The sequence below is a fragment of the Oenanthe melanoleuca genome, chromosome 2 (assembly GCF_029582105.1).
Source record: "Oenanthe melanoleuca isolate GR-GAL-2019-014 chromosome 2, OMel1.0, whole genome shotgun sequence".
NCBI classification, from domain to species: Eukaryota; Metazoa; Chordata; class Aves; order Passeriformes; family Muscicapidae; genus Oenanthe; species Oenanthe melanoleuca.
In genome coordinates, this window is record NC_079335.1 from 104394936 (window position 1) to 104537834 (window position 142899).

The window sequence follows — 142899 nt, forward strand, 5'->3', positions numbered from 1 at the left end:
CCGGTTCCTTAGAGCCTTGGGTGGCTCTTACCTCTCTAAAAAGCACCTCCACTGTGGCTTTGGTAAGGTTGTCCAGCTATCATGGCTTCTCCACGGGATCTCTAGTGGGACTTGGAGTCAGGGGCACATGTTCCACAAAAAGCCTTTCTCCCCGAGACCCCTTTGCAGGTGCCCAGCCTGGCCTCTCGGACCAGCTGGGCTGGGCTGAGCAGCTCTGCAGCCTAAACCAAGAGCACTGCCTGTTTTTCTGGTGGTGTGGCTGTTCAGCAGCTGCAGCACAAGCAGGTAAGTCCTTCCCGCAGGAGGAACAGCAGCAGTTTGAACAAGTGGAGGGAATTCATGTAGAGAGAGGAGAGGAGGGATGGGCATTTTGGAGAACAAAGTGCTCCAGACATCAGCTTTTAACGTTAAAACTTTTCTGATAATTTAAGGCAAGATGCCACCCAGCACAATGTGAACCACCGGAACTGTAGGAGCATAAAAGGTCCAAGATAAACTGGGATGTGATGGGAAAAAGAGCTGCTATTGAGTTAGTTTGGCAACCACAGTTACCCTGCCTCACATTTCTGCTGAATAAGGAAAATCCTGCCCTGATGTCTTGCCTGAACAGAGAGCTCTCTTGCAGTCCAAGCTTTTGAAGCATAGGAGGAACAGTTTGATTTTTGCTGCCCTTTACTACGTGTACCAGCCCTCACTCAAATTTAAACTGGAAAATATGTATTTTAGGGATTTACTGTTCTCCTGCCTGGACTATCACAAAATGGGATGGATGGAGCCCAAGAGATGCCAGATACCTACATACACATACATGTTTATCTTTCCTTGACACTTGAAAGTACTTTTGTTAGGTAACTCAGTACCTCCCAGTTTTCCTTGGCTCCAGATATGGTTGCCTGCCTTTGCTTTGATTAACATGCTGCCAAGCTGGAGAAAAAAACAGAATGCTCCCTTTACTGCTGCCCATGAAACAGATTGCTGTGGTGTGGAGTCTGACAGCAATCCCCACCCTCAGATTTCCAGTCTGGGAGAAATCACAGTGTTGTCCAGCTGAAGCAAGAAGGGCAGGCTGGCTTTCCATTAGACCCTGAAGAACAGGTCTGCACCAAGGGACCCTCCCTGCACCATCCAGCAGGTCCTCTCCTAGATGTCACCATAATTTTTCTTGAAAAATGAGAAAAATGAAAACAAGTAGACTCAAAACACTTGTCTCCAGCTGTAACACTTATCCATAGGGGGCTTTGCCTGTCCAATGTAGACTGAAAATAAAAATCCTTGACATTACAAAAGCTCATAAACCCCCCGTCCATCCAGCTGATGGGATCAAGCTGAAGTGCTGCTGCATTGGATCCAGCATGAGGATGCTTCAGGGAACAGCCATCCCCTGCCCAAGCTCCTGCTGAAGCCAGAGGTTCTAGTTAAAATAATGGGGCCCTCAATGGTCCTTTGCTTTTGAGATCCTGATGATTCACACTTCTTATGTAACAGAGGTGTGGGAAGTGAGTAGAGGGAATCCTTTTTATCAGATGAACTAACAGAACTGGAGGTCACATGGAAAATACTAAAATTATGCCAAGAAACCAAGGTTTTCTTGATGATTTTTAACATCTGTGCAATTATGGATTTTATTTCGCAGTAAAGGCCCTTCATTCCCTGGTTTCAAGCCCGGTCTCCTGGTTAGAGAGAGAGCAGCTCCTCTTAATTGCAAGGTAACTGGTTTGAGATGAAAAAAAGAGGGCAGAAGAACCTATGCTTATGGAAACAATTCCAGGGCCACAGGGAAGCAGACAGAAAAGTTTACGTGGCTTTGGGAAACCCAGTAAGTAGGCTGGGATGCTGAATTTGGAAGGCTTTCACTTAGCAAAACAGTAGTTGGAATAAGCCCATGAAAGGAAGCTGGATGCTCCTGGCAGCAATGCAGACCTGTGATTTCGTGCCCAGCTAGGCAAGGAAATGGGCAGCGAGATCAGAGGCTATTTTGTTTTGGCTCCTAGGAAAAGAGAAGGTGTGGCCAAGCCAAGAAATGAGGCAGCGCCACTGCACAATGGCTGGAAAGTGCAAGAGTGGACTGGTAACAGTATTCACACGGTTATTATCAAGATCAGCAGTTACCAGGCCTGGCCTTTCAGGGCAAAGTCACCAGTTCAAAGGCAGGCCACCCCAATGTTGAACAATGCCAGCTCTTTGCTTGAAGCTCCTCCTCCTCTGGGAAGGCACCTGCCTCCAGGAGAGCAAAGGGGAGACCCAAAGCATCTTTTACGTGCAGGGCCCTGCAGCCCAGAGGCCTGATCCATGGCTGGGGCAGCACACTGGGATCTGTATCTGTGCTCAAGATTAGCTCAGTCCATTAGAGCCTGGTGCTAGAAATGCCAAGGTTGAGAGTTCAATCCCTATCCAGGCCATTCACTTTAGAGCTGGACTTGATTCCGGTGGGTCCCTTCCAGCTTGGAATATCCTGTGATTCGGTGACATCCACTCTGCAGGGGTAGGATCTGTGTGTCAGTGGCACCACAGTAACCTCAAAGAGGAACAGGAGAGAAACAGCAGTGGATAGTAACAAACACTCTGGGAGGAAGTGGGGCTAGCACAAGAAAATCTGATACTCATTAGCTGCTGCCTAAACTCGTGCTGGCAGAGTTCCTGATTTCCACCAGCATAAACATCAGAACAGGTTAAAATGGAGAGAGCCAAATCTTTGGATCATTGTTCTGGAGACCAATCGAGAAGAAATGCAATAACAGTTCAGGAAAGGGCGGTTTTCATAAGGACAATTATGGGGGAAACCAAGGATTTTGCCAACTGTTATCCCCAGTTATCAACTTTAGGAAACTGGCTCTGAGCCTAAGGAGGGAACCTTGCCATCATATCCCATCAAGCATGGCTCACATTCCTACCCCATATACACCAAGGGCTACAGGACAGAAGGATCCATTCTACAGTATATCCTTGGGCTTTAAACCAGGTGCAAATGTGGACACTTGAGTTCAAGTAGTACTAGCTGTTTAAAATCCCTCTGTTTGCAAAGGAGCTGCACCAAAGGACTAACACTCCCTTTTGTTTGGAGACTGCAGCTGCTGTAGGTTAGAGGTAATGTCTGCCTTCACTGCTTTGTTTGCCCATCACCAAAGTTCAAACAGCCAAAGGAAAACTGTAGTGAAGTGTCTAAATTTAACACCAAAACTCTGGAGGAATTCCTAACTGTCTAGGTTCACTGCTTGTCATAGCATCAGTTCAAGTGAGGTCGCCACTGAACTTGATGGTCAGTGTTTTTGGACTGGCAAGTAGACAGTTCTGTCAGCTTAGGCTCTTATTTCATGTCATTCTCACCTTTGAGCACTGGTTTGCTTTCATATTGCTGTGGATGCTGAATTATGGATTATAAGAGAATTTCAACTTCAGCTTCGTGAATTCCTTAATTTTTTGAATTTAGAGAAAAGTTTGCATGATCAGACAGCAGAAAGAAAGCAATGCATGGCCTTGAAAAGCCTCATTAGGTTAAAGTTGGTCTTTTGCTGGAGGGAAGAAAAAAAAGGTAGGACTTAAATCGTGACTTTTCCACCCATAGGTTTCCAGCTCTGGAAACAGCCAAACTTACCAGTTGCCAAAACACAGAGAGAAGGGGCAGTGAGAGAGCTCCTCTGGAAGGAGGGTCTATAGGCTGGTGGTTCCTAGTACCTCTAATGCCTGAGCACACTGGCTTGGCTGTGGTCCCTGCCACAGACAGCTGGGTGGTAGAAATCAGAAAGGACCTGAGAATTCTTCTTATCCCTCTGAAGGTACAAGTTAAGGGGCTGCAGCAACTATGATGATCTTTGTCTAAATTAAGGAAAACAAATCTCATCAACAAATGGTGTGATGTGAAAACTCAGCCATGCCTGTGCCACTCATCTTACCCAATCTTGAGATCAGGATGGCAACAGAGATGTTCACAGAGCTCAAGAGATAACCACAGCTTTATTAAAAGTGTTCCAGACAATAAAATGGAGGTTTAAACCATCACCAGGGAGTCATTAGCAGCATGCTTGAGATTCTAATGATGTTTAGCAGCAACAGCCAAAATATCTTTGTTCCTGGATAGCTAGAGATGCAGCTCCAAGAAAATAGCTAAAAATGCAGATCCAAGGAAAACCCAAGGCACTGCAGTTTCTCTGTGGGGAGATGTACCAAAGTGCCCTGCTGTGGCTGAGCACTATCACTGTGAGTCTGGGACTTTGACAAAGGAAAAGAAGCCTCTCTGAGGCACACTTAACAGGAGCAGCCACATTTTGCCATAGAAGGAAAAGGTGCCCTGCATAGGCAGGGAGTGCAATCAGGCGGGAGTGCACTAGGAGACAAGAGAGTTGGGGAGCAGTGAGAAATCACACAGAGGCTGATGCCTGAAGAGATTCAGTACCAGTTGCAGACCTGCTCTTGCATTTTTCTCCAGAATGTTAAAGGAATGGAGAGAACAAGTCATTGGGGTAAGGACTGGAGTGCTCAGGTCTCACCAGTCACAGCTTTGCTTCTTCCACTCTCTCGGTGCCAGTGGCCACTTAGGCAAAATAAACCAGTGCCACAGCAGGGCTGGAGAACATCCCGCTGCTGAGAAGGGCAGTGGTGTCTGCTGCAGTTCAAAAGGAAAGCTGGAGGCAGTCCTAGCAGGAGTGGGTAAACCTCAGCTAATTGCTGTTTACAAAGCAAATGCAGGAACACCCTATTGGGTAGGTGCCAAATCCCTTGAAGACAGGCTTGCACACTCCATTCTCACAGGAGAGTGAGCAAGCTCTGGCTCACACTGATTTGTCTTTACAGCAGGTGTGCTGAAGAAAGGCTTCATTTAAAGCCTGACTACAGGTGGCACAGCCATGCTCCTCCCCACTGCCTCCATAGGGCAGAATGAGCTTCCCTCTTCTCTCCAAACTACACAATTACAGTGTCGAATTGTAGTTGCAAAACGTATGTTGATGGGATTCCTGGGCTTGCTAGATCAGTCAGGTCCACTGACCTACAGCCTCTTCTGCTTTGAGGGGAATGCTGTCCCTGTGAAACAGGTAAATTGCGGGTGTGTGCTTTTTAGGCAATATGAGTAGAGGCCTAGCAGAAGTTACTAGACTCCTCATCTCTAGTGCACAGCTTTCAGCCTCTCAACACTCCCAGCAGAAGCAATTAATTTCTGGGACAAACAGAGAGCTATCCCACTCCACAGATGTTTCCTCTTAGTTCTACTGGACTCGAGTCAATGAAAACGTGGCAGTATCTGCACAGCAACACATGGAACTTTCCACCAGCCCAGATGGGAACAGGGGCATTCTCAGTTGAAGACTATTACAATTCTGCTATTTTTATTTGGAATAGAAGGGAGGGGTTAAAGGGAGCTAAGAAAATAGAAATTAGCCCTCAGCATGCCTGAGAACCACAGTCTCTCAGATTTCTTGGCAGATACCATATCAACTGGGAGAGCTGTAGGACCTTTTACCCCTGTCAGAGCTTTGTTTATACATCTGGGACATGAGCTGGTAGCAGGAAGCCTCTAGGGGCAGCTGAGAGCAACTAGCAGCTCTGTAATACTTTTGGCTGAGCTCATTATTTATATCTCAGGGGTTGAAGCAGACCCCATCTGAACTGGGGTCACTCTCTACACCATTGCTTTTCCATGCCAACAGATGGGAAGCAGTGACACAGAAGGAACAGGACCCCTTGAGACTCCCAATTTACTCTGTGCTTGCATACCCAGGTACAGGGGGAGGTCACACGTGTAGGGAAGGCACCATGTTAATTTGCAGTGCTGCTCTGAGGAAGTGCTTGGCACCAAGTCTCTCTCTTTAGCACACAGCCTGGATCTCAGAGGGCTAAATATTTGCAACCCTTATTAAAAACAGGGGAGGAAGTGCACATGTACTCCTCTCTACAGAGGCATCAGTTCACACACTTGAAACACAGTGATGTTTCTTTTCCCACCACCACCTCCAGCTCTCATAAAAATATATTTAAAATTAAAAGGATCTGGAGAGAGGACAAGAAGCATCTTAAGGGATGTAACTTACAAAATGCTTGGACATCCTTCAGCTGGAAAGCTGTGTAGAATTACACTACCCCGAGTATAACTCAGAGCAGCTTTTCGGTCTCCAACCACAAATGTGCAATAAAACATTCAGAGAATGGCTGAGGTTCAAGACTTGCAGTCTCATTTACATTAACCATTTTCTGAAACACTGAACAATACATGATCAAAAAAACTGCCTGTGATAAGTCTAAGGTACTTTAAAGGTTTTTTCGCTCTTCAGTTTTTTTCTTTCTACAGTTTTACAAGCAGCTTTGCATGGCAAGGAGTGGATCACAGCTACTGTAAAGCTGATGTCAGATTAGTATTTGCCTCACAGAGAGCAACTCTTGCTGAAGTGATAAAAGATAATATGTACACTCATTGTCACTTCTTGGCTCTGCTACTGTGTAGCACCTTTACAACCTATCTAAACCATTACTTGAGGCACTGAAAAAAATCGAAACCCTTCAAAATACAAACCTTGGGCAAATTTTGGGGGACAACATTTTTTTTTTAATAACCCATCTGCTTGTTATACTGCTTGTTATAGCAATGGTTACACATATCTAAAATACAAGTACTGTTTCAGTCACCTTGAGTAACTATGTGTATGAGCTCTAGCAAAAGGACTGAAGAGATCTGGGAATTTTTAGTACTCCATATATTTTAATGTGATCATGATTATTAGTTTGAGCTATAATATGTTCTGTCCTGTATCTACGGCTTTCCTTCAGCAAAACCCTTCCGTCCTTTCTCCCCAACAAACATGTTACAGTCAAGTGAATATTCTTAATCTGGTATTATAAAATTGAAACAGAAAACTGAGAAAATGTTGCTTGAGTAAGAGCTAAATAACTCTGGATTAATGTAGTAATTTCTGACATAAAGTTTGTTCAAAACATTCCTTAACACTTGCAGATTAAATATCAGCTTCTTAAAAATCAATTTCTTCTTTGATTCTTCCCATCTGTTGTCTCTTCCTATCATGCCAAACAAACATCTCTTACTCGCTGCTAGGCCATCCAATTGAGGTATGGAGGGAATCCACTGCTTTCAACATCTGGTGATGCAACTTGTATCCATGTCTTATCTGTAATCCATTGCTTTTCCCTATGAAGGATCATTATTGACAGCCACTATGCTTTTCCAGCTGAAATATCAAACTTTTAAAGATCAACTTAGTTTCCCATTCACCTTGGTCATGTCCCTACTCCTTAGCCACAGTATGTTGTTTTGGGTGGCTTACTATTGCACCTGTTGGCAAAAGGGATAGGTAGAGCTCTAGGAAACAAGGAAGTCATAGCATATTCTGAGCTGGAAGGAACTCACTAGGATCATCAAAGTCCAGCTCCTGTACAGGACACACCAAGAGTCACACCACGTGCCTGACAGCACTGTCCAAACACTTCTTGAACTCTGTCATGCTTGGTACTGTGAGCACTTCCTGGGAGAGTGTGTTCCAGTGCCCAACCATCCTCTGGGTGAGGAACCTCTTCCTGATATCCAACCTAAACCTTCCCTGACACAGCTTCAGGCTGTACCCTTGAGTCCTGTCACTGGTCACCAAAGAGTGCCTGCCCCCCTGCCCCCCCTTGTGAGGCAGTTGTAGACAAATCTTGGTTTAAAATATGAATTGGGAACTGAGGACCACGTTGTATTTATAGTAAAATCTAACCACATTTTATTCAAAGAATAGTAAGGTAATTTGAAGGAAGATTTCCACCTACTGCTGCTCTCATTTGTGCTGCACTGGGAAGGCATTCTAGAACACAGCAGCTGGTTTACAGAAGTGAAACACATGCAAACAGAATGAAGTGGAAAGTACACCAGTCACTCTGGAAAACAGACTCAAGCACTTCCCAGAAAACAGAACCAATTGCTGCTGGTGCACTCCCTGTGTGCCAGCAGCTACCCATACAGAAAGCACCTCAAATTTGCTTATTTGCCTTTAACTGTAGCTTTCTTTATGCTTATTAATATTTTAAAAGTCTCTTAGCCATGAAGATGACTCTACTGGACAAAAAAATAATTTTTTCTTTATATACAAACTGACAAGATTGCACAATCAATTAAAACCAGTTTTGAACATTTAATAAAAACTCATCCTAGAAATCCAACTTTTGGTCGTGAAGTCCCCAAACTCTCTTCTTCATCCAAAATCTTCTGAAGGGCTATGTGAAGTGACTTGCCTACTCTCTGTCCTGTCTGCAAAGCAAAGAAAGCAAAACAAACCTGAGACGTATGCTTATTTACAGGAAGATAACTCTTACAGAACACTTCCTTTTGACAAATATTTTCCCTTTGATGATTCATATACACCAGCTGGTATCATAAAATATGCTTTTAATTTAGAAAAATAATGGTGGTAAAAGTTTCATTTTAACTTGATTAAGTTTTGGAAAAATATACACACAAACGAAGTGCTCTTATTAATCAGAGAAGCATTCCACGATCATTAGTATCAGATCTGCACATTGCTGGATCACCCAGGAATACAAATTAAGTTCACATCAGGCACAAGCACACGTTCAAATTAGCCAGCACACAGAGCACTAAGCAATATTCTAGGAGCCAGAGGACAAGAGACCCCTGACCAGCAAAGCAGCCTACTAACAGAAAGTTCAGTAGACTCTTCTGAGTGTGTGCTCAGAATCAGCAGAGTGAATCTAGACCAGCTGAACACCCTGTACTGTGGCCAGAGAAGCCCAAAATGCACACTGGCTGCACCACCAAATCACTCTGTGGGCAGATCCTTCCCATAATGTGTAATTCTTGTCCTGTCCAAGAACCTTAAAGGAGTTAACATAATGTTTTCTTTACAGAAATAAACTCCAGCAGTGAAAACCCGACATGATTAGCTCCAGTGCTGACCTCTACTCGTCCACACACCCAAGTATACTGTGCAAGCCACAAGGCAGGGAAACATTGGGCAGTGGTGAAACAAAGATCTTAAGGCAGTGATGCTCACTGGAACTTTCCCAGGGTCTCTCTAAATTACCTGAAATACTGACTGCAAAAAGAAATAAAGAGCCCACCCATCCCCAAAGAGCAGATTATATTAAAATGAGTTTATTGGCTCCTGATCTATGCAATGAAGCCTAGGCTTGCCATATAGCTGACACACCACTCTGTTTCATCTCCTGGTGACAATTACTGAAAGCATGCACAAACCTGAAAATAAGCTACATTTTTAATTGAAGAGCCAGATGCCAGAATATGGCCAATGGTACCAAAGAAAATTTGGGAAGAGCTTTGATGCAGCAAGGTAGCTGTCAATCCTAGACACCATGAGTCATGCTACATAAATGAGGGTGGCAAAGAACAAGAACTGTTACAGCTCTGAACTGAGACAAAGATCACTGGAGCAGTCCACAGTGAAGAGGACTGATACACTTTCTCCTCCTCAAATGTAGGAGGTCAAAGTGAGTGGGAACTGTGCAGAACTTTGGTATTGACCCAACACTGTTGCCATCTTATTCCTGCTTGCCTCTCTAGTGGATTGGATCATAAACTCAATAAAAAAGAACTTGTGATGCTGGCAGCTTCCCAAAATTTTCCCATGAAATTTCCTTCCTAAGAGATATGTCCTAGAATGTCTGTTGTCTACCAGTGAGGAAAAACTGAACATCCTCTGACCTGTAGTCAAATCATTCAGGAATAGAGGTGTCAGACACAGGTTACTCAGATCCTCCACTGGGAATTCTCAGGCTTTTTTGTTTTTCTTGATATCCCAATCAGGTTGTTGAGTTTAAGGCAGGACCAAACAGATAATATCTGACCTTACAGAAAACATCTTGGGTTTTTTTTGTGATCAGCTTTCTCTCTCACTCCTGCAGAGGAATTAAGAGATAACACCTCTCTACCCAGGTAAGGGTAAGGATAAAAGACATGTTTGAACACAAATAAAAAGCCCACTGGTACCACTGAGATAAGCACTCTGGATTGATATCATGATGCAGTCAAGTGCCATATACTCAGTAATGCCCACTTGAGAAAAACTGTTGTCAAACTTGGCTCCAACTTCTGCATTCCTCAGGTAGAGCTATGCAGAAATTAGCCCTGTGTCTCTAGATAACAGAGCCAGCTTGAAGTATCTAATTTTCATTCTGACTTTCAAGTTCAAAACTCATTTCTGTCTCATGCTCAAGGCCAAACACAGGCATGAGAATTTACACTGGAGAACAGATCTAAGAAGAGCCTGAAGAAGGGCTTAAAATGATCTTATTTGAATGCGGACAATACCCAGATACTACTATTTTTATGAAGTAGGGACAGATTGTAAACTCAATAAAGAAGCAAAGTAAAGCAACAGTAAAATGAGAACGTAAGTTAATCATAAAACAAATGAGTTGTGCTAGAATGCTATGCACCACCATCCCTATTTCAAACCACCATCCTAATTACAAACACCATCCCTACTCTTATAGGGACTTTACCATGCTGGCAGTTTTGTTCTTTAAGTCTTTAAAAGAAACAATGAAAGAGGGAACATGTTCTTTAAAAATATTCTCAAAGTTTCTCAGCTTAAGCTTTACTGCCTTATAGCTGTGAAGTACTTGCCTGAAACAAATGTGAGTACCATACATTTCAGGCACCTAGAATTTTTAGACAATGTCCACTCACATTAGAGCCTGTTTCAAAGAAACTGCCTGTGACCTTCACAAAGTCCCTCGTGCATCAAATTAAAGCACCAAGGTCTCTGCTCTAAAAGCCCTTACTGAAGCTTTCTGTACACCCAAGCTTCAGTTCATTCAGTATCATACAAGACAGTCAACTGCTCAACACTCCTTACCTCCATCATTTCAAAAATACTCTCAGGATCCAGGCTACCTTTCCCCACCTTCTTCATAGAAGTGATGGCACCTTTACTGGTCACTGAAATAAGCAGGCTTGCCAAAGAACAGGATTCTTCTTGAAGGGTAGCATCCACCACGTGCCTGTATCCAATCTGCAAGTAAGTGACAAAACAATGCATTAGTTTGCCATTCTCAAAGCTCCACCATTGAGAAATCAAACTGTGAGTGGTGGCTTTGTTACTTACCTACAGCCTCCCACCCTAAAATCATGTGGCCTTTGGAAATAGTCAGATTGACTTGATAGCACAGGACTTAAACAGCCTCTGACCCCACATTATGGGTACATAAACAACAGAGGTGAGATAAGTGTGTCACTATTTCATACTGTTTTCCTTTCTACCATTCTTTTATCTGTATGAAAATTCATATTCACCTTTCTCTGCAACTCTAAGTACAGACTTTGCTCCCCCTCTATCTGAAAATTAAAATCCTAAGACTCAGGTGAGCCCTCATTTCAGCAATGGCCCCTCTACTATTTACGCAATTTCCTTAAAAGAAATGCCAAGCAAACTTTCAGGTACCTAAGCCAATCACTAACACTTGCAATGGAAAATGCAGCACCCATAAAATTAACTGTGTTAGCTGTGTGCTATGCATGGAAGACAAAGACCTGTTTGAAAGGAAAGGGATGCACCCATGAAAACTGAGTTCTGTCCTCAACAACAAGCACCTAGCATGTAACTCCAGGCAGATCACACAACCTCCACTCCTGAACATAGTGACCTCTTGTTTTACCATACTGACATATCTGCTGCTCTGGATGTTAAGCAATGAGCAGATGAAAAATAATAACTCCTCTGCATGCAAGATGCATTTTAAGAATACATCAAATAGAAACCTACAAGTCAGAGGTGCAAAAAACCCCTTATTCAGTAAAAATTCTTAATTTGGAGGCCAAAGACAAACAAATAGAAACATAGTGGACACTGACCATTCCTGTAACTCCAATTTTATCTCTAGGGAAAAAATAAATGGCAGGTAAAATTAACAGAAACTGGAGTCTCCAGGCAGGAAGGCAGAAATTTGTGAGGCTTACTTTGCTTAGTGTGACAATACAGGGCACCTCATCTACATTAAGTCGAATACAGTCATAAGGATCATCGGACAGCTCAATCTCTTTGGTGCCTTCTTCATCCTCCAGAACACGCACTTTGGGTATTCTGTGGAAACAAAAGGTGCAGAGTTATTGCCAGAACACATAACAAATGCAACTGTTCTACAGTCACAACTCCAGGAAGTCCCTGTTCTTCTAAACGAGGCAAAATGTTTAGAAGAACAGTACAGAATGTGATCAAAGTATTAACAACTCACTACCTGAGACTTAAAAAAAACCACTGTAAGTGGGAAGATATTTAGGGTAAGATCATCATATTTGCATCATTCAAACAGTTAAAATTTGAGCTGTTTTTTACACTATTACATGGGGAGAAATTAATCTGAAACTTGCACAAATCAGTTCTGAACAATTCTTTGTATGTACAGGAATGCCACGGATGTACAGGAGACAAATAACCAAGACTGAATCCTTTTGTTCTGTAGTTCCCAATCTTGCAGACAACAGTAAAGCTGTCAGCATTACACCAGTTGCATTGCTTGGCAAAGGTGTGACATCAGTAGCAAATACAAGTAGTAAAGCTATTCAGGAAAGAATAAACACCTACTAAGGAGAGCTGGGGTAAAGAGAAAAGATGGCATTAGTAAAATCCTTTAGCAAGATGAGAAAGATACTCTACTGTTCTAAGGACAGATATACAAGGGATATGTAACATATCAGGACAAAGCAGTGTTGAAAACCCAGGCAGAAATCCAAGAAATGCTTTCTTTTCAGTTGTGAATGATGAGCTCTCTCACAAATGAGCTAGACAGGCTCCTTATCAGTTGTACATACATTGTATTTGTGATAGCCATCTAATGGAAGTTTTATGGGATGATTTAAGGCAGTTTCCTTAGCATAATGAATAAAGTAATTTAAAACAATTTAGTAGAAGATGGTATCTCAAGCTGCCAAGAATGTCAGCATATTATACACCCTCATTTATCCAGGTGCCTGCAAGGATGGAATACTGATTGAGATACTTGGCATTACTGGCCAGTAAAATACACACAGAGCTCAGGCACACTATTCTCTCTTACACATATTTACACTTGAAAACAAAATATTTCAAGATGTCTCAAGACAAGCTAACATCAGTAACCACAATCTGGTTTTATGTTAGTGCTTTTACAGTTGCATTTTGTTTTATAACTAGACTCTGGAGGTTACATTCCTCTATGCCCTCTGTAACAAATCTCTTATTTTAAAAGAGGAGGAGATAGGGACTGATTTAATGAACATTTTCCCCCACCAACACAAAGTGATTTTGATTGATCCTTGGAATAGTATTTCAGTTATTTGTGGCTAAAAGTCATAGTGGCAAGTACCTCAAAACAGCTAATCCTGCTCCAGTGACAACAAACTCCTTGCAAGCACACTGGCCTGAGCCAAACCAAAATTAAGATTTTGAGTAAGCAGAACAATTGTGATGTGCACTTTTTCTGGAAAAGGATCTCCAAATGTTTTCCAACTCATTGGAAATGCATCAAAGTCTATTTTCAAGTTTAAAATATTCCATTAGAATTGATGGAATAAAGTCACAAGGAGAGTAACCCTCAAGCTACACAAGACAATGGATAACACTGGACAACAGCCTAGTCAAGCAAGAGGTATATGTGCCAGAGCAGTGTTTAAAAAACAAGGCAAGATTTTAAGAAAATCTGTGTGATCAAGCCATTTTTAATTCCAGCCTAAAATAGCTTTGAAACCAGAGTAGTGTTTGGTCTGCATGAAAAAGTTGTCAGAATTAATATCTGAAAAACGCCTGCAAGGAGCTTTTTTGGCCAAGAACAGATGAGAGAGGTGTAAATTAGAAATACTGCAAAGGCAAAAAGATCAGACACAAGCACCACAGTTGAATAAAAAGGGGGTATATGGACACAAAAACTATGCAAAGTGAATGTTGCATAAAGCTTTTCCAGAACACTGTAGATTTCCTCTTCCAGCTTGTGAAGATTTAGCTGAAGAAATAGCTGTACATGTTTAATTTGCAACTTTTATTCTTCTATTTTGATTCCTGCAACTAATCAGGGCAGAGATCTGTACAGCAAGACTCAGTAATGTAACAAACAGTGCTCTTTTCTGTGTGTGCAGATCCAGATTTCACAAATGTAAAACGAGGTCCACCCTTCTAAGCAGGCATCAGTTCTGCCTCTACCATGCTGTGCAGCAAAAACCTCAGTGTCTGCAAGGCTATTGTGTTAAAAACTTTGTTGTTTTGGTAACTTGCCTATTTTCTGTAGCCTCGGTTGCAAGTAGGCACATTCCACAGGACCAAGTTTAATGTCCAGACACAGTAGCTAACTACACATTTTGCAAAATCTACTTCCATCATTAATAAATCCATCCTTAAACATCTGGGAGACATGGGTAAGAAGAAAGTCTGGTATCTGCTATCTTGTGCACATGATCTTGATAGTAGTTTTTAGAACTAGATGAACAATACAAAACTGTGAGGAGTAAATATTTCCCTTAAACCAGTTCTATTGTCATTGATCCATGCCTGAAGGGGAGAGAACAAGTCAGGTCAGGCATTCAAAGGATTTAAAACCCGTAAATCTTGCGCAAAATTCCTTAAGTCAGGATGTTGGATTTACTTAGCTCTAAAGCATGATGCCTCCACAGATATTACAAAAATGCTTAGAGCAAGATTTTAAATTGAAGCTGAAGTTTTCAAATGCCTATCTGAATATCTAAAATTTTGTAGCTTCAAAGAAATAACAGCAACTTGAGCTCCCTGCTCTTCGTTCTGATGCTCTAGTCAAGGCTGGCAAAGATCTGAAAAACCTTAGAATAAAAACCTGGTTGTAAACTAAGCAGGAAAAGAAAGTAAGAGTCAAAAAGGGTACACATGTTGAACACAGTTCAGAACACTTAATCTGAAGCAACCTTCAAACTGATGTCTTGTTTGGAGAATAATATTTTATGGAGAACAGGCAGCTACCCTTAAACCACCTTTTGTCAATCCAAAGAAAACCCAGGAGCTACAAAGGGAAAGGGAGAGGAATAGTGAATGCGGACAACAGGTTTTCACTTTGAATTTCACCTCTTGACTTTCTGAGCTTGTATGAGATGAGCTGTACTAGCATTCCCTGCTCAAATCAATAAGATGGGGTTTTCAGAGTTAAAAAATCAACAGGCTGTGTCATACTGTACCACATTTTGAAATGATACTCAACTTCAACAAGACTTGCAATGTTTGCCCGCAGTTTAAAGATTATATATAAAGGACACAGTTGTAACAGGAATAAAAATAAGTAAGAAACATTAAAATAATTACACCCTCCATCATGTTGTCCATGTTCCCAGAGCAACAGATTTTCTTCTATTCACTTACTTAATTCATTACTTTTTATATGATCATCTCTCTTTATTCTGGTTAAAGTAAGAAAAAAGACCTTGTTATCTTATAAATAAAGTATGAGCTGCAGATCTGCAAAACAACTCACATGGTAGTAACTGTTTTAACTATATGACTTCTGCATCCTGGCAACTCACACACAGAAATACAGGCATTTCTTCTTTTTACTGTAGAGCCAACTCATTTGTAAGTCATTACCTTTCTAAAAGTATTTCTATTTCTTGATGTTATAAAAACAATCCAGTGTTAAAAGGTACTGCTGAGAACTTGATTAACATGAGAAATTTCTCAGCAACACATACAACTTCTAATCTCAGTTGGAAAGTCTCTCCTTATCTATTTTAAACTGTTTATAACCTGATATATTGCCTGTCTTCAAAAGCATATTTTCCTCTTCTTTTTTGCCTGTACTTTTCCAGATTACTGTGCCTTGATTCCCTGGTAAATAAGCCAGAACAACACTAGTGACTTTAGCAGATCTCAAATTTAATGCTGAAGAACAATTTGAGATCCACTTTTAAAACATTTATGCTTGTAGGAGTCTAGGTTTTGCACCTCTACCAGCTATTTTTGCCATGTAAGTTTTTTAGTAAAGCTATTCACTAGGCTGTTTTTCTCAAGGGCTACAAAACTCTATTCCCTTTCACCTACAGATAAAGAAGATAAAAACAATAGAAAAAAAATAGTAGGGAGTCTTATTAAAACAGAGAAGAATCACATCATTCATTCCACTAGATCTTATTTTCCTATTCTTTGGATTAACATGTGTGGGGCAAAATTCTTTTAAAGACATCATTTTTCCCTCCTCACAATCTCTCACTACCACTTTTTCCCTCTTGGTTTTAAAAAGAATTCTAGGCTGACAGTTAATGAGAATGAAATCAACAGTGGAATAAAAGTGGAAAACCAGGGCTGATTACAAATCAGTAGTCACATTGACAGGGGGCCTCTTATTTAGAAGCATCTCATATCAGTAAATACTTCTTACTCCAAACCACAAGGCATCAATTCCAAGGCCTCCAACTACTTGCAACAAAACTACACAGTCAACTCTACTTTTCTGGATCTGGCTACAATAAAAGTTACATTGTGAACATGATTGTGCATAATGTGCAATATGACACCTGATCACTAGAAAGTGAATGAAAATAACATTTGTTCATGGTACTTGCATGCAAATGACTGTCTTGTATCTGAATGTCAGCTGTCTTGGCTACTTCTTATTTAAATAATTAAGCATTAAAAATGCTTTGCTCACAGAGAGTACTTCTCTTCCACTTCCCATACCACTTCCACCCACATGAAATAAGATCTATGCTTTACCTTGTGTTAAAGAGAGCTGCCTTCACTGCGATAGAGATTGCATCGAAGATGTTCCCACCACATTCCAGTAACTAGGGAGGAAAAGAAGAATCTCTTTAATTCAGGCTAGTGCCTTTAAATGAAGCCTTTATTTTATTTAAACCTACTTGAAAAAGAAGAAAATTAATTACCAGAACAGGTTTTTAAAAAACAATGTTGTCTTTAAAGCCTATCTATGAAAAGGAACAGATAGGAAATTAAGATTTCAGCTAACTGTATTATACATGCAAAATAGAAGAGTTAATGCACTTCATAATAAAATTAATGATGAAATTTAATAATAGAAGCTGAAATGAAACCACCACTGTTCTTAATCTTCTTGTGCTAAGGTTCTGAACTAGACTATGGCCAGAGTACCCTTTATAAACTCATCACATTAATTCTTTAGTGTTAATTTCAGCCAATCAATTTTCTATATTTCATTTCAAAGAGGAGCCTTTTTTAAATATCAGATGGACAAAACCAATTGGGAGAACTGCTTTCACAGAAGAAACACACTGTCATTGAGAACATGGTATAGAAAGCTAGTTTTATAAGGTGTAGTTATGAGGGCACATCATGATTTATTCTCTTTATGGGAAAGAGTCATCATCAGGCTTGTCTCATGGCCGAAAGTGATCTAATGAGAGCCTGATGTCAAAGTCTATTTCAAATAAGTCTTATCAACAGCTAAAGTGTGTGGTGTGAGTCTAGCTCAGCTTCTTCCCATCAAGATCGGGAGAACAACAGTCAAAGGGAAAAGCAGCACTGCATACAAGCTAAAAAGGGAGGGCTCCCAAAACCACTAATACCTTCTGCAGGCTGCCAGACAAGTCAGAGATGTGTCTGTCCATAGCCTACTGCCACATCTCCGACAAGCTCAGCTCTCAGCTGCCAGTAGTATTTCCTGAGAACACACACACACAGAACAGACAATTGGAACTACTTCAGCAAGAACATATGGATGCTTCTCCTTGACTTCAATCTACACTGTACAATGAGAGCAAAACACATTGTGCAATCCTGATTGCATTGATTGTTCTTCAAAATTTATTTAAAAATGAGATAAACTCCTGCACAGGGTGCAAATCATAAACGAGATATTCTGTAAAGACAATTACTTTTTATGAAGACAGACTGAAGAGTGTAAAAAGAATAACAAAAAATTGGGATAGAAAGCTAAATACAAAGGTGATCAGATTATTTCTTTGCAAGCAGCTGCTGGATACAGAGAGGTTAACTTGCCCCTTTCAGTCATTATTGGATTTTAGTTGATAACACAATAAGCCCCACAATACCTTTGTTATTAAAACACAATAATGGGATGTGTCTGCACTGTTGCTAGGCTTGCTGTTCTAAAGCCTTATCTGTACTACAGTGGCTCCTAGAGGATAGGAAAACTATCTGCACAGAGCATGGTGCAACAATTCCTCCACAAAGAAATGAACACTTTTCTCAGCTGAAGCACCTTGTACTGACATGTCCCTATTTATTTAGTTATTTTTAGGACTAAGAAAGTCTGGACAATTGTGAGTTATGGTAAGCAGAGGGGTCTTCTCTGCTTTTAATTTACTGATATGCAAGTGAAAGAGTTATGGGAAATAAAAGATAACACACTGTAGACATCATCTTATTCAGAGAAGCTTTTCCTCCAAAAGCAGAGATTCCTAACTTCTTTTTAATCAGACAGGGGGGTGGAGGGGAAAATAGAAAACATGAGGAAATCCTGGAAGATGCTCAGTAGTGAACTGCAAAAATTTCAAGAGAACCTAATGCACCCTGTCCTCCTGACACACAATCTACCGTGACTGGGTAGGGAATGATAAGAGACTGCCTATTTTGATTCTCCTTGCCCAGCCCAGTAGGCTTCTGGGGCAAATTATGGGGAAAAGGCTATACATACATATCAAAACCCACTCAAAAATGCCTAAAAGCTTATTTCTGACATCAATGGCTTGCTTAGAAAAGGAAAGAAACAGAAGGAAACACAGAGAGAGTGAGAACAGGCCTTTATCTCCCTAAAATGACAAATAATCTGAGTTGTTCCTTATATTAGCCCAAGTGTCATCCTTACACCACACCCTATAAAAATCAGAATTCTCAGGAGTGATTCAGCAACAGCAGCCTCAGGAAAATCTGTAGGTGTCAAGCCCCTACATTAGGTATACAGTATTACATGTCATATACATGTCTACTGTTTAGAAAAGGAAGTATTACAAATACATAAAAAATGTGAAAATACAGAGGCCTAAGGTGGAAAAATAAGGTGGGGGTGAAACTGAGTAAGAGAGAAACGTTAACAGTATCTTGTTCTAACTGTACCAACAGCTCTTCAATGGCTCACACAAAAAATCCCTGCAGAATATAACATTTAAAAGACTCATGAAGTTTAGAGTCATAATTATGAACCTGTAACAGATTCTTTATTGGCTCTGTAAAAAGAGCTAAATGTAAAATTCCTCACATAACATAGGCCCTGATGTTCATAATTCTGATACAACTCATAGCATGAAAACACGGAGGCTGTTTTTCTCCGTAACTGTGGACAATCAACAAATCTATCTAGGAAGAATCAGATATTGACCACCTATATCTCAAACAAAAGCTATACAGAACAGTGTATATATGTATATATATATATATATATACACACATATATATATATATACACACACATATATATATATACAGAAGAAGACAGCTTCATGAAAGTTTTTGTTTATGCAGTGCCTATGCAATGTTAAGCAGCATGTTGCTTAAATAAGCACAGCATTTAATATTCTGTACCTCTGCATGTAATTACCTAGTAACTAAAGGCCTCAGTGTGATTTCTCAGAGCTAACACTTCATTCTCCATTAAACCATGCCAAGCTGCATAAGCCAGCGACTCGGGCTGTTAAAGCACTCAGCAGAGGTACATATTCCATCATTTTGTAGCTGGACTGTTGTACCATAACTACTATAATTAAGCTAATGTTGCTGCTCTTTAAATACCTAGTGAACTAATTTTCACATTTATTTAAGTCTTAGTCTAAATGTTCCTGTTTTGTTCAACAAAACCCTGAATTTAATTTTCTGGCCATAAAGCTTAACATTTTGCACATTATTTCACAGACCCTAACAGATTGCTGTAAGATCCCTTAACATATTTTCACTTCCAAATTTGACAAACAGAAACTCAACTTTGGACCAAAAAGAATTGGAAATAACATTCAGGAGAGTCTCACTTGCAGACTTCTATTGAAATTCCCATAACAGAGTGTTTTAAATGCAGCATATTTTAGAAACTGAGCCGCCACATGCATCAGATTTGTACACATAAAATTCAGTTTCCATTACTGTCATGGGAACAAATATTCAGCCTATCTTCTACGTTTAATACACACATACAATCTTCATAAAAAAGCACCTAGACTAAACTCAGCTTTTGCCAAAAAGTTTCTATTTTATTTTAGTGAATTACTAGTGATAAGAGCACAAAGAACTAGATACATGGACTGTCCTCTTAGGGATAACATACATACATGATATCTTACATTCACTTGAACAATATATTTGCTGTTACATCTAGCTTGGAAGAGAAGTTTACCCTTTTTTAGTGGCAATTTCCTAATCAGTATAGGATCACTGATTTTTACCTGAGACAGATTTGGAGTATTCAATGTTTTATTAGTTCTGCAGTGGAACAGCAGCATCAAGAATAGTAGAGAAAGATCAAGCTGAAATTAGTGATTAAGTACTATAAGTAGATTCACAAGAAAACTGCCATCCATGCTGTGACACATTTTATCACACTATGAGAGCTTTTTTTTAAATGCAAAAATACAGAAGGTTATGCTAAGTCAGCCTCTGCCTTAGAAACATTTTGCTGAATCTTAGTTTTCATTTCTGTACTTACCAATACATCCACATAGAGAACCCAGCAGTGCTCTTTGGGATTAATACAAAGGGATTTCAAGTCTACAGTGTTCTCACAGCTGAATACTCTGTACAGTGTATTTGCTATATCTGTGCCAAGTTCTTCTCCTCCCCGGCCTTCCAACTCAGGAGAATTTGAAGAACTAGATAAAGAAAGAAAATAATACTTTCACTTCTGAAACAGCAAATACCCAAACAACATTTCTTAAATATAAAGCAATAAAAGTATCTAAGGATTTATTTGTACAAGAATATGCGTTCTGTCTGAAAAGGAATTTCCAGTTTGCGTAAGAGAATGTTTTGATGTAGATAATACACTGATATTTTGTTACAAATACTAATACTCACTAAATCCCACTACTACCTTCAGTTCCCCAGTTATAATCAAAGTAAAATTTGGTGAATTTTCTCAGAGATTATTTCTTAAGCACTGTCACCCTCTACCACCTCAGCTCTTTAAAGAAGAAAAGTGGGACATCTGTACTAAGTTCACAACAGCCACCAAGACAGCCTAGTAACAGCTGAATGTTAAATTATTAAGAGAGTGGCTAAGAAGAGAAAGATATGATGATATGTCAAGTAGAATTTAGTAATAATTTCTTATAAGTAACATGACTGCCTGACCTTAATTGGTGATTTCTTTACTGAGTGTATTGTCTGCTATTAAACTTAAAGAAAGAGTGTCATTACCTTCTGCATTTTATGGAGAAGGGCAACTAAACAACAACTTCTCCTGAAGGGATATGACAAAGTGTGTGGTCTTTACTTCCCTGATTCCAACATAACAAAGTATTTATGAGCAGTCATGCAAGAAAGTTCTTCAGTGCTTGGGCCTGGTACACAGCTAAGAAACTTCCAACAAAAAAAGAAAACAGGCCTAAAAAAGCCACCAAAACCCAAAAAAATAAAAGCCAAACCAAACTAACCTAACAAAAACCACCCCAAACATGCCTTTCCTCCAAAGAACAATAAAATAGAACAGAAATGTCCAGAGATGCATATACAGCAAAATAATGAGCAAAGATTCCAAGCCTCTGGTTTATAGACAGGGCAAGAATATTCTCAAGCAGTGCACCTATAGCAGCATTGCAAATCTTGTTTTAAAATAAACCAGTCAGACCTCCACCAAATTAATTTCTCGTTAGAGAACATATCGAAGGAAGTGATTATATAGAAGTAGTTTTGGTCTGTTCAAAATCTGTAATGGCCATGTCCTGTATTCTCCTGGCAGGGCACCTCGCAGGGCAAATTTCTCATGAATGTTCTGTGCCTATATGATGATACAAAACCTTAGTACACCAGGAATAGAAATATATAGCAGAAAACTAAGTCTTGGAATATAATCCCCTCACCTTTAAAAAAAAAACCAAAACAAATAACTAAAGATTCCCATTATCAAGGCCTGACTTAAACCATCAAATGAGCTGTGCCAACAATACTGCAGAATCTATAAGCTTACATATAATTATCTACTATTATCCTTACCTCACAGTAATTCTCCCAGCTTGCTGTTTTGCAGAGTTGATGAAAACTCAGAATGCCAGGAAAAATACTGGATTTTATAGAAGTTATTTGCTGCTACCAGAAACAAACAGCACTATACTGCTTAAAAATACAAAGAAACATTACTGCCAATTAAAGCACTGATCTATGCTTCCAAACTATATTTGCCACACGAATAAACATTGCAAGTGTGACACACAATATTAGTCAGGGTTATTAGACACCAATTTTATGAGATAGGATCTTATCTAAGTAAGACTCAGTGCTGAGTCAGGTCTTCAGGTTGTATGAAACAAGCACTTACCCGTGGAAGCAGCTTTTATGCAAGTTAACAAGATCATCTTGTTTAAGCTATTCTGTTTAAGCCATAGTTATGCAAGTATTATGATCCCTAAGGCAAGTTGCAAGAATTATGCAAACTTCAATCTCTGCCTCATTACTATTTCTAAAAACAAAGTTTTATCAAATGTTGTATTTTTTTATTACAAGTGGATGCTTTCTTTGACTGAATAGGAAGAACCTAAGACTCAACTGGAATAGCACTGTACATTTCACTGCATCTTAATTCCATTATTATTTATTTATTTATACATTTCCTTGCAACCAGAGTGAAATAAAGAAGTAACATTAACAGGATATTATTGTAACTATTTGGTAAATACTGCCACCTAATGCCTACAGACTATGGCAGTAACGTAAACTGGGCAAAATTTGGAAAGGGGGCATCTTAACACACTAGAAAATGACCAAAAACTTGGTTTATGGAGCATAGAAAGACCTTAGTAATAGTACAGAATTTGTACACCCAAGCAGCATGTAACTTTCAAGACTATCAAAATCATTTCAGCATCACATTGCCTAACAATCTAAGATTCCTACTGAACCATAATGATGCTTTTACCACAGATCTCTACTGAATTTCAAAACTCTTCCTGTTGCCAGTCAAAATCTTTCTGTTGCAACAGTTAAACATTTCCCACCTATTGCTCAGGCCATCAATACACTGTAATCTACACATAGTCAGATCTGGACAAATATATTCCTTGCTAATTCCACAAACAAAATCTGATGCATTCAAGGACTTCAGATGTCTGCTTTTCTTGTTGTTTCTATTTCTTACAGCTTAGAAGTGATAAATCAGATCAGCCACAAAACTCAAATGTGAGAAAAGCAGGCATAGCACTCTTTCAACGGCCAGGATGAATGTCTTCTCCAGTGATGACAGGCAGTAAAAATAAAACACAGGACACAGAGTTGTTTTACAAGGATTTCAAATCAGTGCCCCAAAAATCATCCCTTTCAGAGACTCGCATTAAAGTCTGTCTCAAAATGGGACTAAGTGTGCTCCTCAGATTTCAGGTAAAGGGCTCAGAGCAGAATAAAGAGAAATAGAAGCTTGGAGCAGAGAACTATACACGATCCAGCAAATGATTACTTTCATCAGTAAAAGAAACTATGAAAGTTTTGGGAAATAAGCATTTTAAGATAGTAATCACTGCAATTTGATTTTTTATTATTAGCTTCAACAATATAAAAGCCAAACAGAACACACAGGAACTACATCAGAAGATTCAGGGTATTGAATTATGCTCAGTTACTACCACCCAGTGGCAGTGTGGAAAAGCATCAGGGTAGCGACAGCAGCTCATTCCTCTTGATAGAAAACAAGCTGCCTCCACTTCACTTTTTGTCTTTTGTATCTTTCTGGAAGCTAAAGGACACCTTTGCCTGTGCCACAAGCATGTGACAAGTGACTACACTCCTCTAAAGTTCAGGCCCATGAATCCACTTGTCACAGAAATTAAAGATTACCTATTGCCTGAACTGACTAGATCAAACTCTCACAATATTGAGGCACATCTGCCTCCGATCTCATGAAGCAGAGATTAACAGAAACGCAACCAAACATTAATCTAATGAGTTGAAGTTTTCCTAGTATCTATTTACACACACAGGAAGCGTCACAGAGTTGCCACATGTCCATAGATGACTTTCATTAGAAGGGAAATGTCCCTGCTGTCCGTGGACTTTCTTCATATAGAGATACAGACGAAATAAAAACCCAAAACAATAAACATATACCATTTAAGATACTTCATACATGAGTCCTAACAGCAGGACCACATTCAAGTTGATCTTCCCATCTGATAATTTTAGAACAGCAATTGCAAATAAACTATCAATTCACAGGTGAGAGCTTTCCTTTAAAGCATAAGGTTCCACAGTTAACTAGAGCATACTGATGCACAGAGGCAGTCTTAGATAAGGCTGCATAATGTGACATACCAATGTTAAGGCAGATACTGACAATCAGGTCAGAAAGATTGTCAGATATACACTTAGTAGCTCTCATACCTTAGCTTTAACAATAGTATATAGGTTTAATGTCAGAATAGCAACATTTTTTTGTTTTAAATAAAAATGAAAAGAGATGTCGCATGCATAGCAGCCAACTTGCCAATGTCAAGGCTTTTATGATAAGGATAACATTTGTAAGAAAATGCAAGAAATCTTAAAATTAAAAAAAATCACCCTTTTAGTTAATGAAAGATGGATTCACTGATAAATATGCAACCAAAAATTCTAATTAGTTTTTTAGGATTTTTCTTTTCTTAAACAAAAAAAAAAACAAAAAAAAACAAAAAAAAAACATTTTGTACAAAACACACTTCAAACTTTTTCCACTGCTTTCACAAAGCAAGCAAACCTTCAACTACAGTTAAAGTACAGTCTGTATAGGTCAATTCTTTTCTTCCAACTTCATTTTTTTGAAAGATATTTTCTCTATTTTATCATAGTAAAAAACAACAGCTGATATTGTAGTCCTAAAGTCCAGTCACAACCATGTATACTTGAACCATTACTCTTTTCCAGCTGCAGTGATGCTGTCTAATTTGGGATTGTTTTATTTAACCTGTTTTCATTGTTCAACTTCTGCTGATTCGCTTCTTTTGGGTTTGCAGGACCAGCAAAAAATTTCTTAACATTCACTGCTACTGAAATGGTAAAATAACTTGTTTCTATTACTCAAACCACTAGAGGAGGTTAGTGGAATGAAGGCATAAACTTCTGAAGAATGGCAAGACCTGATTAGTCATTTATTCCAAATATTAAATCTATTTCATTCTTTTCTAGTATACTAACCAGTCAACAAAAAATTCCAGGTAACCTTCATCTGGTTTCTCCAACTTCGGTGTCCCCATTTCAGCTTTTATGCCTACCAAGATATCAGTTTCTCCCTATTAAAACAAAAACACATCACACAACTAGAATTATAATTACAGAACTATTTGGTTTATTTAAATGTTTATGGTAAGCTGACATTTCTACCTTTCAGTTATCAGATCATTCTATCAGGATAAACTTATAACTTTTTTTTTAAAGAACAAAAGGCTTTAGAAGGACAGTATCACATGCAAGAAGATTCATTAAATAATTACCATACATATTACCTTTCTCTAGGTTAAAAAGACATTCCTAACATCCTAATATCCTGTCATTTTGGTTATGTAAACAGATCTTTCTGCAGAACTTTCATAATGGTGCACAGTACATTTATCTTCCTCATAGTAAATATGTCAGAAGTAGTTTTGCTTCATTTTAAAGAAATAGAAATTTTTGCCCCCCCCCAGGAACTAGGCACAACAGCAACTTCAGTTTTCAAGATTAAATATTAGAGTATTAGATTATTATCCAGACTGAAGGCTGTCCAGGCACTTTACAGTAAATCCAGCTCAATTCAGCCTGAACTAATTATATATCCTGTCATAATTTCCATATCCCATAGTTTCAGTTATTGCTATACACATACATGTTATTACACACGCAAACCTATCTACAAAGAGCATCAGATTAACTAGTCACATGAACAAGCAATTTCATCAGCAAGGTACCCAATCCCTAAGAAATTTACCTACCAGCTTTACTCTTGCAGATCCACTTGTGTTTGATACAACATCTGTTTCTACTTCTGCACATCTGTAGTCTTCACAACCTCGACCATCTACACGAAGGTCTTCCTAAGTATGACAATCAATATATTGCACTTAAGAGAATCATTAACAAAATGTAAAAACAAAACAAACAAACAAACAAACAACCCTTACCACAATCCAAAAGCTCTGTGACTCTAAACTTTCCTTCTCTTATACCAAATGCAGCAGTGAAGAGGTTATAAAAGCAATAGCTAGTAGTTTCACCATGGAACACAAAAGAACCAACTATACTTTTTCATTTATATCTCATCCATGGAGAACTTGCAACGAGCAATCTGCAGGCAGACATGAATTGCACCAAGTCCCTCTAATTCCCAAAAGAAAGCTTCAGATTTCAGAGCTGTAAAGTCATGGCTTTCAACGGTACTTTACCTAACACAACTCAGCTCTTTCCTGGGATAGGCACGTTCTGTACTTTTACATCAGAAATTAGGACCCCAGCAGACAGAAATAATACAACAGCCTTCCAAATACTTTCATCCATTTGTATTCCACAAATGGGTATTATGCATCCTCTGATACTATACAGCTCCCTCCCATAAACACAGGTTGTTTTTCAGTAAGGATACAGTTCTTTTATATTTGGGGCTTTTCCTCAGACACCTTTCATTATTCCTCTTTTGTCCACTCATGTTCCTTTGCTAAGTTACAGGCTAGAACTCTATCCAATGCCAATAACTTGAGGAAGAGACAGGGAAGAGAAAGGAAGAGGAGCAAATGGGTACAGAAGAAGGATATTATGCTCTTAGAGAGCATCCAAAGGAAGGCAATGAAGATGGTGAAGGGCCTTGAAGGGAAGTCGAGGAGACGCTGAGGCCACTCGGTCTGTTCAGCCTGGAAGAAACTGAGGGGAGACCTCACTGCAGTTACAACTTCCTCATGAGGAAGAGGACGGGCAGGCACTGATCCCTTCTCTGTGGTGACTAGTGACAAGACCTGAGGGAATAGCCCGGAGTTGTGTCAGGGGAGGCTTAGGTTGGGCATCGGGAAAACGTTTTTGACCCAGAGGGTGGCTGGGCACTGGAAAAGGCTCCCCAGGGAAGTGGTCGCAACAATAAGCTTGAAGAGTTCAAGATGTATTTGGGCAATGCTCTCAAGCACAAGGTGTGATTCTTGGGGTGCCCTGTGCAGGGCTAGGAGTTGGACTTTGATGATGCTTGTGGGCTCCTTCCAACTCAGCATATTGTGTGATTCGGTGAAAACAAATCCACGTCCCGCTCTCAGCCTGCTTCCCGTTCCGATGGTCGGTGTGCTCTGATGATTACTGCTCCAGAGGTTCGTGCCGAGACGCAACGGTGAGTGCTTCCTCCTCCCTTCCTTCCTTCCCTCCTCCCTCACCTCCCCCTCCCCAGCCTAACTCTCTCCCCGTCGCCCGGCGCCCGCTCCCGGTACCTGGACGCCGTGCACGATGTAGAGCTTCTCCGCCTCGCTCAGCACCACGGCCGCCATTCCCGCCGCCTCCCGCCCGCAGCTGCGCAGTGCCCCGCTTCCTGCCCGCCTTCCTGCCCGCCTTCCCTCCGCCGGGAAGCTGCCGGCTGTCCAGCGCTGCTCTCACGCCCGCCCGGCTGGCACCGGCACCTCACAGCGGGGGCTCCCCTTGCCTGATGGGAAAGTGGGGGTTGCAGCCGGAAATCCACAGTGGAGTAGGCGCGGCGCTGTGGACGCGGTACCCGCTGGGCACCCCGCATCCCGGAAAACGTCCCGTCCAAGAAGCTGACCCTCGCGGTTAAACCAAAGCTCCCGCAGGAGGCTGTGGAAATGTCCCGGAAATAGAATAGCTCAGAAATAGATCGACTAGTCATAGTCCTCTGCGTTTCCTCATTGTCCTTCTGGAGTTTTTAACCGCAGAAAGGTCCAAGCGAGGTGCGGTGCGCGGGGAAGTCTAGTGCGGGAGCAGGGAAGAAACCAAATGCTTTCCTTAGGAGATTCTCTTGGTCCTGTGCCAGATACCGCTGGGAAAGTGGCGTGGGAAATGTGATTAAAAACTCTCACTACGTATTAAAACAATAATTAAGGGTTGGGGTTTTTTTGACAGCCTTAATTGAAAGTTGCATAACAGTCATTAATGTAAGTTTGCACGCCTTTTGCACAGCTCGTGTGTGTAATTTTCAGAGTATTTTAAAAGATGCTATCTTGGCTTCACTCTGATGCTTGCTTGGCTAAAAATGATCCATGGCTCCCAAGGATTGCACTGCACACTGCCACAGTTTATCCAGCTTTCCACAACTCCTTGTTCAGTCAAATGTGCAAAGCATTCCTGGCTGTGCCTACTTGAGCAGGTGGCATGATGCAGTGGGAGCAAACTTCAAGAGTGATGGATGGTTTTGGAAGTTTTAGCTTGGTCTGGTCCCTTTGGCAGGCTGCTTATCAATTAGCAGAGCTGATGCAATTCTGGGACTCTTCCCATGGCTTTCCTGCATCTAAAAGGAGCCACGTTTCTGCACACTAGGGTTGTTGTATGGGGATTGCTTACTGCTTCTTTGTGGGGAGAGCCGGCAGTGGAGCCTGGCAGAGCAGGGAGCTTGGGTAGCTTGTCCTGCTTGCTCACCCTAGGGAGGTGAGCAGGGTCAGGTCTTCTTGCTGGCCCAGGGGAGTGCCACACAAAGGCAGTGCCCATGCATGAAAGAGCTCTGGTTTGTATGTTCTGTCTAAAATAGCATCTGCCAGTGCTGCTGTCTAGCACAGACTGACCCTTCGTTTGACTTGCAGTGCAATACTTGTATCCTTGCATTCCACAGTGTGCACCAAACAAGAAGAAGAAACCAGGAACTCCCTGAAAATGTGCGTGAATTCTGGATCTGAAAGAGTATTAATACAGATGCACCCTGTGATTTCCATTGAGAGCACAGGGAGATGACAGTCTGACTCTCATGGCTTAGCCCACAGCAGCTAACAGTTACAATTGCCAGGAAACAGTGATTTGTTAATTTTTTTCCCACTTCTGCCATCCCAGCTTGGAGTATACCCTAATGTTAGTCAAAGTCTTGCATAGTCCAGAGGCTCAGCTAGCAAATCTTGTTCACATGCAAACAGCAGTTTTTCAAAAGTGGGAGGAGCCGAGGTTTGGCTCGTTTTTCCCCAGGGAGGGCAGAAGGCAACCTCTTGCCCTAAAGAGCCTTCTGAGGACATTCAAATTTCAGCAGAAGGAAGTAGTGATGCTTATCATACAAAAAAGGATGCCACTTGTTTCTTGGGCTTGTTGAGGTTTCTGTGTTGCATTTTTTTTTTTAACAAAGGCAAAGCAATATATTTAACTTCACTGTGGTAAATAAATGATGTGTGTTGCCCCATGTCATGGTTTGACACTGGCTAAACACCAGGCACCCATGAAAGCTGTTTGACCTTTTCTTGCTCTCAGCCGGGCAGAGGAGAGGAAAAAAAATTAACGAAGGGCTCATGAGTTGAGGATGAGGACTGGGAGAAAACACTCTAAGGGCAAAACAGGTTCAAATTCAAAGGTATAAAGTAAATTTATTATTAACAGAGGAGGATAATGAGAAGTAAAATAAGCCTTTAAAACACCATCCCCCCCCTTCCCCCCCCAGCCCCTCCCTCTTTCCCACCAACAGAACAGGGAGACAGGACATGGGGGTTTTGGTTAGATTGTCACTTGAAAATTTTTTTTCTGTTTTTTCAGGGAGAGGAGTATTTCCTCTGCTATGGGGGGGGAGGGTGGGGGTGGGGTCCCTCCCATGGGAAAACAGTCTTTTCAAAACTGTTGCAAGAGTGAGTTACTTGTCTGCCGGGTGCAGTCCTCTAAAGATGGGCTGCTCTAGTTTAGAAGCAAGGCCTTTTATCTCTGGAAGCAAGGGCCCTTTCTCCATTGGGTCTCCCACTGGATCACAGCTTTCTTCAGGATCCACCTGCTCCAGTGTGAGTACTTCTCTCATGGGGCTGAGTGGATCTCTGCATGCCCTGTGGACCTCATAGGCTGCTTCACCATAATCCTCACCACAGCCTGCAGTGGTATCTCAGCTCTGGCACCTGGAGCACCTCCTCCCCTTCTTTGTCCACTGACCTGGGTGCCACCATGATTTTCTCCCTCACTTCCTCACGTCCTCATTTCCTCCTCTTCTCTGACTGGAAAGAAAACCTGCTGCTTGTAGGTACTATTGCAAACAAGTTCCACCAATTCAAAGATTCTTGCAGGATCCTACAGCACTGAGAGGTTGATCTTGTCTAGGTTCCACATCGGGGAGTCTCTGGCCAGTTTTTGTCACCCAGTGGCACTGGCGCTATTTAATGTCTCTCCTCATGTGGGGCACCAGGAAGGAGAAGCTGCCGCCGCCGCCCCTGCCCTTCTGGAAGCAGTGGCTTCATGTGGAGAATGTCAAGCAAATTCAGCCCTTGCTCTAGCTCACGACACCTGCACTGGAGCACTCTATCACAGAATGGCATGGTTGGAATGGACCACAGTGGGTCATCTTGTCCATCCTCCCTGCTCAAGCAGGGCTATCCTAGAGCACATGGCACAGGATTGTGTCCAGACAGTTCTTAAGTATGTCTAGCGAGGCAGACTCTACAGCCTCTCTGGATAATCCCTTCCAGTGCACAGTCACCCACACAGTAAAGAAGTTCTTCCTCATGTTCAGGTAGAACTTCCTGTGCATCAGTTTCTGTCCACTGCCTTGCATCTTAGCGCTTTGGCACCTCTGAGAGGAACCCAGCTCCATCTCTTTGGCACACCCACATCCCCCTCCTTTTAGACATTTATACACATTAATGATGTCCCCTCTCAGTAGTCTCTTCTGGAGACTGAGCAGGCCCAACTCCTTCAGTCTTTCCTCCTAAGAATGATACTGCAGTCCCCAAAACATCCTCACTGCTCTGCACTGTACTCCTCCTTGGGTGCCAACAGATTTTGGATACCTGCAAATCAAAACCACCCTGAACCTGCCTGGAGCTCTGAGGTGCCCGCTGAGGCAAAACCATCTGTTCCCATGTCAAAACAAAAAAGCGTGGTGCTTTTCCTCAGGAAACCCGCATTTCCCCCCAGGCACCCGCACGCCCGGGCCGTTAACGCGCAGTCGGCACAGGCGGTCCGCAGCCGCACGGGCCCGGCGCCGGTGCCCGTCCGTGGGCCAGGGAGCCCTTGGCGGGGCGGGGAAGGGCAGGGCCGGGGACGCGCTGCCTCCCGCCGCCGCCGTTCACTTCCTGGTTCCTCCCGGCGGCCGCTCCACCTCCGCGCAAGGGGCGGGCGGGCGGCCGGCGGAAGGAGGGGTGCCGTGCCGTGCCGTGCCGTGCCGCTGCCGGCGCGGGGGCGGCGGGGCGCGCCGGACCCGCGGCGGCGGCGGCGGCCACTGGGGTAGGTGGATGCGACTGACAGCGGGGGGCGGGGGGTGCTGGGGGGCGGGCAGGTGTGTGCGCTGGCGGAGCGGGGCGGGAGCGGGAACTGGGAGCAAGCAGAGAGCTGGTCGGCAGCAGCGGGCCGCTGGTGGATGCCATCCCGCCGCCGCCTGCGCCGCTCCACCAGCGGCCCCCGGCCCCGCCGCTGTCCCTGGTGTCCCCGGCCCGCGCGGCCCCTCGGCCGTGCGGGAGCCCGGGGATGGCGCGGCCGCCCAAGGGCCGCGCGGTGCTCCGCGTCCCTCGGCGGGGCCCCCGGGCCAGGGCCGGCCGGTGGGTCGTGTTCCCGCAGCGGCGTCCCCAGGAGCTGTGGCCATCGGTCGTGAGACGGGAGGAGGGCTCCCGCTCTCCCCTCGCCGCCTTCCAGCGCTGGGCTTCACTACTGAGGGGCTGAACGCGTTGGATGATATCGGGCTAAATACGTGGTTTAGGTCTGCTCCGTGGCCTTTCGGAGCAGTGTTGAGTCCCCTCGGCAGGCAATTCAAAGTCGGAGCCTCCAGCGATTTCGTCGAGGTCCTGTTACCTGCCCGTGGATTGCAGTGGTCCTCTAAGTTGCTAGTGCGCTGCAGCGATGGGACGTGGCTACCAGCGAGCAGCTGGACAGCGAGTGGAGCTGACCCTGTCGCTTCCGAAGTGGCCCCGGTCACCAGGCGTGTGGCTGCGGTTGTCCGATGGCACCGTCGGCCGGGTGCGCCCTCGGCATCGGGAGCGATCCGTGGCGAAACCATGACTCTGTACTGTGGCGGGTTTAGTTGAAATGGATGGTGAGTTTTTCGTGGCAGTAGGAAGCAATCCGGACTGGTTTAGAACGGGAGCTTCTAAGTCTTACTGGAGTAGTTCTGTAATGTAAATTTTTAAGAAGCTAGAGTTCACGATGGATCATTAGAAAATAGTCTTTAAGGAAACAATTAGGAAAACAAGGCCTTGGAGAGGAGGGGGCAGCGGCCTGGTCCCCGACGGGCTCTCCACTCCCTGTGTACCATTGAGGGATGTGGGATGGACAGCAAAGTTCGTTAGGTCTCTTTCCTTTGTTCCTAATTCAGAAAAGATAAACTGTGTTTTTCAGCATGAGAGGGAGTGACAGTGTGCCAGACTCCTGGCACAGCAAATATGTGTGTGGAATGTCAGATCTGTAGGAAAGGAGCCCAAATTTGGGTGTTTGCTCTGATATGGTGGAATTACAGAGAGGGGAGAGACTGGTGAGTTACGGTGAGTGACTGCATTAGGTGTCTTGAGTGTACGCAGCAATACATTAGTGATGACCATGTTTTTTTTTTTTTGCTTATTGAAAGCAGCAAGTAAGTCTTTTGTGCAGCATTGCAGGCATTTCGGTGATAAGAGTCATAATGTGCAATGTAAAGATCTGTTCCTTCAAAGGCTGTGACTCTGTTAGTGTAGCTCTTGGTGTTGCCTCACTGATGCAATAGTGTTTGTCACACCAGAGGGACCTGCTGCTGGTAGTAAGTTGTGTCTGACTGAATGCTCATTGAGATTTAGCAGGTGTGACTCAGAAACTCTTTGTGTTTATAGATTTATGAAAGGGCAAATATCAGGCCTGCCTAAAACCCAAAATATTTGTTCTGACATTTAGGACCTATAGCAATAACATCTGTTGGGTATTCTCATGTATGTTTCTGTTTCCTTTTAATTTTCAAGTGATGTAGTTAAAGACAAGGGTGTCTATTTCAGTTTGAAATTGCTTGTTTGGTTGTAGACAAAAGTACACAGATGTAATTTAATCCAAATAATGGAAGCAGATTGCAAGAAGATGAATGCTTAATTCCTCAGCAGATACAGGTCTGCTGTGCCCAAATAGTTATGTTTTTTTTTCTGGGCAGTCTCCTTTGTGCCAGCAAGGGGAGCAGCTGACGGTCTTCAGCAGTATGTGTGTATCCTGGCAAATGGTAGCTCAGCTTTGGTGAATCTCTTTTTCTTACCTAATATGAATTTACTTTTCTCAGTGGGTGGATTGCCGTGCACCTCCAGTAGAACAGGAGTCAGCAGTGTTGCACAGTCCATGCAGTTTAAACCTGTGTGCTGCATTATTTCAGGAAGACTTGCTCATGGATCCTGTTTTACTGTGCAGACATTTCCCATACATCAGCCAGTCTCTGCAGATGTTAGTTGGTTGAGCTTATGCTTTTCTCTGATTCCTCTGCAGTGTAGACATGACCTTTTTTTTTAGGGCAATATTCAGGAATACAGTTTTTCTGCCTTCCTGGCAGAAGACGGGAGATAATGTAAAATATCACACAACAGAATAGCTTGTTGTCAGTTTTTATTTCCCCCATCCTGTGCTTATCTGGTTGAAGCAAAATAAATGTGATTAGTTGTACCTGGAACATCATATTTAACCTGTGCATGTAACTGATCTGAAGCTTTGGGTTCAGGAAAATGAGAAATTAAAGCTTTCCTCATCGAAGCTGTGTGTTTCCTGGGTTGTGCAGGCAGTAAGGGAAGAAGATAGCCCATTCCTGGAGCTGCAGTGCAGCAAGTCTGCCAATAACACTTCACACATTGTCCTTTCCAGAGGGAGTCCAAAAGAATGAGCCAGCTTGTCTGTAGGGTGTGGGTGCCAAAGACCTCCCTATACGGCAGCAGTTCCCTGCTAGTCAGGTGCAAGGTGTTAGAGGCAAGATGCAGCCAGGTGTTGGCTCACTGCATGGGGCAGCACTGGTGAGCTCCTGTCGCCTGCTTCTTGCTGTGCCCCAGCTTGAGGGCTGCTTGTGACTGTTTTGGAGGCTGGAGTGAGAGATTTGTCGAGGCTTATAGCCCCATATCTCTCTGCACCACCAGGTTACAGGGTAACCATACAGAACCAGTGCTGTTACAGGACTGGTAGGAATATGAGGGTAGGGGGGAAGAAAGGGAGGATAGGCATGGGAAGGTAAGGAGATGAGAGGAAAGGGTACAGCAGCAGAGTTTAATTAGAAAAATGTTGGGAAATACTATTCCAGGAGCAAGTAAAACAGCAAGGAAAAAAAAGAACACAGAAGACTCACTGTTAAGATTCTTTGACAACGGAGGAATGTTGAATGAGAGGAAATGCAAGGTTGATGTTTCTGCTCCTGGGCTGGTGGTGGATGGTGTGTTTGTCATGTTCAGCTGTGAGTTTTGCAATAATGCAGAACTGACAGGGATGACCAATCTTAAATGTGGTGCAGCGTGCAGAAGTTAAAACAAATGGGCTGAAGCTGAAACAGTGTGAGTGAGTAAAGGTAGTGTAGAGTACTATGCTATTGAAAAAAAAAAAAAAAGGTTAAAAAAAACCATATACAGGCTTAGTGGGAAGGCAATAGTATCATACCATAGATACAGAGAAGGCTGTAGCAGGTGATAAAGATAGTAATGTGGTAGGCATCTTTGTTCTTTGCAGTGGCCATTTGAATACTGATGTCCAATATAGCACAGAATAGATAAGGAAGATATATATGGTAGCTAGTCTTGTCTTGAGCTCTCTATATTTCAAAAGACAGGAAAATTAACACAGAAATTACACACAGAAATTACACACAGAAATTGTATTTTTTTATGGCAGCTAGGATCCTTTCTGCTTGCCGGTGCTAAAGTGAGCAAAACAAGAAATGGTTAGTTTGCCAACTCAGATGTTCTTTGCTATGTTTCAAAAGCTTTAACCTACAGCAACTTTGAACCTGCAGGTTTTTCCAGTTCTCTGAAGTAGCAGCGTACGTTGCTTCTAGTTGTGAATTTAACTTTGCAAGATAAAGGTGATAGTTTTTTGGTCTCTGTGTTGTTAGTGTGCTAATTTAATGTATGCCCTGTGCACTTTCTGTAGTTGGCTTAGGGATCCACTTAGGTGTAGTATGTAGATTTGCCTTACAGCCTTCGTACCTACACCTTTAATTACCCCTATGTGGTAAGGCAGAGTAATAAACTACAGGCAAGGGAATAAAATCAGAGGGTGAGTGACTTGTTTGTGCTTGTAAAGGGGGAGCTGTAGCAAAAGCAGGTGAAAACCAAATCCTATGATAGACCATGTTGAGTGGAAACGTATGTCTTATATTTACAGTGCTCTTTCTGCCTTGAAAGATAGTGTTCAGAATATTTTTTAGACTAGAGGAGTTCTGCCAGCTTCTTATTATGATTAAAATTTTAAAACTGCAACTCTTTTCCTGCTCTGCAAAACATATTCTTTATGCCATGAAAATTATGTGTTTTTTTTAAATTCAAACTAAAAATAATACCAGTTTTATAGATAAACCTTCCCCTTTAATTTTTGTCTTTCTTTAAAAAAGAAAACAAAAAAAACTTGATAAAGGGCAAATTGAGAATTTGCATTCTCCTAATCCAGTGGCTTGCTATTTTAAGTCTTGAGTCAGCATGTAAATTGCAAAGCTGTCTAGAAGACCAGGACATTTTTTCCTGTTTTGTCTCTCGTAAGGGTGTGCATTCAGGATAGCTGCAATGCTGTGGGAAAGCATGACATCCCCATCTGTTGTTGTCTGTTTCCTGGTACAGTCTCTCCTGAAAGATTGCTCTTTCCTTCTAATGCTTAATTTTAGATAGGTGCCAATGTAACAAAGATGGTATGTTCAGGATTAATATTTCTCTTTTGACATAGGTTAAGTAGCTTGTGTGTATTTGGTCTAATGGGAAACTATGACAGAAGTCTGAAGGAGACAGAAGACTGAAGTGGCAGAATTTCTCTGTTCCCCTTGCAGCTCTGATGGTTAAAAACTTATCAGTTATTTTATAATGTTTCATTACTTAATGACAGTTTTATAAAGTACCTTCTATCTTTGATGAAATACTTATTAAGAGCTTTGTGATCAGACCAAGTCAGATCCAAGTCTGACCTGTCTTGGTGTCCTTGTGATTTGTGCCCTGTTTCTACATGTTGCCCCAATTTCGTCACTCATCCATAGTGGTCCAGTGTTTTTGTACCTTGGACAGTAACTACATTGTCTTTGCTTTCCTTTGCTCAGGCTAGCAGCTGACAGGCCTTTTGGCGGGGGTGCAGTCACCAGATAACTCAGACTCTTAGGTCAGTCTTTATTGCATTATAGTTTATTTATTCAATACATGGCCATTAGTTAAACAGAAATTATACAGACATTCACCAGGAAGCTGTTACCATCTGCCCTAAGAGACTGCATACGACAAGCATCAGGATAGGGAAACCCCTGTATTTGTAATTCAGAAAACATGGCCTTATTTTCCTTTCAGTTTTACTAATGGAATTCCTCTGGCACTGTTGAAGTTGCTTCTTGTCTGTGCTGATGTAAATTAGAGGAGGACTGAGGGGTTTGTGCCTTATGTGGCTGCATCTCTTTTGAGGCTGTTATTCTCAGCCCGATCCAAGCCCTCAGGATGGAGTTTCTAGATAAGACAGATGTCTTTGAGGTAATTTCCTCCTCCCCTTTCTCTCCTTCGGGAGAAGTTCCCTCTGTGTATTTGCACTCCTATTCAAATGTGTTCTTCAGGGAGGCATGACTTCAATTAAATCTTCCCCTCTAATAAAATGCTTCTAATAAAAAGAATGAAAATATGATTTTAGTACGAGCCATTTTTGCAAAGGTCTTGTTCATGTGTGACCTCTTTGAAATAAGAAATAGAAATAGAGAATAACATCAATATGGTTGATATTATAAACAGTTTTCTAAACAATTACTATAAAGCATTGTAGTCCAGCCACTTACTCCCTTCATATATAGGAGAAATGTTATAAATTGGTTACCATCTGGTTTTAGGTGCTCTCTATTCCCCTTTTCAAGGGAGGTGATTCAAGCCTGTGCATTTACCCTCAGGAAACACAAATTTACTTTAAGCCTTGTAATTTTTTTAAGATTTCTTTATGCCATTTTTCTTTTATTGGAACTGAAAGCTGAAATTGCCTGACTTCAGGAGCCAAAGGATTCAGGAGAATCTTGAGTTGTTTGTAAGCCTTTTGCTAAAAGCAGATGCATAGCTGGTAATGTATATTTAGGCTGTAACTATACTCCTTAATGTAGCTTGAATTTCCAAGAGAAAAATGAAAAAGTGTCTGTGGTAGGCACAGTCCTGTTCCCTGCTCCTGGGGTGGCTGGAGGAGGGCTGGCAGTGCCGACTTTGCCCTGTGATAATTTGATCTGAGTCATTGGGTGTCCTGTAAGCACAGCGTTCACTTCCGTGCCCGCTTCTTCCCTGTTGCCTTTGCCATTGTAACCCAAGATTAGGTTTTTACCTGTTTGGGTTTTTTAGCCTTAAGTGGGGTGGGGTTTTTGTTTTTTGTTTGGTTTTTTTAACCATGTGTGGAGTCCCAGAAGTATTCAGTGGATGTACAGCTCTCTGTAGCAAATTTGAGCCTGCTAATAATAGGTTTGCTTTTTTTAGCTGCCTTTCACAGACCTGTTAGAAATGTCCCATTGACCCTCCAGGGTTCTGTAAACCAGGGGTTGGAAACTGCCATGCCGATGGATATCTGGATGAGTCTGCAGGAGACTGCCAAAAATTCTCAGCATAACTGGCCTGTTTTGTTGCACTCCTGCAGGTCAGATAAAGCTTTTTAGGGCTTGCAGGAGCCGTTAGGAAAATACATATAAATACTGATATTTTCTTATTATCTCTGCTTTGGCAAGTTTTCATAAGCTTGTTAGATTTTGGCTGCATGGAAGTATCTCATGAGAAGCATAGGTAGAGAAACCCTTTTAGTTAGGAAACTCACGTTCTCTTACATCTTACAAAGGAAGATTAAATATGCAGTGTTTTAACCTATGCTGTTTTATGTAAAGAAAAATGAAATAAACTTGAAAATTAATTCTCACGCAGTTTCATTTTATCTGTCTGGAGCTGGTTGATTTTGTATAAAAGGACATCTGTCCCATGGATCTAGATTGCCTACTTTAGCTGTTGTGAATATAGTATGCTTCCTTTTGATGATAAAAATTTAACTACTTCAGTGTTGTTTGTCAGCTCTCAGGGAACTCTGAGTGTCATAAAAGCTGTTCAGAAGTATATCTTTGAAGGAAATAAAAACCAAACTGAAAACCTAAAAAAAGGTCCATGATCTGCCCTGATCTGTCTTCTTTTTATTCTTTTCCCCCAGTATTGTTTTCATGTAATTTGCAGAACTTGAAATTCACTTTGTTCATATGACAGAATGAAAATGTAACCTCTTCCCAAAGTTCAGTGTTAATGGACTTGTAATAGAGGAAATGGTTGCAATGTACATAGTAATGCTGTAGCTCTGCAATATGCTTGACTTCATAACATGAATAATTACATGAAAATCAGTGGGTTCACAATGATGGTGGTTTTAAGCTTGCTCTAAATTTTACATCAGAACCTCAGGTGGCTTTCAGGTACTTATTGGGTGAAGGCCCACATCATTTGTTTGTACATTCATAGCACCTTCTTTGGCCATCACAGGCCATTAAAAGCCATATTTTTTACATGGCTTATGGCAGGTAAAAAGATAAAAAAGTTTACATAGAGTGTAATAGCATATTTTAAGTGTTCATTGTAGCAGGAAGTGAATTTTCATTTGCTTTGTTTACATTTCTGACTTATGCATTGCATGTTTTTTGATTGTTCCCATATTGCCAAATGCCTTCCAGATAAAAAAAAAGGTATTTTCTCTGTCACATCATTAAGCTGAATTGATGAGTGTGTTGTCATTGTATCTCACACTTACCTACTGGCCTCTCTTGTAGCCTGACACCAAGATTAAGTCCTTAAGCCCTTTGCCTACATTGTTTACATATTCTTTGCTCCAGAGCAGGAGGAGCTGACATATTCCATCTGTATTATAAATTGAGTTCATATGCAGCATGATTGAAGGGCAAACCAGTTAGGGTAAGTTACTGCTTCCACCCTACTAAAACCCTTCTTTTTTTTTTTTTTTTTTTTTTTTTTGGTGATTGTATTATTTATCTGAAAATATCAAACTGGACAACATAAACTAAAACAGATGTTTGTGTATGTAAGAACTAGGAATTTAAAAAACCCCACTAACCGGGTCATGTAGGAGAGAAGCTGAGACTAAGCCCTTACAGCTTGACTCTTAAGATAATGAACACTATAACACCTATGTACTTCTCAAACAATGTATGGTGTTTATGTGCTGATTTATTTTGTTGCCTAATGAGGCCTCTAAAGCAAGCAAATGGCAGAGTACATTAAATAACAAAATTGTCCTCCAGCCATAATCAGGGGCCTGTGCTCTGTCCTCTCAACTCACTGCAAGAATGAGTTTCCAGACTTTCAGACTGAGGGGGCCTCAGGGCTCCTTCCAGTTTTTTCTTAGACAGTCACATAGCAATAGATTTTTCTTATTTTTTCCCCAGTTTAGCTCAATAATATTTCTGGGAGACAGCTGTAGAACTCGTATTGAAGTGAAACCACTTCCTGCACTTGCAAGAGAGATTAATTTTTATTTCACTCCTGAAGTGTGCTGTTCAGGACTAAACCCACAGCTTAATCACTTGTGTATTTGTTCAGCTTTCAGTTAGTCTTTGGTAATACTGACCTTAAGGTGACTTGTCAAACTGATTCCTTTGTTAAGTATGAGTTTGCTTTTCCTGTGGCTGTTTGATTCCTTTGCTTTGGGATACAAAACCTTAGGGGGAAAAAAAGGCTCAGAGTCTAGGCAAAAAGTCCTGAGAGTCTGTGTTCAGAACTTGCCCAGCTTCTTACTGCACCTCATGTGTCAAGTCTAAACTTTCAATTGAAAATTGAACACCTGAATTACAGTTTTCTTTCTTACTTTTTAATGTAATGTGATGTTCTTGTCAACTAAACACTGTTGTCAGGTGTGAGTCTTTAATTATGTCAGTTTTATTTTGGGCTGGCAAACAAGCATAGCAATTTTAATAAGATGTTAAGCAACGCAGTGAAGGTTAACCTGTTTCCTTGAGGGAGTGGAAGAATTAAGTGTTAGAAATACTTGCTAAGTCTGTGTGAATGTATGAATACATAATTATCTTTACAGAAATTGTGAAAAACAGGAGAAAAGGTATGTATGTACTAGTAGATATAGATTTATCTGAACTTAGACTGCCAGATTGTTTGGGTAATCACTGTTTATGAAAATTGTATAGCTTGTTTTCCTAAGTATCAGGAATTATGAGGCTAAATTATAGCTATGGTTAAAATACAGAGTAATTACAATGTGTTATGTGAATTTTGTGAATGAGGAGTGGGTTTTTTGTTGTGGGCTTTTTTCTTGCCAAAGTAAATGTCATCCTCACAAAGACATTTTCATCTTGATATTTCTGTTCTGTGTGATGTGTGTATTAATACAAGACTGATATGCTTTAACATTAATCCATGTGACTTTCTTCAGATTCATAAACAATCTTAAACTCGCTTGGCAGCATACTAAATGTTTGAAGTGGAAAGATAAGAAAATACCTAATTCTCCTAGTTTATTTATACAAGTTGTGTTAGAAAACAAATATTGTAAATGGTCTAGTTCATCTGCTTCTGTGCACCTGGGAAGTTTGTACTCCTTTTGCTTCTCACTGTAGCCGCAGCAGTTCCAGCACCTCTCGCACTCAGGTGCACAAAGCCCATCACTTCTGTTCTTGGATGCAAGTAATCATCCTGCTCATTAATAACATTTAGCCATGAAAGAATAGTTGTACTTTTATGAATTTGGTCTTCTTAAAATAACAACTGAAAAGTAAACTATTCTCTCCTTCCCTGTTGACACAGGGGCAGCAATGTCTCCGTTTAGGTTGGTGTTAGGTGGAGTAGACCTTTCTTCTTGTACTTGGCAGAATTTAGCCATAAAATTTGGAGGAAAGTTTGAAGTCCTAGGGATTTCTGCAATTCTCTCACTGTGTTTAGTGTAAAATATATCATTTTTTAAACAACTAAAGACAAAAATAGCTTTATGTGAACTTTTTTGGCTGAAAACATAATTAGTGGTAAACTTTTTCTCTGAATTTTTATGGCATAATGAACGCTCTTTTTTGCAAAGTTATGAGAATAAGCCTTACATTTTGAAATAGCAGGAGGCTGATGCCTTCCATTCAGGGATATGCAGTTCAGTTTATTTGGTAGTAGAATTACTGTAGTCATTTTTGTAGAAGGTGGGTCATTAGAGGGTGTAGTGTTATGAAGCATTTAGAGCACTGAGCAAATACTCTGAGTAGAAGTGTCTTTGGAAGAGGTTGTGTAAAGAGCTGCTTTCAAAGCATAGCATTCCAAGGTGTGCTCCAACATTGAGTGGTGGATGGATTGAGTGCAAATGGATTGATCCCTTGCCAAAGACTTAGGAGCACCTTCTCTGTTTTCTCAAATGCCTACATTTGGTGGGAGTTACATTGAAACTACACAAGCATGGCACATACCTGGAGCATTACTGTTCCTGGTTCCTGTTCTTACCCTCTGGGTAGACAAGATGTCTGCAGAGCTGGAGAGGAGAGGACTCTTCAGCAATGTCAGGACAATGTCAGTTTTGGTGCTCTTGCTACAGTAGAGTGGATTTGGCTGGAAATCATAAAGGGGAGGCACAACATCTGCCGTTGAGGGATGGAGCAAAAATGGAGGGAGAGGCATGGCAAAGCAGAAGACTTCCAAGGGGTGTAAGGCCAAAGGAGGAGATGAGAATGGGAGACTGTTGTTGGGAAAGTATGTCCTCCAGCCGAGACCAGAAGTTCCTGTCAAGATCTTTTCTGTGTTGTGCAATTCTAACTGTACAGTTACTGTTTGTTTTTGCTCTTTTACCCCAAAGTTTGGAATCAATGGGTAAGGAGAAAGGAAACCTCTTGCACTTGCTAAGTTTCACAGTATGTGTAGGAAAGACCCTTCGCTTTCCCAAGTCCAAAGCAGCAAAAAGGGACCTTGCAGTTGTGCCAGGACTTTCTCTTCTCCCCTCCCATGACAGTGCTGAGTTCTTCCTTTGGTTCCTGTTGTGGCAGCTCCTGTTGGCTCCTACCTGATGACTTTTTCTTCATTGAAAAGCTTGTTGCCTTTCCATTTAGGGAGGTATAGGTGGCACACAGGTAGATCTAGTGTGTAATTAAGCACTACTTAAAAGCACTTAGAGCCTTCTGAATAAGGAGTGTTCCGATAAGTGCAAGAGTGTGGTTTCCCAATCCATTATTTTGTGTTTGATTTATTTACTTTTTTTGCTTTTTCATTTCAATTTTTGCAGTTTTCCCGCGTGATGACCATGCCATTACGGAGCAGAGGTCTGGATGTCTGGCAGAACAGTGAGCACTGTTTCTGACTCTCTTTCAGATGCAAGTATGGACATAATAGCCTATGATGATTACTCCACTCCACCGCTTCAGAGATATTGAAAGGACACCTGAATACCTCCAGCCGGAAAAGTGTGTTCCACCTCCTAGCCGCGCTTCCCTGGGAACAATGTGGTTTATTCGAGATGGCTGTGGTATTGCATGTGCTGTCGTTACCTGGATGCTGGTGTTCTATGCCGACTTTGTAGTCCTTCTTGTCATGCTAGTTCCATCGAGAGATTATGTTTATAGTGTCATCAATGGCACACTGTTCAACACCTTGGCTTTCCTCGCTTTGGCTTCACATTGTCGTGCTATGCTGACAGATCCAGTAAGTATACACCTCTCTCTGTGTGTCTCGGAAAGAAACAGGCGGTGTTTTTCTTGTCTGCTAGATGTTGGGTAACTCAGTTGCTGAGTGAGTGGCAGATTTAAATAACTTTTGTGTGTCAGCCTGCTCAGTGAGGCTGCTGATGTGTTATGCTAATTTTTCATCCCACTCAAGTTGGATGCAAAGTCCGGGACCCAGCATTAGATTCCTGGTGTGTGAGCAGCTCCTCTTTCTGCACTGGGAAGGAGAGTGTTTCTCTCTGGTGCTATTTTCTCCCTAATGGCAGATCTCGTGTTTGTGGCTTGTTGTGTCTTGACAAACAGGAAAGCTGGAAAAGCTGGTTTTGGTTGTCTGCCTTGGCAAGTACTGCTTCAGCAGAACGGAGCAGAACATATGTTGTTTTGAAAAGCTGTATTACCATCTCTCATTCTACTGATTTTGTTGAGTGGATTGGACAATGCTGAAACAAATACGGTCTGAGCATCTAAGAGCTGGCAGTTCTTAGGCAAGTTGGGAAGCATCAGATTTGTGAGATCCCCTTGTATGTATCCTTAGGACATAGTTTTGAGAGATCAGATCTGCTTCTTTCTCGTCTTTCAGTTTGTGACAAGATAAAGTTTAGCACCATGCTAATTCTGAATGGCCCATGATTTTATTTTGCTTAATAACCTCTGGACAGTAGCCCCAGTTCAAAACCCCATCTCCACTAGTCAGTGGAAGGAAAGACAAGCTTAGACTTTTCCTGTCTCCTTCCTCACAAATGTTCTTGTTGCTTTTGGGAGTGGTGGTGTGCCTCTGACATTCTGTCTCTTCCAAATGTTATTTCTCCCTTGAAACCCTTGTTAGATGCCATTAAGACTTCAGTATAATCTTTGTTTCTTAGATTCTAGCTCTTCCAGAAGCCACAGCACTGCAGAAATGGCTTGATTTGGGGTAATCTCACAATTTATGGTAAAGACTGTTGAATTGCATGCTACTGCTGTTGGGCAGAAGTGTAAGCAGTAGTTCAGCCTCTGAAACTTCTGATCACTGGACTTGGAAATAGAGAGTTGCAGCAGTTTGTTAGATAGTTTGTATCCTAAGGGTGGCTGTTAATTATTGTGTGTTGTGTGATTTTTATGCTTAGGGACCTTCAGATCACTGGAATTATTTTGCAGAGTTAGCAGCAGCTCTTGTGAAACAAAAGCTGTGTTTTGAAATGGGCTAGGCAGGCAGTGTTGGAAAAGCAAATACAATCTCTGTTGAGAGTAATTGGGAAAAGATACGTTAATTCCTAGTGTGATGTGGGATTTATGTATGTGGATGGAGAGCCAGTGGGATTTTATACCAATTTTTTGATGAGAAATTCAGCTAAATTAAGTGCAGGAGGGAAGATACAGAGAAGGGATGCAGTAAAATCTGGCAGACAGTGAGTCTGGGATTAAGGAAGCTTCCAGTATATGGGGAACCAGGGGCATATATAGGATCAGAATGAAACAGAAAGCACTGCTGAGGCAAAAAAGCAGAATTCTTATTATAAATAAATTTAACAACTCAGTTCTTCACAATTGATAGCATGTATGCTGCATTTCAGGAACTACTTCCAATGGGTCCATACTAAAAACATTCCTAAAGTTTTGAACTTTGCTGAGTACTGAAGAATGAGAGCATGAGTTGTAGCATTCTGTGGAAACTGTTTTTGGTAATTTTTAATTTAGTCGGGCCTGTTGGCCTGTTTTTGTGGGAAACCCCCCCCCAAAGACTGCTTAAAAAAGTCTTATACTATTGCTTTAATGTGCAGTTCTCTCACTCATGTGTGATTCCTGTTTCTTGCTGCTAGAAGGTTGTTTAAATGTATTAAAAGGAGAGTGTTCCATCAGAAATCTATTGAAATACTGCATCTCTGTTGTTATTTCAATTTTAAAAAGCCTTAAATTCACAGAAGTAAATTGTGCCTATGTACCAGCAGTGATTTTCTACACCATGTTTCATGGCTTTTTTTTTTCTGACTAGAGGGAGTTTCTTTGGTTTGCTTTTCAGTTGCTGTTTTTTTTTGCTGTTTGTTTGTGTTTTGGGTGTTTTTAGCAAATTTTTGTCGCTATAAAGACTGGAAACTCATGAACTTGGACTCCTGTAGCAGCAATATGTTACCTATTTAAAGATATAATTTAAAGTGGAAATTGCACAGCTAGGAATGTTTTACCTGGTCTTATTCAGGTGTGACAATTCTTAGTGTTCACTTTGAATGTTAAACCCTAATTTAAATAAGAAATACACAATGGAAGCATAACTATAAGTACATGAGTTGTTTACCTACCAGCAACTCTTAGTTGATACAGAAGAAGCTGCTTCTACTGGCATAAAACATCTGTAGTTTTCAGTTTGTGATAGGAAACACTGACTTGATAAATTTGTTGATGTGAAAAGAGGGATGAGGATTCTTAATATTTTAAGGTTACTGTAGGACTACAAAAGACTAATTGCTTAAGTGGAGGTTTATTGATGTTTTAAAATAAAGAACAAAAGCCCCACCAAAATTATGTATAAGTATGTGGTTCCATATTTTAAGACCACATTTAAATTTCTTTTCTGAATCTTCTTGCTTTTCTTGAAACTCTGTTGATCTTAAGGAAGTTTTTATTTCTTTTTTTTCCTTCTCCTCCCATAGTTTTAAGTCATCCTGCTGTTCTTAGCAGCCACAATGTCCACAAGTTAATCTCCCGGTTTGGTTTTGTTTTTTTTTCCTGCAGGGTGCTGTACCCAAAGGTAATGCCACAAAAGAGTTCATCGAGAGTTTACAGCTAAAGCCAGGACAGGTGGTTTACAAGTGCCCAAAGTGTTGTAGCATCAAACCTGACAGAGCACATCACTGCAGGTAAAGTCTTTTCTGAGGATGGCTGTTTCATCAAGACCTCAAGAATTATTCACCAGTGTGCCTTGTTATTGGAGTCTGAGACTGGAGTGGGTCAGTTATGGGATTGGCATACAAATTCTGTTGCCAATAGTACCAGACACATTGTAGCTTCTCAGAAGAAATTTCATGTATTTTCTGAAAAATTTTCATATATAGGAGGCTGGGGCTATTTTGTGCAAAGTGAGAAACACTTAAAATTTTTGAGTGCTGCCTTGGTTCCAGACTTGCAATTGACATTCCATGAATTTTCATGTAAACGTGACTTGAAAAGAGACATTCTATACCAAAATGCATAGAAATCCATAAAACATCTCCCAAAGGGTCAGTGTCTTTTCCATTTTTATTTTTATTTACAAACCCATTTGTGTAACTGTGTATTCTATTTAGAAGTGATATTTAAGTTAAAACTGAAGTGCAGGTAACTGTATATGTTTTTTAAGAGTTCAGACTTCCACATTTTCATTGAGTACTGTGACTTTGTTTTGTGCTATGTGATAGATCAGTATGCATACTGATCTGTCATGTCCTTTTTTTTTCTGGTAGGATAAACTTCCCGGAAGAGAGTAACTGGTAGTGAGCTTTTTAGTACTAAAGGCAGTGAGCAAAAAAATAACTACTTCCTAAAATTCTCTTCTGCTTTTAAAGCAAGTGAACCTGCTTTCCAGTAAGTAGTTAATAAGTTTGCACTGGTGTCACTTCCTTATCTACTCAAAAACTAATACCTACAGAGAGAGCTCATGCCTGGGGTAGTGCTGATTCATGCAGTGGTCTTGTGGGGAGGGAAATACATGGTAATGAGCTGAGCAAACTTGTCCTGCTGTTTGCTTTTTTTTTACATATTTGTTTTCAGAGCTTCAGTTTGCCAATGTTTTACTTTCTTGTTGTTTTTGTTGCTTTTTTAATTTTAATGAAAATCAGGAGTCGGTTATTCAGCGGGAGCAATCTGATCATGCCTATCACTTATTAATGCTACTGTAGAATCCCCTCTGACAGCTTTTCAATTATGAATGAAACTTCACATCTAAAATGCTGTCTTGGTGGTGACTTGCAGTGTAGGTAATGAAAAAGACTGGCTAAACACAAAAGCTTGTCAGCATGGTCCTTTTTTCTGTCATTTTAGATAAGTTTTCAGACATTAAGATCTGGGAAGATGATCACTTAGCATGGATGCTCTTGAGAATCTTCAGTCAAACATTTTCTTTTGTGGCCTATGGAGATTTATTAGACTTTAACGCACCAAGGCTGAGCGTGTGCATCAGCAGGAGATACTGCTGCATGCCAGAGGGACCAGGGTGTATTTGATAAATGTGCTATTTAGTGAGTCTCCTTTGCCCAGTAAACTAGTCCTGCCAGCATTTGGAAGCTGGGTGGTTGAATGGGGAAAACTGTCTGAGTGTGGGCAATCCCTGCTCCCTGTAGTGTTTAGTTTGTGGTTGTCCTTTACCACCAGCTAGCTTCCTGTTCTGCCTGTCTTCCAACTGCTTTTGGTACATGTACATGGAATAAAACTCCCCTCCCAGCTTCCTCTCTTGTGGCTTGGCTGTTTCATGTTGTCCCTCTGGGGAAGTAGGAGCAGTTGGAGAGTTGCTTGGGTACTCATCTCTCCTGGAGCCCAAGGGAAGTGTGTGCACACCTGCACACAGGGAGGCATTCTCCTCCTTCACCACCTTCCTCACCTCACCCCTTCTGTTTTTTCAATCATAATGAGAGATACTTGTCTTTACCTGGCGGCTAAATTGCTTCTACTGTGCATGCTGATTTTAGACCTCATGTAGCTCCAAATAATTTTAAGCTGCTTGTTCTGGCAAAATGAGGCTTTTCTTGTTTCCCACTGCACGTGGAGCTGTCAGGTAGTAGGACACCTACGTTTCCCTGAGGAGAAGGTGCTCCTGATCTGGCCTCATGCTGGGAGGTAGGGCCTGCCTCCTAGACTTGCATTTAGCATCAGGCCTATGGCAATTAATTTGTTTTTCAGGCATAGCACATATCCTTGGGGGTTATCCCCTCCTACCAATTAAAGTGAGTGAAAGGCTGTTCTGACAGAGAGATTTTTCTATTTATTCATACATGCTGATAAGAACATGCTTATGTTTTCATTTGAGTTTCCCTAAAGTGTTTGGGTGTTGAAGTTTATTATTTATATTAAGGTCAAAATGCTTTTTGTTATAAGAAGAAAAATAAAATTAGCCGAGCACTTAGTCCTTTCTGTTTCATTGCTGCCAGAATTGTTCTGGAATGACTTTCCTTTCTAGGTCTATTGTTTGTTTGCTTTGGGGTTTTGTGTTTTTTCATATTTGATTTCTGTGCTTGTCTGTACAATGTGGTATCAGGAGACTGCCTTTTGTCTCCTATCATATGAGAAGGCATCAGAGAAAAATACTTCCTTTATTATGTTAGTTGAAGCTGTTACTAAGCAAGAGAATGATGTTCAGACAAAGTAATAATGTTTTAATTATTTTACTTCCAGCCACAATTTGCACGCTGGCAAGAATTTGAATTTTGATTTTATTAATCTGGTTTTGTGAAGTGCTTTAATATCTAATTTCAACTTGAATGTATATTGTGGTACCATCTTCCTGACTGACTGCCACAGCTATTTTCTGCTAGTATGTGGCTTACCTTGACACCAAGAATCTTTTCTAATACCTTATTTAATTTTCTTTTTTTTGCAAGTTCCTGCTGCCAGCAAATGTTGGCAAATATACCTTACTCTGTTGTTAGCAACTCTGAAGAGTTTCTTTATTCATTATTACTTTTTGTATCTTTGTGATTTCATTTGGTTTTAATTTGTCAACATTTTTATAGGCCAATCAGATTAAAACTAAACAAAATCACAGCTTTTTTCCATCTGCCCAAATGTATTGTTCAAACCATGTTTTGGAAAGTACCACTGATGTGTGGCATTAATTTTTGCAGTGGTGGTTTGGTATTGTATGGTTCATTTTGAACAGGCTTAGTCAAATAAGCAAATCACAAATATAAATATGGTGGCAAATAAATTCTTATATGTTCAGATTTCACTTCTGATTCTTTTCCTGAATTTCTTTGTCCCCCAAACCCCTGTAAATCTTGTGTTCCTGGAATGAAAAGTGCTGTTAATAAAGACCTATGTTCTTTCAGTGTTTGCAAGAGGTGCATTCGGAAAATGGACCATCACTGCCCATGGGTCAATAACTGTGTAGGAGAGAATAACCAGAAGTACTTCGTACTGTTTACAGTAAGTATTTTGTAGGTAATGCTTGAGCTTGTCCAGTGGGGAGTGCTGAAATGCAGTGCATAGTCTGTGAAGCAGTTCCCAGGGCTGGTGTCCTCCTCCTTCATGTTTTGGAAGAACTTTATGGGGACCTGCTGCAGGCTTCTGTTTCATTAATTAGGGAACCCCCTGCTCCCCCCTGCCAATCCATCCACAGCAATGGGAAAATGGGAAAAGGCATCACAGGAAGCATTTGTCAGGGGTTTTTGAGGTTTGTATTTATGATTGATTGGTATCTATTTTGTAATGTCTGTAGTGTCTTGTGCTGAGCTCTTTGAGGGAGGGGCCATCCTTTTATATCAAACATTGGCTGGTAGGGTCCCAGGCCATACATAGGGTTCCTAATCATTATAGTTGTCCAAGTATCTGTGTGAGATCATGTAATAAGAGCTGTTGCCACATCTCAGAGAAGGAGTGAGAAGTCTGCATCGCCTTGGATAAGAATTATCCACTTTTTAATTGCAAGTGGTTTATTTTTGTACTTGAAAACCGAGGAGGTGCTTGACTTTTTGTACTATATCTGTAGCATCATGAGTAAGGAAACAGGAGTACAAACTTGAACAGTGGATATTTCTGGAAGGTTTGAAATGTGTTTCATCGAAGTGAACTGCAAATATCCCGTGGGAGTAGTGTGAGAATCACAAGGCTGAGTTTCAGTGATGCTCTGTTTTATTAATAAATCTTTTGAGACATTTGTAGGTTTGAGAAAGTATGTTCTCATGTTACCAAGCAGAAAGGAGGAGATTTTCAGTTAAATTACAGGCTTAGTGTTTTGTGGTGTGGTTTGCAAGGATGTGGATTACAGAACAGAATGAATCCTATTTCTTTCCTATGAGCAAGGGATTTGGGTTTTTTTTTTTTTTTTATCTTGAGAAGTGAGCTAGGTGTTCTAGTCATCTCAAAAGGATTTCATTTGCTATTAAAACTTGATATCCACTTTCAAGCAGACTGTACTTAAGACTTAATTTGGTTGAGAGAAACAAAATAAGGGTTGCTGGTTTTGTTCTTGGGTATTCTTTATGATACATGAGGAAGTGAAATAACAGCAGCATGCTCAACTTGCAAGGAAAACCAGAATGCTCCTCTGTTGCCTTTTACTGCTTCCAGAGGTGTTTCTTGTTACGAAATCTCTCTCACTTCCACTGTCTGCCTATCTTCCTCAGAGTTTGTAGGTTCAGAAGAGTAACTTTCTTAGCCCTGTCTTAGTAAATTGTAATCTATGTGTAACATTGCACATAGCTTTTGTTCTAACCTTTTGTTACATACAGTTTTTATTACAAAGCTAAGACCTCGTTTAAACAAAGAATGATTAAGTATGAAATATTAAAGCCTGAGAGAAACTTTCCATGCTAGTGTCTGCCTTAGGAAAAAGTACTTCTTTAAAAAAAAAATTCATTTTTCTGGACCTCATACTGGAAAACAGATAAAATGTGTTTTCTGGTTAAAACAAATTAACTGTTGTTTATCTGGGAAGCTGTAGAGAGCAAGGATGTAAACTTTGACAACAGGATACCTTGATCGGTGTTAGTGTTCTCTGAAAGTCGTAGTAGTGCTCAGCTGAGATAAGGACAGTAAGCTCTGGGACACAGGAGGCTGGGTTTTGGTTCCAGCTGGCATTGAATTCAGCAGTCTGCCTTGTGTTCACTCAGAGCTGTTCGTAAGGAAAGAATGAGTCTGTGTAGTTGTGGCATTTGCCAGCTTCACAGTGCTTTTTCAGGGGAGAGGGAGAGCTTGATAGGTTTTGGAGTTGTTTTGTGATTTGGTTTTATTTTGAAATCTTAGCACTAAGCTTTTAAATAAGATTTAGCATTTTGGTCTTTGAACTCACTTGGTACCTGTTTTTTCATCCTTTATTTTTCAGATGTATATAGCACTGATTTCCCTGCATGCTCTAATCATGGTGGGATTTCACTTCTTGTACTGCTTTGAAGAAGACTGGACAAGTGAGTATAAACAAAATACCTTATTAAAATAACAGATTATTCTTTGAATGAGAGCTTAAAATGCAGTTTGCTTGTTTCAGAAGAATGCATTCAAGGTTCTGCTATGCTATCTCTATTTTATTTTTTTTTTTTTGTCTTCTTACCAATCAGTCCTGGAACTTCCTAATTCTTTTTGACCTACTGGAATCTCTGTCCTGGAAAGTCTTGTTTTAACTTATATCTGATAGTGCCTAGGAAAAAGCAGATATGTAAAGACACCTAAGGAGTATGTGTGCAATAACCTACTGTTGACATGAATACAACACTAATTTCCTGAATGCCAACAAAAGATAAAATGAATGTTTATCCTTTTTTTAAAAAGGGTGGTGTGAATCATTCTTGCAAGACTGCCAGGAAAACATGCTAGCTCAGATCCAAAAATCCACCCTCTTGAGAACAAACAATTCCTTTCCTCAGAAAAAAAATCCAACAAACCAAAAACAGAGCCCAAGCAGCTCAAAAAAGTGAAACCAAAAACCTCAGCATTCACTCTGAAGTAGTCAGTGAGTACATTTGCACAAAGTCAGTCATGTTCCTAAAACCACAAATGGATGTAGAAAATCCTCAATGTAATGCTGAGTTGAACAGCAAGGTGTCAAAGAATGTGTGTGCACATGTGTGTACTGCTAACTTTTTTGGAAAAGGAGGAGGGTTTTTTCCTTGGAATTTCAGTACTGTTATTCAATATAATGACTGGTTTTAGTTCACAGTACTGCAGAGGATACACATATGAATTGTATTTGACAAGGTTGTTCTGCACTTCAAAACTTTGTAAAACAGCTCTCAGCTGTCACTGAGAACATCTGCATTTGACTGCAGTGGCCAGGGCCATAAGGGAAGGATACATCGAAAGGTAGTTTCCCTTATCTCCTTTCTCAGAGCCTGTTCCTGTGGGGAAAGTACTTTCCTGTTCCAGGTTTAGGTGGCAAAACAGAGCTGTTAGGAGAGATGGAAATGTTGTTCCAGCAGCCTTGTGTTTGTGTGGATTGTGCTAGTCCCTGATTATGGTGTATCTGTTTAAGCCTAAGGTCTCATTAGAAAAATTAGAAAAATAGGCTTTTGGTGAGAGTCTTAGATTTTGGAAAAATCTGGAGACATTCTGGCATTTACTGTAACTTTGTCAACTTTGCAGCACTCAGCTCTGACTTCAGCCCTATAACATTACTTTCTTCTGCTCCTCCTTTCTAATTACCTTCCTGGGTTGTTTTTTTTTCAGCTCTTGCTTGAGTTTGCACTATTGATTATGAGGAAAAGTAGGAACTTGATTTAATCTGACTTTCTTTAAGTTAGAGCTTAGAACAGTTACGAAACAGTTGCACTTTGCTTTTATGTTGATTCTTCATGTGCTTATGTCCTGATGGCCAGCTTGAGATTTGTAGTGGACTTGTCACTGTGGAAAATCTATTAAGTCTAAGACTGAAGAGAAAACCTCCAGTTGAAATGGAGGAGAATGCCATCCTAGTCAATGTGCTGGGGAAAACACCGAAGTGGAAAAGAAAGTTGTGGTCTTGATATGTTGCAGGGGTTTTGGTGGGTTTTTTCACTTTTTTTGAGATTTGAGGGAGTGATCATTTTATGGTTGAATGTCAGAGCTTCCCTGTGTATCTTTCTGGGAATAATTTTAATGTAATTTATTTGATAGTTTGGTTATGGGAAGCTCGTGGCTTAGCAGGGGTTTTGCAGTTGGTGCATTATTTTATGTCTACCCTTCCAACTCCATTGTTTTGTCTTCACAGAATGTAGTTCCTTCTCTCCACCAACTACAGTGATTCTACTCATCCTCTTGTGTTTTGAGGCTCTCCTATTTCTAATCTTCACCTCAGTTATGTTTGGGACCCAAGTACACTCCATCTGCACTGATGAAACGGTGGGTGTCTCACACTCTCTCCTTAACCCTATCTCACCATTTCTAGAAACAGTGATGGGCTACAGGGTTTTACCTCATGGCACAGGTAGTCCCATGTACCCTTTGAGGAGAGATCCAGTGTAATAAAGCACAGTGCTGGACGGTGCTCTCTGAGGGTTCCTGTGGGAAGTAGGGTACCCTATGTATTAGCTGGGGTGCTGTGTTCACAGTACCTCCCATAAGGTAGGTGTAAGTAGCTGGGGTTATTCTGAAGACAGTATTTGTCCCTGTGGATTGGAGAATCTTTTCCCTTTAACGAAGTGCTTTTACATTGGTGTTGTCTGAAATTCAGTTGTGTACTCCTTGTTGTCACTATTCACAGGTTTATGTGCTGGAAAGCCAAGATGAGTAGTTGAGGGAGGAATACATAAACACACAGACATCTTTTAGCCTAGAAGATTTTCCAGCTTTAGCTACCTGTTCAACAGTTCAAAAACTCCTGCCAGAGGGAAAAAGGGAACAGTACGCTCATGGAAGCCTGCTGGATACAATCTGCTGCAAATCCGCTAAGCCATCCCTAATTTGAAGATGACATAGTAGATATTATGTAGTAGTATTACAGTTCTAAATCCATGTATTTGCCCACTTCTGTAAATATGGAGCTGGTGACTCCTGGGGGTGTTCCCACACTTGTGAATACTTGCACTCTTCACCAAGCACGCTCAGATAATTGAATTAACCAGAGTGGCTGGAGAGAAGTGATAGTCATAAAAGAGTTCTTACTCTTAACTCTTCTTTCCTCCCCTCCTCCTTTAGGTTTCTTTCTTCTTGTTTGCCCATGGCCAGTTGAAGTTAGAGTAGGTGTTTGTGCTGCTGTCAGAAAGCTGTGACTGGCATTGTATGCCATAGGGGCCCATTGTGAGCCTTTTTTTGCAGTGCTTTAGTGCTTGGCTTCTGCAAGAGGGTGATGTTCCACCTGTCTGTGTTGACAGGAACACTTGACTGTGCTTTCTGATGGGGAGAGCCCCAGGAAGAAGTACAGTGTGGTACAGATCTGCTGAGCTTGTATTCATCAGTAAGTGTGTAAATTAGCAAAGCTTCTTGTGAAATCATCATTTGAATTTCTCTATCTTTGGAACCTGTCAAGAATTTTTAGAAACTGCTTCCTACAGCTGGGCACCCAAATAAATCCCCAGATTCTCCTTTCCAGTCTAATTCTGGGGACTCGTAGATGTTAAAGGAACAATGCCTCATTCTAAAATAAAGGAATGAAATATGGTCTCCCTCTGTTGGGTTGTGGGTTTTTATTTTTGGATTTTTTTTTAATATGTACCAGTAAGGGTTCTGCTCTGTCTTGTTGGTTGGCTAGCACTGAGCTAGGTGTATGCAAGCAATCTGTTTTGAGCAGAGAAGTATTTCCAGGTGAAGTGCTTCTTGGTGTGCTCTCTTGCAGTGTTCTAATTCACATTTTAGAAACAGGGCTGTGTGTTGCCCTTTTTTTGCCTTTTTATTCCAGTCACTGGGAGACTTCATTTCTCGAGTATACCGTCCTGCTGAGATGTTCCTTTCTGCCTGAAGGGACCCAGATCCCTGGTATTTTGCTGTTGTCTCTGGAGGTGACATTTACCAGGGATCAGCACAACTCCTGCAGCTGGCCCATGTTGTGTTCATCAGAGCTTCCAGCATCAGTAATTTGAGGCACACAGATGTATTGCAGTACACTACTGTGTAGCATGGGAGACTTGTAGGTCAGGAGAAATCTACCTTGCAAAAGATGTAGTCAAAGAACTGGGTGATCTGCCAGCTGCTGCCGCCCCTGGGAGAGTGATGCTCTCCAGTGACTGTTCTTACTCATTGTTCTTCTGTGGCAGCCCAGCATAAACAGCTTTTCTGAAAGACCAAATTCACTTCCTGGGCTTCAATATTTTCGGATTTTTTTTTAATTTTTTTTTTAATGTTTAACTAGTGAATGTTTCAGCTGACTGCTTGATGGCTTATTTTTATTCTGCCTCTAACCTTTACTAAACAATGCCATTGATTTCTTCAAATTGGTGTCTTATTTAACCCTGTCTCCCTGCTGTCAGGCCATGCATGTTTTAGCAATGGTTCTAATGACACATGAAGAGGCACCAGGTAGACTCAGCTACACTGTATACTGAGCCATGAGGACTTTCCTGAACTTGCTTGGTGAATCTGGGAGCATCATTACAGAGATTACCTTTGGGTTTGTGGGAGTTTTTTGTTGGTTTTGTTTTGGTTTGGTTTTTCTTTTTGGTCTGCAAGCTTGTAATGGTTTCTTCTAAAACTTCCATCTGGTTAGCACGTAATGCATTCAGCCATTAAAGCACATACTTTTTGTTTGGTTTTCCGTAGTGGGGTTTTTTTGGTTGACATCAGAGGCAATTGGATGGCAGGTCTTAAAATGATCCTGAAGTATGTAGGTCTGAAGGAAATGAAAGCAATTTTATTTCCAAGGAACAATCTCTAGCTTTAGTATTTTTTTAATATAAAAGAGTGAGAAGAAAAGGAAAGGCAGTGCAGATGCATTTGTATTTTCTTGCTCTGTCCTTTGGATAAGGGGTAACTGAGAGTAGACCTTTCCCCAAATCCAGAGCTACAAAACCTGAGTATTTGACTGAAAATGTGATATTTCTGTTTTCAGGGAATAGAACAGTTGAAAAAGGAAGAGAGAAGATGGGCTAAAAAAACAAAATGGATGAACATGAAAGCAGTATTTGGCCATCCGTTCTCTATAGCATGGCTTAGCCCATTCGCAACACCAGACCAAGGAAAAGCAGACCCATACCAATATGTGGTCTGAGGAATTCCTGACCAGCATTTCCACTAAAATAGAAACATATTATAGCACTACTGTTACAAATTTTCCATGAATGTTTAAAACAAGAAGCAAAATGAACTTTTTTATGTCTATTAAATGGCTGATAATTGCAGAGGAAAAAAAAAGCCCTGTATGCCACCATTTTAGATAATTCTATATCTCTGGCTGAAACTGCTACTGCTTTTTTTTTTTTTGTTCCTTTCATTTTTATCACATTAACTTTACTGGCATTTGTTTCTCTCTGCTTTCTGTATGGCATAACTAATGTGAAGGGGATCCTCTCTTCTCTGTTATGACCCACCTCTTCTGAGTAAATTCTCATGCTGTCTCCTGACTGTGATGAGCTCTGTGGATGACATGTGAGTGCCAACAGCCCTACACAGACACCTTTGGACTTCCTGAAGGAGCACATTGCTCTTTCATAAGTGAACTTGAACAGGGAAGCAGATACTTCACGTACCAAAAGGTTCAAGACCAGAAGGCAGCACAGCAAGTGAGCCAGTTGACCTGGTGATCACAGACATTTAAAATGCTTAAATGTTGCCAACACCAATTCCCACTCCACCCTCCTTTTTCCTTCCAGCCACAGAACTGATTCCATCTTTCTGGCATTATTTTATCTGTTCCCTCCCTTGTGTGCAGGAAATTGTTGCCCCTTTAGGATAACTGTATCAGATTTAGAAGATTCTTTGGATTATCACATGCCTTACACTTCCAGGAAAGAAAGAGAGCTAATTTTCAAGTGTTTAGAATAGCAGAATCATGTTTTTTGGTGTGTGTTTGTCTTGGTAAATGACTTGTTAGAGCAATGCCTGCTAAACAGTGTTAACGTGAAAAACTGACATGAATGCCCAGATTACTGTAAAGACTAATATTGATGGGATGTGTAAGTGTTCCAGGGTGATTGATTCTATATTGTTAGAGTTACCCTGGTTTAGAGCTTTGTAAATCTTTTATCCTGTTTATGCACACATGTGTATGTGTGTAAGCACACACACATATGTGTGTAAGGGTTTGAAACTGGGAAATATTTATGGTAAGGAGCATGCATGCTGTTATGAACTGTGTGGTGATGAGAAGTGGGAGGGACAGAAGGCATTCCTAAAACGGGTAGAGCTAAACCATTCATAATTCCAACTGTTAATGTTAATTACATCATCTTCTGTTCAGGCAGGAATTTTATTATATTTTTGATTCACAGCTCCCATGGGCTCATCAAATGAATCACAAACAAAGGAAATACACAAATCAGCTGCTTCTGTGGCTTCCAAGAAATCTTTTCTTTCCTTGGTTTAAAATACCTTTTTGGAAACTGACCTATTTAGACTGCTTCAGAGCCACAGGGGAAGGGAGAGAAATCAGGGAAGGAGAAATTTAATGGATGTCTCATTTTGGACGTAATGTGAATGCTGCATCTTTTCAATCTGTCAATGCTTCCATATGGAAAACCAATGCAATAAAACTTTTCCAAAAATTTGTTTGCTGTTCTTTCTTTCTTTGCTCCAAATCTTGGGAAATACATATAATGGCTTTCTGAACCTTTGCTTCTGTATGCAAGCAGGCAGAAGTATATAAACGTTAATTAATTTAAGTGTTCAACTTGTAAGTTGAAAAGTGCGTTAATTGGTAATATATTCATCTGTTAATCAGTGGTTTCACCAGCTGGGAGAGGCTGTAACTCTGGTTTGACTATGTGATGGTGGTTCTCAGAAAACGCTCCCAGCTTAATAGTTAAGCTGGATCTTGGGCCGTGGTCAGTTCGGCCAGTGAGACACATGCAGGTTATAATTTGAACTGGCAGAGAATCTGGCCCAAAAGCTGGCTTGATGGAAAATCAGATATACTGAGGGTAGAGGCTTTAGTCACCTAGGCAATTAACTAATGAATGCATCTCTCTATAGTTCACTGCTTTTTGTTTTAGTTACAAATTCTACATTCCAGTTTGGGTTTATTTTAATTACCCTTCTAAACTATGTGTTCTGGAGAAAGATGAATCACATTGTTCTGGCCTTTTGACCATTGTGGAAAAATATGTAGCTACTGAGTTTTTCTTGTTTCAAACAATGCAGATTGTTAAACAGCATTATATAGTACTGATATTTTCAGTGAAACTGTGTGTTTTATTTTTTAAATGAGGCACCATCATAGAAATGCCACCGGTACCTGTCGTGTTTGTGGTGATAACCAGGGCCTTCAAATTTTCTTGTGCTGTAAGACTTTGTTTGATGCAATTTGAATGGTACTAAAAGTAAGTCAGTATTAATATGAGAAAGACAGACTGTTTGCTGATGGGAAGTATTTTCTTGATCAGGACTACCTGGTTGCAAGTGCTAGTTCTGTTTTAGTGTGGCCAAGAGAAACTGAAGGACAAACTCAATCAGAGCATTTCTGTTTTAGAAAACTAAGTAGTGCTCCATGCAGAAATGTGTGCAAGGAACTGCTGTAAGAGAAATTCTGCCTTAATCATCATTTCCAATGGCAATGCTTCCTGTGTCTGCTCCTTAACCATCAGTTTGTCTCAATGCTCATGTTTTTGGTTTGCTCTTTCCTTTCATATCTTAAAAGTGCGTTGAAAGAAATTAATGCATTTTTTCTAACATTCAAGAGCTGTCCTGCAGATTGCTTCTGGGTCAGGCCATGCAGCCCACCATCCTCCTCTGGCACTGGGCAGGAGCAGATACCGAGGGCAGCAGTTGAAGAAACAGGGTATTATCCTACAGCATCATAGTGGTCACCTTGTCTAACTCTCCCCATGTTTGCAATGTTGTGCCTCTTACTTAAAGAGGAATGTCCAGTATTTTTCAGTGTATGTGTTTTCAGTATTGTTTCAAAATTACGTAATTAGAAGTAGGGAAAGATGATGTTTTCTAAGCATTTTTTTAAATTAAATGGAGTTTTATATTAAGTGCATGATGGGAAAGAGAAACAGGTGTTAGTTTAATTCAACACACAAGATTCTCACTTTCCTAAATAATGGTGAAAGATTTATGTAAGTACATTTATTTTTAAAAATTTTCATTCAACAGTAATGAAATGTCTTCAACAGCTGTGCATTTCTTGTATCACCCTTAGATTCTTTTTAATGCATAATCTCATGCCCTACTGACCATGTGGCCGTGGCTAAAATTAGGTCAAAATGCAATTACAGAACTTCTGTTTATTTTGAATACATGCTGTGAAGGGATTAGTGAGGTCAGGTTGGGAGAGAAAAGTACACTTCTGGCTGTTCTGATGAACTGCTCCCCAACTGGCATTAGCACAACCTCGGCCTGAACTTAATTATTGCCTTGGTTAGCAGATGCTGATAGGAACAAGTGAGCGATGTTTTTTGGGGGGAGGGAATGAGGGGTTGCTGCCCAGAAATGTTCCATATTTGTATTCCCAGTCTAGATGGCAGCAGGGATTGAAATTGATTACACAAATGACTGAGGCCAGGGTTGAATTTTGTGCTCTCAAGGAAGGGTTTAAATGCCTGATGTCTGTCTCTTCTCTTGCTCTGTGCTGCTTGTTTTCCTTCTCTCTAGATACTCACACAGTAAGTGATCCATCTGTGCTCCAACCAGTTTGTTACTAACACACAGGAAACCTCTGCAGTTTGCTAAGGAAGAGCGCACAACCAGAGGTGGTCTCCTGCTTTGAGCTGCCAAAGCCTCTACCTCCTGGTTGCAGAGCTATTGGGTACTGGAGGAAAAGCTCATGCTAGTGCTAGAACAATTTGCCAAGGGTCTGCTGTGCACAAACTCTGCTTTCTCCAGTTTGCCCAGTGGGAGGTAAGGTTGGGCCCTGGTTGTTGCACACTAGGTGTGGACCAGAGGCTTCAAAAGGTTTTCCCTGGAGCACTTGAAATGGTCCATTTGCAAGCTTGGGAGCAGGGTGAGGTGCCACAAGCATGTGCTTAGCATTTGAAGTCCTTTAGGATTTGAATTTTTCCCAAATTACAATCCTCAGGAATTCCAGTTTGGTACTGCATCATTCCTTTCTGCACATTTACTGCTGGGTTTCTCTTAGGTCAGCAGGAAAAACGGGGCGTGAATGAAGAAGTGAAGTTCACAAAAGCTTTGCACGCAGTGCTTCGGTTTATGGTGTGTTTTCTCCTAGATCTGCTCATGCTGACTCAATGTTATTGCAAACTGAGCTGCTGCTCTTGTGTTATTTGTGAGGCTGACAGCGAGTGCAGCTGTGGTGCCGCTGAGCTGCTGCATGTGCTCCTTTCCCCTCGCCGCAAAGCTTTGAATGTTTTTTGTGTTGTCAAGAAAAATTGTAGAATTAGAACGTAGCAAGTGTACTGTTCATCTAGCTCTTCTAAAACTGTTCTTTCCTATAGTTTTAACCCAATTTGCACATATTTTTTTCCTTTCCTTGAGTTTCTCAAAACTTGAATCCAGTATTCCTTCTTCTCTAAGAACAGGCTTTCTGTGTGGTCACTTGTATATCATCACAAGTGGATCATACACAGCTGCACTCTGACTTCTCTCTTACATAATACAGAAGATGGATAGAAGAATTGTGCCCTATTTCACACAGTGGTAGCCTTAAAAAATAATTAAGAAAATAAGTTTTAGTTCCCTATTTCTACATGGAGAAGACTACCAGGAAAAAAATGTTGATGCCCAAATTGGATGTATCTGTTATTTAAGTGCAATCAAAATGTTTACTTTGCTAAAAGTGATGTTCTTGGAGGGAGAATGAATCAGCATATTGACTGACCAAGGTGCTGGCCCCATTCTGAAGCCTCTGCTTTAACCTGTCCAGATTTTCACACCTCCCAGCATATTATCTTGCATTGTGATTTGTCTTTGACAATTTGGTAAATGGAAGTTGTGTTCTTCAATATTTGCTCTAAAATGGCACAGTGTGAACTTCTAGTGACTAGCTGAGGTGTGGCAGTGGTAAATTCTTAATCTCTGGAAAAAGGTGCAGTATTTTGGCTGTCTGAGCTATTGCAAAAAATGCTCAAACAAGGAAACTCTTTTAAGTTTTAACTGTATTTTATCACTCCTTGGAAGGATTCAAAATGCTATGTGAGAAGAGGTCTGTGTTTCTCAAAATGCTGGCTTTTCAGAAGCCATTCTCTGTACCCTAAAAATCAATAGCAACTAATGCCAAAGTACATCATCAAGATTCAGAGCGTCCATGAGTTTGAACTTGTGTGAGGGTTTTGCTGTAAAATTTGGAGATGAAACTCTCAATAATGCAGAGTGTCTGTCTTCATTGTTAATTCAAACTGCAATAGCATCAACCTCGCTATAGGTAGGCAGTTCTGCATGTGCTACAGTGCTTGGTGCCCAAATACCTGCTATAAGTGTGATATGACCATAAACTCTTCTCTTCTTGCAGGGTATTGAGCGACTTAAAAACCAGAAGCCAACCTGGGAGAAGATCAGCGGCTGGGAAGGAATGAAGCTGGCATTTGGAGGTGCCTTCTCCCTGGGTTGGTTCAACCCTTTTTCAGACCTGAACTGCGAGAGCCCAGCGCCTACTGAAGCGGTGGCAGCATCTCCTGCGTCTGAAATAATGACCCAAGAAGAAATCGAGCAGTTTCTGGCTCGAGATGTTGCCATCCAAATGTTGCGTGAATAAGCAAAGCATCCTTCTCCTTCCAGAAGAAGCTTTCAGGTGTTTTGTTGGTTTTTTTTTTTTTTTAATAATTACTTGTGTTGGAGATTTAAGGGTTGATTTTAAACATACTTTCTGGTGCATTAAAAAATTCAGGGGTATTGGTCTAGGACAGACACTACAGCACTATCAGAAACAAGGCAAATCTTCAGAGGGAGGGTCATAAGTGATGGGGTTCATAAGCTCCTTTTCAGACCTGTGTCAGCTGCTTTATTGATCTTTTCTTACATGGCCTTTAAGGACAGTTTATAATTGTCAGATAGATTGGCTCCAGTTCTCAGAAATGTGCCATTCTAGGGAGTTTGGTTAATCTTTTGTTCTTACAGCCTTTTGGAGGACTAAATATGTGATGGCAAGATTAGCCAGCTCTGAAGATTTTCTGGAAAAATACATCCTTTTTAGCCCATCCCATAGGTGCTGCTTCTGGGTAATGAACTTTGCTGGTGCACTGATCTTAGTAGAGGTGGGATACAGGGCTGTGGATGCAGCAGATGGATGAGCTCACCCTGGGTGTGATTCCTTTGGGCTCTGAAATATCTCCAGGGGTTAATTTTTACCCTCTGTGCTTGTGAGACCTCCCAGGACTGGTGGTGCATCTCAGAGGTGGTGATGGGCTTGTGATGGTGCCAGGTTGGAGGGAGTATCGACCCATGGCCAGTGCAGCAAATGTTGGCTGAGATGGCTGTTCTTGCTGGTGGGGGGAAGCTTTTCCCCAGGGCTGTGGTTCATTCATATGTAAGATGTGTGGAGTGGGAGCTGCCTGGCTGAGCTCTGCAGCCAGGGAGGAGGGAAGTGGTCTATGCCAGGTACCAGGACTATTTTTGCAGTGAAAGAGAGGGTGATGAGGGGACCCTGTAATGGAGGTACTACCTCTCTCCATTTGACTGGTCTAATTTAGATGTTTCTCTTCTTTTCTTGGTAGCTAGAGTTGGTAGGGAATGAATAGTGCCTCCTAATCTTATTGGGATCTTACATTGTCCTACTAGTGCATGCCATTGTGCTGGGTGACCTTACACTAATTTTGCACCCAGCCTCTGGGGAATGCTGGTGAACCTGTAGAAGGAACACCCATCACTTGAAAAGGGCATCACTGCAGGAGGCAGTAGTTGCAGCAAAGTCCTGCATAGTGTTGTTGCCAGCTGCTGCATTCAGATGCACTGCAAACACTTGGCATCCCCCAGATGTCAGGCTACTTTTAATTTAGACTGTTCTTCGTTTGTGTTCTTTTTTCCTTCTTCTGTCATATCCCTCAGATTAATTGTCATTAAATTTGCAGGAGACTAGAAATATGCTACTGGTTTCCCCTCACATAACATGCTTTCTTTTATGTCCCCCTCCTGAACCAAAGATAACTGCTTCCTCTCAAAATGAAGAGAAAGGAGTTTTTGGGATGAAAGCATGGTATTGTGAAAGACCTGTATGAAAATTTTATTATTTATAGGAATAATATCAAATGGAATTTGTGCAAGATTTTTTTTTCCTGTTTATTCTTAATGCCTCAGAAAGCATCTTTGTGTGGATTAACTGTGTGACATTCAGGGCTGCTGTGGAGGGATGAGATTCTCTACTAGACTTGTCTTCTGCCACAGCAGTCTCTTTTTCTGGCAAAGGTATTGGGAACAAATAGAATGCCTTGACTGTAAGGAGCACAGCTTCACCAAAATCCTGGGGGTATTTCTGAATATCTATCCCCTGTTCTCTCTGGATGTCTCTTCTTTTTTTTTTAGTGAAAAGTAGATCTAGAGAACATCTTTAGGAATTGCGTATTTTTAACCTTTGGGATAAAGGGAAACACCCCACATTTGAGGGGAAATGAGATATCCTCTCATGTCATTTAGACATGAGATCTTGAATGTCTTTGCCCTGTGCAGCAGGATGTTGAGGGAAGAAGGTCTCCTCCTTCTGCATTAGCCTATGTTCATCTCTGTCAGCATCCCACAGGAAAGGGACATTAAGGACATCCACAGGTCTGTAGGGAGCAATGGGGTTGCTGAAAGAGGAAGAGCCCTTTTTAGCTCGTGTTTTCTAATTTTGGCTTGCTGCTCCTCCTCTGCATCCAGTTAACACCCCTGCCTCTGGTGCTGTGTCTGCAGTGGGAATGGTGCTACAGGGAGGAACTAATCCATGGCTAAAAATCACCTTGAGGCAGGAGGAGAGGGATTGTCAGCTTGGGAGAGACCCTCATGCACTACATTCCAGGGATGCTTCTCAGGACAGGGACCCTACTCTGAGACATGGCTTTGGGTAGGCATGGATGGAGGCAGCCTAATTTCTCCTCCACTCTCAAACCTGGTTCACTTCATCATGAGAACAGTTGTCATTTGCTTCTGTTTTCCATCTCTCCTGTTGTTCCTCAGGTGCTGGCATTTCTGGGTGTTTTTTTTAGTAGGGGAAACAGAAAAATAGTGTGAAGAGGAGAGTAAGAGCCAGAAGAGTCATCTCCTCTTCTCCAGTTACTGTCTGAATGAGACAGGGATGTGTCTCTGGGCCTTACACAGAGCACGGCCAGCCCGCTCCAGCTGTGGTGTCCCCAAGATGTGGCAGGGTGGCTTCCTATGCCCAGCAAATCAGATCTGGTATTTCTTGGCTGTCAGTCTCCCTTGTCCCCTCCCAAAGTCCCAGTATCCCTTGGTGTATCTCCTTTCTGTCTCAATGTAATGTGTCAGCTGTCAGAAATCACAAGTTTGAAAAATCTGTTTTATCCACAGCTTTTGTATAAACTTCCTTCTTTAATGATTGACTGGTAGCTTAAGACTAAACACGATTTTCATGGAATTGAAACTAAGCTCACTTTACCTTCCCTTCCCTCTACATACTTCTTGCTCTTTGTTAGAGCATGCCTTCATGTTCAGACCATGCTGCTATGGTCCTGGCTGGCTCACCAGATCCTAAGAAAGGCATCCTGGAGAGCCTGCTTGTAATGCCCTAAATTTATGGGGCTGGGGAGGATACTCCCCTTGCACTGCTCAGTGGGACATGGTCCTCTGAAGATCCCATCACTGCTCTGACATGAGATGTTAATATGTGATGGACAGAGTTGTGGGATATGTGGAATGTGTTCTCATACTTCTCACCTGGTGTCTTCTACAGCAGGTTTTTTATGCAAATAGGGAATTTACATCACTTGAAAAAATACATTTTTGCTGTTTGGAACTCCTTTTGTGCCTTTGGTTGCTTTTGTACTGTCTAAAGAACTAATACTTCATCTGTCAAGCACCACCTGCTCCTCCCTACTCTGCGGACATGATGTACATGGACCTGCACTCGCTCTCCCTGTGGAGAGGAGCTCCCACTCCCTGCAGTGGCACCACAGGAGGTGGCATTTCAGGGACCCTGTGCTGCTTGGAGCGACACAACACTGTGGGCAGAGGGGCAGCAAGGGTCGGGGCAGCTTTGACCCCCTTCTGTGGCCTGGCAGCCACCTGTGTGTTTGTCTGGGATTCCCCCAAATCTTTGAAACACAAGAGAGTGTTTAAAACCTTTTTGCCTTTTAAGTCCTTTCTTTTTTTCCCCCCTCTTCTCTTTTTATGGGCTGGCACATAACCAGATATAGTCATAATTTCTTTTTTCCGCTGTACTGCCTTAATGCTTGAACATTTGACTTTTAAATAAACAGATAAACTACCCCCTATACTACTGTGTGACCTATTTCCTCTTTACTTGTGGAAATGCTGGCAAGCCCAGTGTAAATCTGCTGCCTGCCATGCTGTGGCACAAAGAAATCCCTTGCTAAAGGTGGGCTCAGGAGTTGCTGGGATGTGCAGTGCAGCAGTGGGCTCCAGCTGTGCACAGCTGTTGTCTTCTCCACTGTGACTGTGGCTGGAAGAGCTGCTGATGTGCACTGCATTGAGGTTCTTCCTGTAGTCCAGCAGCATTCAGGGTGGAAGAGGAAGAATAGAGGTTGTACATTTCTAGGGAAGCACTAGTAATGAATACTGCTGGAGAAGGCACCTCTTCCAAAAACGCCTCTGAAAATCCCCAAAAGAAGTGGGATGGGAAGATCTATGAAAAATGGTGCTTGGGGAGACTGTACTAGGTTTGCTCTTTCTGAGTTCTAAAGACAGGGAAAGGCACATGCTGGTACATTCCCCAGATGGTGAGCTGGGAGGAAGAGGGAATTGCCTAGGAGGGATTTGCTTGTATTGTTCCTTGAGCTGCACAGCAGCCCTTGGTGTAATAAGGTCCCCTTGTGTGTCCTTCCATGTAGGACTACAGCACTGCTGACCCTTCCCAGGCTCACACCCATCTCTGTCTGAAGCTGGTACCAACACAAGCTCCAATCCCTGGTCTGAGATGGGAAGATCCCCTTGTGCATTCTGAGCCATCCCAATGTGACAATATCATCAAACCAAATCACACAGTCATTTTTCACAATCTTTATTGAATCACAATTTACTGCAATCAATGCAACTGTGCCCTTAGGCCAGTTTAATTCACTTAGCTTTATGGCATTTTTGCTCTTTACTTTAAAAAGTACTGTGCAGCAATTGAGAAGGGAAGAAGTGCCAAATGATACAATACATTTAGCAAGGCCAACATTTGCATGCTGACAAGGCACCAATCCTACTCGGTGATGGTGATGGCCTTCTCTGTAGAGATCCCTTTGATCTGGTTTGAGATCAGCTTGGCTACGATTTTCTTGTCTCCTAGTCTTGTTGGAGTGCATATTACTTCAGACTTCGCGATCCTGCCAGGCATTATATCCCTAAGGACAAAGGAAAACCAAAATAGTCCAGCACGAATTAGGGTTATTTGCCCCTTTTGAATGATTTCACTTAAAGAAAGAGTCACTGCATGTGTTTAGGGTGAGTGTTTCCCTTCCCTCATGACCAGCAAATGGGGCCTGGCATGGTGGCACTTCCTGGTGGTCCCAGTGATCCTGGGGACCTTCCCCAGATTTCCCCATACTGCTGAAACACCAAATTCAGCTCTGTTCACAGCTGTGTTCACACTTGTTGGGCAGCACAGCAGGAGCATGGAGGGAGCCCCTGTCATACCTGTCTGCCCTGAGCCTGTCAGCTGCTGTGTGGATCTTTCTGGCCAAACGTGGTGCAGTTTCAAACACAGCTGGTAAAGGTCCCTCTCACTCCAAATTCACTAACCGCTTCTTCAAGGATATTAAAAAAAGTAATAAACAGAGCAGAGTCCTGCCATAGTCATTTCATTGGCTCATCTCCTTACCCCAGCTCAAAAGTTGTCATCTTAAGTATGCCCAAGCCCTCCACCAGCAGCTTGCAGTTTTCCAGGATCACATTCAGCTTGTTCTTGAAGATGAATGCACAGGTGAAGTCATTGTACAGTTTGGCTATTTCTGGCATCTGGCAGAGGAGGAAAGAGAGAAACAAACCAAAGAATGGGGATTAGAGGGGTAATAAAGATTCCAGAGTTGCTGCAGGTTTGCTTACTGCCAGTGTGGTGGGGGACAACCCCTTTATATCCTTTCCACCCTCCCGAAGCTCTGTGTTTTCCCAGCTGGTTTCTCAACACATTTTTCCTTCAGGAGGGAGAGCTGTGGGCTTGGAGATTGGCCCTATACAACTTGTCCTCTCCCATCCCCTTCCCTCCAGCAGCCCCTGCCTTCCCCTTTTAGATGGGACAATAATAAAGCTTTTATTTCATGGCTGCTTTCAACATTCAAATGAATGTTTAATATCCAAATAAGATGCCAAGAACTGAACATCCCAGGAGGCAGCTGTTTGGGAGATTCCCCCTGGGAATCTGCTAACACCACCATGGTGCTGCAGTGAGCAGAGCTTTAACCCTTGTTCCCCAGAAGCCCAGCTGGCAGCTGCCTCACCTGGACAGTGATGGGGGGATACTGAAATCTCATTGAAGTCTCCTTAGTGAGTTTGTCATTTGTTTCCTTGACCTCGGCAATGGCAGTGACAAGGATGAGCACTTCATCTTCCACAGAGGACAGCGTCTTCATATATGCATCAGGTGCTATTTTCATGGGGATCTGCATCTCTGCAAGAAAGAAAACACAACTTGATGCTTCATCACATGCCCAGGAACTGGGGGGCAAAGTCAGCTCTGGTGGCTGGTGTCCCTGGGTGTGGCATGAGCCATACTTGCTGAGCCCATCCTGCTTTCCCTTCAGGCCTAATCCCTGGTGGTAGGTGGCACATGCAGGCCATGGGAAGCGTGGCTGAGTCCCACCATCTCCCTGCTCAGACAAGCACTGGCTTGGGCTCACATGCAGCACCTCTGCAGCCCTGATCCCTGGCTGCCCAGGCACTCAGGAGAAGGCAGAGGAGCAGGAGGTTGAGCAGATGTCAGCCTGCATCCTCGAGGGTTTCTCTGCTTGCTATAAAATTGCTAGCTTTCGTTCACTTCAGATTTTATCTTTAATTGCCTGGAGAACCTTCCAGCAGCTCAGAAAAGCCACAAAGTCAGCAGTGCTGGTGCTTGAGTATTGCTTTAGCTGCAAAGCTTCCTGGCTTCTGAGAATAAAACCAAAAATCCCTGTTCTTTTCCCTAAGTGTATACATGTATGCATGTATATATGGGGCTACCTTTGTGTGTCCTGCCGTGCTGCATTTTGACAGCAACAGTATACGAGTGAAAACACTCAGCACTCATCAGCAGCAAAGATTTTTTTTTTTTTTTTGTGAGTGATTCATGCTTGGAGTCAGCAAGGGTTGTTAATTATTTATCACTCATTAGTCTCCTGTTTAGCAAATTTCAGTTACATTGCTTGGAATCAAAAATGCAACCCATGTTTTTCAAAGATGTGCAAAGCAGAGCAGCAAGCAGCTCCAGGGATCAGCCAGCCAGGCAGTTGCAAACTGGGAATTTGCTTGGGCAAAGAATTGAGAAAATAATTCTCACCAGTATCACCACCACTCAAATTAGAGCGGCAAACACAAGAACAAAAAAGGCTGAAATTTCCAGCCATCTAAATCCTGTGAGAGATCTGATCCACATGGATGCACGCAAAGCCTGTGGTGACATCTTTGATGTTCAGACAGTGAGCAGTCCCTGCTACAAAGAAATCCCAGTCTGTAACTGAGACTTCCAAATGCAGTTACAAGGGAGGTAGGTTCTAGGCAGACAATTTCTGCTCTTCACAAAGTACAGAGCCATATACTGGTCTATATTGAAGCCAGTACAAATCCCAGAGTGCCACAGTAAATTAGTCTACAGAACACAGCAAGCTTTCTGTGCTTACCAGATGGGCCTTCAAGATTGATGGTCTCCTTGATAGTTCCAAGATTGGCCTGAACTTTTCCAGTATAGTACTGCAGCTGGCAGGAGCCAGTAAGGTCAACGGTCCAGTTCCCAGGAGCAGAGATCTTCACTGTGATGGCCATTTCAAGGGGATTGCCAGGATGCAAAGCTTCTGTATTGTTTATCTCAAGCTGGAGCCCAGTCTTGGTGACTGGCTCCTTCAGGATCAAAGGCTGGACGTTCCCGCCCATTGTCTGTATAGTCGAAGCATAGCCTGAACGAGGCATCAATCCCGAAGGGCGTAGGAAGCTGTAAGCTCTTTGCATAGACATCCTTTCCTCTTTGGTGCCTGGATGAAGAAAAATAGGGGTGTCATCTGTATCTCAGTCTCCTCACCCACAGCTATTTTCCCTTTACTTATGCTTTTGCTGATAAGCAAACAGAGGATGTCAGGCCACCTCCAGCCTCTGCTCAGAACAACTTCTTGGTTTATGCTACCACCAAATCTAACTGTAACGTTCCGTACTGGATGAATGTCTTGGAAGAGGCAATTTAGAGGACGGATACTCTTAAATATTTAGATAGCCTGATAGCCTGATATTTTTGCCTTGCTCACTGAGAAGGGTTTAACAGTCTAGGACAACATGGCTGAAATTTAAAAACTGGAGAGAAAATGTGGGATTTTTTTTATTTGGTCAATATGGTTTGGGGAATGGAAAGATGAAATGGAGAAGAATGAAAAAATAAAGCAAAGGTCAGTATGATGACTAAGTTCATCACTCAGCCCATTTCTTTCACTGCCTGCAAGCTCACTCGTGTCCCTGAAGAGCAGCCTATAGGTGTCAGTGTGGGCATGAGGATGCCTGGGAGCAGTGCTGCCTCCCGAGGGTCTCCAGGCCTTACACTGAGTTGGCCACTGCAGCTACTCCTGCAGTTTTCTCCTGGAAACAGCACATGCTATGGGGTGACCTGCATGATGGGGGTCTCCTCTTTGGCACTGCCTTAGAGGATGGGGGCTGTTACCTTCGGGGTACTTGTACTCCCGGGTGATGTCTACCCGCCTGTTCTGCCCCACAGCTTTTGTGCTGATGTTCTTGCCGATCTCTTGGGTCTCTGTGCCAACCTTGAAGTACTTGTCCTTGCCGTTCACCTTCTTGACGACCCAGTAGACTCTGTCAGCGTTCACTTCCGCGTACACAAACTTGCTGTCGTAGGGCAAATACACATCTCCTTCCCGGACAGCCTTCACCGGGCAGGGGCCACACTGGAAACGACCTGGAAAGAGCATTCAATACTAGCTGATTTTCCAAGCACCAGCAGTGACTCCAATTTTTGCTCCACACTCAGGCAGGAATCTGTGGCCACGGCAGTTAACACTTAGCAGTAGACAGTCCTCCAACTCAGTAATGAACTCCAAAATCTCTCATTTATCCCACAGCTGATTGGCAATGTTTTATAGATGACCAAGGTCTGATAGGAGCTTTTCCCCTCACTTAGATAGTTTTAGCGTTAGAAAGCCACAGCTTGGTTTGGTGGGACATAACCATGCCTTGTCCAACAAGGTCAATGTGTTTCAAAGAAGTAGATAAAAGAATGTAAAAGTAGCCATACAGGAGGCTAAATGTAGCTGGAACCAGTGGATAAACAGATAATGAGAAATATAGGGGCTTTTGTGACAATGTTATATGATAAGAAACAATAGCACATGCCCTAAGAGAAGTTCAAGGCAAGGTCACCTGTAATGCTGGGGGTACTTAGTGAGTATGACTACCAGGGACCCCTTTGGATGACCCTCCAGAACCATAGAAGGCCTTCCACTAAGAGGCAGATGGATGCAAATTAGTTCTAGAAGTGATGTTTATATATTAGCCAGGCAGTACACTCTAATAAATATGTATGATCATGATGGAATAAATACCTTGCTGTAAAATTTCATGATACACCCAATTAGAGGAGATATCCTCTAGGTGTCCAGTGTGCTGCAATAATGAAAACCTGCTTTCTAATATTTCAAAATTGTCTTAGGAAGTTTCTTCCTTAGCCAATATCAGTATCAGGTTATGAAGTCTATGTCCAGACACCTGTGTTTGATCTCTAGGCAATATTCCACTTTCTGCACTTCCCTGAGGATTAACCTTTTGGTTTTATTCCACCCTCAAATTCCCTGAACCTGTGCAGGGAGTGTAGTTACCAATTTTGGTGGCCACTCCTCTCATCTACCAATTAACAGACTCATGACCCCAATGACTTAGATGTGCTCTACCCCTGAAACAACACTCATGTTCCCACAAGGCTGGTTTTCTGCCTGCCAAGAAATGCTGTTCCTTCCATTCTGGGCTGAGGTGGCAGGAGTGAGACCTGCTGCTTTAGAGTGTCACTGCCCTAGTGCATAAAGCTGTGCATGAGGAATACCTGGTTTGCTGACTGGAAAGCATGTTTTTCACACAAAATGTCCCTGCCTCTCTCAGCAGTTGCAGAAGAGCCTTTCTAGGCTCCTACCTTGGCTTTGCTCCTGAGGGGTTGAATCAATTGCCTGCCAGCCATCAAACCCATTGGGCAGGTCTGTTCTCTTCATCCAGACATCATTCCACACGTGGAAGTTCCTGCGTGCATTTGGTTTGGAAAGAAAAGGAGTGAGTTGTTACAGCCTGAAGAGTCATGATCTCCTCCCTTAATCCTTTAGTAAGGGCAGATTTAAATGGGAATTTGTGGGTAACCCTGTGAAACCCCTGGCTTTCTCCCTCTCTCTCTCTCTCTCTCTCTCCCCCCGCCCTGGGAAACAAACCCCAGACAATAGTGAAATTCTCATGGGAATTGCTGGGGCTGGGAATGGGGCACTGCATAGGCAGCACAGGGTGTAGGAAGTGTTAGCCCCATTTGGCAGTACCAGACAGAGTCGAAGGACAATGAGTTCAGCTTTTCTCCTTTTTCGTTCAGGTAAATGTCAACTCTCAGGTTCTCCTCTGTGTCATGGGCAGCATCAAAAGTGCTCACACAGCGGGATGGCACTCCCAGGCAACGCATGACTGCAGCACAGACAGACAAAATACAAGGTGACAAAATCCCTCAGACCGGTGGGCATCCTCTCATCTGACCCCTCTGCCCACCCAGGGTCCTCTAGAGCAGGTGCTCAGGACTGTGTCCAGATGGCTTTTGAATATCTCCAAGGATGTAGATTCTGTGACCTCTCTGGGCACCCTGTGCCAGTGCTTGGTCACCCACACAGTGAAAAAAGCCATTTTCCCAGGTTCAGACAGAACCTCCCATGTTTCAGGCTGTGCCTTTCACCTCTGGTCTTGTCACTAAGCATCACTGAGAAGAGCCTGTCTGTGCCCCACTCCTTCCTGTCAGGTATTTACACACAAGGATCTGACCCCCAAAGCCTCCTCTTCTGGCTGAGCAGTCCTGGCTCCCTCAGCACCTCCTTACAGACAGACCCTGCCACCTCTGTTGCTCAGAGGCATAGCAATTTGGCTTACTAGCACAGTAATTGGGAAGTCAGAGAAAGCGGGGGGTCACTTTTCACCTGTATTGAGAACTCCTGCAAAGACCCAGCACTGGCCATAACGGACCGGCTTCTTGGTTTTGTAGTACTTCTGCAAAATGGTGACACTCCCAATCCAATCCATAGGGGATGTTCCATTGATGTAATTCCCTGACCAGTTTCCCAGCACGACTCCGTTGTCATCATTGGCATTAACCTGCAGCCGCACACATGCAAAGGAGAAAAATAAAGGGATGAGGCTGAGTGAGGCTTAAACCCCAGGGTCTCTGCCCACCTTATGACTTCCCAGGTGCTCCACAGCCATGTGGGAGCCATCAAGGCTGCTAGTGATAGCTGGGGGCTCCCCTGGTTAGAAAACCTCCACCTGGATTTCTAAAGGGAGCTGGCATCTCTGTTCGGGGCAGTAAAAATTAACTCTGCATCTCTTGTCTTAAATCATAGGGCTCCAAAAGGGTGCCACCAAAAGGGTGGCAAAAACACAACCCTTGTGTTGGCCCCACCAACACAACTGATGAGGAAGGACTACCACAGAGACAACTGCAAGCTTTGGAGAGGGGAACATGCTGCATTTTTATTTGACTCTTTCCTCCACCCAAAAATGCCTCTGTCTCTTTGCTTGCAGTTTCCTAAAGGAATCTATTTCAGATGCCTCCTGAAATGATGTTCATGGTCCCAGGGAAAGAAAAGCAAGTAAGGAGGAGGGAAGATATGGAGGGGCAAAGCACTTCACTGAGAGAGGCTTACCAAAGCAGACATGGCTCTGGACACATTTGCAGGATGCCTTCTATCATTCAGGCTGAGCTTGCTTTTGTCCAGCAGATACATGCAAGCATCCAAGATGAATTCCTCAAACTGTTTTGGGGAGAAAACAGAGATATTTTTATATGTCGCTCTAAAACAGAATTTGCTTGTCACTGTAAAACATGTACTTGGAGGAAAATTTATGACTAGCTCTAACTTCTAAAATTCCTTTATGATACTGAATTTCCAAGGCTGTGGGGCCTCCCGAAGCTGTTCTCTCCAAAGAAGGACTAAAATGAAACTCAGCCTTGGAAGACAAAACCCTGTCTCGAGTGTCTTGCAAACACAGTTGGAACCCGACCCAGCAATCTTTACTCCTGTGCACAGTCACCAACGTCATCTCTCTGCAACTCTGCAAATTACTCACAAGAGTAATGAAAATTTAAGATGTCTGCTGATATGTAGTCTATTGACATAGTACAAAATGAACCTTGGAAAAAAAGAAAGGTACGTAAATGCTAATTATTACAGCAAAGATTCCTAATTAGCAATTGTTGATAAAGCTCCCTGAGGTCTAGTTCAGAAAGATGTCAAACATCTGATCCAATGAAGCTTGTCAGAATATCAATATCAATTCTCACTGCTTAACAGCAGAATAAATATTAGGATAGTCACAGCCCTACAGATGATGCCTTTTGGCACCTTTTGTGTGAAGGCAACAGTGTGAACACCTTGGCTATATATTCTGCAGATATCCTGCAAAAATCGTAGACTTATAAAACAAAACAAAACAAAACAAAACAAACAGGAAAAAAACCCCAGATTTGAACATTTTTTGGTGAGGATTTCTGTCTGGATAGGGTGCAGGATACTCTGCTTGGGTGCCTGTGTGCTTTCTACAGGGTGCAAATCTGCTCTGGTATCCACCTCTTATCTTTAGCCCAAGTCAGTTCGACATTCCACTCCTCTGGAGTTATCTCAGAGGCAGCTTGCAGGAACACCCTTCCTGAGAGAGTGGCTGATGTGTCCTGCACACAGCTGTCAATGAAGGCACCACTTGAAAGGTGATAACCTCTGCCAGTAATTTTACCCTTTTTATTCTCAACTATGATGCAACAGGTGAGATTTTTTTCCCTATCAGTCCTCTCCATGTCTCATTAGCTGATTAACAACACCTACAGTTGCATGAGAGCATTTCCTTATGGGAATTTTTTCAATCAGAAATACCCTGTTCCCAGTTTCCACATCCTTTACCAGGGGCTCACATGATCTGACCATAGATGTGCCACGAAACCCTGTTCTCCTGTGGTGTGGGGAACATATGTAGGCACATGGATTACTCTGAGAAGGTGAGTGCTCCCAGTAAAGCTGGCAGGGTCATTCCAACTCTTTGAGCTACTCATGGCCTTCATGCCAAAGGGGTGAAGGGTAACAGGGCTGACAAGACAGCTGTGCTTTACCTGCCCAAAATTCCAGGGTCTGTCGTAGATGCTGTACGCAGACCCAACATAGATGTAGCCGGTGTCGTTGAGCACATATTCCTTCTTCTCTGCCTCGTCAGCCATGTAGACAACATCATCTGGAGAAAAAATCCCAAACCCTCAGACATCAGGTAGTTTGCACAGCCTATATAAAATTTCTGTGGAAAGCTAAACTGGGACAATCAAGGACCTGCAACATTCACACCAACAGATGACCATGAAGCACTCCCATTTTTATTGCTCCTATCATGAAAGAATTTCCTATAAGACTAATCTTTAATTTCCCCCTGTAGGTCCATTGCTGTGTGACCACTCTTTTATTATTCCAAAAATTTTATTTCTGAACACTGTAGAGTACTAGTAGACAGCAGAGAGAACTGGGGAACTGATGCCTACCTACCAAGCAAATAATTTTTAAATTTTTTCTTTTCCTGGATCTTAAGCCAACCCAGTTCTCTCAGTTAATCTTTGGCTGGCTCAGGGAAACAGAGAGGGATGATGCAGCAGTGCAAATAGACATGACAGATAGATGTCCCTCTATGTCCTGGCACTGGAGAATATCCAATGAGAAGCTGGCTCATTGCTATTGCCCAGCTTCCCACTGGCTCCACGAGGATGCTGCTTACAGTGTTTTATGAGGAAAAAGCAATGTATGTAAGAAAATAAGGAAAATATGAGGCAAAATTCCATCTGGGACAATCCCTGGTAAGAGTCATTATCACTCCCAGTTGCAGGACCACTCACCTTCACACCAAGGATTGAACAAAAGGTAGATTGCACCATTTTCAGGCTTGTAAATGTTAGTTGCAGTCTTCACATGCAGATTGTATTTTCCTACAGGGGCATTGGGCGAGCTGGTGACAGACAGGAGACACTGAGGAGACAACAAGGAGAGAGGGCATGAGGGACATCCCACCATGGCCACAGGCATGGCACAAACATGGTGCCACAGAACTGGCATGAGTAGCAAGGCTGGGGGCCATGGAGATCCCTGCAGGGAAAAGGGGAAGGCAGTGGGATAGGGCAAAGCATGTGCATGGAGGGAGCAATGAACCAAGCAGGACAAGGCTGCTGTCCATCTAAAACCATAGGGCTAAGGGAAAGTGGGACAGGGGTATGAGGATGCTTTGCTCTGTAGCTTCTGATGGGCTTGGTGCTGGACATTGGGCTCCTTGCCCACAGGCTCTACCTCTTTGCCATCCTTCTTAACAACAGAGATTTTCCACCCATTGAAATCCTCCCGCTCCGGCTTCAGCGACAGCAGGCTCCCCCTGTTTCTCATTGGATTTTCACCTAGAAACAAACCCAAGACAATATGTGTGAGGGTTGTACAGGTCTGCAGCGCCTGTGCAGTGCCAGGAGGAGGATGCTCCCGGGGCTCTCTGGCCTTGCCTAGTGCCGCAGAGGGACTCCTTACCGATGCCAAAGCGCAGGGACAGCTTGTCGGCGGGCCTCAGCTCCCTGTTGAGGCTGACCTGCACGAGGAAGGGCTGCCCGCGCCGCACCACCAGGTTCTTGACGTTGTACCCATCCGTGTGGTGCTGCTGGGTGTTCTGGCTCTTCAGAAAGTCAATCCCAGTGACCATCAGACTCATCTCTGGAAGGACATTAGGAGAAAAGTAGAAAGGAAAAAGAAGAGATTGATAGTAATTTTCATAGTAAAGACAGTTTTCTTCTTCTTAATGCAGCCCTGTGAGTCATCAAAATATCTAGAGTAACAAGTCATCTAGAATAAGACAATATAAAATAAAATTAAATTAAAAACAACATTAAAAAAGAGGTGAACTTCAGACTCCCTTGGCAGACATGGATGGAGGAGGAGGCAAAATCATGCTGCAGCAGCTCAGGGCCAGATAGTCAGAGAGCAAGGCAGGAGCTTGTCCCTGCTCTGGATGGATTGCTGTAGAACACTCACCACAGAGCGCTGCCTCCCTTCATAACAACTGCTGCTTTTCCCATTTGGCTTCAGCACAGATTTACTCCCCAGCAAGAATCCCTGGCAAGTGCCTTGTTCCCTTTCATTCCCAACACAGCAGCTGATTTTTAAGACAAAGTATTTAAAATGACTGACTCCTCTCCTGCAACTCTGGATGGGAGCAGGGCCAGGAAAAGCCTCAGCATCTCTGTGCCCAGTGGCTCGTGGTTCAGGGCTGTGGCATAGGAGTGGAGCTCTAAGAGGCACAACCCAGTGAGACACTTGAGCAAAAAGAAAGCCCTCAGCTTTGAATGATGATGGAGATTTGGGGGTCACTGCACCAGGCTTTGGCAGGCTGCCCAGTTGTGACAGGAAAATCCGGAGCATGCTGGAATGTGGCTGTGCTGTGGGAGCGTTTTCTGTCTTGTACTTGCCCATTAAATATCCTCAAAGGATGAAGTCTGTGTGAACAGTAGGGAGTAACAATACCTCATAAGCACTATTCTCATGAGTGATTCAGATGAAGACATGGGAGAGGCAAAAACGGCTTACGCTAACTTTGAAATTAGCAAGTCAAAAGCATAATGGTTGAAGAGATTAATTCACCAAATGTCTTGACAGATTTGCATGGTACCTGGCAACCATGTTAATTTGAGTATCAACAAGAGCCATCTCCAACACCGAAGAGGCTGGAATCTGCTGGTAGCTGGTGTGGCATGAGAGATGCCACATGCAGGGCTAGTCCCAGGGCACACTTCCTACTGCAACCTGTGCTGTGCAGCAACTGCAGCCTTGAGTAAACACCCACGGATTCCCACCAGACTACTACCTCTGTGTATTTCTTAGTAAATATATAAACCATATTTATCTTAATTACATGAAATTTACCAGTATCTTTTGTTAACCAACCTAATCTTTGAGTGCTTTTTGTTTGCTTGCTGTGTGCCAGTTGCCAGCCTTGGGTTGATGTTTTGCGCAATGGGGTGTGTGTGCATTTATGTAAAAAAAAATTCAGCTGGAGCTAGCTGCTTAATCCTCTTGAGGATAAAGAGGAAGTGCATCTTCCTCAGCATTAAGAAATCTCCAAAGACTACAGCTGCTCAACCTTGTTCTTCATGGAAAAGCCCGGTGCTGGGCTGAGAAGATACCAGAAAGCCATGGTCGTGGGAGAAGGCTGCAAAGGGATGTGCGAGTTGAAAACATAGAATAGCTATGGGAAAGGGCCCTAGGAAATCCATCCTTCCAACACTTCTTAACTTAGGGACTGCATATCCATCCCATTTCTGGACATCACCAGTGCTGTCAACTTCTGCTGAGGATGCACAGGGAAGATTCACTGACAATAGCTGCCCTGGAATATGGCCTGACTGTGCTGAGCACTGTGCCAAAGACCTGTCTCCACTCAGCACTGCCGGTCAGTTGTGCTACATTTATTTGTGCAAACACACCTGTGACATCCTGTGATCTGACTGGCACAGTGTCCTGTGCCAAGGAATGTTTCAGAGTGAGCCAGTGGCGCACCCATCACCACATCCCAGGGGGCTTGGCCGCAGCTCATCTTCTGTGGGCAACCCTCACTGCTGCTTTGCCTTCCTGCCCTGGGCACAGAGCTGAGCCCCCACACACCTGCCTGCAGGAACCTTGGTTTGCCAACACGGAAATTAATGATTTACAGAAGAGCTGAGTATACCTGGCATGCGTCCACTCACAGGACAGAGGCTCAGGCTGCGAGAGGCAGTCTTGTCTGTGCTCACTCCTGGGCCAGGCCAGAAGCAAACCCAAAACCTCCAATGCTGTCAGATTCCTTCTTTTTTAATAGAAAAAAAATCAAGGCAGTATTTTGTCTCCTAGTTCCATGACTTATCCATTATAGAGCCTCTTCCTATGCTAACCCACAAGTCCCATTGCATTGTTGCCTGCCTGGAGAGATGTTTAGAGCTTCTAGAGAAAGGTAATCAAAGATGGGCATATGAGGCCTTGGCACTGGTAAATATGTGGGGCCTTTTTTCCCTTATGATGAGGAGGTGATGGGTTTAAAAAACCTATATAGAGCAGGGTATGTATAGTATGTCTGGCTTCAGGGGAAACAAGGGCTGCTCAGAAGGACAGACGAGAATTGGGATGGGAACTGAAATTTTTCAAGAGAGAACCAAATCTGGATAACTGCATTTACTCCTGACTTTTGCTCAGCCTCCAGGCAAACACTCATGCACATCCCAGAGATGTGAGATCACATCCTAATGATGCTGCTGTCCAAGATTCCTGGAAAATTTCAGCTCACTCACGCTCAGAGTACAAAGGTTTGAAGTTGAGGGACTCAGATCAGTGTCAAAAGACCCCTCCCCTCCTGCAGGCACCACCCAATCCACATGTGCATCTGCTCAGCTACATCCCAAACCCCAGGGGTTTTGGGCATTCTGGGGCTGGGCTGGGCAGTGATGCTGCTTCAGCAGCTGCTGCAGGAGTGACCCAGGCACCTTTCTAGGTAGGTACAGGATTTCTTGACAACAGTGCAGGCTAGACAGCCATGGGAGAGAGCTCAAACCCATAAAAAAACTCCTTATTTTGCAACTTCCATCAGATGTTATCAGCCATTACTAAAGAGCAATAATCTACATGATAACATAGCCTGGGAGAAAGAAATAATTTTAACATTGATGTGGGACAAGTTTAAAAGAGTTGCATTTCCTTCCAATTATCACTGACAGAACCACATGTCTACAGTTTGAAGAACAGTGATGAAAAATGAGTTGTGTCTTGCAGTTAGTTTACCAATCTGTCAAAAGCAGAATTTGCACAGCCAGAGCAAACTGATCCCCTGTGAGCAGCTCTGGCACCAAAACTTCTTTCCTGAAGGGGTCACCCATGGCAATGAGAGGGGTAAGACCCTCTGGAGCCATCATCCTCCCTGCAGGAACTTGCCAAACTTCACACCTGACATATAATATTAAGCATTAAAAACTCACCAGTATTGCTGAACATGGTTCTTATCAGAGTTTCTATCTGAGATGCTTGCAATGCCAGCAGCTCCCAAGCTCCTGAGTAGTCTCTGCCACTTACTTCTGAGTGTGGAGAAGGAAGACAGGCTGCCCTTTTTATCTGTGTCTTGCTCTGAGGTGTCAGCAGGTCCACTGCCAAGGGGTGGTGTTTCGAGAAAGGAAGTTCCCGAGGAAAAAAAAAAAAAAAAGACTACAACTCCCTCTGCACATAGTCAGACCCTGAAAAACAGCGAAACTTAAATCCCAACTCACATGGAAGGTGAATTTGCACAATCAGATGACAAGTGGACAGACCCTTCACTGACAAATAGTAAAATCACAGGCTAGGTGAGTAACAAGAATTCACCTATGCCCTAATATCCAGGTCACCAGGACTGCAACTCCATGGCTAACTTTACAAGAAAGCCCACAAACATTTAGTCCCTACGAGAACAGAGTTTCCTATTAGGATCAGTCTAATATTCTTTTAAGTTAATGAGGTTTTTGTCATCACATTTGGGACTGAAATACTTGGAGCTGTGGGCTAAAATTCAGCATTTATACATGTGAGTTGAAAAGCTGAAGGATCCTAGCACTGGCCCCCTCCCCACAGGATGAGGTGGACATCAAGGGACATAGCCCAGTGGGAGCACTGAGTGGGAAAGAGGAGAATCAGGCTATATCCAGGAGGAGAAAGAAATGTGGTGGAACAGGAGCTGTTTGCTGGCTACTCTTTGCTGACAGCTCTGCCAAAGGTCTCTGCCAGGACATGGTTAGACCCCACATGCCCCACTGGTGACCAAAAATGGAGAGATGAGTCTACACCACAGAGAGGAGAGCTGGTGGTATACAGGCCACCAGTGACATGGGCACAGTGTCCAGAAAGAGATACAAGAGATACACCCAGAAATGTAGAAGTGGCTCAGCTGTGGGAGCAGCCTCAGCCTCCTGATGCCTCCCTTGATGGCAGCAGCCCAGGGTTCAGCAAAGTAGAATTCTGTTTGCAAGGCTGCCATGTCTAAGTGTAGGTTCTTCCTAAAGAGGATCTCCCTGAGGAAGCCTTCAAAGGCACCGACTTTTCTCCACTGGTTTAGCTAAGTAGGTATTTCCTTTGGAAGGACTGTTTTCCTCGGTGCAGACGAGGAGCTGAGTTAGCAGATGCCACCCTCCGAGCATGTCACTGCTTGCTGGCAGGTGTATGTTGGGTGTCCTTGCTTGAGAGCATGACTAGGGCACCACAGGGCACCGAGGGTTCAGCACACATCCATAATCTTGCAGGACATCTGCAAGAACATCTGAACCACCAATGTTCTTAGCAGATGGAGCATCACCCACTATTCAGCACCAGACAATGCGCTGGAACTACATATTTCACTACTGACAAAAACACTGCAGCCCTGGTTTACCTTTCCGTGTTGCTTTTATTCTGCATTTCCTTCCTCCTAGAGGGTGAAAGACATTTTTGTTTAGAAGCAGTATGGGAAGAAGTAAAGTATACACGGAATGTCAGTACAACAACATAACCAGTAATGCATGTAACATTTATGATGTATCTTACTGCTTTCCACTTAAACACATCAGCTAAAGTCACTGACAGTAGCTTCCTAATCTAGTCTCAACGTGTTTGATACATCATTCTATGCTTGGTTGGAGGCATCTTAAATTGTGTTGACGTAATAGTCCTACAGCAAAATTACAAATTTTGCAAACAGGAACAGATTTATTATGGTAACACTTTGCTTCTGAAAAAAAATTTTCTAGATGTGTGCTGGAGGGTAAGCAAGGGAAGCAGGGCATGTATTCACCAGGGACAGTCATACTTCCACCTCTGTGGAGTTTTGCAAAACCTTGATTTCAACAGTGTGCATGTCCTGACCCTCACTTTAAACCTCAGAGTTCAAGGAAAGATTGTAAAAATCCCACAGGTGTGGGTTCTGCCCTGCCATGAACCTCCTGCATCTTGGAAGACGGCTTACCTTTTCCTTGGAAGGGGAGGGAGGGAGTTTGGCCACCGGGGCATGGTTTCAGTTCCGCTTTTGCTTCGTGCAGCTGCTGATCTAGCCTGTTCCCATTATCTTTCTCTACACACTAGCAGTATCTCAATTAAACAAAACTAAACGTGGCACATGGTACCACGCTCCTGACACAACCTCCCGCCCCTGGCTCGTACGAGCTTGCCCTGCCAGGAAAGGCCATTGAACTCTATAATACTCTCCAAGAGTTGTTGGCAAGGTCTGAAAAGAGGAATTTCAGCTTAAACTACAGGAATGTTTTTAGAAGATGCAGTTTCAAGTGTTTTCATGTTGCTAACAGGTGATCTCTGTCTTTACAAGCAAATCTCCTTCTGTCTTTGCCAGTCAGAGTGGCTGGCTATGGTTCAGCATCATGTTTTTTTTCTTCTTGGTGAACCAGTGAAAAATACCAGCCCATTTTAATTTCATTTTTTTACCCCCATACAGTTAAAAGAGATAATCACTTTGATCTGTCCCATAAAACTATACTCCTTTAATTAACAGTAGCAGGAGATTTTTTTTCTTCTATAGGCTATCTCCCTATTTCAAATAATTTCAGCAACTTACTTCCCAGCTTGCAAAATAAGACAACAGAGGCGGTCAGTCTTATCTGCATCTGTCTGTTGCAAGGTCACCTTATTAGCTGGCACAAGAAGGTAATAAAACACAAACAAATAAAATAAATTCCCCAGTGGCTGCTCCCCTATTTACAAAGCTTGCCCTTTGTCTCAGGTTTTGCTTATTTTGTGTATCAAAAATGACAAAACAAGTCAAACTTCCAGAGCATGACCACAGGTATTGATGCCAAGTAGGAAAGACAAATCCTTGGCTTTACATTTTCATTCATTTGCAACCCCATGAGAAGCTGTCTTTTATAACAGCAATTTACTGAGCTACATTTTTCATAAACACCTAAGGCTTCAAGTTGCTTTTGTTTTGTCGGAGTGTTTTTCCTACGTCTAGTCAGAGTAACACTCAAAATAAATAACAGATCAAAAACAGCACAGGTTTCCTTTTCGGTGCTCTGGATAGGTGAACTCATCCTCTCATACTTCCCACGGGGCTGCTCTGAGGTGTCAGAGGGTGAGCAGTGCATCTGGCATGGCAGGCAGGGACACAGCCCCAGTCTGGGTTCTGAGGCACACCACAGTGAGAAGGTGTCCTCCACTGACCACAGCAGGACTGCTCCCATGTGCACCACCTAGGAGGTGTTGAGTCCTGCCTGAATCACAGCCTAGGGAATGATAAGTAGTAAGAAATCTTGGGGGTGTCAAAGGCAAAAAAAGCTCAGATGGAGAACAGCTGATGATCTGATCTATTTCTTTTGAGCTGGATTTGAGGTGCTATGTCAGTCCTGCTCTCACAATTTCATTAAGCTGTACCTCAGTCTTTAGGAATGTCCTAGTGTTGAGATGCATTACATCCACACAATGATCCTGATGTGCCAGTGCTGCTGTTACTCTGAAAGAAGCATTGATTTGATTCACTTCACACTTGCATACTTCGACCATGGACCACGACAGTGGTCTGTGCCCACAGGGCATCCCGTGTATCCAGCAGGCAGATTCACTTCTACTCCAACATGAGCCAACTTGTGGCAGGCATTCGGACGTCAGGGATTGATGCAAGATGGCCAAGCCCAGATCTTAACTGATTCCGAGTCATCTGGCCCCAGATACCTGGTAATGAGTTTCTCACAGGCAAATACCAGAGAAGTGATTGATGCCAGTATAATTATTATGGAAGTTCCACTGTTTCATAGAATCATGAAATCATAGAATATCCTGAGTTGTAAGGGACCCACAAGGGTCATGGAACCCCAACTCCTTCCTTCTAACTGAACACTGAAAGAGGCTTTTTGGACCTAAGTTAGGGATATAAGTGACTGTCTTTGGGAATCTACCTGCAGAAGGAATGAAAACTGTATCACCCTGTGCTCAAACCAGCACCACCCAAGGGCTCTGCTCCTGAAGAAGGCAAAGACAGAGATCAAACAGACACCATACCTCCACATATATCAAACATAGACTTTTGGCTATTCAGGCAAAACACTCTCCCTGCCTGGAAAGAGAAGTTCTGTGGGCCCAAAACCTGAGGTTTTAGGCTGTTGAAAAATGAGAGAGCTGCTTTAAGGGCAAGCCAAAATGCTATGATGTTAAAATATTTTTGAAGATCCCTTTCCTGGCTGAGGTGCAAAAGGCAAAATTTCAATATCAGTCTAGATATATGGAGCAACATCGTGTGAGGGTTGAATCTGGAATTTCAGTAATATGACTTCTTGACCCTCAGTTCTAGTTAACTGTTGCAGCAGAAGCACAGAAATACACCAGTGCTGAGATATTATGTAATCAGCATGAGGTACTTCTGCTTCTTGGGAAAATACTTCACAATTTTATGCAATAAAAGAAAGGTCTCCATCATGTCATCTTTTCCTGACAGTAGCTTTTTAAAAAACCTTTTCCCACTTTTTGAACCTGATGAGCCAGCTAGCCTCTGCTGCTTCCTGCAGGAAGTCCCTCAGCCAAATGACACACTGCAAGAAGAGGAAGTTCCTTTGGCTTTGATGCCTACTGATTTCCTTTGGGGCTCCCATCGTCATGGAAGAGGAGATAATTGACAGCTTACTTTCTCCATTATACCAGCTTACTTTCTTCATGCAACTCAGGGTCTTCTCAGCACCTATTACAAAGCACCACGGTCTCTTTTGCAGTCTGAATGGCCCTAGCCTGCTAACTCTCTCCTCACACCTTCATCCCATCCAGACACCTGAAATGGGGAGGACCCCCTCACCATGCTATCCTATAACCTACAGTGTGTATTTGGAAAGGGTCCAACAAAGTGGGTGTAGTTATTCCCGGGCTGTATCCACCCTACTACCACTGACCCATTAACTTGCTTGCATGTATGACCACGCTGACTGATTGCAGTGTGAACACACAGCCACAGCCTACACCTAAAGCAAACAATATGAAAAAGTACGAGGAAAAATAAAGCAAAAGAGGGCTGCAAAAATAAATGGTAAGGGCAAGGAAATCAACAGCACAAATATTGAATCAGGGATAAAATAGTTTATTCATGTATTAAAAACAGCTCCAGCGAACAAGGAAAATACTTGAAGAATACCTTCCCACCTACAGGATATGTGTTTGGTTGCAAATGTCTAAGTGAGAAAACAGAAACTTGCATGCCAGGGTATTCGAGTAACATTTCTTTCTGCAGGGGAGGTGTAACAGCTTCTCCCACCTCTCTGTGTAGGTGTGTGTTTATATACATCAAGATGTACATGGTCTACAGACTACAGGTCACATTGAGCCATGCTGCATTCCCGCCAGCCAGCACTGCAACTGAAATTGTCACGTGGTGGGAAGGGAAAAGCTTCCTAACCAAGGTTTGCAATTTGGAGATGGTGCCACCAGTGCTGGGGATCTGGCTCATGTGCTGTACCAGAGCAGACCAAAATCACAGCAGGTGCAAAGGCTTTGTCCCATCCCTGAATGCATCTGTCAAGCGGCAGTCTCCAGGTATGGTGGGACTGACTGAGCCCAGGGATCTGTGGCTATTTGCCCTGAAAAGCCACCAAGACAGCGTACTCCCACCCACTCCTCGTCACAGGGTCCAGGCTATTGTCCTTCACAGCAGCTCATGATGCTCCACTCCATGACCACCAGGGTTTTCTAGGAAGCATTTTCATGCAACACTGGTTCCTGGCAGAATCGTGCTTGTGATTACGTAACTCTGGAGTGTCCTGAAGGGAATAGTCCACTTAAATTACCTCCTATCTGGATGAGGAAACAGCCAACTGTCATCGGAAAATGTATTTGTATGCCTCATCATTCCCTGGGGCACTCCTCATTTCTCCCTAAGTGTTGCCTTAATTTACTGAAAGCAATTAGGGTTGAAGCCCTGGCTGCTGTTCAGACATCGCACACTGCAGGTCACAGTGCCAAGCAGAGCTGTCCAACTCTCACCTCTCGCTGCAGAACCAGAGATGCTCTGCTTGTGCCAAGGGAGGACCCGAGCCACCCACATGCTCGAGCCCCAGCCCCAACTCTCTTAGGCTTATAGTGACCTCTGAGCCAAGTGAGACTGAGCAACAGGTTCAAAATGTACAAAAAGCGGTAGCATCATCTACAGTGCCGCACCTACTACCACTCTTTGCAGTCCTTCCCTCTTGCTTATTTCCATTGTCATGGATTTATCCCTTCAGGGTGCAGTGGAGCCTCTGTGTCGTGCAAAACTGTTCAGGGCTAAGCAGAGTGTGCATCATCACCCCCCAGCAAATGGGAGTGGGATGCCCCACCCAGGACTTCCCCAGGCTTTAACCAGCACCAGCAATCCCTCAGGACTTCAAAGGCATGAAGGGAGCTACTTAGGAAATCTTGGCAATTGGTACAGCCACTCACAGATACCCTTCCTTAAACATTAAGGGAAAATTGAAACTACTAATAATGTTATTAAACAGTCAGAAACCAAAAAAACTTCATTGGAGAGTGAATAGCATGGCTGGCTGGTTGGCTGCTCCCAGGGCAAACAGTCTCCTGTGCATGCCAAGTGCTGCTCCTGGCCACGGGTCACTGTGGTGCTGGATGCAGTCACAGGATGGAGTAAAACAAGGTCCAGGCTTCCCAGTCATCCCTCTGGGCACCCCATGCTGGGGTGCTACAGCTGGTCAACACTGCCCAGCCCTGTGAGCCATCACTAACATTGCATCCACCTGGCTGTCCCCTCAACCAGCAATGGCTCAAATTCGCTAAGCATTTCGCGGAGTCCTTCTCCTTTGATAAATTTGTTTTCAGGCTATGAATGCACACACAAGTGTCCATTATGTTTTCTGTGGGTAGAGTACAAGCCTCTGGCAGCCTAGGTCTGCATGGTGCCTCAAGGAAGAACCTCCTTTCTGTGGCACAGCAGGATTTAATGAGAACTGCTAAACATGGGGGCAGAAATTCAAGCCAGTTTCCAATTATAGATGGTGGTGACCGGGAAACTAGCCCCTAAGTCACAGGAAATCCATCTGTCTGCCCAGATGGGATGGTCACCAACACTAGATTGAGTCACTGTCTAGCTGAGTCTTGAAAACCTCCATGGCCAGAGACTCTGCTGCCTATACAGGCAACTAACCTCCTAGTGACATTTTTTTCCCCTGATGGCCAGTTTGAAAGTCCTAAGACAGACTGTGCCTGTTGCCTTGTTTAATACTGGCCATGTCTATGCTGCCTCTGTAACTCCTTCCAGGGCTTATTGGGTCAGCCTGAGCCTTCCTTGTCTCCAACCAGCCTCCGTCTCTCCTCCTAGGCCCCTGCCATCCTGGAATTCCTGAGCCAGACCATTTTCCTACACCCCTCTTGAATTTGGGGGTCCAGCACTGGAAAAAAAACCACTCCAGAACTCTGAGAGCACCATTGGGACTGGCTGTCCCTGCCCAACCCACAGGGCTTTTCCCCCTCCTCCCTGCCCATGGCCCAGAACCCCATTTCAGATTTTACAGGAGAGTTGCTGACCTTTGTTTTTTGGTGTTAAAGCATCTAGAAAGAGACTTGCCTTGGAAAGGGCATTGAAACACTCAGCCCAACCACCATCTGCCTAAAGCTAGAAGGTGTTGCTTAACAGTCTAAAGTATTATTCTATCCTCAGGAAGGACAAAATTTTCAGGAATGTTGTCTTCTTCAATCCTTTCCATTAAAAAGTCATGTGGTATAACATCCCATACATTTGATTTTTAGGGGAAAAGCCCTTGTTCTCCTGGGAATGCTTTTACCACTGACCTGAGCTCACCCCAGATTTTTCTCAAAGACCAAGTCAGCTGCAGGCATCACACCACTTGCTACGGATAAGTTCCCATATTGTGCGACTTCCCTCTGTACTTCTCAGATCTCTAAAATGAAGGTGCTCTGCAGAAGAGCACCCCAAACATGTCAGGATTAGTACCCATTTATTCCTAACTTCATGTTTTTTTTCTGTGCCAGATAAGATCAGAGCCACTCTTCTGGCAAGTTGCATCACAGCACTTCCTTCTTTGGAAATGCATCACTGCTTGCAAGATCGTGTAATTATGTGTGTGTGTGTGGGACACTTGCAGTATGATCATTTAAGGTCTCTGAAGGGTCAACAGAGGGCACTGAGTCAAATTCTTCAAAAATTTCGAATATGACAAACATGGCAGAACAATCTACCAAACTTATTTATTGCATCTACTTCAAATAAGTACCTGGGCAAACACACCATCCTTCAAGACGCTGTACAAACTTTCAGTGACTCCTTGTCAACGACAACAGGGATATTTAAAAGTTTTAATGCATATTTCCTTATCTAATCAGTCAAATTATGGTTTAAGATTCAACTGAAACTATAATTTCATTTGGCTTTGTTCCTTGTAAAGGTACATGAGACATTGTTTACCTTATAATACAATACTCTTGGACCTTGTTTATACAACAGATTTTTCTAATGCTCCCCACCATTAATTCAAATATTCTTGAGTCTTCCTGAGTGCCATTGTGAGCCTTCCTGTTAACCATGCACTGCTGCCGTATGAAAGGTTACGGAGCGGTGAGAGAAAACAGCAACAAGACACTCTCTTACTTGGTGCAAGAAAGAGCAATTTATTGAAGGAAGCCATGGCTTTAAATAAGATAGCTCATGAAAAACAGAATACAGACAGTTCATTGGACAGAGAAAGAGACACCTCTTCTCCCTGGCTTTCCTATAGATCCAGCAGGTGTTTATCTCTGTTATGATTCTTTCTCTTCTGTTTACAGTAGAGAAAAGGTCTCTAGCCTGGGAAAAATCCTGGCTGCAGCTGAGAAAGTTTCACAGCCTGAGAAAAAGACTCAGAACCTGAGAAAAAGGCCTGGCTGAAATGTGCCTAGGCCTTCAGCAGTGTCCACAAGTCCCCCTTCTAGCTTAAAAAAACAAAAGAAAGAGAAGTGTTTGTAATCCTCCACAGGGCCCTTGCAAAGGAGAACAAACACCACTCAGGAGCTTTGTGGATACCTGATGTGCCTAGGGAAATCTTTATACCTGGTGCTTTTAACAAACTTAATTCTAAAGCTCAATTATAATACAATAGCAAAACCCATCACCATTCACCAGACTTATCAAACAGTGAAAAATCCACCATGAAGTGATTATTTTAATACAACAATGAAAACTATATCAACAGTTCCAACATGAACAGATTTTTTTTTTTAAGAAAAAGTCTCTAGCCTGGGAAAATTTCACAGCCTGAGAAAAAGACTCAGAACCTGAAAAAAAGGCCTGGCTGAAATGTGCCTAGGCCTTCACAATGCACCTGCTTCTTCTACTGTTTAAAAGTATGACATTGTATGGCCATGCCTCATGATGAACAAGATGCCGAAAAACTAAGTGCTGTGTTTGAGAACGAGGCAGGTGCAGGAAAGACTCATTACAGCCAGCACTGGGAAGGTGAGAGAATCATAGAATGGTTTGTGTTGAAAGGCACCTTAGAGATGATCTAGTTCCAAACACCCTGCCAGGAGCAGGGACACCTTCCACTAGACCAGGCTATTCAGAGCTCCATCCAGCCTGACCTTGAATAGTGCCAGGGATGGGGCATCCACAACTTCACTGGGCAACCTGTTCCAGTAAAGATTTCTTTCCATCTATCTAACCTAAATTTCCCTCCTTACAGTTTGTACCCATTATTCCTCGTCCTATCACTGCAGTTCCTGATGGAGTCCCTCTCTGGCTTCCCTGTAGGCCCCCTTCAGATACTGGAAGGTTGCCATGAGGTCTCCACACAACCTTCTCCAGGCTGAACAGTCCCAATGCTCTCAGCCTGTCCTTATAGAGCAGGTGCTCAAGTCCCTTTATCAATTTTGCAGCCTCCTGGAGTTGCTCCAACAGCTGAATATTCTTCTATGTTAGGAGAGCCAGAGCTGCATGCAGCACCACAGGTGGGGTCTCACAGAGCAGAGTACAGGGACAGAATCACCTCCCTCCACTTGCTGTCCACGCTATTTTAGATGCAACCAGGATTTGTTTGGCTTTCTGGGCTGCCAGCACACACTGCTGGCTCATGTTGAGTTTCTGGTCAGCCACCACCCATAAGTCTTTCTCCACAAGGCTGCTGTCAATCATGTCTCTGCCCAACCTGTAGGTATGTCTGGGATCAAATCCATGTCTCCAGTTTAGAGACAAGGATGTCATGCAGGACGGTGTCTAATGTTTTGCACAAACCCAGGTAGACAATGTCCATTGTTCCTATCCACCAGTGCTGTAGACACAGCACTGTACTTCTGTGAGATGTGCACACAGAAGTGTATTTTGCTGGAATTTGAGTGGAGACATGTGCCCAAGATTCTTCTCTAATAATACCACACCTCAACTGAGCAAAAACTCCACATAAGCGCACTGCTGTAATTCCCACATAAAGGTAACCCACCTTCCACCTTGGAGTTGGCCATGATCTTCAGCCACCTTACAAGGTCCACCACATCTGAACCACTGACTTGTCAAACACAGCTCATTCATTAGTCTCACACTGCTTTTTCATGTGTGTGTGTGTGTGTGGTCTAAAATACCTGTAAATGAAGAAGTTCAGCCATTGAGCTTTCGACAGAATTTTATTTTGGAAATCCCCTCCTTTATTTTTATTATCTTCAGCCACATTTTGGATGATCTCACATGAATGGTTTACCAGAAGTGCACTGCTTTGCCACACAGATTGCAGTTTTTCTTGTAGCCCTAGCCCCACCAGCAGACATGGCCAAACTCTGTGTACACAAGGGGTGGAATTCTGCCATAAAATGAACCCTACTTGGCAATCTTTTTTTCCCATGGGAATTGGAGGAAAACTTACTTCTGTTCCCACCTTCAAGTATTTATGAGAGAATTTACAGCCCTGGTTTACTCATTTGTCTTAAAGTGAGCATCACAAGTAAAGTGCTGCTCACACCTTCTGCACACTTTCCACTTCTGAAGAAACACCTCCTAAACCTTGACCTCCAACAATGACTGTAATAAAGAAATGTCTGTTTTGAGATAGTCCAGGTTAAAAAGCTTTCCAAACGATTTATTAGGAAATGGGACAACAGCCAAATTAACCAGAGAGCCTGGACCTTCTACTGGTGTTTGCACGAAGGCAGTCATGGCTTACAGCTGGCTGAGTGTTAATAACAAGGGCAAATAAATGAGGATTCATTAATTTTCCATCATGTATTAAATTCTCAGGAGACCTGATGTACTCAGAAATGCACAGTTCCTGGCTGTCATGTCTGTAACCTATGAGGGATGCTGAGTCTGTGTCAGGTCCCAGCTTCCCAGGCAACTGGATGTGTCCCACCCTACCACTGCTGCCACACAGAGCTCGCCAGGTGCAAAGACCCATGGAGGCAGGGAGGGAAGGCGCTCAGAGCACTTTGCCCGCTCCCCACCACACAAGCAGCTCCCCTCTTTGATGGGAAGACTTGAGAGTACACTGACGAGAGAGGCAAAGGCTTTGCCCCTCTTGGGACATGGCTGCCAGATGTGGTGAGCTAGAATGGCAGAGAACAGAGCTCTCGGCCTCTTCTGTGAGACCATAGCTCTTGTGATTCAAAGAAGAAAAAGGCACAAACCCAACTCCAGCGGCATTTCCATGCACAAGTCTATTTTACACTTGACACAGTGTAGATCTGCCAGTCATGACAGACTTGACAAGTTCTGGTGCAGACGCTAACAGAAATGTGTCCTTAGGTTTTCTGCCACATGCCTCAGCTGTGACTCACCTTCTGTCATTACAACACGACACAGACAACCTGGCAAGCCCAGAGCAAACAAGTGATATCACCAGATGATGCATACATTTATAAGCATTATTTTATTTCTTAATTAGAATTCCAACGGAAGAATTTCCAGGGGGAGAAAAAAAGGAGTGGGCAGGGGAATGAAGCTGATACCTTACAAATGATGATTCATGATACATTCACCAAACTGACACCTGAACACAAAATAATCACTGATGCAAAATTTAGCAGATACCTGGATACCAGTGATCTGGTTGATCACATCACATCACATGAATGAGAATAAGCATCATCCAGAGTGTAGACAGAACATGGCTTGAGATACTCCCTTTTACCAAACACCAAAGCAATTGTCAACTTGAGTGGGTATGGGGAATGTGTTGAACATGGACACTCCAAGTGAAAGCAGGCTGCCTATTGAATTGTCCCAAAATTAGTCTGACCTACACAAAACAAGAATGGTGATCAAAATCCTCTTCTGGGAAAGGTTTAAAGGAAAGAACAGCAACCTTACATGTCAGGAATGGGTGAGTAAAAATTCTAGATGTGAGATACAAATGGCAAGTTAAAAGGTGTATTTGACTGATAGAAGCAGCTGAATTAATGAAAGCCTCCACAGCCTTACAGGTAGCAGTGGGTATAGAACCATTTCAAGACAGAAAGTCAAGAACACCAGAGCAGAAGTAACAGCTGCCTTCAGCATCTAATTCTGATTGGATTTCTATTTTGGGAAAAGTCCTTTCATGGAAAAATACTTATGCACGAGCACTTTCCACAATCACCATCTCTACTTTCAGCATTCCCCAAACTGAGAAAGCTCCACAGCCACAGGGTGTGAAGAGGAAGAGTGGTTGATAAGCTTCTAGCCCTGATTTTCACAATACTGACTCAGAGTGGACCAGCTCCCTCTGAGGCTGTCACTGCCAACACACTACCACCAGGAAAGATGTGACCAACGCGATTTTGCAAGTCAGCAGGTGAGCAGTGAGCAGCTCGGTGGCCGATGTGTTCAGAGGCTGGTGGGGCTGGGGATGTTGTCATGAGACAGGCTGAGAGGGGTGGCATGGCACCGTGACCCTCCAGCAGCTATCATTCCTTCTTCTCTGCTGGGACCTGCACCAGCTGCGGTGCAGCCGTGTGCAGCAGCAGGAGCCCGCAGACCGTCAGGGCGAGGCCGACCCACCACAGAGGCGTCCACGTCTCCCCGAAGAGCAATTTTCCCAGGATAGCCTGGAGGAAAAGAGAGACACAAAGCTTTGCTGGGCTGAGCTGCCTCAAGGCCTCTTGTGCTGCCAGAGCTGTGAGGACTTCTGGGAGAGACAGCCCTGGAAAAACCTGGTTGAGGAAACTCCTACTGGGATGACCAACAGGAATGGCTGCTGAAGGAGATGCTGGCAATGAATAACTCCACCACCAGCCTGGAAGCACAGCCATACTGTGGTCCCAAAGCAGGGTTTGGCAGATGTGCATGTGCTTTGCTGCCTTCCCAGCACTTCTCAGAAGCCAAATCTCCCACTGACTGGGTGTTTATTATTATTGCAATCGTTGGACACAACCATGAGCTGTCTGCCAGCTGGATCACAGAAACAAGGTAGATTCTGCCAAGAGTGAAAAGTATGTGGAAAAAACCTGTGGGTCAAACACTCTTGCTGTCACTAGAGGTGACGGATGCATCTTCACACCCAGCTAGGGTGACTCTGGCTTGTCACAAGTGAGGTGCTGCAAAGGAAAAGCAAAATGAAGCAAAGCTCCAGCTCCCACTGGCAATTAGAAAAGTTCAGCAAACTGTGTTGCTGCTGCAAGGCTGCAGCAGCAAACTGCCTTGCTGCTGCAAGGCACCCTTCCTCCTGCACCACACAGGAAAGTTCCACCACCTGTGCCATGAACAATTATCAGAGCAGCCGAGGCTTGACACAATCATTTCACATCTGCCTCTAACTCTCCCTTTGTGGCCAGTGATGCTGGCTGCACTGGGAGATGAGCTACAACCAGTGTGGGCACTCCCACCTTGCTGTGCTCCTCAAGCTTCAGTGTCTGGGGAAGGGGTCTACTCACTGAAGAGATGAAGTTGGAGGCTGTTGTTGTCACAGAGGCAGCAGCCGAGGAGGAGGAGAGTCGTAAGGCTTTTGTGAAGACTGTCCACATCACTGCATTCAACACAAACACCAGGCCAACACAGCTGAGGCGAAACAACACTGGCAGCTGCAGGACAAAACAGAAAACTCTGTGTATTTTCACCCTCCACATATTCATCCTCAATAATTCATGGGCACTTTGGAGCCAAACCTAATGGTGCGGGCATTTAAAACTGAATTACACCTGGTATTACACGGAGGTGAATATATAAATTCACAGAAGGAAATGGAAACAAGGAAACAGCTCTGGACAGACTGCGAGCCTGCCATGTCCTGCTGCAGGCCCAGCCTCACACTACAAGCTGAGAAATGCTGGGATAATGTGTAGCAGCTGCCATGCCAGAAGCCAATCTGCAGAAAGCTCTTCAGCTTACAACATGGTACCACATGCAATGCCCATAAATGCCCTTTACTTATCACTTGATGTATGGAAAAAGGGTCAAATTCAGTCTGACAAACACCAGACATGTACATGCTGGCACTGTGTGTGCTGCAGAACCCAACTCTTGTGAATGTGAGCCAAGACCTGAGTGATCCCAAAGCACTTGTCCTTATGAGCTCCCAGGACCTGGCTTGCCCTACTGCTGCAGAGAGGTCAGAACAGGATCTCTGGGAGGAAAGGAAGAGCTGAGTGGCTTCATGTCTTGTTTTGCACACTACTGGAGAGCAGAGAGGTTTACTGAGGTGGTCTCCACTCTAGCATTTAGTAGCAATAAAATCAATTCTGAATTTAAGGGCCTTAAGAAAGAACTCCCTCCTCAGACAACCTGACCAGATGTGTAACTGCCTCAGTCTGAAAAAAGAGCACAGTTGCACTTGAAAAACCAGCACCATTCACAGTGCCCCCCACCCCTTCCTACTTTAAGCAGCTGAGGCCAGCTCCCCAGCCCCTGGGTACCATGTAGTTGATGAGAAGACACCAAGGCAGATCACAGGCAGGCAGATCACAACTCTCACAAACAATGACAAGTGAAAGCAAAGCTTTGTCTAAGCCCGTAGCAATCACACCTTCGTGGCCTGTCACCTTTCAGTCCATGGTGGGATCCATCTTGAGGCAGACAGATATGCAGCCTCCAAGCCACCAAGCACAGCTCAGAGGTGGCACCTGCCCTGTGGGAATGGCTGAAGTCCTCCTGCCAGCTGCCCAAATCAATGGGGGTCCACCAACTGTGTCCTGCTCCCACTCAGAAGAAATTACTAACTGTGAGAAGTGGGGGAGCTCAGAGTTTTCTGAAAGTGATATGGCAAGTACAAAGTTAAAAGGAAAACAATATAAAGCAAATCCATGCTTAATGGCTGGCACATGCTCTCTGAGGCTAATCCCACTTCAGTGAGGGATGCTGCAGGTGTGGCAGCATTTGCCCCCACTTGCTGCAAAGGTCTTCCACTTCTGCATCTGCATCTGATGCTTTCCCACTGACACCCTGGCAAACCCTGTGTGGATGGGCAAGAGATACAACCATGTCCAGTTACTACCGCTCCTCAAAGGAAGAAAACTTCTGCTGTGTTAGGGCTCACCACATGATGGGGTTTGCCTCCCAGTTTCACCCTCTGCCTGTATGACCTGGCAGTTTTACTTTCCTTGGTGAGTTATGTACATCCACACACCTCTAGTGAGTAAGCAGACTTGGGAGTAGGGATGAGAGGGGAAAACAATCCTCTGTGTTTCACCTAACTTCAGTATATTTCTGGATCAGAAAGAGACCATGCTGCTGAGATAAAAAAAAAGCCTTTAAGAAATCTGCTTTCAACCATTAGCCCAAGGGTGTAAAGGGATGGAGCTCAGGCTCTCCTCCAAGGTCCAGTTGGATATGACAAGAGGCAACAAGTGAAGTTTGGAACAAATGAAATCTGTTATGAGGAAAAGCAAAGATGATCAAGCACTGGACAGAGGTCATGGGCTCTCCAACCTGCTAAGTATTTAAAACCTAACTGGAGAAGGTGATGTGTAAGCAAAGGTTGGACTCAAGACCTCCAGACATCTTGCCAGGCTTTAGCTAGACCGAGACTACCAGTGGTGAAGCAAAGCTGGTTCCCACCATCACAGCAACTATGCCACCTTCAAAAGTGAGCTGGAACCTATGGCTTCTTCTGATCTCCTAATGCAGAGCCAGAAAAATCAGCTACAGGTGGCACATGCCCAGAAGGAAAGCTTGTCAGAGAAATGTCAAGTTCCTCTATGCCCAGGGTAGCAGAGTGGTCATTGCAATGGTACGCAGACAGAGAAACAGGAATATCCCCATGTGTTCCCCACAAGGAAGCAGGGACGTAAATTCTTCCTCTGCTAAGGGCTCAGCTGAGCCACCCCAGTGAGTCAAGGATTACTGTTCTGATTGCTTTTCTAAGCAAAGATTAATTTCAGTGTACATTTCAGATAATCCAGAATCACTCCTGAAGTGGCAGAAGTAATTTTAGATGAAGATTGGCAAGGGAGCGGAGAAAGCAAAGAACTTTTGTTCAAGTGCAATGACCCTTCCTGGTCAGGTCACTCTCAGGCTGGGCCACCCCAACACATCCTTCTGGCTAAGAAATCTATCCCTGTCATGCTGTTGAGTATCCTGCTACCCTGCATCATCAGCTCTTAGCAGTGGCAATATAGTTTTTGCTGACGTGTTCCATGCTGCACAAGTGATGGCTGCTATTACACTTATTTTGGGATTTCTGTAGCTCTTCCTCCAACACAAAACTCCTTGAATCTCTGTCACCTCGTGGATGCTCTGCAGAAATGCCTTTGCCATGTGCGTGCACTGCAATATTTATGGATCTACAGTCCTGGCAATTTAAGCTACTAGGAAGATCATGGCATTTACATAAAACTTAGCTAGTTTTACAGCTAAGCTGATTAATTTAATTATTAATTGTCACCTGGAATGGACTTGAAAACTGAAAGAAACCAATCTGCCCAGAAAAAAGAAACAGTGATGGAATCACAGCATGGCTGAGGTTGAAAGGGATCTCCAAACTTCATCTGGTCCAATATCATCACTCCAGCAGATTGCACAGGTCCATGTCCAGACAGTAATGTGAGCATCTCCAAGGATGGATACTCTGCAACATCCCTGGGCAACCTGGGCCAGTGCCTGGTCACCCTCACAGTGAAAAGGTGTTTCTGGATGTTCAGACAGAACTGTCCGTGTCAGCACGTGCCCTTGACCTCTGGTCCCATTACTGGGCACCACTGGAATGAGCCTAGTTCCATCCTTTGTGTGCTCTCCCCACAGGTATTTCTTCACATTGAAAAGATCCCACTGAACCTTCTCTTTTCCAGGAAGAGCAGTCCCAGCTCTTTCAGCTTCTCTTCACAAAAAAGATGCTCCAATCCCTTAATCACCTTTATGAGCCTTTGCTGGACTCTCCAGTAGTTCCATCTATTTTTTGCAGTGGAGAACTCAGAAGTGAACCCAGAACTCCAGGAGTGGCCTCACTGGGGCTGAGTAGAGGGGAGGAATAATCTCTTCTTCTGGCAACACTTCACACCAATGACACTTTGTCATAGCACATTAAAAAAAAGGAAACACCAACCTCCCCCCTGCCCCCAAACAAATGGGCAATATTTTTATAAATCTGAACACAGAAAAATACTCAGAAAAGATGCTGTCAGCATTTTCAGTAATTCCATGCTCTGCCAGTATAGAGCACAATTTGGGTTCCTTTGGGCAGTGAAGAGTACCAGGATTTTTTTTTTTTCTCCCTTCTGAGGTATCAGAATTAATCAACAGGATTGGCAGGTACTGATTTTTTGCCTTTTTAACCCTCTCTAATAATAGATTTCTTTTTTTTTTTTTCCTTTTTTTTCTTGGTGCAAGACTGGATTTGTTTCATTTCTAGTTTCCCTTGTGGGTTTCCCGTTAGGATTTCAAACCCAAATGTACATTTGCCCTGTGAGTAACAACCTACGTCTAAATGAATCTCCCCAAAGTGCTTTTAGGATACATGTATGCTGCCTTCCTCCTCTCCCACTCACGCACAACCTCGTGCCCATCTCCATCTCTGCCGTGGCTGCGCCAGAGGTGATTCCTGGAGGTAAGGACACTATCTCTGAGGTGAAGGGCCAGCAGTCCCACGTAACCTCAAGCACACGGAGGTTTGTGAAACACGACCGAGATCATCACCAACGAACACCCAAAGAGAAGCACACGGAAATCAAGGGCTCCACCTCTCTGCTCTAGCCAGGGCCGAGCAAAGATAGAATAAAAGGCAGAAAGGCGCTGCTATAGCAAAACAGTGGGCTGAGAACAAGCACTTGATGCTTAATCATGCTAACATCCTGCTTTAAAGTACCACTGCTGCAGAAGGACTGCAAATGGGCTCCCAGAGTAGGGCTTGGTTCGGGGCATTCCCGTACCACGCTCCTTCTCTTCACACCCGGCAGCCTCGCTGCGCCCTCCCCGCTGTTTACGCCGGCACCGCGCATTAGTCAGCCCGGCAGGGTTGGGCTCCCTGAGTGAGTCACGGCTCCGCTCCCTGAGACCGCCCCCCTTTCCCCGCAAATCGCAGGAAGCGCCGGAGGCAGAACCAGCGCGCTCCTTCCCCTCCACCGCCTGCGGGGCGGCCGCACGACAACTCAGGGCGCCCAGCAGCACCCGCCTCCTTCCCTCCTTACCGGGCCGCCGGCCGCCTCCCCGCCCGCGCCCAGCGCCAGCTTCGCCGCGGCAGCCGCCGCCGCCCCCAGGCTCCCTGCGGCCGCCGCCGCGGCCCCCGCCCGCATGGCCCTCACGGTCCGGCCCGGCCCGGCCCTCACGGCCCGCGCAGCGCCAGCGCCGCCCCGCGCACGGGCGGCCCCACCCGGGAAGGGCACGTGGGCCGCGTTCGCTGATGTACAAAGGCTTTATTGAAACAAACACCGAGCATGGAGCCAGGGGACAACGCTGCTCCTGCTGTGGCCACGTACCACACAGGAAAAGGGTAGCACGTGAAAACAGTCCAGAAACAGACAGGAAAGGAACACTTGTAAACCGAGAAAATGGCAGTCACAAATAAAAGCACCCGTGACGAAGCCCACTTGGCCTGCGTGCTCATCCTCCGTGCTAGTTCTGACCTCTTCTTCTACCCAACAACTCTTCCCTTTAAGGTCAGCTTTTTATTTCTATATTTCACATCACATCTAAAGTGGGAGCAAATCTGCAACTTAAAAATTCATAGATAAGGTGGTAGAAATTCTTCCCCTCAGCCAAGTAATGTACCCTTTACCAGACACATCTTTCCTCTTTATTCCCTTTTGCCCCAGCACTTGTGGTCAAAACTAGTATTGTATGAATTAGCCAGAAAACAGAACAATAGGATTAGTGGCACTTAAAAAAACTTAGTTTGATATTGCTATGGAAATGAACATTTTGTGTTCCACTAACAAACATTTCAGTTATTTGTAATAAATCTTTAAGTGTGATTAAATGAACTTAAGCTGTACTCCTAAAATGTTCTGCATATTTTCACATCTTTTTTCCTAACATTTTTCACTTCTTTGATAAGAAAAGGGTTGCAAAATACTTAGAATTTCCTACAGTACTACAACAGAAGCACTATATACTCTATACTAACAGAAAAAAGGTTTGAAAAGCACTTTCTTTTCAAATAATGAAAGAACAGAAACCAAAAATGTATTTATAGTACTATTTACAAGCCTGTTACTAAATTCACATTTACACTTTATTGAACAAAGTTCAATATGAAAATTATTTTTAAGAAGCCCAGGAAAATCATCCTATGTTTAATTAAAGGAATAAACACAAAGGAATTGTGCTTTTTTAATTTTGGCTCTGATGGAAAATGTTGCATTTCAGAAGAGGTAGGTGTGGCTGTTACAGGCTCAGGGAAAATCTTAAGGATTTTTCCAGTTTAACTTTCTCAGGCTCAGCTAGGGCTTTTTCCCAAGCTAGAGACCTTTCTCTAATGTAAACATAAGAGAAAGAATTATAATAAAAGATAAACACCTGCTGGATTCATGAGAAAGCCTGGGACAAGAGGTGTTTCCTTCTCTGACCAATGAATCTTTTCTATTTTGTTTTGCACTAACTCTTTTATTTAAAGCCATGGTTTTCTTCAAAAACAGCTCTTTCTAGCACCATGCAACAGAGTGCCATGTTACTGTGTCCTCTCACCGCTCATAACTCTATACAGTAACAGGTAAGAACCTGAATAAAAGCACAAAAGGAGACAAAAAATCCAAGTGTGGTCCCAGTGAGAAAGCTTTTCCTTGGCAAGGCACAGAAGTTTCAAGGAAGTATCTATCCAGCACCTATACAAAATCATTTTTTAAACTGAAAAATTACAAAAAGGTGTTAAAAAGTCATTGAAAGCTGCCCACAGAGCTGGAATAACAATCTTCACTTAGAGTTATTACCAGCAAAAAATCTACAAACTACAATACTTGATTATTCCAGAACCACAGTAAAAGTGAAATTTGACAGCAGACTTTTGCTTATTCTGTACACTTTAAACATATGGCTCTGCAGTTTTATTTGGGTCATTACAGCTGATCATAGTGTCTACAAATGTTACATTTTTTTGATTCTTTCAAAAAAGCATTTTCAACTCGTAGTTTTTCAGTCTCCTGTAAAACAGAGAAAAAAAACATGAGAATATTAAGGAAATTAGCCTCACTTTTTTTTTAAAATTTTTACAAAGCACTATTTAGAGTTACTCAAGTGTTTTATTCACTATATACTTGAGGAAGTAAAATGGAGATCCTTGTCTGAGGTCTGTGAGGAGACACATCAGCCATGAGGTACTCAGCTGCATAAAATCAAAGGTATCTCTGTTCCTCTCCAACAGAAGAGCAGGAATTCTAGTTTTCATTTTCAAAGCTTAACTCTTTCCTATGTCAGCCCATTACTTCATCTGTAATCTACTCTGCAACTTACCTCTATAAGTTTAGCATTTTCTTTCTTCAGTCTCACAAGATACTGAATCTTCTGGTTTAGGTTTTGATGACCAAGTAATTTCCCATTCTCCTCAGCAAGTGACTCAACTTGCTTCCTCAGCAATTCTACTTCCTGTAATAATAAATACATTGTGTACCTCTTAGCAGTAGCCTCTCCTTCTCTTTTCAGGAGCAATAGCTTCTAAGAGCTATTAACATACTAACATTAAAGTTTGTTTTAACATATGATGCAAGAGTTGGTTCATTCAGGAAATACATGTTTGTCTTATGTCTCCTCAGACACTGTGTTAGATCCTTCTGAAGGGCAAAACAAGAGGACCATTTGATTTGTACTACTAAATGATTTCTATATCCAGACTTTCACTAGTGCTGAGAACATCACAAATACAACTAAAGTGCAAAACAAAACAGTTGTACATCTGCTAAATTAGATTCTGCTGTGAAGATGACAAAAAAATTATGTATATGTAACCTTTTCAAACTTGTGTCTTTCTTCATGTGCTTCCTCCAGTTTTGATCTAATTTCCTCTTTCTCATTAAATGCTTTGAGTTCCAAAGTCCTTGTTCGTTCCATCTCCAGTGTAATTTCATGACAGGTATTCTCCTGAATTCTAAGGATATTTTTGGTCTCTTCTAATCTGCCAATATAAAAGAATTATAAAACATTAAAAACCAACATAAATGTCATACAACTGAATTACTAAGTCCATCTTGGACATGGAGGGAAGCTCCTTTAAAAGCATTATTTTGAGATACTGATTTCCCCTAGAATTTAGTGCTAGAGAAAGGAAAAATTTCACAGTTCTTGTATTTGATACTGTTGGAGTCAGTGAGTCAGGGATCTCTGAATTCTTAAGAGAAAAATCAGAGTGCAGGGATTGAATTAAAGCCTTTGGATGGACTGAAGTATATTAAGTTACTCACACATAAGGTAGAGGTGTAAGTTTAAGTTTTAGGATAAGTAAATAAGTAATTAAGTTTTAGTATGAGCTCTAATGCTTTTAGTAAGTGAAAGGTTTAGACACTAAAGTAGAAGTGCGAGTTCTAATGAAGGTTGAAAAACAAGCTAATGTTTTCAGTGGAGGATCCAGGACCATAGTTGTAGACAGTACTTAGACATAACAGAGCTACAGTAAGAATATTGCTTACATTTTTCAGATAAAACAAGACAGATTGTATGCGTAATCTATACATAACATGTTAAGAAACTAGACTTCTAATAGGTTAAGGAGTGGTGGTCTGAGTTTGTGTCTTAGCTTGTTGGGAAAATTCTATATAAGAGTATGTATTGGAAAGAGCTGGTGCTTTCTGCCATCGCTTTTCTTTTTGCTTGCTCACCGTCATCAGTCAACACCCAAGAAGAAGACAGGAGCTGCCACATCAAGATCAGTTTCCTGGGACCCTTGACAAGAGCAGCTTCTACTTCTGTTTGGGACTTTATACCAAAACTTAGCATGGACTTTGATTTCTGTGACTGTGCCTTTTGAGACTGACATGCTTCTGCAATAAATAACCTTTTAGCAACTATTAGCTGCTTCGCTCATTTAAAATAACCCAAAAAAGTTGGTGCCTAGAGCCCTGGGTTCAATAACCTCACAGATACTATACTATACTATACTATACTATACTATACTATACTATACTATACTATACTATACTATACTATACTATACTATACTATACTATACTATACTATACTATACTATACTATCAACTAGGCAGTGTTTTGTAGCTGCTCTTCTCTTTCTGAACTGTGTTGTTTGCAATGCAGGATATACAACTCCACTTATGATTGAAAGCAGAAGCTTCACCTACAAGAACACTTTGCATTATTTCACCTAAGGAATGTAGATTTACCAGCTAAACTCAGCTGCTCTTCAGGTTTTCTCTAGAAAGTTGTTTGTTTGTTGCTTTTCCCCCAACAGCCTCATTGCTCAAAAACATCTCTGAGCAGTTTGGATGGTCTGAGTCTGGTTGGTTGGCCTGGTTACAGAATGAGTACCACATGGGATAGAATTAAAACATTTTCAGCAGATGAGGTCACAGGATATTAAACTATGCCATCAAACCTAGCAGCCTGTCTACTGTTTCTATGAACTTGAATTCTGTAATTTTGCAGATCAATTCAAATATTGCATACATTAAATTTTTGTCATCAGTTTTGTTTTATTGAAGTGTGGTGTTTAAGACCTGCTCTGTGAACAGTATTCATTTGCTGCATTTCTCAAGACATTTTCTTGATGAGAAAAGAATTTTGTCCATTATTTGCTTGTATGACGCATTGTAGCACTGCTATAAAGTGCTTTTTGGAGACCAGACAGGAATGCCAGATCAGTGCATCAAATAGCAAAATAATGTCTAATTTCCAGACTAGAGTTTCTGGAAAATTTAATGGAAATTACTTTTGAAATGACCATGTGCATAAGAGCTATCTTCCTCCTTAAAAGAAGTTACTTATATAGAAAGAATTCCATCAAATGTAAATAACTCACAAGTTAGGGGATTCAGCCCAATAAATCCTGAAGCAATACAGATTAGGAAAAGAACAGCAGGACGGACATTATCAAACTAATTTTTATCTACTGATTCAGTATTTTCTTTCTTTGCTTTTATCCATTCAAGGTACAAAACACTTGGAATTTTGAGGACTACCTGCCCAATAGTGCAAACAATTTAGAAATCCTCTAATAATAAAAAATTTTCATTTTTCAAGCTGAATCACAGAAATTTAAACAAATAGCATAAAACCCAAATAATTACGTTATGTTTAAAATATTTACAATATTAATAAAGAAAAGAACAGTATTTCAATTTAATTTGAAAAGGAATGCAGTTACAATTCACTGCATATAAATAACTTTAAACATTAAAAAACATCCCTTCCAATTTAGGTTTTTATGGTTCTACCAAATAAAGCATTGTTCTGCTATAATGCTATGTAGTAATAGGTGCTACTACCACCTACTGATGAGAAAGAGTAGGAACTCCAGGTATCTTGCAGAAGTGTAAACACTTCCAAACTATGTAGTTTGTGATTTGAGATCTTGGACTGCTATTGCTTAAATATATCTATTTTTCTGTCATTAATTAGTTTAATACTAGTTTCCAGTCCAAAGAACAATAGTTAGACTTACTCTGCTTTGATTTTCAGCATTTCTTCCACTGCTTTATTCTGTAAAAGTTCAAAAAAATTAGATGCAGTCTTAATGTTTAATATAGACATACAGATATATATATATGTATATATATGTTTAAAAATATGTCACTTAATTGATGCTACATATCTCATTCTAGATCATCCTACTACCTAAGTAGTTCACATCTCTACTACTCGCTTTAAGTTCATCTCTTTGCTGTAGGCACTTATTTCCCATTTCATGCCAGCACAGCTGACCTACAGCAGTGTCTCTCTGCCCACTCACAAAGGGCAGAGCTCTAACAGGGGGCTCTTCCATGGAATGCCTCCAGTAGCATTAACTTCCCTTTGACAAAGCCCTGACATTACCAAGTGACACAATCTTCACTTTCCAACTCTGAGGATGAGTCAGATTTAGCAATCTGAATCTGTTTTTGCTAATTGTGCAATCTGACACCCTGTTCACTGGTGTTAGGCCAAGATAGAAATCCTAAGAGCTAAGTGTCAGGCTCTGTGCCTGTTAGAATTCACTAGAAATTGGTGTTTGTTCTGCTGCCATGAAAACAAAAAAAAACAAGCCAAACCAACAAGAAAAAAATCACATTAATAATTCATAGCAGGTCAACAGCAACTGACAGGAGGATAATTTACCTTGGCAAGTCGCTCTTCAGCAATCTCTTCCTCTTTCTCCTTAAGGTACTGGACATCAGCATGTTTCTGATCACTAGGAATTTCAAAAATGAGAAAAAAAATTTCTCACTAACAGAGGAAAGCAGTTGTAAAAAAATGTTACCCAGATTAAACCAGTAAATGTGCGCAGTTGTTTTCACGTGTGCTCGTACTCAAAATACTGAACATCATGAAACTCTGGAAGGGTTTAAACTTCTAAACACAGTTTCTTCCATCAAAGTATAGAGAAATTAATGTTTTAATGGAAACAACTACAGATGTAATAAATATGCAACCATTTGTTAGACAGCTGTGCCGATTTTGGCTGAGGTAGTATTAATCATTTTCACAGCAGCCATTACGAGGCTGCATTTTGGATTTGTGCTGAGCACAGGGTTGATAATGTAGAGATCCTTTTGCTGCTGAGCAGGGCTTGCACAGAACCAAGGCCTTTTCTGCTTTCCATACTGCCACACTGGCTGGGAAGTTGGGGGTGCATGGGAGGTGGGAGGAGACACAGCTGGGACAGGTGACCCGGACTGACCTAAGGGTTCCAGACCATGGCATCATGCTCAGTGTATAATAAAGTGGGGAGAAAAAAGGAAGAAGAGGGGATATTTGGAGTGATAGTGTTTGCCTTCCCAAGTCACTGTTGTGTGTGATGGGGCCCTGCTGTTCCTGATATGGCTGAACGCCTGCCTGTCCATGGGAAGCAGTGAATTAATCCCTTGTTTTTCTTTGCTTGTATGTGTGCTTGACTTTCACTTTCCCTATTAAACTGCCCTTATCTCAACCCACAAGTTTTCAGGGTTTTGCTCTCCTGATTCTCTCCCTGATCCCACTGGTGGGGGAGTGAATGGCTGTGTGGGGCTTTGCTGCTGGTTGGGGTTAAACCACAAGAGCAGCTTTGGGATGGAGGTACATATTTTATTAGTTCACAGTGTTCATGTGTATGGAGACTGCAGAAAGACTTCCTACAAGATCACTGCTCAGTGGTCTTTCCAAGTTAAGAAGGTAAAAGCTTCTTGTATTCAAAAGACTTCACTAATTTTTGTTATTTTTTAATCAAAATGACATTGGATGGAAAGTGGAAAACATATACAATTAAAATAACTCACAAACCAACTTCATCCTTGCAGTGTACCATATGGGAAAAAATTAATTGGTTAATAAGTTTTATAATTGCATCAAATTACAATAAAACCACTATTTTCAGTAACTTAAAATCTTGTGAACAGATCAGGTAGGTTACTGAACAATGTTGTTGCATCTAAGGCTTTCTGCTTAGTTTGCAAGATATATTTGAAATTGTGTTGTGAATTGGAATGGAAATCACAGGTAACAACACTGGTCACATTGCCATGGAACACTGCATTCTGTGGCTTTGTTTTTCACAGTTTATGTAGGTTTTCTAGATAATTTTTCCACAAAAAAGCATTACTTTTATGTTCCTCACTTGCTGGATTCCTGACTTGGGACTTTGGGATATAATTTAAATATGCACTAAGAACTCCCTGCTCCTTTTAGTTAAGAGTGGTAGTTTGAATAGATCAAAGGTTAATTGTATATTGGAGGCTTTAAAATTTCATTTGTGTCTCTGTATTGGAACTTGTGTTGCATTCATTTGGATGCTCCTTATCTACCGGATCCATAACTACGCAAGTGACATGGCAATATATAATACCCAGGAATTACTGTGACTTATAATGATTTTACATTCTGTTTCCATTCCCTTTATAAAACTTTGTTGCATTTAAGAACTTGTGATTTAAGGGCCATAAAATTTACAAGCCAGTAAATAATCTTCATAGAAAAGTTTGAGTCAATCTCTAACTAAGCAAAAAACTTAAGACTGTATTTCAAATAAAACCTATACGCTTTATCTGAATTATTTCAAGAGATATTTTTCATGTTTTATTTTACTTTACCTGTTCTTGCCTGATCTCTGAGCTTCTACAAGGCTCTGTAAACTCCTGTTGTTCTCCGTCAATATCTGAATTTCCAGATGCAAGTTCTCCAACTCATTTAATTGTTCCTAAGCAAGTAAAATTCAAAACATTTTATTTGAAGACCAAACTGCAGTTCTGTTTTAATTTCCAGTTGAACAAGTTTTTAAGTAAAATAGTAGACAAAAATTATTTATCAGAAAAAAAGCATGGTTCTCTGGCAAATATCAGCATCACCCTTCCATCTATAGTCACATTAGAAACTATTCAGAATAGTTTCAGCAGCAAATATTGAGAACTGATTCAGCAGCAAAAATGAAGTTAACATTTGACATTCATGAACACAAAACAGCATAGTCCTTGTGAAAATGAGGTTTTTAGACATCTCAAGAAAATTGTCATCACTTGTTCCCAGCGCAGGTAAAGGGAAAACCAAAAACTGCCTTCCTGCTTTAATGGATATACTAAGCAGAGCTCATTAAAAAAACTGAACTCTGCAGTCCATCTCATTTGGACCCTACAAGCTGCCAGCAGATATTAACTTATAGTACCTTCAGCCTTAGAATTTCATCATTTTTTGCTCTTCGTTCTTCATTCAGTTCATGCACAAGGTGCTCCAGATTTATTGCAGAGGCCCTTCTATCAGCTATTTCTTGCTCATGAGTTTCCAAAAGCTTGGCCAAATTCACATCAAAATTAGGAGGGGTTTGTGGACACTGGCAAGTCAAAAAAATCAAACCACATAAACTATTAGTAAAGGACTGTTTTCCCTATGTATGGATTACATGTTTTAATACTTAATTGGAGACATAAATTAATAAATTCCTGGCAGACAAATCATCAATAATTACAAACTATGTGAATATGTTTCTCTCAAGTGCCATACCTGAGGAAATGTTACTGAAGATGCATCCACAAAGCAGTCTAGTTGCTTCATTTTCAATTCATATTCATCCTTCCTGTTCTCCAGTTCCTCAGTCTTTTTGTCCAACTATTAGAAACACAGTAAAAATTAAAGTAGCTCATAGTACACACAAAATAGGAAACAAAACAGCACTCAGATCTCTATTTTGAGCAAGCTTAAGTACACTACAAGTTATTTTAGATTAACAAAGACTTCACTTTCATAACTCCTCTATATTTAGTCACTGTTAAACTTTCATCAGCTGCATGCAACAAGCATTTTTGAAAGCATCTATACATTTAACAACTTTGTCGTTCATCTGAATTTTGTTCTTGTAAGTATTTGATTTTCTTGCCTTGCTAACACAATCTACCTTTCAAAGGGTGTGCTAACACAGAAAAAAAACTATTATGAACTTAGCTGGCAAACATTACTGGTCAAAACATTATCTGATACAAAGATTTTAGGCGTATAGATTTGATCAGTTTCCCCAAGAGAATATGCTAACTTGACAAAATAACTACTCTTTCAAAAAAAACTTTAGACAAATCTATTACTTAGCGCTTATGATAGTTGGGACAATTAGAGCTAAAATTTGAACAAATGTTTAATATAACTATTCAGTCTGCAGCAGCTTCAAACCACTGCCTATTTTATAGAGCTTAATAGTTATCTCTACTGCAAAATGATATTGTTTGTGGATAAGCGTTAAGCAGAGGAAAAAGTAATCCCCCCTAGGTTACACTGCTGATAACCTGAAGTTGCTCTGCTCTTATAAGTACTGATAATTTTACTCTGCTATCATAATGAACATTTTTGTGATCTCTAGACAACATTTCCAAAACATTAGAAGTTACCTAAATTTTGTTCAGAAGTTTTTTAACTATTGTTTGCCTTTTAGAAGAAAGAGCATTTCTCTTCACCAAAAATATTATGTACCAGATGCTCTAAAATGACAAGTGGAAACTTTTTCAGAAGCTACAATTGACGACAGCTCTCTCTCAATGAACTAACTATGAAAATTTCTTTGTTTTACCTGTTCCCTGAGTTCCTGGATTACAGCTTCTTTCTTTGCTATGTCTTCCTGTGCACACTGGAGCAATGCATCATGTTTCTTAGAAGCCTCTGTCAGACTTATCAGCTGATCAGCAGTATGACGCAATTCTTCACACAGAAGGTCCCTCTATTTTAAGTTGTTGGATGAGTAAAAAAAGAAATGTTAGTTATTGCTCTAAGTCAGTTGTTTCAAGATGTTTTATCACTGGTGCCAAGATTGCTAACAGCTACAAGCATCTCCTTCTTCCTTCTACTTTTTCAACATGAATTATAGATTAATTAATCTATAAATTTATTTTAGCATGTTTTCATATCCTTGGTCTTGGTTGCAGAACAAAAATGAGAACTTCCCAGTATAGTGACAATTAAGATTCTAGTGGAAAAGCTTTGGAATTTATCACTATTTAAAAATATAATATGTATTTTAAAAGATACAGTTCTCTAAATAAGAAATGAGAAAAGAATGTATAGATTTTAATCCACACTGTAGTGATTCTAGCTTTTTAGTGCACTGATATTCCACAGACACCTCTGGATTTATTCCAGGATCTATACACCCACCCTATCTGATGGGGCATCATACCTAAACCAGATGTGTTAACACGTAAGGAGAAACTTTAGCATTTTAAATGCCACCTCAGATTAGTTCTTCTTGTCCAGCTAAGAAAGCATGACAAAATTAGCAACTGAAGTACAAAGTAAAGAAGAAACACTGTAATTTTATCAGGAGCCAGATACACCCAAGGATAATATTGAAACAGGAACTGGCACTTCAGTTAAATAAGCCAAAAACTTCAAAGTGATCCATTTGCCAGACAACTCAGCTTGAGGTTTCACAATGTCACTTTTAGATATGATTATTAATGAAAATATTTATTGTTGTAAAATGTTTATTTTAAAACAGATTTCCATTATGTTTACTGCCCTTTCAGAAATGCACACCTCCCTGGACGACTTTATTGGTACTGTATGATTGGACTAGCAAATCTAATCACTGGTGATCTTGTAGAAATTACATGTAAGGAGGTGCTAGTGTTTTTGACGGATGGACATGTTCAACGAAATAATGGTGACAGCAGAAATAGAAAAGATAGAGTTTAAGATGCAGTATTAAAAAGTAAGCCCACATTTAAATCAAATGTGTGCCCTAGATCTGTTTCCAGCAGGTGGAGCTTTTAGTTAAAATTATGAGTAAAGAAAAGATATTACTGAATATAGTGCAGTGGGGGAAGAGACACTGTAGAAATATAATATATTCTTCTACCTATTTTAATTTCTCAACTGCATCATCTAAAGCTGCCATTAAATTCAGCTGATGATTCCTTAGTGGCCTTAACAAAATTAAACCAGGCTCTTAGCATAGGCTTTTATGAAGTAGCTTATAAAATATTCATGTCAAGTAACGTGGTAATTTAACATAATTTGTCAGGTATCTCATGAAAAATTCTTTTAAGAACAGCTTAACTAGCTTAGGTTTGAACTAAAATGAGGTTAAGTTTTACATGAGCATTTCAAGCAACCACATCCACTTGGTCTGGTTGAACAAATAATCATAATACACCAACATTAATGTTTTTACCTCAATGTTATCAGCTATTTCTCTTCCTTCCAAGGCTTCCTTCAGTTCTTCAATCTTCTTTTCCTGATCTTCTATGATTTTCTTACTTTCTTCTTTTGCAGCCAGAACAACGTTATACTTGTACTACAAAAAGCATTCAATTAAATTTTAAATATTTTAGAAAAACACGTTATCAGGTAAAGCTGGCAAACAGAAGACAAATAAATGTACATCACAAATCTTATGATGACAACTACATTTAGAAATTAGTGTCAATGACTAAAACTAGAATAATATATTTTACGTGCTAAATTATACAAACTGTTTGTAGAGACTAGTTGTCAGAATGATACAAAAAGATTATTAACATGAATTAGCCATCACAATACATATAACCCACTAAAACCATTATTAAAGAGATAGCCATATTTAGAAATCTGTCTCATCAACATTTTTTATAGAACCTTTTGAATTTATAGTTCACAAATAATATGTAAAACACTGTTGGTTGCTCTATCAGTTTGCTAGACCTATTTTAATAAAGCAAAGGCATCACTTTATTCATAATTATTCAAATACACTGTTTTAGTTCTTTATACTTGTTTTCAGATGTAGAAAATAGTAATACCAGCAACATAAAAATTCCCTCAATCAAAAATGCATTTACAATTCAGCTTCAACTGTTGAGGTCTTAAATTGCCAATTCGTGAGAAAATCTAAATGTGACTGTCAGCTGAGCGGAGTTTACAGGATGTGAATAGGTCCCTTTAGAGACACAGCTTTTTACCCACCATGTGAAAGAGGCTCAGTTTTTGAGACAGCCTTAGGCATAAAATGTTCAGAAGATTTCAACATGTCAAAACAAAGAAGTTTCCTTCTAAAACACTACAGCAAGTTACACTGAGACCCATGATAAGACATGTCATTGCCTCCCATTTCTAAAGAACAATATCACGTCCTTCAAAATGACAGAACATACATTTATATCCTCGAGCTCTCTTGTCAGCCCATCTATGGACTCAGTTTTATGATTAATTGAAGACCTCAGCTCCTGGATCTGTCTCATCAAGTCAGTTACAACTTCCTGCAAAATAAAAAAAAAATCCTGATAAAATACATATGAAATCCATAGAATGTATTACTGGACTTTTTTTGGTATGCAATTTATCAATCCTAAACTTCAATCAATCAGGTGAAAATGTGTCCTCAAACTGCATATTTAAAGAATAATCAGAAAATTTGTTGCTAAATCACTGGCTTTTGTTCTAAGCACTTAAAGAACTAAATAACCTGTGTGTACATTATAAGAGAAGACTGGCCTGCTGATTTAGTGTTAGGCTGTAATGAGTTACTAACAGGAGAAGAGAACTGCTATAATTTAAGGATATATTTGTTTTTAATGGAAAAAGGCACATTCAAGAAACACCACTGCACTGACAATACCATGTGACTCTGACCTTATGTATGTCAGATCTTTGGGTTTATGATGGAAAAAAAAATACTTACCATTGCATCACACCAGGCAGTAAATACACCGTGAGATTTCTTATTCCTGTTTTACAGACAGCACATATGCTTGCACTAGGAGAACTCAGCTTTCATACTGCAACAGTCTTTACTAAAACAAGTGCTTTTATTTTATTAATAACGATAATGTGTCACACAGTTGCATTCTTATAACACCTTTCTTACATTTTCCATCTGCCCATTACAATAGAGCCCTGACTGGAAGGCTCTACTAATCATCTTGGGAATTATGCATTGTTAAGGCATAGAATGTTTTGTCCAGTAGACAGTTCTACCTTCATTTTTTGTTTAACCTTCACTTTTCTCTTCTCTGAATGCATGCCAGTTTTCTACTTCCCTGCAAACTCCATGCTAGGAAAAGATAGGATTTATTTTACCTGGCTATATAGCCAGGATTGCCTAAAAGCACAAAATTACTAAGCAGTACAGGAAAGCTCTGGCCTTTCATCTCTGCTACCTAGAGAACTAGAACATAGTTATCCACAAGATTGTGTATCAGTATCGGAAATAAGCCCAAACCTTATCTGTATTGTTTGTCTTCTTCAAAGCAGCAATAGTCTCTTCAGCAGCAATCAGCTCCTGTTCCAACATCCTCAGTTTTGCTTCCTAGAGGAAATAATATTTGTGAAGGACCATCTTTACTACCTTTGGTGTGTTTTATACAGCACCAAGTAATGAAAAAAAAAAAAAAGGAAGTTGTTAACCTTACCTAAAAAATTAACCAGTAGCTTAACAAAACATTATGTAGCCAAAGAACCCTACATTTATTTTGCTGGTAATCAACCTAACAGTCAGTATACCAATAAAATTGTTATTAATGCCCAAGAAAAGGGCATGAACACAAAATTCACATATTCAAATCTGCTGTTGTACCTGCTGCTCACATTGTGTCATCATTTTAGAAAATGGTTTCTCCTCCTCTGCTTTTTCAATTACTTTCAAGAGCTCCCTGGTGAATAAAAACATATTTTGATTATAATTCTCACTAGAAAAGTAAGAGAATTTTATCAAGAAAAAAAATTAGTATGAATTTATTCTATTTACACTTAATTTTTACGAGTTCTTCGGTTATCACATTCTTAGTGCTGTACGAAGGACTAATACTTTAGTTACTAGCCTTACACTGCTATCATGGCAGAATTTTATCTTTGACATGAAATCTATACAATGAAATTACTTTGAATTAAAATGAATTGCTGTTCTGATTTGGATAAAATAAAAAACCCATCTGGAGAAAAACTACAAATGGGATCCCCATCTGAATACAACATATATCACCAATGAAGTCAGATGAAAATAAACTGCACTGCTAATTAAAACTTACTTTGAATTGCTTTCTTTGTCTTCTTGTAATTGCAATGTTAGTTTTTCATTACGTTCTTTTTCTGTTTTCAGAAGCTCCAAAAGGTTCTAGAATATCAAAATATGTTTGCTATAAGAAGTTACCATATAAGGTCTCTAGAGCAATCTAAAACAAAAATCTAAACAAATCCTTAAGATGACTGAAAAAAAAACAACCACCGCACAACACCTTAATTGGAAATGGGAAGATCTTTAGTTTATTCTGAAGACTTTCAAAAGTAAACTTTTATTTATATTAAGTAATCACCTGCCATTAACAATAATTTCATATAGCTATGATGTTCCTCAATGTCCAAGGCTGTGAAGGGAAAAATTAGAATTTTCAACTGTGATTAATTTGGGGGCATTTTAAAATTCTACATTTGTTCAAAATACCGAAATATACAGAATTTAAACCAATAATATTCAATCTGTCAGCTTTCTCTTAAACACTAATAAGGAAAATTTATATCAAACTTGTCGAGCAGGCACTGTGTACCCTGCAGAATGGAGACAAAATTATTTGCAAAAGCCTTTGAGCAGCCTTGCTGCTATTTTGCAGTCACTGCACTCTGACAGGCTTTCAAGGACAGCATCAACTAAATTGCAAGACAGTGATCCACCACAAGCCATAGATCATTTTAACAAGATCACATCCACTATGAAATTTTTTAAGAAACTGCTTTGTAAAGATAGAATAACTAGGCTAGTCTTGGCTAGCCCTGAGATAAAAGGTCATCTCAGCATTTCAATATCAGGATTCTTTTCCAAAAAAGCTTCTTATTCCTTTACTAATTAACCCATTTTCCTCAACATTTCCAGAGCAATTTCTTCAGTCCAAAAACTTACTATTCGTGATGCTGTTGGATATTTCTGATAGCCTGTGACTGCAAAAATCTTGCAATAAATTTGGAAAAAGAATTTGGGTACATCTTCCAAATGAAATCACCAAGAAACCTATAACTACTGTGGAACGTTATTAGTGATACAATAATAGCAATTAAGCAATGCGGGTTCTGTATAATCAAGTGCTTTAAAATCCTTGATTGTCTTACACAAAGCTGACTTTTCATTGCTTCTGCTTCTTGCTTCCTGTCATCCAGTTGTTGTTTCAGCTGGTCGGTCTCAAACTTGGCTACCTCCTGAAAATTGTCATAGTCATCCTGCAGGCTTGTCTTTTCTTCAAGAATCTTTTCATGTTCTAGCCTTCATAAAAGAACCCAGATCAAATAATCTAGTAAGGGTTTGTGTCCTTAAAAATTATTCCAATCAACTGTATTTTAAAATAGTTAAATAATATCCAGAAAGAAAGAATACTCTCCAAACTATTTCTGCTAGCACAGAAGGCATCAACACAACCACAGCATTTAATTTCAGTTCCAGGTTCCTGGTCTTACAATGCCTAACTCAAAAAATTACTTCAGCTAAGACATGACCTGCAATAATGCAGAATATAGTTAAGTTTTCTGGGAGCAAAAATCAAACCCAAAACATAAAACAAAATCACAACAAAACAAACTAAACACAACAGCAACAAAATCCAACATAACTAAACCATGTTAGTAATTAAGAGCCCTACTGATTATCATCTTCTGATAATAACGGCAATTTTTGCAGACAAGGCGGTGAGCTTTTCTGGCTTTGATACTTGAGTTATTTTTTACGATTTCTTTCTGCTTGTATTTTTAGAGCAGCATCATTAGGTCACCTGCTTCATGTGACCAAACTGACAAGCTGTCCACTTAACTTTTGGAGAGCAGCAAGTTTATAGATATATCCTATTGAATAAGAAAATTATATAGGAAAGCAAAATTAAGGCAGGCACATTTTGTTTTCTTTCTAATAATTCCACCATATTGCCTGAAATAGGCATGAAAGAACTGAGCAAAAATACCAAAATCAAACAACCCAAACGAACATCCTCCCCAACAAACAAACAAACAAGCAAAGGACAAACACAAAACAACTTCAAAGAAAGCATTTAAAGTGTAAGTTCATATAGAGGAGAGGATGAGGTAAATTACTTGATACACCCAGAAGGGATGATTGTCCCAAACTGCCAACATACCTGACATTGTCAAGCTGGAACTGTACATCCATATGTCTATCAGAAAGCTGACTTATTTCTTTCTCTTGCTTTTCCCTAAAGGCATTATATTCCAGTTTTACAGCAGACAGCTCTTTGTCGGCAGACTGCAGGACAATGCGCAAGTCATGGACTTCACTTTTTAATACTGTCAAAAAAAAACCCAAAATAATTTACATGCTATTTGGAAAACTGTGCTAGATATACGGCACAATGCTACAGAACCTGCAGGGAAAGTCTCACAAACCTCTGCATGTTTTCAGTGGAATTAATCTCAAAAGTCACACACTAAAAGGCTTTATTAATGGAAAAGGTCAGTGAAACACCGACTTTAAGAAATAAAGGTGAATCAAAAACATTCCAGACAATATCACTGTAAATTTCCATAGACAAGAGAGGTTTTATAATTTATTTTTACTTAATACTGTCCTTTTAAATACTGTATCTTGGACCTCCTTCACATTTAGAGTAAAGACAGAACCATTTTGAATATTGTATACTGTGCAAGACTAGACAAAGATGATCTGCAAGTATCAAAGATTGCTTTATTTAAAAAAAAAAGAAAAATCAAACCTGTATGTCAACAACCCAAATAGTTACTCAGCATGTGCTTTTGTTGATTTAAAACAGTAAGACACCTCAAAACTTTTAATGAAATTTTAGTATTACAAAGACTTACAATCAGCATTGTTTTGACTTTCTTGAAGCTGCTTTTCCAGTGATTTTGTGTGTTCAAGGAGCTCCTGGCGTTCTTTACTCCAGTTATTCCTCTCAGATGAAAGAAGCTTGAAAAAAAAGAATAAAATTTCTTAAATAGAAGGAAGTGTAGGAGTGGGTAAGTCACACACTAACAGTAATGTAATGATGGATTAAAGCATTTCATCAACTGATTATAAACACATTTTTCTTTAAATTCAGTGTTTGGTGACTTTGAAATCCCTCAAAGTCCAAGAAAAAAAATAATTTATATAACTGAAAACATTACCTTATCTGAAAAGTTCATTTAAAAGGAACCCACAGATTAGGAGCTGATACCACAGATATCAGAAGTGAGACTGATCTGGAAAGAATACAGGCCTTATCTCCTTTTCTATGACAAATCAACCCTAGCAATTAAGCAAGACTTGCAAATATTTGATAGGTAGTTCCAACTGAGATGAATATTTTTGGCATTCCAAAGTTTAAGATTTCCTTGTTACTATAGTTGTTTTCGAGAAGTAATGAAGTTGGCCAAACCCAAACACAACAAGCTTATATTTAAGCTCAAGCAGGCTCAGATCCACAAGATTTAAAACAACAAAACCAAATTCAAAACTGCAGTGTTATGTTAAATGAACCTTTCCTGCTTACTCCAGCTCTAGGAGGGTTGGATTAGATGACCTTTAAACCAAACCAAACTATTCCATGATTTTAAGTTCCTCTCTTCCTGCATAGCCCTGAGTTATGACACTATGTAAATTTGTCAAAATGCAAGTAACATTGCAAGATCTCACCAGAAAACACAGCAGTATGACTCTATGATAGTTACATTAGCCCTATATTACATTGTTATCTCACCTCCTGTATTTGTGCAGAGTGATGCTCCAGTTTATTAATATGTTGCTGGAGTTTTATATTCTTGCTTTCCTCTTCATCCAGCTTTGTCTGCATTGTGCTTATTTGCTCCTGTGACACAACAGACACTCAAAATTAGAGAACCCATCTTGCACTTTTTTTCACATGCCATATGCCAGATTGTGCATATTAAATATAAAAAGTCAACAAGTTTCTATTTTTATGACCTGAACCAACAGAAAACAGAACATTCAAAAATAAACTGGTATCCTAAGTATCTGATTTCTCCTATTTCTAACTTAACTGCCAAAACACAAGAAAATCCTTCAGTGAATACAAGGACTGAATCCAATAAATGCTTAGTTTTCAGACACATATTTACCTTGGAAAAATAAGGCTTTAAAAAGAAATTATTCAAAACATACACTTAGTTAAACTCCTTAAAGGATCTCTGCACTATGGTAAGCATCAAAGACGGGTTTTGGCTATTGTGCCAGGGTTTTTACATGCGCTGAAGTTAGTTCCAGATTCTAGAGAGCAGTTCACCTAAATTTGTAGTGCTCTTCTATGTGAGAAATGACCTTCCCTGCCCAGCAGAAAATATACAAGACAATGATAATGGTGGACAAGCATTATTTGGCTTGTTTCTTCAAATAATGCAGTATTATATATTATGCTTGTGTATTGTTCCAAATGTAGCTGTCAACTTATAAAGAGGACTCCTCAGAGGCAAGTTCAGGTCTAAACAGAGAAAAGTATCAACGTCCTGCAATAAACTACTTATGATATTCAACCCTCAACTCACTGCCAGTAGTTTTGTTGTAAATTCTCTTTCAAGAATAATGCATAGAAAACCGTTTAGTGTTAAGTATTAATGAGAGGCTTCGGTTTTCCATGCAATTTAAAATGCATTTGGTGCAGGGGAAGTACTTCATGGCAAAGCCTGCTTTATTATGAAGCTGCACATACACTTCACTTTTTATTCAGATTATTCACCTGTGCTACTTTGAGCTCCTCAGCAATGGCTTCACATGCTTGCTCAGTCATCTCTGGAGGAACTGGCTCTTTTAGAATGTCATCCATCATCTCTTCAGAACGCTGAAAAACTTCAGAATTATAGTCTGGGCTTATTCGTGGCACAAGGCGAGACCTCAGCTGGTAAGCTTTAGTTGGAGTGGTTATGATCTGTTACAAAAATTACAAAGCAGTCTTTATTTTAACTGTAAAATGAAATTCAAACTTTGTCAGGTATTGTATTTTTTAATTCTATAAGCAGAATAATGAAATAAAATGCTTAAAGTGTCTAGTTCTGAACTACTATTAATTCTTCAGATTTGTGGTCTGATGACAGTAGCAGTCATTCAGTTAATACACCAGAACAAAAAGTAGCCTATTTGCTTTATCACATATGGAGAACATTCCAGAAAACTAGCTAGGCTAAGGGATCACACAAATGACAGTCTGTAGTCTTGTACAACTCAGGAGTAAGTACGTGTGGCCTTCAATAAACTTATTCTCATACCTTAAGACTTTCTCTGTGTAGCTTATGTAGCTGAGCGACTTCTTGGCGCTTGTGCGCTTTGGTTGCCTCCAGAATGTTTTCAAGATGCTGGTTTGCTTTCTGAAGGGATTGAAGCTCTGATTCCAGTTCCATCTGTTTTTTCCTGTTTGGAAAGTATTTTGCTACTGTTAAAACTAGCCCATGAGTACACCTTCCTGTCAGTAAGCAATGAGCAAACTGCAGCTGAACTTTTACCCAAACACTGAAATGCATTATTTTGAGAAGAAAGCCACCACTGCTGTATTAAAAAGTTAAAATAACGTATAAAAAATGAAAAAGCTAAGCAGCTTATTTGTGCCTGCATAATGAAGCAAGCAGATGGATAACTAAACATGTCAGAAAAAAAACCCATTACATGGTAAGAAATAAGCTGAGAGTCCTGTAGTTCCTTTTATGAGAAAATGATATCACTCATACCAATATGGTTTTAAGCTTAAAAAATGTTATCCAGTTATATGAGAAGTATGAACTGGAGCTTGCTAGGATTAAAGAAAATCCTTTAAAGACTTGTTTTTTTTTGAAAGTGCTGCTCTATTAAGATTATTTTGCCCTCTAAGAGTACTTGAACTGAAATCCATCAGTTGAGCAGAAATTTAGAAATAATTTCCACTAGGTATTTTGCAGAGCTACATGCTGTTACTGTATATAATTGCCATTATTGTCATAATAGTAAGGTCTAAATCTATAGAAAAATGGAAACTATTTAATCTCTTGGCAGTTTAATGCAATTATTTTCCCTCATGCTCTTGGCATCTCCAGCAAAACTTAGGGAACAGAGTAGAACCTTAGTTGTGACTGCATCTGGACAGCAGAAAAATTAGCATATGTTGTTTTTGTGAAATTGCTATTTTACTCTACTTTTATTCAGTTACAGCATATAGTAACACATGTATGGAAAATTTCATTTACTCAGAAACTGGAAACAAGTTCAAATTTAGTGAAATTTAGTGACTCCAGAGGCTGAAAAACACATTTCTGTTTGACTGCATTCCACTAAGAAAATGTTGGTAATTGATAATAAAATGCATGCATACTACCAAGAAAGCAAGACATTCACAAAAAATGGAATACATAAAATAGAAATATATTTAATGGGCAGAAAAATATAGTAATAAATAAAAATATAAAGAGACTACTGTAATTAATGATATGGAACAAGTGATGGATTCCTGAATTGATAAGCTCAGTAGATCGTAATACTATTATTTATAAAGTTCATAGGATTTGCTACACAGAAATCTAACAATAAAATACAGATTTGTACAATTGCCTAAATAAGCAAAAAGGATATTAAAAGCTACTTTGAAAAAATAAAAGTGGGGAGGCAAAATTGTGCTTGATGCTTTTAGAATTACACTCTCATTTCACTGAAATCAACAGAAAGCAACATTGTTAGGTACAATTAAAACCAATTTTAAAAAATCAGGTCTTTTGCCTTCCAAGTTTGCATTACATTTGCTGGAAATGCTATTTCTCTTCTATCTGCAGTTACAAGACCTGAATTTTTCAGAAATGGAGTTAATCAAGTGAAGTCATATATTATTCACATGCATATGAATACTGAAGGTATTAGTGAGGCCATTATCATTATCTTGTGCTGCCCTCCAGGAGATCAATGACAGTAAATTCTTTACTACATTAATAAGGGTAAAGTAGACCCTTACCTCATGTTTAGATGCCAAAGCAAATGGATATAAATGTACTACCATGTCTTTGTTCTGATTTGAATTAAACCTTTGTTCCCATAACAAGTCTCAAGATAACAGTTTTATTGCCTTCTTAAAACTCTTTGAAATTGAGATAAAAAATTAACCAACAGGTCAGCCAGAGTTTTCTAGAGTGCTTGGATTCTACTTTTATTGTGACTCAATCTTGCAGACTTCGAGTTATTATATTAAAAACTACTGTTTTTACAAAACACAAACAAACCTCCAAAACAAACAAAACCTCCAAATACCCCCTCATTCTCCCCATCGAATCCTACTTCCTGTCACTGCCTCCACCTGTAATATTTCAGTTACTGAAAAACATTTGCTCTACTTAGAAACTAAGCCAAACTCTCCCAGTGCTGTTAAGCAGGTGGCTGCCAGAATTAAAGGTACGTCCATCTCCTGCATACTGTGAAGCTTTTTTCTGTATCTTACTATCAAGAGTGGCTCAGGAAAAGACAAAGAAACCTGCAGCAGTGCAGACATACCTTCAGATGTAATGAGGGTTTTTCCCTGGTCTGGGAATAACTGAGTTCAACAGGAACATACCCTGTGTATGCATGCCATTATTCTTAACCTAGCCCTTTCTTACAAGCAAAGAACAAGCTTAGTTGGTATAATCAAGATTTGAGTCTTTCAAAAATTGGTATGAATAATGACTTAAAACCATTTAATTACAGATATTTCAATACTGTTTTGTCTCACTTGGTTAGCTCTTTAAATTCTTCGTATTCTTGCTTTGAAGTTGCCAGTTCAGCTTGGGTCTGTAGCAGACGAGCTTTCAGCCTTTCGACAGATGCCAGCGAGTTGCCTTCCACTGACATGGTGGCAGAATGTAGGCGGTGACCTAAAGAACAAACACAGACCCTCTGAAATCACACAGAAGCTCAAATACCTAAAGTTTTACCAAAATGAAAGCCTTTGTGAGCTTTTGAACAGCACAGCAGCAGCTGACATTGACAAAAATAGGTATTGGCAACAGTCCACATGAAAACCAGTAATAATTAATATTACTGGAGTCTTCATGATAACTAAGGAACACAAAATGAGATTATAGATGAGTTTCACGAGATGCAAATCAAAATTCCCAACTGCTTGAAGGCCAACATGAATACAGTTAAGTAAAATTGTTTATCAGTCTTCAGGTACCACTTTGAGGAAGGCAAAAATACATCAAGACAGACATTTTCAAAAATATGCTGCACACGGCACAAACACAATAAGCATATTTAGCTGGAAAACATGAGCATATTTTTACCTCCAGTACTTTTCTCTGTGGCTGAAGCTTCCAAAAAAGCTTTTTCTAGCTCTGCAATGGTCTGAGCATCAATTTCTTGGGCCTTTTTAACTGACTGTAAAGAGCGAAGCTTTTTATTCTCCTCTCTAAGATTCTGGTTCTCCATGGCGTATTTTGCAATTCGTGGGTGTCGTTCCATCTGTGGCAATCAATATTTTGTACAACAGTTTTTATTTTCCAGACAATGCTATAGCTATCTAGCTTTAATAAGGAATAAACTGTAATAGAAAGGAAAAGAGGTGTTCCCCACAGTGGTTAAAACTACTCAATTTTTTTTGGTTAATTTCCTTACTGCCTTGGAATCTACTCTCAAGACAGCAAGTTTACATCTTACATATTTACTCTTTTACTGGTAATAAAGAAGTAGGATGCTTTTCTTGCTGCTCTCCCTTTTCTGTTTTAACTTCAGCTTTCTTAATGCTATCCTTGCAAGCCATAGTAATGTTGCTATAGGCAATAAAGGACTGTCCTAAACTTCACTTCTTCTCCTCCTCCCTTTCCTCTGAAGCTCAATTCTGAGCTGCATGTTTATGCTACTCTGCCAAGACATTTACTTCTTCTCCCTACTTGTGCTTGGAGGAAATGGTATTTCAAGAGTTTGCCTTCTCTCTTGGGTTACTTTCTTCAAAACTGCCTCACAAATTATACCACACCTACCCAAAGCTGTTCTCCAAACAGCTCCAGGACCACATCACCCTTCATACATCCATCTGGCATGTGTATTATCCTTCAAAAACTCACTGCATTGTTGGCATCCTGCTGTCTTTCCCTTTCAACTGATGTCATAGGGCTCAAAGTCTGCCATATGAATGAGGATTTGTGATTTGGAGACTTCCTTGAGTTGCTGAAAAGAAACTTTGGTCCTCTTCCTAACTCCAGATCAAGTGGCCTGTGGCAAGCTCCCAACATGACATCATCCATACTAAACTCTCCTCTTATGCAAACTCGAGCTCTAAAATCTAAACCCAGCCATTATCTCTTCCATAGGGAAACCTCATGCATTTGATATGCTTCTGTAAGGGAACCCACCACCATCCTCTGGTTTTCTATCTGACTTCCATAAAAAACCCACATTCACCCAGCACAGGACTACAACAGGTGAGCTATCTCACAAAAAAAATTGTTACAGAAAAGGAAAACCAAAGACTTTACCTGTTCTCTGAGTATCTGCACTTCCTTCCTCAAGTCACGGAGGAGATCATCTTGCTCTTTTGGCAATAAAATTCCACCAGTTTCTTTATGTAATCTCTCCAGGCGAACAATATGGTCTTCCCGGAATTTAATTATCATTTTATTGGACTGAACAAATTTCTCCTTCTTGGCACACAGTTCTTCTAGCTGTGCAACTTTTTCTAATAAATTCTTAGAAAGTACATATATAGATTAGTGAATTTTCAAGGTGCACATCTTACATACATATGCAGAGGCAGACAAATAATGCAGAATCTCAACTGCAATAATTTTGTGAACATACAGACCATCATTTGCAGTAGATTTGTAGAGAGCAGCAGCTCATACCAAGAACCCAAATTATACTACATATTACAAAAATTATACTTAGAAACTCCAATATAATCTAGTAGAATAAGTATTCTATTAGGCAGCTCAGGTGCACATCATTAGACTCCCTGTTTCAGTTAATTTTCTGAAGAAAAAATAAAAATCCATTTTGGCTGTTTCAGTACTACACCAGGATCAAAAAACAATAAAGTAAGAATGACTGGGACATTTGCTTCAAAAGCACACTGTTGATTAAAACATTCAAAATTAAGTAAAACAGAAGCTTGTTCTGTTCAATTTTTTTTAAATAAGAAAACCCCAGTAACACCCCCCCCACCCTAAAATTAAATATACTATCAAAGATATCCCATGGCTTGTTAGAATTTGAAAGATAGAATAGAAACACAGAATTATTTTGTTTGGAAAAGACTTTTAGGATCATCAAATCCAACCATTAATCCACCACTGCCAAGTCCAGCACTAAACCATTGTTGTTTAGCCCTACAGATGATATCTTAAATGTCATTTGACTAAGTTCCCTTGTTACCAAACCTTGTTATCTTTGAATAGAGTATTTTTATTCAAAACCAAGGAAAATCATTAAGAGAGTCAGCTTCAATACGCTCACTAGTCTCACCAGAAAGGACACTGAATGCACTTAGAAATATCAGTGCTTTCTTACCTTCTTTTCGCCTTCTGATTTCTCCCAGAACAACATTGCCTCAAGAAAGTTGTTCATGTAATTTATGTTGATCTTCCCTTTGTCAACAACATCTGTAGGGGAAGTCAAAGAAACAAATGCCATATTTATTAAAATACCACTTAGCTAGGATTTGCTACGTATAGAACATGACAATTGTATAAAGCAAACTGAAATAAATTCTTTAAACAGTGTAATTCTTCCACAAAGATCGTGTGCCATACCCAGAGCACACCATTTAGACAGTATTCCTAGTCACCTGCAAGTGCTGATAAAGAACAGAGCTAATTTACCTAATTGCATAATTAACGAAGTTGTTCAAGAATTAACAGCCTTGCCATGAACTTTTATTAAAGTAAAAGAATCAGTCTGTTCAGCTAAGCATATCTATAAAATGCAAAATCCCTCTGAAATTAATTTGATAACACTAAGCCACTGTTAGCATTATTAGTACAGTTTGTACATATTAAAAGTGGACTGACTGAGTTATGAGAAGGAAATTTAGGATAATAAGCCTGAATTATGTGAACAATTAGTGGCTTAATCTGGAAGGAAAGTGTCCACACAAGGGATTAAGAAGGTTTAATATCCCACTTAGAAATTAATTAAAAATAGCATTTCTGAATATTCTAATACAGACAAGTCTACTTATTTATGGAATACTAACCACCATAGTATATAGGTGCATGGTAGCTACATTATCGTGATTTCATATATTTTAAAATGCCATCATGTTTCTGAAGTACTTAGAAAGCAGATTTTGTATTTCTGTGATTAAACATTACAAACACAATTTAACTGCACAGAACAAATAGAGCTCTAATATATAAAGAAGTTCTCAAAACTCTTGTTCAGTGCTTAAACATCATCACTTGTTTTCCCTCAGAACTCTATCATTGAGCCCTCTGTCAATATTCATATGTTTACGAACCATGACTCGGTGTCCTACCTCATCTCTGACTTGTTTTTACTGGTTAAACGTGTATGCTAACAGAGAAGTATTTTTTCCTTGGGAAAACTCAACAAGGCTTTCTAACTTCTGTCATAGCTTCTCCTGCTATCTTCTATTTCTTGGCAAGGTCAGGAAAGAGTTGACTCACGAAAACAGTAAGACTTACAAGACAAAGTTTACAACCTTGCAATCAAATATTATCAAGTAGCGCGTTTCAGTGAGAAACATACGTACTAGGAAGCTCTGCTGAGATTTGGTGAGAAGCTTAGAGAAAATTACCTAAAAATTCTGTTTCCATCATACATTGAAATCAAACATCTGTTGAAAGTAAGCATCCCTCCTAGGTTCTTGTGGATGGGGCAAAAAAGGGAAGAGGGAAAAAAGTCCAGTCCTGAGCATAAGAAGAATGCAACATTGTGCCTTCCTTCTGACTTAAATGTATGAGGAATCACATGCAAACTTTTGGTTACTTAAAGGATTATATATCTCTTAAGCTCAAGAATATCTAGGTATCATATAATAAAACCATAGTCCAGTAGCCAAACTTATGAGGGAGAAAATAAAACCACACTAACAATTTCTCCAAGGAAGCAGATGTAAGTACAGGAAACAGGATCCATAAGAAAAATGTGACCCCTGTAGGTCAGTCCCTACAAAAATACTAATTGTTCAGAAACTTAATGAATGCCTGCAGTCTTCTGGGCTACAGAAATAGCAAATTCTCCTTCACCTCCCACTCTTACCTTGTGATACAGGAATACTGCACACAGATGGCACTGAAGTAAGTCGAGCAAGTTGTTCTTTCAACTTCTTGACCTCAGCTTGCAGCTGGCTCACATTTCCTTGTGTATCTTCATTTACTACAGCCTTTTATAAGTAGGAGAAAATCAGGCAAAGGTATAAATAAACATCGCACATGATAAGAAAAAACTCAAAGAATGCAAACCAGTACAACTACTAAGAACTCTTTCCATCTTAGGAAAGGAAGAATTCATGGGAAAAGCAAAGCTCCATTCACTACGAAACCAGCAAGTTGCACTTCAGATGGAATTAGAGGTTAAAAATGTAATGTTTTCTGCAGAATTTTGTCTGGATCTTTTTCACCAACAAAGCAGTATATGTCAGAGACAGTTTCAGCTAAATGCCAATATGCTTTTAAAAACCCACTCATGAGAAAGTACATTTTGGGCACTAGAATTAGTATAGAATAAGTTAACAGAAACAACATTGATTCAGAAATTTTTTTAAATTTTACATTTTTAGTGTTGATTTACTTTTTACTTTTGTAATTAAGTGCTCTGAAAACAAGCAATGAATACATGCTATTAACAGCCATTACTTAGTCTCTAGCTGTTGTCCTTTATTCCTAACCATGAGCAAACAAGCCCTTTTCAAAAACAATTTGTCTTTAAAAAAACCCCACACAAAGCAAATTAATGTTTTCAAATAAGCTAAATTAGATTAAATTAGTGAAAGCACAGGCATAGTTCAGTGAAGCTACTTTGCTTACAGATATTTAAGTTAAATGACAAGTGTCTGTTGCTACAATGAAGACATTAAGAAACTCTCTTACCTTGTTTTTAATCAACTTTGCTCTCTGGGCAAAGTTGAGAGTGGACAGTGTTTCACCAAAACACTTGGATCCTGGGTGAATGTTTGCAATTATACACGTTTTTGCATTACCACCAAGAGAATCCTATTTAAAAACACTGAAGTTAGTTTTATTTGCATGTTTTTGGTGACAATAGGAATCCATCACCTAAAAGATATCATGTATAATTTTGAAAAAATTGCAGAAAGAATTTTGTTTAACAAATATCCACATAGAAGGTAAGTTTCTCAAATTTTATTTTCAAATATTGGTATGAAGGATGTGACTGTAAATAAAGACTTTATATGGGGCTTCAAAACCCTGACTACATGAGATAGTTTCTTCACCCGAACAGAAGGGAGAGGAAAAAAAACAACTGCAAAAATAATTTTGGTAATCAGCAGATTAGTGGTCACACTACTTTCAACATCATTTGTTCCTTGTTCCAGCCTATCTTCCTTCTACCTGCAACTATCAAACAAACAAAATCACAAACCAACAGATTCTTGTCCAAGGATATGATAGGATCATCTCCCTTTTACATGCATATCTTCAGGTATTTCTGTGCTGCTAAACAAATAGCTCTCAAATCTCAGGAGAAGGTAGCATTTGTACCTAAAGACTAAAAATCTAGCACATACATAATAGTCCACAAGCCTCAATGGCATTCTCTCTCTAATAGTGAAGGTCATGTTTGTGGACTTTGCAGAATACAGACCTCAAAAAATAACCACTTAAATAACAGCTCACAAAGCTGTAATTCTCTTCCAATTTTTATGTATTTTGGGTTGCATTGGAAGAACATAATTCCCCACAGTTTCATCAATCTACAGAGGACTGGGACGGAACAGTGAGAAACATTTGCTGTGATCACAATACTGTGTTGTATAACAAATACTGTATGTATACAAATACTTTATTATAACTCAAAAATATACTACAGACATTCACATACTCTTCACAGAATTTTGGGGGGTGCTGACATCCAGCAAATCTTTGCATCTTTCTTTGTTTTGTGTTCATTTTGAAAAGAGGCTATAAGCTTCCAGGTAGGAGACTAAATTTAACTAACCTTTAAGGCCAGACCAACCCTAAGCACACATAAGCTAATTCTAGAAATGACATCAAATGTTTCAACACATCTCTAAATATTACATTTTGATACATATTATTTCCCAAATTATAAGAATGAAAATGTGATTTTTTTTTTTTTTTCAGTTAAACTTCCAAATAAATATGTAGTAGGAGCTTATGAGAATAAATAGACTTGCCTGCAGTTAACAGCAATAGATTGATTAGAAATCTGTTTAGGTTAAAAAGATAATTTTCAGTCTTTTTTCCACTTGCCCAATATTGAAACAACTTTAATGCACTGTAGTTCAGCTTTTTATAGAAAAAAAGCCCAATGAAATATTTTTTTCTACATCCCAGGTAGCAGATAAAATCCAGAGAACATATATTACCCGTAGCAGAAAAGTGAGCTTGGAATCCCGGTAACAAATGTGTCTCTGTTTGCCATTGCCCACATCAACAAGTGCTGTGATTACTTGGCCCAGGCAGCTTAGTGATCGATTGATGTTACCTGCTTCCTAAAAAAGAGGAGGGAAAAAGAGTGAATGGATTTGGTGGATGGAACAGGGCACTTCATCTGAAAAGGGAAAGATGCCACAGATACTACAGAACTAACCTTTAACCTCATTCCTTCTGTATGGGTGTCTTTCTGTCTCTCAGATCCTGCCAAGTCTACCAGGTTAAGGAGGGAAGACCGAATGTTAACAACCTCATTGTTTTTCTCCATGGATTCCACTGTGATAGTAAAAACTGCATGTGATCTGGAGGATTCTCTGTTCATGGAAGTCGATGCTACACGCCGGTTTCTCCAGCCCTTGGTTAACACCTAAGCATGAAAAAGACATCACAATTTCAGTTGTGTCAGACTGTACTTTACATACAGGTGACATAAGCAGCCGTAGGCACAATTCCATGCAACAGCTTTTTAAAATCTCAAGGACAAGGACTTCACTTGTTTTATAACAGATGTATTTTAAAAGCAAAAAAAGATATAGCTACAGTCAAGCTTAGCAGCAGAACTTGTTATAATATTAACTTATTTTCTCCAAAAGTGCCACTGCTGTTTAAAAGCATAACATACCCAATACTGGTATATGTTAGCAGCACACAAAATAACAATTAAACAAAATTAAAGTCACACAAGTAGTATGCATATGTGTATCATTCATGGACAAATAAACTGACAATTCTGGAACACATGGAGCCCGCATAGCCAGAAATGCAGTTTTCTGTTTTCTGTTTCAGAGATGTGTAAGGTAAGCATTAGGGAACTTTTACTGTAATTGCAATTCAGGTATTCCAAACTCCTAAACCTTTTTGATTGCTTACAGGTACAGGATAGTCAGAAAGCATTGCCTTAAACCAGCTTTTTAATGATGTTTTGAAGTAGGGAGATAGGGGGACAAAGCATCACAGACCAAAAATGAGTCAAAAAATGTGCTTTAATCCAAGAAAAATATTTACCACTTAAGATTTAAGATTAATAGTCCAGCATTAAAAAGTGCCAAAAAATACCTGGTATGCCTCAGCAGCAGATGACACCACCTGTTCAAAAGCCCCATCAACAAAGACTCCCTTCTTGATGTGTTCTCTGAGAAAGAGTCCGGCTGAAGCAGAATCTAGCAAGTCAAATATCTGTTCATTGTAGATTTCAATAAATGAACATTTGCAGAGAAAACTCTTTCCACTGCCAGCCTGAAAAACACAGTAATTTACACTATAAATAGATTGGTTTTATTAAGTCTGTCATTGTATGGCAGCAAGTCTTTTTTCACACATATCTAAAGCTATTAGATCGCATATATATTCTGCATACTGTACATTTCTGATATGCAGGTTACAACCAACATCCAGAAACCTAGATGCATTTTTAGACTCAAAAATAAGCACACTTGTGTCTGAAGAAAGTGTACTATCATTTGGTAGAGTACTGGATGTAAGCATTTCTCATTAATACATTTGAGGCAAGATGGCAATAATCTTGGTAACTTAAGGGCTGAACACCCAGTTTACCAACCTTAGCTAATCTTTACCTTGAGACATTACTTAACTGCAATAGTAATTATAAAATAAAAGTACCTTTTCCTTTTCCCGCTCGATTAGAAAAAATAAGTATTCAAAGCTCCGTGGAATTACACCTCTCAGACTGTGAGTGAAATTATCAGAATCAGATGGTCCTAAAAAGATTTTTAAATCAAAAAAATAATTAATTAGTGCTACTCAAGAGTAATACATCTCAAGACACAAAAAAAAAAAAAAAAAAATTAAGAAACCACTGAAAGATTAATCTCTCCTGCACTTACCCATCATAGTAAAGGTTTTTCCTGACCCAGTCTGGCCACTAACAAAAAGAAAAAAAAAAAACATATGTGAGATAAAGCTTTATTTTTCATTAATCTGCTTCTTTTAAGAAGTCAAAGCTTAAAACAAGCAAACAAAAAAATTTCTAAACTGAAGATAAGGAGATAGAAGCAAGCTGAGAAATCAGCTAAAAAGGTATAAAAATAGAACAGCAAATTTTACCAAGAAATCCCATTAGATAAATTCTGTTTTGTCTCCCCTATCAACCACCATTTTCTTCCTCATTTCTGTTAGAAAGGGACGTTAGCATTAAAATAAAGGCTTTCAAACGTATACATTAAACTAATTTTTGGGTCAATCTTTAGAGTTTTATGTCATGCAGTAGTGACATATTTTACTTAAAAATTATATTTTTCTTTTAAAGGTTTTTTTTTTTTTTTCTACTGTAGTTATTAATCATGCTAGAGAAACTTCAGGGCAATTTCATTTTCATTTTTCCACATTTGTATATTGTAACAAAGTGGACTTGACAGTTTTGCAAAAGCTGTGCTACACTAAAAAACCCCAGTAAGGTTTTGATTAGGTTAGCCCTTTAAGTCAGCATTTTCTGACCAAAGTGCTTCCTCAGTTTTCAAAATGAAAAGATATTGAGTTAATATAATGATATCCATACCACTAGTCATGGATATATTTCTACCTTAAAAATATTCTAGAAATTAAAATTATCATTCATGAGTTTTCCCACAGGCAGCCAAGAGTCACTAAAGAGTTGAGCTGACCAAATACCAAGTTAAAACAATTTTCATTCCATTTTACCATGGACATACTGAAAACCACTTGTTCTCTCTTTAACAGTAGAATGAAATTCCTATTTTTTTAAGCAAATAATAGTAAGATTGAAACGGGTTTACATCCACATTATCAGCCTTAAGTGTTAAAACACTTATAATGAAGTGTTATAACACCTACATACAGATTTCTCCAAAGGAGGGGCAAAGAGTACCATCCAATATTGCAAGAACATTCTTTATGCTGTGCTGCAGTAAAGAAGCACTTTTAAAGTTTACTGTAACATTAAGCAGGCTCTGGCTTTTAAACCCCAGCTGCTTATTAGCACAATCGCCTTAAATGCCACCATTGCTATGAAATGACTGTACTTGCTATGAAATCACTTACTATGCAAAGATGGTTCCATTGTAGCCATTCATACAAGATTCAACAATGTTTTTAGCCGCACCTGAGAACACAGACTCCTGGGGACAAGGGAAAGAGAAGGCACCTAGCACCACCTGTTTTAAATACCTTTTATATCAGTGTTTCCTATGCCATAACTTTATAGTATGTAATAGATGCATTCCTTAAGGTTAGACATGTACCATGACCCTTGAAATTCTCACCACAAAACAATACATCCTAAGTCTTTGGGACAAATCAGTCTCTTTGAAAAAATTTTATGCCTTGATAAACTTGAAGAGAAATAATAAAATTCAGCACTACATAAACAGCTTCCAAATAATAATAATAACAATAATAATAATAATAATAATAATAATAATAATAATAATAATAATAATAATAATAATAAAGTGGTTTTGATTATGCTATGCAGTTTGCACCATCAGTAGGCCAGGTACCTGTGAATTTCATAAGGACACTTATGAAATCCAGCTTTAAACACATGCCACTGCACAATGGCACATTCAATCAATCTTAGTCTCATCTATCTTTACATTTTTCTCTTAGATCTGCAAGAAGAGGCTAGCTACAAATAACAGCCTACAGCAGGTGAAGTTTTGTTTTGTTTGTTCTTTTTTAACAGAAATTAAATGAAATTGGGAGTCTTAGCAGATTTAAAATTATGTTCAGAATGTCAAACACCATATTACAGAAATTAAACTGAAGGATTTCTTTACAGCATTACTTGCCCCAGATGAGCAATACATTTAAAAGGCAAAAGTATAGAAAGGAAATATAGTAAATAGAATATAAACTCCAAAGCTCCTTAAATTCAAATGTGCAGGGCCAGGAGTCGAACTTGATGATACTTGTGAGTCTCCTCCAACTCAGCATATTCTGTGATTCTGTGAAATTACATCTTAATATCAGCTATTGACTGCCAGTTATTTTTATACATTTGTCTCAATAGGCAGATTTATTTTCTCTCTATGGTATTACCATAATGTTTACAAACAAAACCTTCAATTTTAATTCAAACTCCAATCAAAAAAATTAACAGCTAAAAAAATCACATCAAAACTGTTAGAGAGCAGAATTTAGTGCAGCATTCTATACTGTAACGACATATTCCCCAATCTGACCACTGCAAAAAATTAGACCTAATGCACTACATCTTTAGAAAGGCTTAGCATAGTAGTTGCCAAAACTTGGGTGAAAATAGGAGTAGTTATGAGATTCTGGAAATTATTACCTGTGTTGTTTCCATATTCGCAACATAATCAAAAGTGAAGATCTTTGGCTCAGGCTTTGAATGCAGACGGATGGTATTTGATGAAAGGATAGATAAACACAGGCCATGATCACCATCAGTTAATGCAGGTCTGTCTGAAGGGGGACGTACTCTTACAAACACTTTGATAGCATCTCCTTCAACACTAAATAAATGTTTATGCATTAGATTAGTTCCAAAAAGATCCGTTTTCTGATAAAATTAAATCACATCAGATTAAGCATATGAAGTATTACAAAAAAATCATTCTACTATTTGTAGATGTAATCAATAAAGGTAAAAATGTGGGAGATTTAAAAAAAAGAACATGCAGTTACATACAGTTTTTTGCTGTGGCACCTAACTTTAGCTCTAAAAGAACACATTGCATAGCGAACATGAGATGCCCTTCTTACTCCTGGAAGTTTTAATAGATCAATGGATCAGATACTGCTACAATCCAGCAAAAAAGTTGTTACCATTCTCCTTTGGTGCTCACAAGAAGGGGAAAAAGAATCAATTCTTGATCAATTAATCAAATAAAGCATAGCAAGTGCCTGCATCTAAAACATCCCTAATCAGTTTCATCACATTTCTCACATTTAATAAGTAATTGTGTGTAACTTACATTAAGGCTCTGAAGAATTCTGCCATAAATACCGATACACACATAAAATATTAAAGAACTAAATTATTACATGAAGTGATAGCAAACTTGGATTTACTTTACTTCATCCTTTTCCAAAAGTTTTAGCAGGAAGCTGTTATAACTGCTATTTTTACTTTTGGTATACAAGAGAGAAGAAGTGAACAGTTTTAAAAGCAGGGAAGGATCTTCATAAATGAAATGTGCAGCTGGGTAGTGACAGAGGAAAGGGCTGAGAAAGGGAAGATGGTATACTAGATTTATAACACACCAAATTTATTTGTGAAATGTGTTTTCATTGCACAACATTATTCTGAGTTGTGGCACAGTTTACACTTGGAGAAGGCCTTTTTGGTTTTTGTTTTAGTTTAGGGCTTCCTCACAGGTCTGAAGCTCCTAGTGGGATATTTCTTTATATAAACTCTAGAGTCCAGCTGCAGAATAAGTGGACAAATGAAAATTTATTGCATGGCAGCATTCCAAGAGGAACCCAACATGTCAGTGCAACAGTTTTATTATGAGTACTCTTTTTTTCAAGTCTGTAAGTATGTTAGGAGAGAAAGGCAGCGATCTTAGGAAGGTAAAGATTGAAAGAAAAAATGTCAAATTATCTCACAAAGTTATGCTAGATTTTGTTTGCACTTTCTGTGCAATGTGATTAATAATATATGGGAACTGGCCAATATTATTTTACCTATGTGAGTTCAATGAAGATACTGAAGAGTCAGGCAAATCTATAAGAGAAAAGAGAGACACACAAAAATTAAAATAAAATTACTGCTCAAAACTCCCCACTTAAATAGAAAATACTATATGCAGTACAGAGTGAAATAAATGGAGAGCTCTATAAAGTATATTAAGCTACTCGCACATGAAATAGACGTGCAAAAACTAAGTTTTAAGTCAGTAAGAATATGTTTTAAGTGCCTTGAAGAGCAAAAGCCTTAGAATCTAGTGTAAAAAACAAGCTTTAGTGAGAGCTCAAAAACATAGCTCTAGACATAATAAAAACAAAGTAAGAATATTGCTTACATTCTTCAGATAAGAGGCTACATGTGCAAATTATGTGCAAACTTTTGTACTATAGAACTATAATTCTAATAGGTTTAGAAGAAATGCTTCAGGTTTGTGTTTTTAGCTCATTGGGTAATTTGTATTTGGGAAAATCCGTGCACTGGGGAGAGATTCTCTCCCCCTCTCTCCTCACTGCCATCATCAGCTGTGATGATGAGTGGCTTCTGCTGCTGCCAAAGATTCACTTCTGCTTAATTCGGGACTCTATGCTGAAAGCTTTTAGCACGGACTTTAACATTTGGGACTCTTTGCCCCTGAGGCACTGTCTCTGCCCCTCTACAAATAAACAACTTTACAGCAACCAACAACTGCTCTTGCCTTTTTGGAGACCTAGACCCATAAAAATCTCGAAAGCTGGTCAGCCACAGGTTGGACTCCATGATCTCAGAGGTCTTTTCCAACCTCACTGATTCTGTGAGTGAGCCTCATTTTGCACAGCTTCAGATTTCAAGGAGATAGCCTATATTACCCTATAGTAGAGAAAGTGACTTATTTTTTACTTAAGGGTGAATCTGACATGAAAGTACATAATATTGTCAAAAAATTAAATCAATTACAAAACTGCATTTAGCAAATAAGCAAAATACAATGAAATAATGCCTCAAAATATTCCAATAATAAAGTATTTATAAAATCTTTAAAAGCACCTGGGTGTTTTGTAGGAGGATTGCCTTTAAAAGCAGAATCAACAATGATGTGCAAAGGTGCTAACCCTCTTGACATTGATACTACCTAAACATCCTCCCCCTACATGAGCTTTTTGCGTGCTGTTTTGACTTACTCAACATCTGAGAAATATTTTAGCTTCCATTTAAGTAATTTATTCTTCAATTGCACAAGTTATCAAGGAAAGGAGTGCATTTAAAAACTAAATCAGACTGATAGGTACTTGCACAGCCCTGGGGAATAGCCTGAAGTCGCGTTAGGGGAGGTTTGGGTTGGGTATTAGAAAAAAAGTTCCTCAACCCCAGAGGGTGGCTGGGCAGGCTCCCCAGCCTGGCAGAGTTCAAGAAGCGTCTGGACAATGCTCTCGGGCATACGCTGCGACTCTTGGGGATAGTGCTGTGCAGAGCCAAGACTTGGACTCGGTGATCTCTGTGGGTCCCTTCGGACTCAGCTTATTCTGTGATTCCGGGAAAGGCCCGACTTCCACGTGCCCAAACACCACCGGGGCGGCGCTCTGCCCGCAGGCACCGCCAGCGGAACCCCCCGGGGCACCGACCCCGGCCCCACTGGCGCTCCCACGCGAGTGAAGCTGCGCCAGGGCACGGGACAGGGCAGCTCCCCCGGGCAGCTATCCCTCAGTTCCCGAGCCGCGTCAATGCCCCTCTGCTCTCCGGACCGAGGGCACATCCCCAGCCCCTTCCCGGCCGTTCGCACTCACCTTTCACGCCGGCAGCCATAGTCCCCCCAACCCCGGCAGCTGCCGCCCGGCGCACCAAAATGGCGGCGCCGTTGAATTTGGCGCCCAGCGGCGCGGCCCCGCTCTTTCCCTCCGCGCCTCCTTCCCCGCGATTGGCCGGGAGCAGAGGAGCGCTCCGGAAAGGGAGGAGCGGGCCGGCCGCGTCCCGCCCGGAAGCGCGCTCGGTGGCCATGAGCAAGAGGAACCAGGTCTCCTACGTGCGGCCGGCCGAGCCCGCCTTCCTCAGCCGCTTCAAGCGGCAGGTCGGGTATCGGGAGGGCCCCACGGTGGACACCAAGGTAATGCCCGGCCCTCGGGTCGGAAGGGGCAGCGCCTCCTCCCTGGCGCTTCCCGAGCCTTGATGCGCGCCCATCCCCGCCCCTGCCTTCTCGCGTAGAGGGCGGTGGGGAAGCAGCGTTCCGGGGTTTTATAATGCAAGTGGGAGCCGTGGTTGCTCGCTTGCAACTGACTGAAATCGCCTGTGTGACTTGGTTTTGCTTCTGTGTTGGCGGATCACAACCACTGCCCTGCTGCTGTGGTGGCCTTGCACAACAGCCACCTCAGCCCCTCAGTGCCCGGGGGGCTGTGGGGACACGGAGGGAGCAGCGGTGATGTCGCAGCCTGAGCGGACTTTTAAAAGACCAGCGCGGCGGAAGAGGGGCGGTGTGGGAAAAGCATTCTAAAAGCACGGTTGAAAAATCTCTTGGAAAGGAGTTAACATGAGTTCTAATGGAAAGAGGGGAAATTTAATTAGATATACGGAAGGAAATCCTTGACTCTGAGGATGGTGAGACAGGTTGCCAAGGTTCATTGTGGATGCCCCATCCCTGGAACTGTTCAAGGCCAGGTTGGATGGGATACTGAGCAACCTGGCCTAGTGGGACATGTCCCTGTCCACGGCAGTGGGGGCTGGAACTGGATGATCTTTAAGGTCCTTCCCAACCCGAAGATCTTGCTGTAGGTCCGTGGTCATGACCTGCGTTGTGATGGCTGGAAAGGCAGGGCAGAGACAGTAGGGTCTGAGCCAGCTTTTTAGAAGGCAGCCTGAGGCATAGTTTTTTTCTGCTTCCAGTGTGATTTTGCATGTGTTTCCCTCTAAGTTTTACAGGATGCCTTAAGAAATTAGATTATCGTTACATATATATATTCAGTAGATTAAAGTAATGCTGTCTATACTTTTTCTTACAAAATAAAGTTTTCAGGCCGTCTAATTTTGCCAAAATTTGCATTGCTGCTCTGAGGTTTCCAGGGCAGAAACAGGAGTACTATCTTCCTTGTGTCAGTGCTGCTTACAGTGATTTGCTTAGCCAGGTTTAATAATGCAGCCACCATGGACCCACATTTCCCTTTGTGCTGTTTTGAGTACAGCATAGAAAGCTCACATTTGGGCCCATACATTTAAAGCTTTTATTAGTGTTGCATAGCAGACAGTGCCTGCACAGTCCAGATGGTGAAGAAAAGGAATTAATTTCTTGCTTTCCAAGTTCCTGCTGTTCTGGTCTCTAATTGATGGATCCCATACTCCCATGCTGGTGGCATGCCATGTCTCGCTGATGGAATTGGAGTGTCCTTTGGGACAAGGCGGCTTGGGAGGGCCTGGCACTGGCAGCTGTGCCAAGCCTTCTCAATAACCCTTCTACAAAAGTGAAACTGAAGAGAATTGGCCCACAACTGGAGTGATGATCAGAATAGCTTTTATTTCTGTCTTGTCCAGAGAGAGCAGCTTCCACTTGTGGATGATGACAGTGACAATGGCAGTGACAAGGAAGATGAGCAGCCTCAAGTGGTGACACTGAAGAAAGGAGACTTGACTGCAGAAGAAGCTATGAAAATTAAACAGCAAATCAAAGAGGCCTTAAAGTCAAAAGAATCAGGTGAATTTCAAATTATTGATTTCTTGCTTGGTGTAGTCAAAGAGAGAACCCACAAAAGCAGGCCTGATACTTTCTCAGCTTTCTGCTGTTTAATACTATCTTTGATTAGTTCTGAATTTTTCACCTAAATAATTTGCACTTGTGGTTCCTAATCTCAAGTAATTAAGTACCTATTCGGACTATCTGGCTTTTTATATAATGGTGTAGTACTGTGCTTCTTGACTGTGACTTCTTGACTGTGACCATCCTCCCTCTAAATACTCCCTTAAATTAATTTTTTTGTTGTATTTTGTTGCATTATTCCAGTGCACAGTCTTTTGACATCATCACCTGTGATGATTTTTGAATTCATTGACTAGTTCAGTCAAATTTGACAGTGGAGTGGATATTTAAAAGGTAATTGTATGAGTTAATGAAAGAGAGTATCAGGACAGAGGGATTCGCAGTTGTGCTTTGGTGGAGGGAATTGCAGATGCATGGCTTGGGAACATATTCACTTAGCTGACTGGCCCATGTAATTGCTTGCTTAAAATCATCCCCAGTATGTGTTGTGACTTGCAAATATGTGGAGCAATATGAAAAGATGATGCAGTAGTGCCAAAAAACAGCAAGGTCCAGAAAAAAGGTGTTTCACTGCCACAAAGAATTACACAGTATGGAAAGATGGAAGCTGTGTGGGAGGGGCTGCTGCAGTTGGACAATAACGATGAGAAATTACAGCTGATGAATACAGTTATGTTAAGAATTTCTCTCACTATTCATCATTCAGTTATGATTGACAAAAGTGCTTTGAGCATCCAGAAACTTCAGTCATCACACAGGGGATGGTGAAATGTAGCTTTATCTTTTGCTGACAGAAGACTTGACAGATAAGAATGTATGACAACTGTTGTCTCTAGTGGAAATGTCCTGACAATTAAGAATTTAGAACTGGCACTTCACAAGTATAAAATAGAATGTTGAATCATAGGAACTAGGCATCTTCTGTTGTTAGCCATTATGGCTATTTACAAAAGCTGTCAATTGGATTTAGAGCACACTGTGAGGCCTAGCACATGGCTGTCAATATAAAATCCTTAGCTTCTCTCTTTGTCTGCCATTTGGATTTGAAAATTCAGGTTCATGCTGACTCTGTGTAGACATATGTGTTAAAATTCAAATGGTATAAATGAAGAAGTCAGTAACAGAAGTGGGAGAAAGTATGTTAAGACTCCTATATTTTTTGAAAAGCAGATTGATGAGAAATTTTAATTTTTAATAGCATAGATTAGCTTGAAACTAAATAAACTATGTCCTGTTTTCTGCAGGTAGATATGTATTTGTTAAGTCTAAGCAGGTGTATGATTTAAACTCCTCTGAGAATATAAGCTCAGCTTTGGGCTTACTTCCTGGTGTCTTGTCACTGAAGTTTAATCGTATAGATGCTTGGTGTCTCAGTTTCTAAAGTCATCACAAAATTTCTTTTCACCCTCCTAGTACTGGGACAAGTTTCAACTTATTGGCAAGAAATGTCATGGTTCTTTCGGAGCATTGGCTTCCTTTTCATATAAGCAGTTTAAACTTTGAGTGATCACAGTAGGAGGAAAAATGATTTTGTAAGGCCAGGCAAAAAGAAGTAGTTGTCCATGAGAATCTATTGAGGTGGAGGCCATGCTGTGAAAAAAGTCCAAAAGAGCTACCAAGCTGAATACACAGTATGAAATGGAAGTGTATTTGAATAGAGTGACTGAACTTATTTGGTGGAAAAAGACATTCCTAAGACATAATTGTAAGTAGTGAGGATGGCAGTATTGAGTCCCTGTAGGACTTTGTCACCTCTGCTTATCCCTTCAGTAATAACTTGCATTTGGAGGAAAAACATCCATAGAAGTAGGTAGCAGGAACATTGGGGACTGCTGCCCTCTGTTCTGTATTATTGTGTTGCTATTCATTCATCTGCCATTGCAGTTTATATGAGGTCTTCGTGTCCTTTTCCTCTTTATGGCTTTTGGGGATAAACAGGGTAAGTGCTGCTGTGTTCCTCTGCTATGGAGAGAGCCCAGTGTGAAATTTTCAGTGAAGGGGGGAGGAGTGTGTGACTGTGCTACAGCTTGCTGAAGGCTTTTTTGCATTTTGGGCCATTTTTGCACTGCCAGTCTGACCTCTAGATTTAAATGTTGATTTCAAGTCTGAGGCAGGTATTTAGACAGCTGTTTACTTATAGTTTAATAAAGAGAATTTTGAGTAACATGAATTGCTTTTATTTTTTTGGCTGTCAATGCAGAAAATGGGAAGTATAAAGAATGTTTTGTGAAAGTATGACTTGGTTGGATTTCATGTTGCTTTGATTTTAATCCCAGTGTTGAAAGTCAAATTAATTTATTGGCTACTAGACTTTACTATACAGTCCCAAATCAGATCATTAGTGAAATTACATGAAGCTAAAAAGGTAATAGGAAAGTAAATTTCCCAACTGGTAATCTTCTTTTCCCGTGCATCAATGCTGAGGCACTTTGATAGATCCTAAGAAACATGCTACTATCTGTCGTGGTTACAGTTTTTCAAAACTGGGAAGTACTCAGTTTTGAGGTTCCACCCTCTTCTCTTTTATACTTGTGATTGTCTTCATTTGAAGGACCTTGTCTTCAGGTTTAGGATTGTGATATTCCTCTAGAATTTTCTGTACCTTGTTTACATACTTTCTTTGTTTTCTTCTATAACTAGGCTTGACATGGCTGCAGTTTTTGTCTGTTTTGGTTTTATTTATTTTTAATTTTAGACACCAGGTGTTCCCATGACTTGCATTTTCTTTTATAGATGAGTAACATTTTTGCATTAATTTGGTAAAACTAGCTGATTAATGTCCTAGCTGCACTTAGTTGCCTCCTAAGGCAGAACAAATCTTAGCTTTCCTGTTGGCTTTCGCACATAGTCTCAGGGATCTTTTTTATTTAGGATCAAGCCTTTCTTATATGAGAACATGTCCTTCTATATTGAAATATTTTTCTCCATGTAGCAGAGACTCAGGCTGTTTAAAAGGAAGTATTTTGTTTATCAATAGTGATTTTGCTTAATATTTTATGCATAATTTTAAAAATTTTCACTGCTGGTTCAGAGTCAAAGAAAAATGGTCTTATGAGAAACTAAATTTGCACAAAAGAAAGTATATGAAGTACTGCAAGATAGTTTATCCTGGCATTCATTACAGTCTATGAAATGGATTTTATTTCCCCCCTCCCCCCCCCCATTGCTTTTCTACTTATGTGGCCTCTGGAACACTGAGATATGCAGATGATCAAATTTGGCAAAAGGTGTCCTTTCTTGTTCAAAGCCTTATAATATTTTTCTTATTTCATTCTATGTGCTGAGTTCTGGGGAAGGACAGGAGAGGGAGGAGACAAGGAGAATACAGTCCTTGCTGTCTTGGCTATTGGAGCCTTTTCTGAATAAGCACAGGCTGTTCTGATTTAAGCAGATGTTACATCAGATACATCTTGAAGAGATAATGCTGCTCTTCATCATACATGAAATAGCAGGAACCCAAATCAAAGCTAACTTTGCAGTATTTAAGTAAGGAAAACTTTCACAAGTGTTCTCATAAACAGTTGAGACTGATTGGAGCAAGAGTGGCCTTCTTATCTTCAAACCATCAATGTGCTGAATTTCTGGAGTAAATGCTTCCAAAGGCATGCATAGAGAATGGATGGCCAGAAAGCACTGGAAGGAGCAACTGAAATGGCTGATCTGAACTTCTAACCTTAGAAACCATTAAGAAAAATTTCCAGGTTGTTGTAATTTTTTCCCTAACCTTCTGTCTTTGAATAGATGTATATAGGCTTCACTGTTCCTCCTGTTGTTCCTGATAATTTAGTGGTATTTGTGTTTCCTATTGTTGCCTCGTTGACCCATCTGGACAGAAACTGCTGAAAAGTGGTGCTGTTAACTACACAAATGACTACTAAATAAAAAAACCCTATAAACTGAAGAGCAGTATTTCTTTTTCAAGACCCTCATTTCTACTTTTTTTGTAATATATAACTTGAAATTAAAAGAAAAGAAATTTCTGACTTTGTGGCTTCTTAAATTGATGTCACTTGTGAAGTGAGTTTTCAGCTCAACATCTGACAGCGCTTGTGTTGGTCAACCACTGTAGAAGTTTGTGATCCAGGTAAATAGCAGCAGTGACTAAGAACAGTGGGAATTTGAACTGTTAGTGTAGTTTTTGACTCATTTATCAGAGGTGGATTTAATTATTTCTCCTATTCTGCTTTATGTATTTTACTTTGTGATTTTCAGTGTGCTTACCAGAAATCCTGCTTTCCATAATGTGCAATACTAACAGATTCTTTTATTAGGACTCTGCTTTAAAAATTACCAACGCTGAGATTGTTTCTGTTATAAATTACCACCATCGGGTAGGTTAATCAGTAAGGCAATTTATTAATTCATTGATATGGAACAGGCAAGCAGCGCTGGGGACATGGGGAGTCTGTGCTCCGCCAACACGTCCGTCTCACCTTTGGTCACTGCCCCTTTCATAGGCAGTTTCTTGGTGGGCTGTGACATGCCCCTGTGCTGGGGTACAAGTTCGTGTAAGCCCGAATATCTTGGCTAGCACTCCAGCAGCTGTGGCTACAAGCCTCTACAAGGTCTGATTAAGGCTTGAACATGTTGTCACGTTACACTCCTAGCAAGGAGGTAACAGCAGGGACAAGCCTGCTCTTGTCCAAACAAGCTCGCATTTTCCTTATACATAAAAGTGGATACAATTCATGATCATAGTGACAAAATAATAAAAAATACAGAAAAACAAAAAACCAACAATTTGCAACAAAGTTACTTAAACAAATATAGTGAAATAATTAGATTTTCCTGTGTTTCTTGTCCATGCTCTACTTTGGATTCACTATTCTTTATATTGATCCCATGGTGTATTTTCATAATGACACGAATCACTATGTAACATCTCGCATTTCTTTAGGTTTTTTTTTTTTGCATTGCTTAACACAAGTCAGTTTTTTGTGGGTCTTTGATGCAAACAAAAAAGAGAGCTGACACTTAAGAACCTGATAAAAGTACAAAGGATAAAATGAATTCTTTTTACCAACTGGAAAAGACAATCTTAACAAATCAACACAAAGTTCTTGAACTGCTATATTAAATGCTTTCAAAAAGCGTAGCCTGTCCTCACTCTCTCCACATGTAGGTAAGGTAAGGCTAGGCCTACTGTGTTTCCTCATTTGTTTCATTCTTTGTCAAGCACTGCCATCACACACTGCTCTGTGAAGCTGACCTGAGCTTCCTGTTGAAAGGAATGCCCTTGAGCATATAATGAAATTTTGACAGTGTTTAACCAGGCCAAGAGCTGAAATAATTTCCTTTGATGCAGAATGACCTGCAAATAGTATTGTAGCCCTGGAGATCAGAGATGAGCTATTTGCCATTTTGGTGGAGTTTCTGAGCTTTCCTGTTGGTGCCCTTAGTTTACTGCATGTTTAAATTCATATTGCAAAGGTAGTTATCAGTTTCACCATCTGGTTGGCAAAACAAAATTATTCTGTGCAGTTCACAATGTGAGTAGCAGGACAGTTGCAAGTAAAATTAAAATTTCTTTTCTCTGTTTTTCTATGGGGTACAAATACATCACTGTTTATCTTTTTTCTTTTATGGATATGCTTGGAACTACACTTTTAAGGAGTTAGGTTTTAAAATTTACCACTCCAAGCAAATGCAGTAATCTGTTTTTTAAGAGTGTCTAGTGGAGGGGTTGATTTTTTTGCTCCTCATGCTTACCCAGTAACTGATTGTGTCATTTCCACAGCAGTATGGGTACTGTATACAGTACGTAGACACTTGTGTCCACACATAAGGGAGGTTTTCCTTATAGATGGATTTTTTAATAATTTGGCTTATATTGTGCCTCAGATCTTGTTTAAATTAGAAGATCTGTGTTTCCAAATAAACATTTTAGTTATGCAGCAATTAGTAAGGGGAATCATTTGACACTAAGCTTCTTAGCCCAGAAATGGAGGCCCAGTTTCTGAGGAAAAGGATGCACAGTGTATTCTGATTAATTAGGTATGATATGCTTTCAGGAGTTCTCTTTCCCTCCGAAAGTTTACTGTAGGCACTTCCTAAACTTCTGTATCACATGTACAGCATCTAAACACCTAAGCTGTCTGTACAGAGTTCACAATGGATCCATTGAGAACTGTGCTTTTCATACCTACAGTTTTATTATTGCTGCTAATTCCTTGTATTCTAAGTGCCAAGACTGAGGTATTTTCCCCCCAAATGTCGTGAGTTATATTCTTCATAGTAGTATTTTCTCATAAACTAGTGCAGAATCATGGAATCAAGGAATTGTTTGGTTTGGAAAAGACATCTAGGATCTATGGAGCCCCACTTACTAACCTTGTTTAGCTTTGCTGCCACTAAACCATGTCCTCAAGTACCATGTGTTCTTTGAACACTGCAAGGGATGGTGTTTCCGCTACTTCCCTGGACAACTTGTTCCAATGCCTGACCACTTTCACAGTGAAGAAATTTTTCCTGGTATCCAATTTAAATTTTCCCTTTGGGAAAGGGCTATTTCTTGTCCTATTGCTTGTTACTTCGGAGAAGAGACTGATGCCTATCTCACTACAACCTCCTTTCAGGCAGTTGAAGAGAGAGATGAGGTATCTCCTGAGCTCCTTTTCTCCAGACTGGACAACCCCGGCTCCCTCAGCTGCTTCTCAATAAGACTTGTGCTCCAGCTCATCACCATATGTACCTTTTGGAAGTATGCATTCAATTGAAGCCATTGAAAGAATTGGTGCCTAGTTTTTCAAGCTAGGTTTCTTATTTAAGAGGGTCTCCGAAACTTAAGGCTTTCTGAGTGAAATTTCCCACTGAAATTGATGTCTTCATTTATACCACACAGCCATTAAGATACCAGATTTATTAGTTGTATTGTTTTGAGAATGCACTGAAGAGAGTTTCAGCTAGTGCTGAAACTAGAGTTTCAGCTAGTGCTAGTAGATAACACTGAAATGTTAAGCCTTCTGCCATAGTGCTGATATACTGAGGAAAAAATTTG

The 142899-nt window shown here is 41.0% G+C and overlaps 6 protein-coding genes across 9 annotated transcripts in view; 2 read left to right on the forward strand and 4 right to left on the reverse strand.

Moving 5' to 3' along the window:
- Positions 1–3932: 3932 nt before the first annotated feature.
- On the reverse strand, positions 3933–29370 carry EXOSC7 (exosome component 7). Its single transcript, XM_056483635.1, has 8 exons — positions 27479–29370; positions 26009–26110; positions 25236–25330; positions 20569–20731; positions 16653–16723; positions 11912–12035; positions 10812–10967; positions 3933–8224 (listed from the first exon to the last, which is right to left on the reverse strand). Exons 1-8 carry the CDS (start codon positions 27533–27535, stop codon positions 8120–8122), a joined length of 873 nt encoding a protein of 290 aa, XP_056339610.1. The 5' UTR covers positions 27536–29370; the 3' UTR covers positions 3933–8119.
- A 1892-nt stretch (positions 29371–31262) lies between these two features.
- ZDHHC3 (zinc finger DHHC-type palmitoyltransferase 3) lies at positions 31263–65008 on the forward strand. Of its 3 annotated transcripts, XM_056483638.1 has the most exons (8): positions 31265–31391; positions 42617–42946; positions 45676–45800; positions 48960–49056; positions 50954–51035; positions 52811–52941; positions 53913–53995; positions 55583–55672. In XM_056483638.1, the coding sequence occupies exons 2-7, from the start codon at positions 42641–42643 to the stop codon at positions 53979–53981; spliced, it is 810 nt and encodes a 269-aa protein (XP_056339613.1). In that variant the 5' UTR covers positions 31265–31391; positions 42617–42640; the 3' UTR covers positions 53982–53995; positions 55583–55672. The 3 variants fall into 3 exon arrangements, with proteins under 3 accessions (XP_056339611.1, XP_056339613.1, XP_056339612.1); XM_056483636.1 differs by lacking the exons at positions 53913–53995; positions 55583–55672 and adding an exon at positions 61097–65008 and having other exon boundaries at positions 31263–31391; XM_056483637.1 differs by lacking the exon at positions 53913–53995 and having other exon boundaries at positions 31269–31391; positions 55583–57237.
- A 728-nt stretch (positions 65009–65736) lies between these two features.
- On the reverse strand, positions 65737–79313 carry TGM4 (transglutaminase 4). The gene is made up of 14 exons (XM_056483870.1): positions 79154–79313; positions 75690–75869; positions 75462–75565; positions 75017–75146; positions 74252–74370; positions 72795–72902; positions 72072–72246; positions 71433–71571; positions 71045–71148; positions 69569–69820; positions 68547–68894; positions 67173–67342; positions 66557–66693; positions 65737–66080 (listed from the first exon to the last, which is right to left on the reverse strand). Exons 1-14 carry the CDS (start codon positions 79167–79169, stop codon positions 65939–65941), a joined length of 2124 nt encoding a protein of 707 aa, XP_056339845.1. The 5' UTR covers positions 79170–79313; the 3' UTR covers positions 65737–65938.
- An 11665-nt stretch (positions 79314–90978) lies between these two features.
- TMEM42 (transmembrane protein 42) lies at positions 90979–98077 on the reverse strand. Its single transcript, XM_056482838.1, has 4 exons — positions 97950–98077; positions 97662–97884; positions 92979–93125; positions 90979–92153 (listed from the first exon to the last, which is right to left on the reverse strand). Exons 1-4 carry the CDS (start codon positions 98075–98077, stop codon positions 92013–92015), a joined length of 639 nt encoding a protein of 212 aa, XP_056338813.1. The 3' UTR covers positions 90979–92012.
- On the reverse strand, positions 97875–134158 carry KIF15 (kinesin family member 15). Of its 2 annotated transcripts, XM_056483470.1 has the most exons (35): positions 133948–134158; positions 132184–132223; positions 130826–131009; positions 129574–129650; positions 128400–128437; positions 128176–128273; positions 127612–127791; positions 126713–126922; positions 126489–126614; positions 125008–125130; positions 124178–124301; positions 122465–122556; positions 121435–121644; positions 120244–120421; positions 119691–119832; positions 117238–117379; positions 116712–116900; positions 115719–115826; positions 114841–114946; positions 114144–114309; positions 113131–113281; positions 112059–112144; positions 111608–111683; positions 111254–111340; positions 110187–110291; positions 109229–109351; positions 107630–107776; positions 106576–106680; positions 106241–106405; positions 105672–105778; positions 103726–103798; positions 103073–103110; positions 100411–100576; positions 99919–100050; positions 97875–99608 (listed from the first exon to the last, which is right to left on the reverse strand). In XM_056483470.1, exons 1-35 carry the CDS (start codon positions 134156–134158, stop codon positions 99525–99527), a joined length of 4389 nt encoding a protein of 1462 aa, XP_056339445.1. In that variant the 3' UTR covers positions 97875–99524. The 2 variants fall into 2 exon arrangements, with proteins under 2 accessions (XP_056339445.1, XP_056339447.1); XM_056483472.1 differs by lacking the exons at positions 97875–99608; positions 99919–100050; positions 103073–103110 and having other exon boundaries at positions 100450–100576.
- The window catches only part of KIAA1143 (KIAA1143 ortholog), a 12248-nt gene continuing 3358 nt past the window's right edge, over positions 134010–142899 (forward strand). Inside the window, exons 1-2 of the mRNA XM_056483473.1 lie at positions 134010–134264; positions 135680–135839. Of these exons, the coding sequence (XP_056339448.1) occupies positions 134157–134264; positions 135680–135839 (268 nt within the window). The 5' untranslated portion in view covers positions 134010–134156. The remainder of the gene's footprint in view (positions 134265–135679; positions 135840–142899) is intronic.

Excerpts from the sequence above, each read along its gene's own strand:
- TGM4 (XM_056483870.1), bottom strand. Across the intron at positions 72,247-72,794 it reads CCAGAGCCATGTCTGCTTTG|GTTAATGCCAATGATGACAA; the intron begins GTAAGCCTCTCT and ends GTGCGGCTGCAG. Across the intron at positions 67,343-68,546 it reads CAATCTTGAAGGCCCATCTG|AGATGCAGATCCCCATGAAA; the intron begins GTAAGCACAGAA and ends TCTTTCTTGCAG.
- EXOSC7 (XM_056483635.1), bottom strand. The coding sequence starts at position 27,535 with ATGGCGGCCGTGGTGCTGAGCGAGGCGGAGAAGCTCTACATCGTGCAC. Across the intron at positions 16,724-20,568 it reads TTCTCTATGTGGATGTATTG|TTACTGGAATGTGGTGGGAA; the intron begins GTAAGTACAGAA and ends TTTCCTCCCTAG. Across the intron at positions 12,036-16,652 it reads GCAGCTCTCTTTAACACAAG|AATACCCAAAGTGCGTGTTC; the intron begins GTAAAGCATAGA and ends TTGTTTCCACAG.
- KIF15 (XM_056483470.1), bottom strand. The coding sequence starts at position 134,158 with ATGGCCACCGAGCGCGCTTCCGGGCGGGACGCGGCCGGCCCGCTCCTC. Across the intron at positions 128,438-129,573 it reads AATGGAACCATCTTTGCATA|TGGCCAGACTGGGTCAGGAA; the intron begins GTAAGTGATTTC and ends TCTTTTTGTTAG. Across the intron at positions 113,282-114,143 it reads TTCCAGCTTGACAATGTCAG|GCTAGAACATGAAAAGATTC; the intron begins GTATGTTGGCAG and ends TCTTTTATGAAG.
- TMEM42 (XM_056482838.1), bottom strand. The coding sequence starts at position 98,077 with ATGAGCACGCAGGCCAAGTGGGCTTCGTCACGGGTGCTTTTATTTGTG. Across the intron at positions 97,885-97,949 it reads TGCTACCCTTTTCCTGTGTG|CCTTTGTACATCAGCGAACG; the intron begins GTACGTGGCCAC and ends GTTTCAATAAAG. Across the intron at positions 93,126-97,661 it reads GGGAGGCGGCCGGCGGCCCG|CTGCCAGTGTTGTTTCGCCT; the intron begins GTAAGGAGGGAA and ends TTTGTCCTGCAG.
- ZDHHC3 (XM_056483636.1), top strand. The coding sequence starts at position 42,641 with ATGATGATTACTCCACTCCACCGCTTCAGAGATATTGAAAGGACACCT. Across the intron at positions 45,801-48,959 it reads GACAGAGCACATCACTGCAG|TGTTTGCAAGAGGTGCATTC; the intron begins GTAAAGTCTTTT and ends ATGTTCTTTCAG. Across the intron at positions 52,942-61,096 it reads CCATCTGCACTGATGAAACG|GGTATTGAGCGACTTAAAAA; the intron begins GTGGGTGTCTCA and ends CTCTTCTTGCAG.